This window comes from Tiliqua scincoides, chromosome 5, assembly GCF_035046505.1.
Source record: "Tiliqua scincoides isolate rTilSci1 chromosome 5, rTilSci1.hap2, whole genome shotgun sequence".
NCBI lineage: Eukaryota > Metazoa > Chordata > Lepidosauria > Squamata > Scincidae > Tiliqua > Tiliqua scincoides.
In genome coordinates, this window is record NC_089825.1 from 109,789,511 (window position 1) to 109,907,039 (window position 117,529).

Genomic DNA, 117,529 nt, shown 5'->3' on the forward strand with positions numbered 1-117,529 from the left:
ATCAATCTGATTCAGAAATGACTTCACCAGGGAACATGTTACTAATTCAAGAGATTCTGTGTTACTCATGGAGGCAAACTTAGCCTCATCTAGCTGTGTGTCTTATGCCCCCCTGGAAATTGAGAACCTGCCCATGAATGAAGCTTGACTGATCAACCCTTCTCCTGACTTGGTCTCTCCCTTTTTGAGAATCCTTTCTTGGAATATTGCAGGATGGAGGAGCAAGAAAAATGACACCAATTTTTTAAGTTATCTTAGAACTTTTGATGTAATTATGTTGCAAGAGACATGGGTCCAGGGCCAATTGCACCTTAATGGATATAAAGCTTTTTTGCTCCCTGCTATTAAACCTAATTCTAGTGGGCGCCCATCAGCAGGTTTAGCCATACTGGTGGCAGAGCATCTTAAAACTTGCCCCCTAGTCACAACTTCAGGGTGTTGTAAGATGCAAGCTTTAATGATATCCTGTGAAGCTATTGACTTATTATGTATTAACGTCTATATCCCCCCTATACTTAACAGTTCTCAGAGATCCCAGCTCTGGAGTGACCTCTTGACTGGTATAGATGACCTCAAGAGGAATCATCCTCTAGCTGAGGTTGTTTTGCTGGGCGACCTGAATTCCAGGGTTGGAAACTCTAGTCAAATCTATTCTAGAGCATGGATGGTGGATGAAGAAGATTCTTTCCCCTCATTTTGTAAGTTAGATAGATGGTCAAAGGATTCTCACTACAATGCTAATGGCTTGGCCCTTGCAAGATTTTCTGTTATTTCTAATCTGCTCTGGCTTAATGGGCTAAAGGAGTACCCCAATGCTGGTGAATTTACATACATGTCCCCCCGTGGGTCAAGCGTCGTAGACTATGCTCTCGTGTCCATGTCTTTGAAACCACATGTGAAAGAGTTTGACATTGGAGATCTTACTATTAGTGATCACCTCCCTTTAACCCTGGTGCTTGATCTACACTCGGGGAGAACACCAGCACACCCAGGGGTTGAAGTAAACACAGAGAGTAGCGGCAAAATCATAGTGAACAACACCCTTTCCCTAAATTTCCATCAGTTAATTAGAGAATCAACAAGTATAGATTCATTATCATCCATCTTGAAGGAGCCTGACCCCTTTGCCCAAATCCAGTCATTTGAATGCCTAACTGACCACATCCTTAGGACCCTGGGTTCCAACCCTAAGCAGAGCACTGTACATGGTGTATCCGATAAAAAGGACTGGTTTGATAAAGAATGCAGAGACCTCAAGGCATTGATCAGAACAACTTATTTGGCCTTCAGAAAGTCTAACGCTCCATGTGAGGCGGTTAAATATTTTTTCTACAAAAAACAATTTAATGCCTTACTGATAGATAAAAAGCAGAAGTATACCCATGCTCAATGGATTAAGTTGTTGCAAGCGATACAGCAAAAAAATAACAAACAATTTTGGGCCGTGGTATCAGGCTCTCTTAGCTCCAAAATGGATGACCCAGTTGTAATCTCTTCTTCTGTATGGATTAAACATTTTTCAGAACTATTTTTTGATAAGTGCAAATCCCCAGATACCCAACTCGACTTCAATTCATCTGATCTACCTACCTGGCCCCCTGTGATGCCAATGGCTCCTGGGGGAAGGCCGACAGGAGCCGAGGGGCATCCGGTTTGGGACTCCTCATCCCATAGGGATGAGGATGGGGAGGTTAGAGAACAACAAGACAAAGGCAGAGTAGGAGAAGAAATTGGGAAAGGTAGCGTGATGGGATGTGATAGACGGTTTGGCACAATGAGAGGATGCGGGGACAAAGGAGCGAATAAGCAGCCCATCCTGGGGCATTCTGTGTATAAATGCTTTTATGCGAATGCCCGAAGTCTACGAGCAAAGGTGGGAAAACTGGAATGTCTGGTGACAAGGGAAAATATTGACATAGTGGGCATAACGGAAACCTGGTGGAATGCAGAAAATCAGTGGGATACTGTAATCCCGGGCTATAAACTCTACAGGAGGGACAGGCAGGGGCGTGTTGGAGGTGGGGTGGCCTAAGGAAGGGATAGAATCCAGCAAAGTAGAGATTGAAGGTGGGTCCGACTCCACCGTAGAATCTCTGTGGGTTAAATTACCAGGCTTGTGCAGCGATGTAATACTGGGGGCGTGCTATCGTCCTCCAGACCAGAAATCTGATGGGGACCTTGAAATGAGGAAACAGATCAGGGAGGTGACAAGGAGGGACAGGGTTGTAATCATGGGGGACTTCAATTATCCTCATATTGACTGGGTCAATTTGTGTTCTGGTCACGATAAGGAAACCGGATTTCTTGACGTGCTAAATGACTGTGGCTTAGATCAGCTAGTCACGGAGCCCACCAGAGGACAGGTGACTCTGGATTTAATATTGTGCAGTACGCAGGACCTGGTTAGAGATGTAAACGTTACTGAGCCATTGGGGAACAGTGATCATGCTGCGATCCGTTTTGACGTGCACATTGGGGGAAGAATACCAGGCAAATCTCTAACAAAAACCCTTGACTTCCGACGGGCGGACTTCCCTCAAATGAGGAGGCTGGTTAGAAGGAGGTTGAAAGGGAGGGTAAAAAGAGTCCAATCTCTCCAGAGTGCATGGAGGCTGCTTAAAACAACAGTAATAGAGGCCCAGCAGAGGTGTATACCGCAAAGAAAGAAGGGTTCCACTAAATCCAGGAGGGTGCCCGCATGGCTAACGAGCCAAGTTAGAGAGGCTGTGAAGGGCAAGGAAGCTTCCTTCCGTAAATGGAAGTCTTGCCCTAATGAAGAGAATAAAAAGGAACATAAACTGTGGCAAAAGAAATGTAAGAAGGTGATATGGGAGGCCAAGAGAGACTATGAGGAATGCATGGCCAGCAACATTAAGGGGAATAATAAAAGCTTCTTCAAATATGTTAGAAGCAGGAAACCCACCAGAGAAGTGGTTGGCCCTCTGGATGGTGAGGGAGGGAAAGGGGAGATAAAAGGAGACTTAGAGATGGCAGAGAAATTAAATGAGTTCTTTGCATCTGTCTTCATGGCAGAAGACCTCGGGCAGATACCGCTGCCCGAACGGCCGCTCCTAACCGAGGAGTTAAGTCAGATAGAGGTTAATAGAGAAGATGTTTCAGACCTCATTGATAAATTAAAGATCAATAAGTCACCGGGCCCTGATGGCATCCACCCAAGGGTTATTAAGGAATTGAAGAATGAAGTTGTAGATCTCTTGACTAAGGTATGCAACTTGTCCCTCAAAACGGCCACGGTGCCAGAAGATTGGAGGATAGCAAATGTCACACCTATTTTTAAAAAGGGAAAGAGGGGGGACCCGGGAAACTATAGGCCGGTCAGCCTAACATCCATACCGGGTAAGATGGTGGAATGCCTCATCAAAGATAGGATCTCAAAACACATAGACGAACAGGCCTTGCTGAGGGAGAGTCAGCATGGCTTCTGTAAGGGTAAGTCTTGCCTCACGAACCTTATAGAATTCTTTGAAAAGGTCAACAGGCATGTGGATGCGGGAGAACCCGTGGACATTATATATCTGGACTTTCAGAAGGCGTTTGACACGGTCCCTTACCAAAGGCTACTGAAAAAACTCCACAATCAGGGAATTAGAGGACAGGTCCTCTCGTGGATTGAGAACTGGTTGGAGGCCAGGAAGCAGAGAGTGGGTGTCAATGGGCAATTTTCACAATGGAGAGAGGTGAAAAGCGGTGTGCCCCAAGGATCTGTCCTGGGACCGGTGCTTTTCAACCTCTTCATAAATGACCTGGAGACAGGGTTGAGCAGTGAAGTGGCTAAGTTTGCAGACGACACCAAACTTTTCCGAGTGGTGAAGACCAGAAGTGATTGTGAGGAGCTCCAGAAGGATCTCTCCAGACTGGCAGAATGGGCAGCAAAATGGCAGATGCGCTTCAATGTCAGTAAGTGTACAGTCATGCACATTGGGGCAAAAAAGCAAAACTTTAGATATAGGCTGATGGGTTCTGTGCTGTCTGTGACAGATCAGGAGAGAGATCTTGGGGTGGTGGTGGACAGGTCGATGAAAGTGTCGACCCAATGTGCGGCGGCAGTGAAGAAGGCCAATTCTATGCTTGAGATCATTAGAAAAGGTATTGAGAACAAAACGGCTAATATTATAATGCCGTTGTACAAATCTATGGTAAGGCCACACCTGGAGTATTGTGTCCAGTTCTGGTCGCCGCATCTCAAAAAAGACATAGTGGAAATGGAAAAGGTGCAAAAGAGAGCGACTAAGATGATTACGGGGCTGGGGCACCTTCCTTATGAGGAAAGGCTACGGCGTTTGGGCCTCTTCAGCCTAGAAAAGAGACGCTTGAGGGGGGACATGATTGAGACATACAAAATTATGCAGGGAATGGACAGAGTGGATAGGGAGATGCTCTTTACACTCTCACATAATACCAGAACCAGGGGACATCCACTAAAATTGAGTGTTGGGCGGGTTAGGACAGACAAAAGAAAATATTTCTTTACTCAGCGTGTAGTCGGTCTGTGGAACTCCTTGCCACAGGATGTGGTGCTGGCGTCTACCCTAGATGCCTTTAAAAGGGGATTGGACGAGTTTCTGGAGGAAAAATCCATTATGGGGTACAAGCCATGATGTGTATGCGCAACCTCCTGATTTTAGAAATGGGTTAAGTCAGAATGCCAGATGTAGGGGAGGGCACCAGGATGAGGTCTCTTGTTATCTGGTGTGCTCCCTGGGGCATTTGGTGGGCCGCTGTGAGATACAGGAAGCTGGACTAGATGGGCCTATGGCCTGATCCAGTGGGGCTGTTCTTATGTTCTTATGTTCTTAATGGAGATCATACAGATAATAGATCAATTGAAATCAGGGAAAGCTGCCGGATCGGATCTAATACCTCCTGAACTTTTAAAATGTGACCCTGAGTGGTGGGCTCACTTGCTTGCACCGCTCTTCACAACGATCGATAGGACTGGCTTAGTTCCCAAAGATTGGGTCTCGGCAACAATCATCCCAGTTTTTAAAAAGGGTGACCCTAATCTCCCTGCGAATTACCGGCCTATCAGCTTGCTCTCTGTAATAGGCAAAATTTATGCAAAATACCTAAATAATAAGCTTTTTACCTGGACCAACTCTAAGGATATTCTAGGTCCTGAGCAATCAGGATTTTGTCGGGGCAAATCAACAATGGATAACTGTTTAATTTTATCTCACCTAGTCTATAAACAGATTAAGAAAGCCAAGGCAAGACTCTATGTGGCTTTCCTTGATCTAAGAGCTGCGTTTGATTCCATTGATAGAGATCTTCTTTGGTCTAAATTAGCCAGCATGGGGATTGAGAAAAGACTATTGATGTTAATTAAGATCTTATATTCTAACACATCATGTAAAGTTAGATATGCCAGGAGTGGTAGCCTCACACACCCCATTGCTATAAACAAAGGGGTTAAGCAGGGATGCATTTTGGCTCCCATGCTATTTAACCTGTTCCTGAATGATTTAGCCCCGGCCTTGAAGACAGTGGATAGTCACTGCCCGATACTTGGGTCCCATCCAGTGCCGCTATTACTGTATGCGGATGATGCGGCTCTTATTTCTCGAACAAGAATTGGCTTAAAACGTCTACTCAATCAATCTATAGAGTATTTTACATCCAACAAGTTACAGATTAACTACTCTAAATCTAAAATCATGGTGTTTGCCAACAATTGGAAACCATTTAAATGGTCATTTATGGGCAACAAAATGGAACAGGTAAAGACATTCAGATATTTAGGCATTAATTTCCACTATAAGCATTCGTGGGTTTCTCACCGTAATGCAGTCCTAAATGCATCAAAAATCTCATCCCTTGCAATTTCCCGGTTTTTTTTAGCCAAGGTAACAGATATGTCCCGGCTGCTTTAGAGGTATTCAAGGCTAAGGTACTTTCGCAAGTTCTTTATGGCTGTCCAATCTGGCATAAGGCCTTGAATCATTCAACTGAGAGCATACAGGCCTCCTTCCTGCGGAGGAACTTGGGTTTTCCCAGATGTGTTCCATACTCTGCTATGTGTCTTGAAGTGGGTTTTATTAGACTCAAAACATTGGCTTGGTTGAGATCAGTAAAATTTTGGCTTGCAATCCTCTTCAGTGCTGCCCCATATGGGCTAATGTACCAGCTTCTGGCTGATCCAGTACTGCCTGTGGAGGTTGCGGATTTACTCACCAAGCTTAAATCGATAGGTCTAGACACAGCAAGCCTGGGTATGATTGGTTTAAGCAAAGCCTACAGGACTATCAAGGAAAGATTGCTCGATATTGAGCATCAAGAGCTACTCTGTGCAGCTAACACCATTTGCTCCCCTCTCCATCTGCACATCCCAGTCAGCTTTGGGAAGCCGACTTCTTTCCTTTATCATCTGCAGTGCCCACAGGCTCGCAGAGCATTCTCCCTTGCGAGATGCAATGCCTTTCCATCAGCTCTGCTAGCGGGCAGGTTTAGTGGCATTCCCTACTCAGAAAGAGGATGTACCTGTGACAGGAATTGTGTGGAGACATTACATCATATATTTTTTTACTGCCCACTCCATGATACCCTTCGTAAGATCTATCTGGCTCCACTGCTGAAAAAATGCAGGGCTGGGAGGATTCATTTAAATTACAAACTCTTCTTTCCATGGAGGAAACTGACTCTCTTGACAAGGTTGCCAACTTTGTTTCTGGGATTCTGGCAGGACGGAATTCTGGGTCTTCCGCTATATTATGGTGAATGGGGGGAGGGGGTATTGGATGATTATGAGTGCTTTATTTTATTGTGTGTTCTGAATGTTTAATGTTTGGTTGTTGTTTCGTATTTCCATTATCTATGCCAATAAAGGTCTTATGTATGTATGTATGTATTTGACACCCTTGGTTTAGAATGAACTCTGAATAAAGTACATGTTCACTCAGAAAAGCCCTTAATGAAATGAACAAATTTGCCTCTAAGGAAACAAATCTTCAATACTATAATTATTTTTCTCTCTCTTTTTCTTAGCCAAACAAAATCTTTGCACTTTATTTAGAATGAAGATGTATTGCTAAGATGGAGCTTAGCAACTCTACTAAGCCTATTGTCACTGAGATTGTCCTACTTGGCTTCTCTCATCTCCTCCAGCTTCAGAAACCGCTCTTCTTCCTTTTCCTTGTCATGTACATACTGACTTTGCTTGGCAACACTTTGGTCATCCTTGTGATCCGGATAGACCAGCGTCTCCATACACCTATGTACTACTTCCTCAAGAACCTCTCCTGGCTGGAGATTATCATCACTACAACTGTCACGCCAAAGATGCTCACCCTGCTTATCTCAAAGGATAACACAATTTCATTCTTTGCCTGTGCCCTGCAAGGGTATGTCTACTTTGTGGCTGGCTCCACTGAAGTCCTTCTTTTGGCTGCCATGTCAGTGGACCGCTTTGTGGCTATCTGCATCCCACTGAGATACACAGCTATAATGAACAGCCGAGTCTGCCTGCTGATGGTCTTGTCTTGTTGGTTGTGCAGCTTCTTTTCCATTTCAGCATCCACGCTACTCAAGGTTGGCCTACCTGTATGTGGCCCCAATGTTATTGACCATTTTTTCTGTGACAGTGGCCCTGTGCTAGAGATGATGTGTGCTGATATTCACTTCCTCCAGGCCTTAGACTTGACAGTTTCCTGTTTCATGCTTCTCAGTTCTGTATGTGTGACAATTGTCTCCTATATCTGCATCATTGTCACTGTGATGAGGATGCCCTCTGCCAGAGGCAGAAAGAAAGCTTTTGGCACATGTACCTCTCACATCACTGTGGCATCCCTTTATTATGGCAGCTCCATCTTCATTTACATCAAGCCAGCTGGAAGCTCTTCCATGGAATTCAACAAGATTGCCACAGTATTCAACACCATGGTGACCCCAGTGCTCAACCCCATCATTTATAGCTTCAGGAACAAGACTGTGAAGGATGCAGTGAGAGATGCACTTCGGAGAGTTGCTTTAAGATAGAAAGCTTAAAACTGCAATCATATACACACTTTCCTCAGAGTAAGCCCCATTGCATTTAAGTGACATACATCTGAGTAGATATACCTTACTTGGCAGGATGGACACTTCACATATCTATACTGTACTGTCATACATATGAGGACTTGGTACAAAAGATGGAGATTGCTTGCTTATTCCTATTTACTTCCCCTAAAGTCCCATGCAGCAGAGTGTTTGAGAACAAATTGGGTGAGAGAAGGCATGGAAAACATGATGGAAATTGGCACTGTTTAAGTTGAAATAAAGATTTGATTGATCAAACCATATAGATAGAGAGATGGATATGGATGCTCTTTACACTCTCACATAATACCAGAACCAGGGGACATCCACTAAAATTGAGTGTTGGGAGAGTTAGGACAGACAAAAGAAAATATTTCTTTACTCAGCATGTGATTGGTCTGTGGAACTCCTTGCCACAGGATGTGGTGACAGCATCTGGCCTGGATGCCTTTAAAAAGGGATTGGACAAGTTTCTGGAGGAAAAATCCATTACGGGTTACAAGCCATGATGTGTATGTGCAACCTCTTGATTTTAGAAATGGGCTATGTCAGAATGCCAGGTGCAAGGGAGGGCACCAGAATGAGGTCTCTTGTTATCTGGTGTGCTCCCTGGGGCATTTGGTGGGCCGGTGTGAGATACAGGAAGCTGGACTAGATGGGCCTAGGGCCTGATCCAGTGGGGCTGTTCTTATGTTCTTATGTAAACCAGCTCAAATTATTTCCAAAGAAAATCCCCAAAATTAGTGACGTGTGAATGTCCATCTATTTGGATTTTTCAAAATCTTCTTCCTGGATGTTCAAAATTATGAAATACTGGTGTAAAACTTAAAAAAAAATCAGGAGGATGAATTTCTTCCCTGATTTGATGCCAGTATGCCACCTCACAAGCAAAGAAAAGAGGTTCCAAGAAGGCTGCCGGTGCAGCTGCTCTTTTAGAGTGCTCCGGCTTTAACTTATAATATTTGTTTTATCCTCCTACTCCCGTCTTTTATTTTTTCCTATCCTTTTTTGTTATTGTTATTTTATAGTATACTCTTTGTTTTTATAAGTTTAGTGTGATATTGAGCAGCTTTGAGCTAATATATAGCTTGGTAAAGTTCCTGAAGGCCACAATGCCGATAGCTTCTTCTAAGAAAAAGCCGACAGCGCCAACAGCCTCCACAATGAAAAGACGGAGAACCAGCCCGGTGCCGAGTGGGACTGATAAGAAGGGTGCCAAAAGGAAAAAAAAGAATTCAAACAATGCGGTAAAGATTACTCCTTCCATTGAGCCCTTTCTTTTACAGAAAAAATTACCTATCTTGCCCACAAATTCCCAACAACAGCCGGAGGCTACAGATGTTACCCCCCTCTGCTCTTCCTCCTTGGATTTATCAGCAGTCTGTTTATCTGCCCCTGATAAGGAAGACATTATCCAGAATACAGACTCTGTGCTGTTAGGTGGAGCTCAGGCAAGCTTGGATGTCAGCATTCCCTCTGTGGTGCAATTAAAATCCTTGGGAGATGCCTGCTTAATCTCTGCTCAGACCCTTCGAACAATCTACGAACGGTTTGATGAACTCGAAGGACACTTGCAAACTGTTTTACAGACATTGCAGCGTTTGGAAAATAAAATCCAAACTGGCAGCAACCTTCAGCTATGCCAGCCCAGCTCTCTCCCAGTGCCACTTTCCCCTTTAAGAGCAGAGCTTAACAACAATATACAATTGGAGAGGGGAAGCCTAATATCCATTGGTTGCAATATGCACTTGAGATTAACTCCTTCAGCAGTGGTTCTTAATATTCCATATGGAGATGCTTTTCTGTGGTCTTCTAAGCCCAGGATGGTTAAGGCTCTGTCCCAATTGCTGAAGGCACAAGTGGATTTGTCTGCACTGCGGGAATCTTTCTTTTTGCCCTCCAGGAACTATACCAAAAGGCTTTATTTGGCTTTTAATTCAGAAGCAGTACCTAATCTTATTTTTAATACTAGAACACGTTTTAGGAATTTTAATATAACCATCCAGAGAACTTTTATACAGTCTGGAAGTCAAACGCTTCTTAAATTCAAATCTCACAAGCCGTTTACTCCAAATAAGAGTCTGCCCCTTGGTTCTCGAACAAATGTTTCTCCCAGAACCCTTCCGCGCAGTCCAGTGCATGGTGTCAACTGAACCCCATTGGTGGCGGATCTTGCAGGTGCAGGCACAATGCCTAAGAAGTGTCAGCATGTGAAGTCCTCTTCTTGTTCTCAACCGGTCTCCCCGATCCACTCCCTTTGTGTTGGTCCAAGAATGCTTCCCTGGGATAACCCTTCCTCAGCCTTAATCTCGTCGATTTTAGCCAAACCTCTGACGCCTATCGTAGTCAAAAGGCCATTATTTTCGCTTCCCTTGTCCAACTCAATTTCTGACAATCTGTCCAATTCTATGGGTTTGAATTTACAACCAGAAACGACCAGTGCGCATTTTATTAGTAACGATTGGGGAAATTTGCATACCAATGCACCTTGGGAGCTCGAGACTCAGCAGGGTGAGTGCCCCCCTTCCCTGAAGACTGCTGAGTGCCAGCCTTTGTCGACTGTAATTTTTTCGCTCACACCTGATTTGGACGTCCGTCCCAAGGCAACTCATCATCATTCTCCCTCCAGACAACTTCCTCGCTCAACCTCCTTACCGCAGAAGGATGTGCCAGGTGACTTTAATATGTTTTCTATGAAGCTAGATTCAGCTGGAAGTGGCATTGATTCTGCAATAATTAACTCTGGCTGACCTTTTAATTGCCTTGCTACGTCCCCACTGACTTCTAATCTTTCTCAACCGTGACTAAGGCAAGTTCCGGCTGACTGTTATTCCCCTCATAGTTCTGGCATCGCTGCACATTTACCCAATCAGTTTAAGCTGATCTCCTGGAATATTGCAGGTTGGAAACGGAAGTGCTCTGATAAGGAATTTCTATCCTATCTAACATCTTTTGACATTATTCTCTTGCAAGAAACATGGTCAATAGAACCAATTCTTTTTGATGATTATCAAACTTTCCATCTACCAGCTCATAGACCCAACAAGAAGGGCCGCGCTCAAGCGGGTCTGGCAATTCTAATCAACCCGCTCCTGCCAGCGACCCTTGTGGAGGCATCGGAAAATCTATGCAATTTACTAATCGTCAAACTGATTGTTCAACAGCGGACCTTTCTCGTTTTCAATGTCTATCTACACCCCATGCCAAAATAGATCGCAGCGGGAGCAAGCTTGGAACTTCCTCTCAGAACAATGCAATGCAGCGTGCAGTATCTCCCCTAACACTACCGTAATTCTTGGTGCTGATTTTAACTCAAGAGTTGGGGATGGTATTGAGATTTTTCACAAGATGGCTTGTGAAGACTGTGAACCTTTTATTTCTACTCATGGACACTTAGCGAGGCGTTCTAAAGACATTTGTTTTAACGATGCCGGGTATTTTCTGGCAAATTTTAGCCTCCAGTTTAATTTGATTTGGCTTAACGGTTTATGTAACTTCTCTAGGGCTTCGGAATTTACTTATATTTCCCCAGTAGGTACGAGTGTTATTACTATGTTTTAATTTCAGCCTCTTTTTTGCCCCTTGTTTCCACTTTTAAAGTTGATGATTTTAAACTGAGCGACCATCTCCCGTTATGTACTGCTTTTAACATAGACTCACCTCGCACTGTTTCCCCAACATGCGCTAGGGAAAGCTATACCCGATTGGCAAAAATAAGATGGAACAATTCCACTCTTTTTGAAATCCAATCACTATTGAATAATTCAAATTGTAAGATTCTGAGGGATTTTGTTTTGACTCTAACAGAGCCAGTATCTGTAGTGTCTGCCTTTGAATCTCTAATGAATTATATTTATGTAAATATTGTTCATCCAATGGCCGAGGTCAAAGGCAGGCCCAGTATTGATAAATTAGGATGGTATGACCAGGACTGCAAACGAGCCAAGGCCCATGCCAGGGAGTGTTTTGGGAATTTTAGAGCTAGTAATTTGAAGGAAGATTTAAAAATCTATTTCACAGCCACTGCCTCCCTTAAGGAATTGATCCAGTATAAGTGGCATGAGTTTATTAAAAGGTCCTGGGGAAGATTGATCCAAGCTACAATTAGTAACAACCACAAGTTATTCTGGGAGATTGTTTCTAGAGCCTCCAATGAAGCTACGGGTAAGCCTAATTCAATCTCCACCTATACTTGACGCCAACACTTCTCAGACCTGTTCTATGATCCGGCAGCTGCCTGTAGTGGGGGCTTAGAGATTTCTTTTTCTAACTTTGAGGCTTGGTCCGATGTATCCGAAGAGGAAATTCTTGATCTAATCGTAGCCCTAAAGCTGGGCAAGGCTCCGGGGCCTGATGCCATTCCTTTCACTTGGCTTAAAGAAGACCCATCGTTTTGGACTTCTATTCTGACCCCGCTCTTTTCATCTATTAATGCCTCTGGCCGATTTCCCAAAGTTTGGCTTAAAGCCATTGTGATCCCTATTTTCAAAAAAGGCGACTCTAGTAAGCCAGACAATTACAGACCTATTAGTTTAATTTCTGTAATTGGTAAGTTGTATGCAAAACTCCTTCTCCAGTGCCTCAGCCAATGGATTACCCATTTTAACATCATGGGTATAGAACAAATTGGCTTTAGGCAGGGGCAATCCACTTTGGACCATGCCCTCACTCTTTACCATTTAGCACATAAGTACTCCATTCAAATGAAATCTAAGCTATTTGAAGCATTTCTGGACCTCAAAGGGGCTTTTGATAATGTGAACAGAAACCTCCTCTGGGCTAAACTAGCTTGTATGGGGCTAGACCCTAAATTGCTCGCTCTTATTCGGGGCTTATATTCTAACACATCTGCCCAAGTCAGATATACAGCAGAAGGGAATTGTACTGATGAATTTCCTACCAACAAGGGGATGAAGCAAGGTTGTGTGCTCACTCCCACTTTGTTTAATCTCTTTTTAAATGACTTGGCTCCTTCTCTGGCTACTGTTGATGGTCATCCCCCCAGATTGAGGGACTTGCAGGTACCAATTCTACTCTACGCCGACGATGCGGTTATTTTATCTCGCTCTCTACTGGGACTAAAACGTTTAATCAAGAAGTGTACTGAATTTTTCTGCTCCAACAAGCTACAAATTAATTATGTCAAATCAAAAATTATGGTCTTCGGTAGGTCCTGGAGACCAAGTGAGTGGAGATTCAATGGTCAAATTATAGAACAGGTTAAAACATTTAAATATTTGGGCATTTTATTTTCGCATAATTTAGCATGGACGCGCCATCGCTATATGGCTCGTTCTATTGCTAAAGCCTCTTCGCAAGCCATCATTAGTTTCTTTCATAGTAAAGGAGGTTTGTATATTCCGGCTGCGCTGAAGGCTTTTAATGCGAAGTGCTCTGCCCAAGTTTTATACGGGGTGCCGATTTGGATTAAGGCATTTAATAACTCACTGGAGCAGATTCAATCAGCCTTTTTAAGAAGTATACTAGGCCTGCCCCGGTGTGTGTCCTATGAGGTGCTCTGTATTGAATCAGGCCAAATTCATCTCGAAACACTGGCATGGATTAGAACAACCAAATTTTGGCTAAAAATTCTCTATAATACTGATCCTAACACTCTCCTATATCACCTCCTTGATGACCCATATTTCTCAGATAAACCTTGGAGCACAAAAATAAAGCAACTGGGAGTTGAGCCTGACCTCCTTGGCCATTTGTCCCAAGATGAGGCATTTAGGCTCATTAAAGGGAGACTTTTGGATACCTATACTTCTAATATCCTACTTGCTGTTAACAAAACCTGTTCACCAGCATATTATCACCTACTGGTCAAAGTGGGGGAAATTCCCAATTATTTTTACATTTTGGAATGCCCAAAAATTAGAAGGGCTTTTTCTATGGCCCGCTGCAACTCTATTCCATCCGCTGTTCTTTGGGGTAGATTTCAAGGTATTCCTCTTCAGGAAAGAATCTGTCCTTGCCCCCAGCGAGTTGCAGAAACGTTAGATCACCTCCTTTTTCATTGCCCGCTCCATAGTGTGGCTAGGGGAAAATGTTTAGTTCTCCAATCTTATCTTAACTCCTCTCTTGAGGTCTCTGTTATATTGCAATCTTTATTAGCCTCCACTGACCCTAACATCATTTTCCAGATAGCTACATTTATTTCACAAATAGTGGCGTCCAACTTGAAGCGTGTCCCTACTCCCTGAAGTCCGTGTTTTATAATTGTCAATTTTAGTTTGGTATGCTATGGTTCTCTAGTCAGCTCTTTCAAGTTTTGTTTGTTTGTTTTTTTCTTGTATATGTAAGTGTGTATGTATTGTAATTGTATGCCAATAAAGGTACTGAAACTGACTATCATTGTTAAAAGAATATACATAGTAGTTTGTTAAAAGTACAGGTCTTTAACATTTCCCCAAATGCAGTCACATACCATAGTAGCATCAAGTCTAATATACGTATTAAAAATAAAACATTGAAATGGGGACCCACCTGAAATTGGCACACGACCCATCTAGTGGGCCCCAACCCACAGTTTGAGAAACACTTCTCTAAACCATCCAAAATCTGAATTAAAATAGTATCTTAAGGTTGTAATATTTATATACATATTTATATACATATAAATATGTATATACATATTTATATACATATTTATATACATACTATATATACTATATACATATATATATATATATATATATATATATATATATATATATATATATATATATATATATATATATATATATATATATATATATATATATATATATATAGTGTATCCAGGGGGCTGGGAAGCTGCATAGCCCCCTGGTAGCTATGCAGCTTATAAGGTAGCATAAGCCCCAAGTGGGTCTTAGATGGGTCAAGATGGGTCTTCTCAGATCTGTGCCTGCTATTGAGCCAGCGCAGGATTGAGAAGACCCATTTCAAGTCTCCCGGACCAGGATGGGGGTTAAGTTATGGCAGCAGAGCCTACCGCCATCTCTGCCCCCCTCCTTCCCTCCACCATGCCTTCCCCAGCCCTCCCCCACCCTGAAACACCTCCCCCCACAGAGACTGACAGCCCAATCCTGAGCTGTCTGGAGTGCGCAGCTTCGGAGGCACCGAAAATGGCTGCCACCACATCCTGTGCTCCTTGGGCAGCTGCAGGCGGGACCTCGGGAGAAGGGGAGCCTTCTCCCAGGTAAGTGAAGTAGCCCCTCAACAGGGCTACTCTATTCACCATCGACCAAAAGGTCGCAGTGAGGGAAGAGTGTTCATGTAGGGCTCCAAGCCCTGCACGAATGCTCAGGATTCAGTGGAGCAGAGCTCCACTGGACCCACCACTCCCTCCCCCTGGCACGCCTCCCGCCCACCCTCTCCCTGCCTCCTGCCTCCCCGTCACACCTCTTCCCCGCTCTCCTCCCACCTCCCCCTCCCTGGAACACCTTCTTGCCTCTCCCCCCACCCCCGCTTTCCTCTCCATGGCTCAGTGCTCCATGAGACTGCCAAGTAGCAGAGGCCAGGTGCCCACCCAGTGTTTGCCCAGCACTGGCCAGCACTGGGCTAGCCCTCACGGTAGCCTGGTGGTAAGTCTTGCAAATGTGACTTATGGCATGTAAGGATTGGGCTCTTATTCTTCTGCTGCCCGGTACTGGCCTGGAGTTCTGGGTGGTGGTCCCCGTCCTCCATCCAGTGTTGGACTACTAGCCACTCATGCTACTGTGGTTATAATGGCGATGGGGCAGCAGTAGCAGGTTGTTTTACCCTTGATACCCCTAGCCTAATCTGCCTTGTCAGTTTCACAACCTACCAAAAATTGGGTCGTGGCCCACTGGTGAACCACAGATGCACAGTTTGGGAACCACTAACTTACACAATTGACTGGCATTTTCATTTAATTTTTTTATTTGTCAATTATTGAGGCAACCTACTGGGCTTCTCTGCTGTTCTTACTGTTTTTGTTTTGTTGTTTTTATTGATTATTTTGAACTGTTTTTGAATGTTGTAAGTCACCTTGAGTGTTCACACTGGGAGAAAGGCAGGACAACAAACAAACAAATGTATGATCGAACTTTGCAAATTTTCTTTTCTTCATTTTTATATCAAGCCAGTCATGCTGGTCACAATTACCCCCATTTTACAGACACAGAACTGAGATCAAAAAATGAAGAATTTACCAAGTTCATCTATGGGAATCTGGCGGACACTGCATTTGAACCCAAGTCCAAATTCCATCATCCTCCCAGTGCCACTTACTTCAGGGGATCTTTTCTTTCTTTTTTTAATGTCAAAAGAGATGAAAAGTTATCTATAACTCTTAGGTCTCCAGTGGGTATGTCCCAGAGAGACACAATGCCATTAAATAAGTTCTCGGATCTTCCCAACTTTAATTGGAATGGGGTTTGGAAGCTAAATGAAGCTACTAATGTGCCAGGATGGCTACTATCCAAAACAGGTACACAAGTCACATAGATATTGTTATATATATTTCATGGGAATTTATGTTGAGTTGCATTACTTTGAAGAAAACATGCATTTAGCACAACTAGTGTATAATATGCGAATGGACATGAGATGATGTTGCTATCACCATCTCCATAACTCCAACTGTTACCACAGTGTAGTTTAGAGGGTGTCTAATCCTTTTGCAAAAGTATTCTGACTTTTCTGAGCCCTTGAACATTCACCAGCAGAGCCCACACAGAACTTCAAGACTGAATCCATTCCAGGATGGAGACATTTTCTGGCCAAGTATGTAACAATGGACACACAGCCTGTGCTTTCGAATTGAGGTTCACTCAGAAAGGAACAAGGGTAAGTACAACTAGAAGTCGCTAACCAGGGCAATGACAGAGTAGCAAATGGAGTGCGTGGGAGAGAGAATGGAGCACCAATACTTCAGAATTACAATATTCCATATATTGTTCAGAAGGGGGAATAACAGACAAGGGAAATAAACGAGTTATAGCACCTTTTGCTATTATAATTATAGTTAACAAGTTATGGCTCATTTCACAAAAAGCATAAGGTTTTTTTGAACAATTCAAAATAGTAATTCTGTATTATTCTCATTGGGACAGTTGGGTGACTAGAGAATTGTATGCTGTGTTCAGAAGAGACATTTCCGCAAGACAATTTGAGTGAGGAGAATTTGCTTAGAAATGGTCTCCCTTCTCACACACATGCTCACATGGTCTTCAGTGCAAATAAGAAACACATAAGACTGTCTTTAAAAATATGAGTATTTCAGAAAGGAGGGGATTTCTGTAGTTTTTCCTTTATGAACAATTTGCTGTATTTATCTGAAATACAGTACTAATTGATGGTGCAATTAGTGATGGTGCAAGCACAGACATGAGAAGCTGCTGTGCCTCCAAGGGTATTGCAATTAAATCAAAGAGTAGAATATAGGCCCAAATCCTAATCAGTTTTTCAGCGCTGGCATAGCTGTGCCAATGGGGCGAGTGCTGCATCCTGCACTCATGGAGGCCTCTTCAAGGTAAGGGAATGTTTGTTCCCTTACCTCAGAGCTGCATTGCCCTAATCTTGGTGATGTAAAGTTGGTTAGGATTGTGCCCTTAATATTATAGCATATGAAAAATATTCATTCGCAAAAACTATTCATTCACAAGCACTAAGGTCAATTACTATATAATTGGTCTCAGTGCACAATAGTTGGCAGGGAGGGACGTTTCTTTGATTTCAGTAAAGCATCCATGTAAAAGTCACTGTTTCTGAATGCCTTGGGAAACATTCTGTTTTGGTGCATTCTTCTTGTGATTTCCAAGATTTTCCATTAATATAAAGATACACTTCATGATGTTCCACTATTTCAGCCTCTTTTGCTGAATTGGCAATGCAATTCTATGCACACCTACACTTCAATGTAAGTTCCATTGCATTCAAAGGGGCTTTCTCCCAAGGAATTGTGCAGATGATCACATCTTTGGTTAGAAAATGAATGGATCCTTTGGCTTAATAGCACAATTCGATGCATGTCTACTAAGAAATATACACAGTTCTGTTCAGTGGGGCTTACTCCCAGCATAGTGTGTATAGGATTGCAGTCCAAGGACCATCACTGAATAAAATGGGACTTACTTCTGAGTAAACATGTATAGGACGTGCTGTTAGAGAGTGCTGTGTTCATCAAATTTGGTCAGCTCCCAAGATATAAAATCATTTCCATTCTGTACATTTAGAAAGAATCCAAACTGAAAAGATTGCATGGGAATCTCAGAGTGGTCTTGACTAAGTGGTTTCCCTAAAGCACTTCACAATTTTGTCCTCAGCCCAGTCTTCATACTTACCTGTCTTCAAAGTTCCCAGTTAATAAAGTTACCCAGCTTCATTGCATTAATAAGGATTTCTTCTCTTGAAATGGAAGCAAAAGGCGAAATAGCTGGTGCCAGGTCATTAGAGGATTGTTGCCACATTTCAAGAGTAGCTTTTAGAATACAATTGTTGAATGTATAATTCCCTCATTTCTTTCTTCATCCATGACAATACGTAAAATGGAATAGCACAAGTAGTTCATTCAAGTGACATTGATGAGTGAGCTTGATCGACATGCAGTCAGTCTGATACTATATTCAGTTTCAAAGCAGGAATTGTAAAAGGGCAACTTGGGTACACCACTTCCTCCTTTTCCATGCTTCTTAAGCATTTCAAGGATGTCTTCCTGTTGCAATGAAACCCAATAGCACTTTTTGTCATTATTTCAACCTTTTTCCCCCTGGAATTAAACTGGGTATTTAGAATAAATTCAGGGAAAATATTAATCTTGCACACATTCATTTCTCCTAAAATTGATATATTTGGACCACAGTATTAAATTTTATTTCTTGGGGGGGGGGGGGATACAATGTCAAAATTATTCTACTTATGTGGACTTTTTCTCAATAAGACAGTTAAATATTGACTAGGTCTATTTGACCATTTCAAGTTTTGTAAGGATGTAGCTTGATCCGAACTATCTTTAAATATATTGAAAGCCTGTTCTTTGTGCAGTTTATTTTCAGAAATGTTAGTGTACATTCCTGTACAGTTTTCAAGAGCTTATCCTGAGCTTCATAGATAAGTACAAGACAGTAGCATCAGCAAAGAATTCAACTTCAGTAGATTCTGAAATTCATCTACACAAGATTCTTCATTGAAGCATTATGATATGTTTAGGGGGACTCATAATGGAGTACGTGTTTAACAAAATGAATAAATCTGCCTCTGAGGAAACAGATAATCAATTCTAAAATTGTTTTTCTCTCTTTCTTAACCATACAAAATCTTTGCACTTCCTTTAGAAATGAAGATGTTTTGGTAGGATGGCGCTTAGCAACTCCTCTATGCCTATTTTCACTGAGTTTGTCCTACTTGGCTTCTCTCATCTCCTCCAGCTTCAGAAACCGCTCTTCTTCCTTTTCCTTGTCATGTACATACTGACTTTGCTTGGCAACACTTTGGTCATCCTTGTGATCCGGATAGACCAGCGTCTCCATACACCTATGTACTACTTCCTCAAGAACCTCTCCTGGCTGGAGATTATCATCACTACAACTGTCACGCCAAAGATGCTCACCCTGCTTATCTCAAAGGATAACACAATTTCATTATTTGCCTGTGCACTGCAAAGTTATGTCTACTTTGTGGCTGGCTCCACTGAAGTCCTTCTTTTGGCTGCCATGTCAGTGGACCGCTTTGTGGCTATCTGCATCCCACTGAGATACACAGCTATAATGAACAGCCGAGTCTGCCTGCTGATGGTCTTGTCTTGTTGGTTGTGCAGCTTCTGTTCCATTTCAGCATCCATGCTACTCAAGGCTGGCCTACCTGTATGTGGCCCCAATGTTATTGACCATTTTTTCTGTGACACTGGCCCTCTGCTAGAGATGATATGTGGTGACATTCACTTCCTTCGGGTCTTTGACTTGGCACTTTCCTGTTTCAATCTTCTCAGTTCTGTAGCTGTGACAATTGTCTCCTATATCTGCATCATTGTCACTGTGATGAGGATGCCCTCTGCCAGAGGCAGAAAGAAAGCTTTTGGCACATGTACCTCTCACATCACTGTGGCATCCCTTTATTATGGCAGCTCCATCTTCATTTACATCAAGCCAGCTGGAAGCTCTTCCGTGGAATTCAACAAGATTGCCACAGTATTCAACACCGTGGTGACCCCAGTGCTCAACCCCATCATTTATAGTTTCAGGAACAAGACTGTGAAGGATGCAGTGAGAGATGCACTGCAGAGAGTTCAAGTTTCTTTAAGAAAGGAAACTTAAGGCTGTAATTGTATACATACTTTCCTTGTTGTAAGCCTTTATTGCACTTAAGTTACTTAGGGCGCAATCCTAACCCCTTATGTCGGTGCTTTCCAGCACTGACTTAAGGGCAATGCAGCTCTGAGGTAAGGGAACAAACATTCCCTTACTTTGAGGAGGCCACCATGAGTGACACCCAACTGCAGGATACAGCACACGTCCCATTGGCACCGCTATGCCAGTGCTGGAAAGCACTGACATAGGAGGTTAGGATTGCACCCTTTGGGCACGATCCTAACCAGGTCTACTCAGAAGTAAGTTCTGTTTTGTTCAATGGGCCTTACTCTCAGGAAAGTTTGGTTATTTCTGAGTAGACATACCTAGGAGTGTGCTGTATACTTCTTTACTACAATGAGAAATCTATTTAGCAGGACGACACTTCATATATCTGTACTGTACTGTCATGCATATGATGAGTTGATATGAAAAATGGAGATGGTTTATTTATTCCCATTTACTTTCTCTGAAGTCCCATGCAGCAGAATGTTTGAGAACAAATTGGGGGAGAGTCAGCATGGAACATATGGTGGAAATTGGCAGTGGAAATAAAGAATGGCTTGATTAAACCAGTTCAACTTTTATTTCCAAAGAAACCCCTAAAAATTAGTGATGTGTGAACCCCCATCCATTTGTATTTTTTCAAATTATTCTCTGAATGTTCAAAATAATGAAATATGGAATGTAACACTCCAAAAACCCTACAACAATGACTTTCTGCCCTACTTGGATGCAGGTATCCACCTCACAAACAACCTTCCTCGTTTTTGAGGAGAATGAGAGGGTAAATGGCAGCTGGAAAGGCTCATTGGACACAAGAGAAACCTCATGGGGCCTGTCCTTAACTGGGAATGATGGTTCCGACCATGGTTAGGAGTACCTGCTACCTTTTCTCCACTCCATGTAGTGCAGTGGTTTCCAAACTAGTGGGTCATGACCCACCAGACAGAGAAAGTCCTGTGTCTGCGCCTTAAGAAGTGGGGAGAAGGCAATGAAACAATCGCCATGATCCCACGCCTCAGAATGCTTAAAAATAGTAGTTGCGACCCACTGAAGTGGATGGCAATTGCTATTTTTAGGCATTCTGAGGCATGGGGAGCCCTGTGAAGGTATCCCTGGGCTCCCCACACCCCATAGGAGGCTAGCTCTGCCCCTGGTAAGTTCAAAACACTCCCTTTCATTCCTGGCAGCAGTACAATCCTGGCAATCGTGACGCTGCATTTGCCCCTCCCCCACAACAACTTATATAGTTCCAAACTTTCCTGCAGAAGTTTGGGAAACACTGCTGTAGTGGGATAAAAAAGAAAACTATGGCTCCCATGATCCAATTATTTCCTGCAAGAACAATTAACTGTTACACTACAAGCTGCATTCCACTTCTTATTTATGAAAAATGAGTTCACTGATAACAAACAGAGACATAATTCAAACATTAATAGTTCAGTAGATGCTGAGTGCACTTAACAGATACACTATATATTTAGTGGGACTGAGGTAACAATAGTTTTAATCCTTCTGAAATGTAAAAAAAATCAGAAACAAAATCAAATGTTGCCTTGAGGGGTTTTTTTGGTTTTGTTTTGTTTTTTTAAAAGAAATTTTAGGAAATAGAAGCCAAGATTCTGTATTCTTTGTAGTTAGACAGTGGGTCTCGAGTGGTTTCTACAATGTACGGTATATCTGTATTCTGCAAAGTTTCTGTTCTGCACTGGCCACACTGTGTCTGGTACACAATTTTCCATGTTGGGAAGCTCATTTTATCCTAGCTGTGGCATTTATGCATGCTGATTTGGGATATCCAAAAGGAAGGGTGTCTTGTCAGTAGACCCTCAACTCAAAACCATTACCCAAGAGCAAATTAAACCATGCACTTCATTGACATGGATGCAGTCAAATAGCAGGAGAAAATGGACAAAACGGTCATACAACATTATCATATCTCCACACTGCTTGCTGAGGCATGGTTTTTCCTCTAAATATCTCTTTTGTATTAAGATTGGATCTTAGCAGAATAATGTAACATTTGGGGAGAAAGATGCAAGACAGCAGTCCAGTGTTGGAGACCAGGATGGCAAACACCTCCACAACCACGACGTTTTTGCCCATGGTGCTCAAGTAAGTTGGAACAAAGGAGATTCAAACACTGCAAAAGACCAGCATGCTGAAGGTGATGAACTTGGCCTCATTGAAAGTGTCTGGCAGTTTCCTGGCTAGGAAAGCGACAGTGAAGCTGACGATGGCCAGAAAGCCCATATAGCCCAGGACAGAGTAGAACATGCTGAGAGAGCCTTCGTTACATTTCAGGATGATGTTCCCCACCTGTGAGAGCATGTCAACATCTGGGAATGGGGGAGTGGTCAGCAGCCATGCCAGACATATACAGACCTGAATGAGGGAGCAGGACAGGACAATGGAGTTGGCCACTTTTTGCCCTAGCCATTTCCTCATCTTATTTCCTGGCTCGGTGGCAAGAAAGGCCAGGATCACAATGATTGTTTTTGCCAAGACACTAGAAATGGCAACAGAGAAAATGATGCTGAAAGCTGTTTGCCGGAGAAGGCAGGAGACCTTCCCAGGCTTGCCAAAGAAGAGTAAAGAAGAAAAGTAGCAGAGGAGGATGGAACTGAGAAGAATACAGGTGATATTCCGGTTGTTGGCTTTGACAACAGGAGTGTTCCAGTTCTTCAGAAACGTTTGTATTACCAAAACTGTGACCACAGCAAAGAAGACTGCAAAAAAAATCAAAGCTATTCCCAGGGGCTCTGCATACTTTAGAAAGTTTATAGTTTTCGGTATGCATTGGCTCTGGTTCTTATTTGGATATTGATCCTCCGGACACTTGACACAATGATCTGCATCTAAAGTAGATAAACCATATTAGTATCTCAGTTCATTCATACAATGCTGTTTACTTTGTCTTGAAATATGGTGGTATCAGAGCAGTCTGTCTGCTGGACAATGAATGTTCATTTCTGGATTGTTGACAGTCACGTCTGTGTTGGTGGCAGGATCCCATCCCAACACAGCATGGAAGAGTCAACTAAAGTGCATCTCATTCTGTGATGGATTTTCACTAGTTTTTTTTTCAAGACACCACATTTCCATCTACGTTATGAATTGGTGAGATGTATTCCATACCATTAAAAGCAATTTCAACATGGGGGAAGTTTGCAGGTAGCAGGTGTCTAATGTGAACTCTCCTTTCCCAAGGGTCTACAGGGTCGGATTGCTTTCTTCCCCTTATATTTAATATACTGAACCTGTGTGCTAGTTTAATTTTTCCTAGTCAAACAGCAAATACTTTGTGTGTCCACCAACCTTTGAATAGGCAAAGTTAGTGAATGAATTAACTAGATGAATTAATTAGAGCCTGCACATTTGAAAACCTCTGGTGTGTGCAGAACATCAAACCCCAAAGAAGATCCCCTATTTTTCACATCATACATCTAGTATTTTTCCCTTAGGTTCCTTATTCTCTCTGTGTAAAGTTCTCCAGGCTCAAAGTCTGGATGAAAGAACTTTACTTTCAATTCACAAAGTGAAGAAAACAAGGAATGATCATTTCAATCAGTAGATGGAATGCTTGAAAAGATTCAAAGGCATCAGTATTCCACAGATAGAGAAGCTGTTCTACAACTGTCAAGGAAGTTTCATTATATTATTGATGGTGATGATTTCTGGGAATTAGTTCTGAAAAGGTAGGAAAAATTCAATGTAAATGCAGCCATTAATTATAAATTCATTCAAGGTGTTGCAATGTAAAACTTCTTACACCTTTCTTCCATGCTCTATTGCTCAAAGTCTATCCCCATTTGCTAAAACAGATGTTCTTGGCATGAAACATTATGTTTGGAGAGGCCTAAACCTGTATGCTATCCTTACCCATCTGATCAGAAATCATGTCTCCTGGACACTGAGAACAGTCATAGCAACAAACTGGTTTTCCCTCTTTCACAGTCTTGCTGTGTCCAAGTTGGCAGGGTTTGACACACCTGGAGCTGGGCAATATCTGATAATATGAATAAAAAAGAAAAAGTAGGTAGCACCAATCGTTTCATAAACACCAGCACAACAGAATCGTTTTACATTCGGGAAATTCCTGACTTGAAATACCTACAGTAGATGAAGGTTTTCAGTGCTTGCTGTTGTAAAAGACAGTACAAAACTCTTGTAAAAATTCAGTCAATATCAAAATGTGATGTTCTCTTCACAGAATTCACTGATTCCTATTTCTCTAAGCCCATCCCCATTCAACCCAACTGTGAATCCTCCCTTTTTCTTCTAGTCTCTGATTTCTCCACTCTTCTGAGGATTTAAGGCTCACTGGCCCAACGTGGCTTTTGTCTTGGAGGCTAGCGGCTGACAGCTGCCATTTTCCCCCAAAGTCTCCTCAAGTAGCAGTAAGTGGTGGTGTATTGGCCAGTTGTGTAGCAATAATTTTTAAATGACAGGAATTCATCATGCCCCACGGTCAGAGCTGTCCCTTAGGTAAGGCGATTGAGGACCAAATCCTATCCAACTTTCCAGCCTTGGTGTAATCACACTGCAACCCCAAAGTAAGGGAACACATGTTCCCATACTTTAAGGAGGCCTTTGTGACTGCTGCCCCACCACAAGATACAGTGCACACCCCATTGGCACAGTTGTACCAGCACCAGCACTGGAAAACTGGATAGGATTGGGCCCTGGGTAGCTATCCTGGGCTCTGTGCTTTCATGACTAATACATGGCCATTTTTACTAATGTTTTGATTGCCTTCACCCTTCCCCTACCATAGCATGCGGCACATGCCACGTCAATATGTCTGCATGAAAGAACATGGTGGGGGTTAGGACTGGGTTGTGAATTAGAATATTGGAATATTTTCTTCTCTACCCATTATTCCAGCCTTGGAAATTCACTTAAAGATCTAACTAGTTTCATCTCAGACACAGAGCAGGTTGCAATAGTTTAAAAACTATGAACAAGTTTACAAAAATTTAAAAACGGGATTAAAATTATTCAACATAAGAATAAAGCATGTAATCCAATGTACATTTACTCAGAAGCAAGTCATTGTTCAACGGATCTTGCAGTCCAATCCTATTCTTTCCCAGCCCCACAGATGAAGCAGTAGCACCAAAACGGCGACTGCTGCATCCAATTGGGCAGGGAATTAGCCACAAGTCTCCTTGGGGCAAGGCCTTACCCTGGCATGCAACTGGCCTTCCCCCAGCACTGACTCAGCACAGGCTGAGCTGATGCTGGTGCAGGCCTGGTGGTGAGTGTCACAGGTGTGCCTTACGGCATATTTGCAACACTCAGTGCTGCCACAGGGTTGGTGCTGACCAGATAGAACGGGTCCCTAAAACTCCTTATCCTTCCACAAGTCTCCTGCTCTGCAATGAATTTCAGGTCTATAGCAGCCCTCTGTGCTATCACAAAGTATTTATGGTGCCTTTACGACGGCATGTGATAGTCACACACATTCTGTTGGCATGCTCTTGGACAGGATTGGATCATAACTTACTCAAATGGATTCTACCTGACACACTTCACTTCTAAAGGAAGTGTGTGTGATTATCAAAAATGTATTTGACCTCTTTTTTTAAAAAAAAATGTTTCTTCTGTGCAGGATTCTGTTCAATGTCTGAACAGTGTAATTCACTGTGATTTTAAGATCTGGTGTTTGATCATACCTTCTTAAATTTACTGTTCCACACAATCTTATCTGCATGAATGAAGAACTCTTGATTTGATGAAATTTCTCCAACCTGGCTTTTAAGGACAGACTGATTGGGGAAGGTGACCCAGTTGATAATATCGTACCCAGATGACAATTCTCCATTTTCAAACAAGACTTCATGTCCAACACCATTGTTAAAGTGGACAGACTTTAGAATAGAATGGAACTGGGTTGGAAGAGAAAACAATGTTTAAAACTAGAGACAGTTTTTGTACTGTATGCCCCTTTCATTTCATTCTTCTGATGAAAATATTAAATATGGCGTGTACAGAAACAGGAGGGGGCATATTTCCCTCCTGCTTCTATGAGTTGACTATCAATCACTATCTATATCATGTAGTGATCTTTTGTCCACATTGAGAAGTTAATCACAAATGACTTTACCTGCCATGGGTGAACATTCAGATTGACAAATTTGTCTCTGTCCAGTGTTCTTCTTTGCCTTGACAACTGGATGGCATGTAGAGTGTGTGCTACAGCATAGACAGCATTGTAGATATTGTAGCTCTCGCCAGTCATGTCCATCTCAAATCTAGAAGTAGGCAGTCTTCCTAGCTTCTCATCCCCTCTACATATTTCACAATACGTACAGTACTGATAGTTTTCATTGGGGAGACGACAATAAAATGCTGTTTGCCAGAACACAGAGAAAAACTGCATCAATGACTTGTCAGGTCTTAAGGTCTGGAGAAAGTCTCGGAATGTTGGTACTGAGTAGGTGTGGACTGAAAAAGACAAGGCACCATGCAAGGTTTGTGTAGAAAAGCTATCCTGATTGAATGTATTTGTGAAATCCCATTGAGGAGGTATAATCCAAACCTTTCCTATTTGGGCTTTGATGTGAAATTCATTCGCATTCAATACCATTGCTAAAGTTTCCAGAGAATGAGCATCCCCGCTGACCACAATCACATTGGCATCAGTTGTGCGAAGTAAGAAGTATATTTTGGAATATGTTCCTCTATCATCTAATAAATAACGATGATTCATTGCTAGAGACCTTTCCAAGAAGGCAACACAAATGTCACTCTGGGCAAGCTTAGGTGTCAGCATCTTCACAAAGCTTTCTCCATTGTTGTCATCTGAAACAATGAGACCAATCCATGTCCACTGGAAATGCAGAAGTAGCTGAACAATCCCCGTGTGCAGAGTAATTTCCTTTGGTGCCATCTGGTAAAATGATGGGAGATTAGCTTTTCCACTCATCCTGATTTGATATGCACTGTAAGCAAGCTAAGAGGACAGCAGACTTTCTTAGAGGTTGAAGAGATAACTGAATATGCCCAAATACACATTTTCCCCCCTACAAATATGTCACAACCCTAGGTGTTTGACTTGTCTTATGATTGTCTTTTGGATTATTGTTTTAAGATTATATGATGCTGCCCTTGAAGATCCATTGCAGTTTTCAGCTATAGGTTTTTGGTTTTTTAAAAAATCATGTCACAACTTCATTGCTCAAAGTGCATTGATTGCCACCTGGTTTCTGAGCGCAACTCAAAGTGTTGGTGATTGCCTTTCAAGTCCTAAACAGCCTCCATTATGAATGACAGCTTCCTCCCACATGAATATACCCGTTCTACCAGATCTTTTGCAGAGGACCTCACAGAGGTTCTGCCATTTTTTGAGGCTCAACTGGGCAGAAACTGGCAAGATGGCCATCTCTGTGGTGGTCCCCAGTATGTTCAAATTGAAACTGGTGACTTCTCTGTCCATCATTCATTGCCATCTCAAGACATTTTTGCTACACCTTCATGGTTTTGTCCTCAATTTTTTGTTTTGTCTTTGTTTTCTTTCTTCTAACTCTTTATTTTGGCTATTTTTGATTGTATTGTTTTTTGTGATACCAATTGCAACTTATTTTGAGTCATTCTGAGAAAGGCAGGGCAGACCTTTTAACAATAAAGAGATGAGTCCGTTTCTATAGGTGCAGTAGATTGCTACACATTTATAAATCAAGTAGGAATGTACTAGAAAATATTGTACCCCCAGTTTCTAATGTGCATAAGTGCACCTCCCTTTTTTTGAACAATTTAATGATTTCTTTTTGAATGATTGCATTGAAAAAGAAATTAGATGAAATATAGAACTAAGTTCTACTTCTCAGAACTTCCCACCTCCAGCATTAGGACATTTTAGATAATCTATTTTAAAATGAAAATGGAGGCTGCTTATTACTAGTCCATGGTCTGTACTGAAGAGGAAACCTCAGGGTGTCTAGGTACACTGCATTTTACATACATAGACTGATTTTAATCAGAACATTAGATCAGAAAGTAATTCAGTAGCATCCATACCTAAGCACATATGCACCTACCTGTGGAACCTGGTAGATACTCAAGATGGTGGACATTTGAATGGAGTCTTCAACAGTAAGTCCTCCAAGGACAGACAACACTTGCTTTTTCATATTACACTGGTAATTAGGCAGAGTACTTTGCTGTGTGAACAACACATCCAGGATGTCTTTGTATGTTATCATGGAATCAAACTGGTTATCATAGAGATGGAATCCCAGAGTGACATTGGGCAAGAGTTTGGAATCCTCATTGATATCACGAATGGCAAACATGAAAGAAAGGGCATGTTGATAATTTTTAAACACTATGCTGCAATAAAATTGGCATGGGGACTTAAAAAATATTTTCAAAAAGAAAATCATATTATTATATTTTCATTAGTAGTACATCTACAAAGATTACTGAACATCTGATTCCCACCAGAATGTGTAAGGAAGGTTGATACCAGAAGGGACATATGAACCAGAAGCATTTCTCTTATATACATGGGAATTATTTGTGCTTTCAAATATTAGAACAGGGAGAGTCAGATAAGATATCTGACCACAAGTGTGTGACATCATCCAACCAAGGGTCTGTAACAGCCAGAGTAAGACCCATGCCTGTCTGTGTGTCTCTCAATCCCTCGGAGCAGCCTGCTCTTTTGCTGAGCTGTTCCCACAGGAAGTAGCGGAAACTTAGACATAAATCAAGAACCTCAGCCTCTGCATCTGCTGTTGCTAGGAAGATTGGGTGAAAAGTCCAATCCATCCTCCACACCCCAGCTCTGTTCAGGTTTCAAGTACATCAATTATGCTGCGCCTGCAAAGCAGCCCCCCATTCTCTAATGATGGGAACACCTTTCTCCTGGCATCAGCCCGGCCACTGTCCGCGATGTGATGGGAACCCTGGCAATGATCATGCACATATATCATTTGCTGTCAGTTATCTTTTTGCCAATTAGTACCAACTCACTGATAAGCAAGCACCTCCCTATGTAATCTCTCCCTTAGCTCAGTAGACTCACTCCACTGACACCATCACACCACTACGCTGCTCTGTGAGTCCACCATAAGTTTTGTCTTGCTCTGCTCTGTATGCTTTTCATTAAAATAAAGTACTTTTGCGCCTCAGTCTTCAACTGGATGCATTCCTTCCTCTGATCTCAAAAAGAACCTCCCACCTGCAGCTCAGGCTGCCAGCTGAAACACAGGGCCCAATCCTGTCCAACTTTCCAGCGTGGATGCTGTGCCAATGAGGGCATATGCTGCATCCTGTGGTGGTGCAGGCAGTCATAAAGTCCTCCTCAAGGTACGGGACCACTTGTTCCCTTACTTTCGGTCTACTTTGAGGCTGCACTGGCACTGAAAAATTGGATAGGATTGGGCCTCAAAATTCATATTTGATTGGTTTCAATGTTACTATTACTGCTTACTTAATTCTCTGGATTTGATCCAGCAAAGTTTTAAAATGGATTCATTTTTTTACATGTACTCACAGTACCTCAAGAATCTCATCAGGCACTCTTACACTTGACCTCTGAAATGGATTGACTGAGATCACTCTAAACTTCATTGGGATATCTAATTCAGAGAGGCATATTTGTGCTTCCCAGAAAGTCAACCTTTGACCTGTTCAACAAAAGCCTGGGCCATTGGTACCCATAAAGAAAATTAAGAACCATCAAGCGGCATCCTGAATTCTTTGCTTGGCACCAAAAGTTGCACGAGATCTGGCTAGCTAGCATCATAGCATGTAAGAGCAGTTAAATATTAACTCTACTTGTGAATCATAGTGATGAAAATTGGTAGAATACTATAGCGGAGAGGTGCTCTCCTCCCTCAGAGATGATGCCCCACTCACACTACAACAATGAAAATATTCACTTCCCTCACCTCTCCCCCATAAAAAAAATGGGTGAGAGACATTCTCTCTATTGCTGCTGCTCTGGCATATTCATATCCATAGGAAGTATGCATGTTCAGTATGTATTTCACAAGATAGAAACTTTTCTGGTTGGCTGATGGAAGTAATCTGCATAACAAAGGCTATGTTATCATTGGCAAGGAGCAAAAGTATATACTCAGAAAAAAAGTATGAATATATGTAATCAAAGCTGACTCTTCCGGAACAATTTTGAAAAATAGCACAAAGCTGCTCCATTTGGTCCCAGCCCTCTGAAAGGAAAAGACAGCTTGGAATGGGAACTTCAACTGATTTGGAGCATCACTAGTGCTCTGTCAGATGTATTGAAAATGGAGGCAACCCAGTCTATGATCCCCAAAGATTGTTTGATTATAGCAACAATCGTGAAGAAGCTTTGGGGGGAAATGCGCAGTTGAATGCCAACTCCTATATCAACTGTTTCAATTATATCTGATCTATAGCAGCACCGGTTGAAATTTTACCCCTTATTTTGCCCCTTCCCAAACTATTCCTGGCTTGCAACACTCCTGGAACCCAGAAGGAAGTGATGATAATGCAAGCTGCATCATGCGGTGACACCACCACCACTTACTTCCGGGTTTGGAGGGCATTGCAAGCCTCAAAATAGCAGTAAAAGGGTAAGGGCGGACAGGAGAGTTTTTCCAGTGCTTTTTTTCAGCGAGCTGCAGCTCTGCCCCCTGTGCTGAGCCACCTGCCACCATTTGGAGGCCAATGCTGGGTCTCCCATGGGTGGCCTGCAACACCCTGTCAAGTGCCTTGCGATTGCAATGGGCATCACAATGCACACTTTGGGAACCTCTGCCTCATGCAGTTGTTTGGAACACTATTTTTTCAGTGGGCAAAGAGTGTTACTATCACTAAATAAGAAAAAAGGGACTTACTTAAATGTACCACAGCGCCTTTCTGGAGGTTCTCTGAAAAGGGGCTCAGTAATGACAGCACGTATGAGAGAGACGACACCACCAATTGCGGCATCTCCTGGTTTATAAAAATAGCCTGGGCTGTTAGTACGAAAACGACATTCAGCATTTGCATCCTGAGATGCGAGTTGAGGGAACAGTAGCAGCAGCAGCAGCAGCAGCAATAATGGCCATCTGAGTGCAATTGTATGTCCACCTGTGCTGCACCCGCACACCTCCATATCTAACTGCCCTCGCTACTACTAGTGTGCTGTCCACAGCAATCACCTTCCCATTCAGAAGCACAATTAATGCGATCCAGAGATTGCATCAGAAAGATCTAAAGAAGGCGAACTCCAGAACAGGAGATTGGCTGAGATCTAACCCATTATAGAGCAGCAACCCAAAACTCAGCAGTATTTGGGGACTCCAGTCTAGATGGGAGCTCAGAATTTAACCTTTTTCTAAATATTTTTTCTTACCAATGCTACAAAACGGAAAATTAATAATGGTTGTTTGGGTAATTACAGAGCAGGTAATGGTCTCCCTGATGTAATGGATGTTCTTAGAGTGCAACTGCAAAAACATGTTTGTAAGATTCCATGAAATAATTTGCACGTCATTGTGAGGTACGAAAGATCAAAGCCTTTGCTTACCAGTGAGGCGGTGTTGAAACCAGTTGGATTACCATGTTTTTCGCTCCATAAGACACACTTTTCCCCCCCAAAAAGTGGGGGGAAAGTGTGTGCGTCTTATGGAGCGAATACTGGGGGCAAGGTCCACACCGGGGCAAGGTCCTCATTTGCGCAGGTGCCACAGGGGGAGGGCAGGCGGAAAACAAAGGGGACAAGGTCCGCACTGGGGGCAAGGTCCTCATTTGCACAGGTGCCACAGGGGGACGGCAGGCTTACTTTAAAAGTAAGTTTTCCTCCTCTAAAAACTAGGTGTGTCTTATGGTCAGGTGCGTCTTATGGAGTGAAAAATACGGTACGTTGCAGTTCTGTGAACATATGGACATTGATCAGGACTGGGAGGCGACAGGCTCAGCAGAGTTGGCATGCGCCATATCCTATCCCTGTTCCCAGGGCCAGTCCTAGCTCTTGGATCCACCCCTCTTACCTCCTCCCTGCCCCGGTTCCTCCCCCTCCCTTCACAGATATGCCCATATTTCTCTGCAGCCACCATCAAAGCCGACTCACTAGTACGAGCGGACAGTGGCCTCTCTGCCAGCTTGCATGCATGGCTCCCAGCCATTGCAATGGGGGCCTCATTGCGCTTGCTGGTGAAAGCTCGCTTCTACTGGCATCCTTGCACTTCTGCCAGTGGATAGGACTGGAAAGTGTCACCCAGGGACTTACCCCGCGGTGTGCAGGACCCACTGTTGAGACAAGATGAGATTTGGATAAATTCATTCATGTTTATTGAATAATCACAATAGAATAGCATGCAGTGTGTCCTAACTACAGCAATACTCCCTCCCCTTTTAGTGTGAGCACCTATCCTAGAGGTGCAACATCCCCTGGGGTACCCCCACCCTCTCTTGTAATTGACAATTTTAGCTTTTCCATGACAGCTCTTGCAAAGGAGGTTGAAGGAGCTGGATTGTTCCATCTATCCCAAGCCTTACTTCCTTTGAGATATACTTGCCCTTGAGGGGTCACCGGCCTGCATCCCTGAGTTAAGCAGCCTCTTGAGATCAGTTCTAGTTCTCCACCTGATTCTTGGTTACTTTATGGTGCATTTCAAAGTTCTAATCCTACTCCGTGTCCCACTCCATATCTGATACGGGGACAGGTTGAAAATGGGCAGCCAGTGTAGCTGCTGAAGCAGTGGTTCAGCCGAGTCCTGTCGCCTGGCACTACAACTACTTGAGCCACTGCATTGTGTACTAAATGCAATTTCCAAACAGTTTTATAGGGCACATTGCAGTAGTCCAGTCTCAAAGTTACTCAAGCATGACTTACAGTAGCCAGGTCGGCTCAAGCATGGTCTCAGTTGGAGCACCAACCTGATAGCCTGATCCTGGACAGTGCACACCAGTATGTTTGCAAGGCCTCACCACGCTGGGCCCACGTTCTGCTGCTGGGCGGTCACCTGGACTGCCTGATGGCGGAGAGATGAGTGGAGGTGTGGGGAGAGGTGGGGAGGAGGCTTTCCAGAGTGGGGGAGGTGGGGGAGGGTGGGGAGGTGGCGTAGTGGGGAGGAGTGGGGCAGGAGGAGGGCAGGACAGACGGAGCTAGGCTCCATCAGATCCTAAGCCCCATGTGGGACCACTCAGTCTGGCACAGGACTCTCCAATTCTGCGGCAGCTCCAGAATAGCCCCATTGCAGGACAAAAGTCCCTTTTCCCCAAGCAGCCACTGGTGGCTGCCTGGTTGCACACTGGATACCACAGCAGCCATTTTGGTGCCACAGCAGCCCCGTGTGCTGGGCAGCTCAGGATTCGGCTGTGAGCTGGATGAATGCACTTTTAGCAACTGATTATTGGTATAGGCAGGCAATGCTTGTATAACCATGAATTTCTCCTACAGGAAAACACAGGGCTAGAATTAATCTTATGAACCTGTGCCTTTATGGATTTTATTATGACAGTTTTGATCATCTTATGAATATTTTATTACTGATTTAAAAATAAATAATAGAGCAAAAATATATAATGTTCTACGACATTTGTTTTACATTCTGTACTGACCTACCACTTAGCCTCCAAGTACCAACACTTTTACTTGGTCCACATAACTTTTTCTCTGTTGTTTGAGGCCACTGCCTCCTGTATAGACAGAGAAGCGCCAACATGGACGTGTAGTGACAATTTATCTCACTTTTCCATTTCCTTTTTTCCACAAAGCCTTTGGCACAGTGTCTTAAGCTCCTTTCTTTAGTCTGGTGGCCCAATCTCATGGCCAAGAAATGTCGTCATACCACTAGGTATGCAACAGGCTGAAGCTGCTGGCACGACCCCAATAGCAGAGAGGTGGGAAAGTGATGGAGAGTGGGGTGGAACTGGGAGGGATGAAGTGAAATTGGTGGCCCCCAAATCCCAAACCTGCTGTCCTGAACCAGACATGTCCCCAGTATCTCCAGAGAATTATGCCAGCAACAGACAGTGAGTCCACATATGCCTGTGTATGCCCATTGCAATGAGAAGGACAAAGTGTCCACATAAGAACATAAGAACAGCGCCACTGGATCAGGCCATAGGCCCATCTAGTCCAGCTTCCTGTATGTCACAGCAGCCCACCAAATGCCCCAGGGAGCACACCAGATAACAAGAGACCTGCATCCTGGTGCCCTCCCTTGCATCTGGCATTCTGACATAACCCATTTCTAAAATCAGGAGGTTGAACATACACATCATGGCTTGTACCCCGTAATGGATATTTCTTCCAGAAACTTGTCCAATTCCCTTTTAAAGGCGTCTAGGCCAGTCGCCATCACCACATGCTGTGGCAAAGAGTTCCACAGACCAACCACACGCTGAGTAAATAAATATTTTCTCTTGTCTGTTCTAACTCTCCCAACACTCAATTTTAGTGGATGTCCCCTGGTTCTGGTGTTATGTGAGAGTGTAAAGAGCATCTCCCTATCCACTCTGTCCATCCCCTGCATAATTTTGTATGTCTCAATCATGTCCCCCCTCAGGCGCCTCTTTTCTAGGCTGAAGAGGCCCAAACGCCATAGCCTTTCCTCATAAGGAAGGTGCCCCAGCCCCGTAATCATCTTAGTCGCTCTCTTTTGCACCTTTTCCATTTCCACTATGTCTTTTTTGAGATGCGGTGACCAGAACCAGACACAATACTCCAGGTGTGGTCTTACCATCGATTTGTACATTGATATTATAATATTAGCTGTTTTGTTCTCAATACCTTTCCTAATGATCCCAAGCATAGAATTGGCCTTCTTCACTGCCACCACACATTGGGTTGACACTTTCATCGACCTGTCCACCACCACCCCAAGATCTCTCTCCTGATCTGTCATAGACAGCTCAGAACCCATCAGCTTATATCTAAAGTTTTGATTTTTTGCCCCAATGTGCATGGCTTTACACTTACTGACATTGAAGCGCATCTGCCATTTTGTTGCCCATTCTGCCAGTCTGGAGAGATCCTTCTGGAGCTCCTCACAAACATTTCTGGTCTTCACCACACGGAAAAGTTTGGTGTCATCCGCAAACTTTGCAAACCCACTGCTCAACCCTGTCTCTAGGTCTGAAGAGGTTGAAAAGCACCAGTCCCAGGACAGATCCTTGGGGCACACCGCTTTTCACCTCTCTCCATTGTGAAAATTGCCCATTGACACACACTTTTTGTTTCCTGGCCTTCAACCAGTTCTCAATCCATGAGAGGACCTGTCTTCTAATTCCCTGACTGGAGTTTTTTCAGTAGCCTTTGGTGAGGGACCGTGTTGAACGCCTTCTGAAAGTCCAGATATATAATGTCCACGGGTTCTCCCACATCCACATGCCTGTTGACCTTTTCAAAGAATTCTATAAGGTTCGTGAGGCAAGACTTACCCTTACAGAAGCCATGCTGATTCTCCCTTAGGAAGGCCTGTTCATCTATGTGTTTTGAGATCCTATCTTTGATGAGGCATTCCACCATCTTACCCAATATAGATAGTAGGCTGACCAGCCTATAGTTTCCCGGGTCCCCCTCTCTTTCCCTTTTTAAAGGTAGGCATGACATTTGCTATCCTCCAATCTTCTGGCACTGTGGCCGTTTTGAGGGACAAGTTGCATATCTTAGTCAAGAGATCTGCAACTTCATTCTTCAATTCCTTAATAACTCTTGGGTGGATGCCATCAGGGCCCGGTGACTTAGTGATCTTTAATTTATCAATGAGGTCTGAAACATCTTCTCTTTTAACCTCTATCTGACTTAACTCCTCAGTCGGGAGGGGCCGTTCGGGCAGCGGTATCTACCCGAGGTCTTCTGCCGTGAAAACAAATGCAAAGAACTCATTTAATTTCTCTGCCATCTCTAAGTCTCCTTTTATCTCCCCTTTCCCTCCCTCACCATCCAGAGGGCCAACCGCTTCTCTGGCGTGTTTTCTGCTTCTAACATATTTGAAGAAGCTTTTATTATTCCCCTTAATGTTGCTGGCCATGCGTTCCTCATAGTCTCGCTTGGCCTGCCATATCACCTTCTTACATTTCTTTTGCCACAGTTTATGTTCCTTTTTATTCTCCTCATTAGGGCAAGACTTCCATTTACGGAAGGAAGCTTCCTTGCCCTTCACAGCCTCTCTAACTTGGCGCGTTAGCCATGCGGGCACCCTCCTGGATTTAGTGGAGCCCTTCTTTCTTTGTGGTATACACCTCTGCTGGGCCTCTATTACTGTTGTTTTAAGCAGCCTCCATGCACTCTGGAGAGATTGGACACTTTTTACCCTCCCTTTCAACCTCCTTCTAACCAGCCTCCTCATCTGAGGGAAGTCTGTCCATCGGAAGTCAAGGGTTTTTGTTAGAGATTAGCCTGGTATTCTTCCCCCAATATGCATGTCAAAACGGATCGCAGCTTGATCACTGTTCCCCAATGGCTCAGTAACATTTACATCGCTAACCAGGTCCTGTGTACCACACAATATTAAATCCAGAGTCACCTGGCCTCTGGTGGGCTCTGTGACTAGCTGCTCTAAGCCACAGTCATTTAGCATGTCAAGAAATCTGCTCTGCCATCTTTTTAATGTTATGCGCCAGCAATCTGGTTCCATTCTGATTCAAGTGGAGCCCGTCCCTCTTGTACAGGCCCCGCTTGTCCCAAAATGTTCCCCAGTGCCTAATGAATCTAAACCCCTCCTCCCTACACCACCATCTCATCCACGCATTGAGACCCCTTATCTCCGCCTGCCTAGCTAGCCCTGCGCGTGGAACAGGTAGCACTTCCGGCAATGCTACGCTTGTGGTCCTGGCTTTCAGCTTCCTGCCTAAAAGCCTAAATTTGGCCTCCAGGACCTCCTGGCTACACTTGCCCATTTTGTTGGTACCGACATGCACAACAACCGCTACCTCTTCCCCAGCACTGTCTACCAGCCTGTCTAGATGGGAAGTGATGACCGCAACCTTCGCACCAGGCAGGCAAGTCACCATGGGGTCCTCACATCCGTTGCAAACCCCCCTCTCTATGTTTCTAATAATTGAATCCCCCACTACAAAAGCCCCCGACCCCCCTCCTGCTGAGGAGTATCCTGAGTGTGTTCGGATACGGGTCCGTCTCCTGGAGAAGGGGTCCCCCCAGGGAATTGTTTCCCTCCTCTCCAGGATGACGTCCTCCAGCCCCGAGACTTCCCACCCAGGCAGCTGAGGAGCTGCATGCCTGAGGTTGGGAAGAAGCCTGATTGTCCCCGGAAGTCTCCCCACAGTCCTTCTCAGCCTGCCTCTGCTTCTCCATGTCGCCCACCAAGGCTTCAAGGGAGCAGACGCGTTCCCTGAGACCCTGAAGTTCCTTGCACTGAGGACGCACCCTTGACTTATGCCCCAGAGGCAAATAATCATACATGTGGCACTCAATGCAGAAAACTGGATAGCCCCCACCCTGCTGCTGGCAGTCTGACTGCATAGCTTTTTTGTTGTTTTTATTTAGGGGTACTGTAAAAAACCCTTCACTGGTTAGCAGCCCTCTTCTCAAAGGAAGAGAAAGGCGATATCTGGGGCCCTGGCCTCCTCGCCCTGCTGCTGAACTCGCACTGAGGCTAAACTTGCGGTGCCTTACCTGGCACTTAGTTCCCAGAGGCACTTGTGTTCCCAGAGGCCACACGCGTCTGCAGAGAACATGTGGGAATCTTCCTATCCTAGTATGTGTGAACAATGTGTGACATTGTTCCTGCACACTGATTCTGCTGCCTGTTTGAAGGAGAGTGAGAGATTCTGAATGACCACAGTGATGTCATCTATCAGAAGAAATGACTGGACATTATGACACCATACTGACACTGCCTGTCAGAAAATTGAGTGCCCATTGTGATATCACTGCATGCCTGACATCAGTGCATGTCTTCATTGCCCCATGTCAGCAGATCAGGCCCGGGAAGGGGGATAAGATACAGTGTGTGCTTGCACTGCCCATCTTACCCCCTCCCAGGCCTGATCTGCCCCCATTATTGACACCTGCCCCATTCTGGCCCCTCCCTGCCTTCCACTATCCTTCTCCCACCCCTCTGCTGCCTAGCATGGGACATACCCTATCTAGCAAATGCTGCTTCCTGTGTTTCCACTGGCAGGAGGGCGCAGGCTTTCCTACCAGCTCCACCAACTGGCACAGTGTTGCAACATCCCTTCTCCTCTCTGGCAGTGGCAGACCTCCTGAGCCCCATACCCCAGGGCAAAGGTCCGTGATGGTGCCCCCCATGGGATGTCGCTGCCCCCCACACGCAAATCCCCCACTTACCTGAAGCTCACAGACCCTCACGCAACTCCAGGATGCATTGGGGAAGCCTCTCTGAGGTTCCCCGATGCTTTAAACCATGCTTCCAAAAAACCAGAAGCACAGTTTCCAACCTCATCAGGAGCCCCAGGGAGGCTTCTGCGGGGTCCTAAAGGTGCATGAGGCTCTGTGCCTGGGGCCTTTGCCCCATAGAATGAATGGGAGGTTCACCACTGTTCTCTGGAAGTGTCCTGTTGTTTCTCACCCACTGTGAATGAAATATACATTTTGCCCACAACATTTTGATTGTTCTGAGATCTTAGACAACATATTCTATACACAGTGTTGTTTTTTAATGCTTGAGAAACCAAAGTATTGATTATTTTTTTCTACTGAGGGAAAAACAGACACAATAGCACCCATATGAGGCAGCTATGATGAATTTTAAAATTAAACTGTCCCACATGGAAGCAAAAGGGTCATAAGAGAACATGAGGGATCATATTCTTGGTTGGAAACTTTGGGTACAGCAGCTTCCACAGAGCAGACTTGACATCCTTATTCCTCATGCTGTAGATTATTGGGTTCATCATTGGTGGCAATACAGAATATATCACAGCAAGCACTTCATCCGAGTTATATGAAGAGCTGGAACTTAGCATGAAATGGGAAAGGATACCCGTACCAAGTAACAAGGAGACAACTATGAGATGAGGAATGCAAGTGGATAAGGCCTTTTGCCTGTTCTCCACAGAGGACATTCTTGATACTGTGGTGAAGATCTTCACATAAGACATGATAATGCACACAAAGCAGCTGAGACCCAAGGCTGCACTAAGGAGAAGCATCCACATTTCATGGAGATATGAATCATCACATAAGATCTTGACTAGGTGTGGAATTTCACAGAAGAACTGGTTGATGATGTTGGAGCAGAAGGGCATTGAAAAAATGGTCCCTGTGTGCAGACAAGCATTGAGGAAACCTGCCATCCATGCGCTACCTGCCAGTTGTAGACAGGTTCCCCTTTTCATCACAGTCATATAGTGAAGAGGGTGGCAGATGGCAACGTAACGGTCGTAGGCCATGACAGCAAGAATGAAAATATCAGAGGAAATGAAGAAAAGGAAAAAAAGCAGTTGTGCCACACATTCAGAATAGGAAATGTGTCTAGTATTCATGAGCACATTGGTCATAAACTTAGGCATGGTGGCAGAGGTGGATCCAAGGTCCCCAGTGGATAGGTTGATTAGAAAGAAATACATTGGGGTCTGAAGGTGAGCATTGAGGGTTACCAAGGTGATGATGAGAAGATTCCCCACCAGCACAGTCAAGTACAGTGTTAAGAAAGCCAGCAAGTGTACAATTTGAAGTTGCCGTTCCTCAGACAATCCCAGAAGTAAGAAATCAGTTATAATAGTTACATTAGACTTGACTTCATTAATATGTTGACTGCTGAAGGAAGAAGAAAGATAAGTATAAACACATATCGGTGGACTTACAATAATACGGTTCCCTGAAACAAACGGAATTACTCCAACTATTTTATTTTCACAATGATGTTATTAAAAACACCATACAGTACATACAATAACCATACAATAACTGGCTAGTTTTGAGCTGAGATCATCTAACAAGGTATTCAACAGCCTCTATTGAGATACCAGCATGACAGAGAAATGAAATGAATTACAGAACAATACAAGATATCTTTATGCAGTGAGAAAAATCTTCTAGGGACTCCGAATACCATTGTTGCCGAACCATTTAACTACCTGCATCTTACGTATGCAGAATGGTCCAATCATCTAAAATGTGCAGCTGTTGCACTAGTACAGTCAAGCTCTCTGCCAGACCACACCACCATTAACTCAATTGCAGTGCTTGTGTTAGAAATATCTGCATTAACATTGCATCGGTATTAAGAATGATGGGTAGTTTGAATACCTTGAAAGAGCATCAGGTTTAAAAAAAAAATCTAGTATTGCCTGTAACATGTAGAGATGGGTGAACAGCCTTGTGCTCACCACAAAATTAATGTGCACCCTTTGAACATTAAAGGAGAATGTTCAGAGAGCCTCAGAGGAACTTGGTGGGCATTGACCTTTAGCACCCGAAGGGCACAAAACAAGCCCTCTTTCAGCTGCTCTCCATCTATTTTCCCCAGCATGAGGCAATGTTTGTCCTTGAGAGAAGAATGTGGGGTATCAGCCTTTAAAGGGCAGGCCTCTATTCAGCTCACATCAAGCGCACATGCCTGCATAGTCAAGCACTCCTGATTTAAATGCTCAGTCGATCTCAAAGGTGCTGCCTTCCTACCTCACTATGCTGGATTCAAACGGATCCACTCAATTTTCTACCAAAAAGCAGACCAGAGTGAAAACAGGCAATTCTGTCTACTCCTAGTTCCAAGCACATTTCCAACTCATCTACTATTTTCATTTCCTCAAGCTTTTCTCCCCTTCTCATCCCATCTCTTTCCACTCTTTTTTGAAAGGAAAGATTTCACTGAATGTCCCGTTTGCTGCAGTTTGGCTTCACCTCTACTAATATTCCCACAATCCGTCACAAGGGGTGGAAGAGGGTGGCTGGAGGGTGGAACAGAGACATTCCAGGGCATGAGGAGGGTGGACTGGGAGGTGGATCAGGCCCAGGAGAAGATGGAACTGGCCTAGGTGGCCTAGGCCAGATCCTAACCCACGATTCAATCAGTATTACATGAGCCATTTTGATTTGTGCCCACAAAATCACTGGTGCGGATTTGAGGAGGCCCAAAGGGCTCGCAGGCACATGACATGGGTTAAGGGGGCATAAATCCCTTTACTCTAAGTTGCTCCCAAGTCGGCTCCTACCCTGCACTGGATACAGTGCAGGCCAGCAGGGCTGCCTGTTCCAGCACAGGTTAGGATTGTGCCCTAAGACCAGCTGAAAACAAATTTCAGTTGTCCAAAATACGTATTTGTGATTACCTCATCAGCACAATCCTCGGCAAACATGCTCAGATGTTAAGTCCTAACAGTTCAGTTAGGTAAGGTAAGGTATACCACCTGGTAAATTTAGGTTTGAAACTTAAGCCTTATTGATGTCAAAATGGACTTGGTAGCTTCACTCTGGTTGGATCAGGGTCTTTTTCTATAGTCATTGGGTAAATACACATGGAAGTTCTGTTTAGTTTATGTATTCCTCTGTGGCACCCACAGACATGACTCTCAATGAAAACATTTATGCTAGAACAGTGGTTCTCAATCTGGCAGATCACAACCCACTAGTTCATGAAAAGCTTCCCCTGTTCCTTTAAGTGACAGGGGAAGGGGGAAGCAGTGGCGCGTTCCCCAGGATCACATCATGGGGGGGTGCTTTTACTTACTATGGGCTTGTGTAAGCAGCAGGAGGTGCGGGGAGCCCCACACAGCTCTCCACAGGGCTCCCTGAGACTTGGAATATTCAGAAATAACAAGTGCAAACCACTTCTGGTTTGCAAGACATGGTCTGCACAGGCTGTTTCTTAACATTCCAAGCCTTGGGGAGCCCTCTGGCAGGTTGCACGGGGCTCCCCATATCTCCTGCTTCTTGTACAAGCCCACCATAAGTAAAAGCACCCCCCTCAGCTCCCTTAGTCATGCAATCCTGGGGATCGCATCACTGCCCTCGCCCCTTTCCCGCAAAGACTCCCAAAAAGTTTGCTCCCAAAGTAAAGCTTTCAAAAAGTTTGAGAACCACTGTGCTAGAAGAATCTGAAAATGTGAATGATAGGGAAAGCAAAGAGGATGATGATAGTCGAACAGGTAGCATTGACAAATTCAGAAAAATTCAGGAATAGACACAGAAAGAGATAATGAGAAGACACAGAAATAAATGTTGAAAGGGATCAAAGAAGCAATTTAAGAGAGGTAAAGATTTAAAAATGGCAGGGGAACAGATCTTACGGTATCATTTCATTGATGGTTTCCAGCCAACATTTGCGATTCTCCTCCTGCATATCCCTCTCAAGTCATCTACTCAGTTGACTATCCATCAATTCATCCATCAATCCATCCTTATCTCTCACTCCTTCCTGGATCTACAATCAGAATTTCCACATTTACTTTACATTTACTTTCTGATTTCTCTGAAGTCAGAATGAAACAAGACGTCACCTCATTTCCTGCATGGCTATATTGTCTGCCTGGCTGATTTCAAGAAGCAGCAGCAGGGCTATGAAGCTGTGATCAAATGTGATATCAACCGCAGTAGGGGTGTCTAGGGATTCACTCCTTGAAAGTCTTGCACAGCTCTGCTAGAAAAGTCCTAGGGGGAAATCCTGACACTTTTCTGGCTCATGCAGTGCAATCCTAAGCATGTCTACTCAGAGGTTAATCCCATTGAGTTCAATGGGAGTGCAGCCTTGCTTTCTTGTTTCAGAAAGAACTATAAGCCATGTCTTACTTTTCGGTTGTGCAGTCCTGGAGAAACAAGCATCCTTGGCCCAAATACAATGCATTTAGGTTAGTGCCAGTGACCATATAATATGCTAACATTATTAAAATAATGGGTTATATCTAAAGAAAGTGAATCCTGCCTAAACACGACTGAAGTCAATGGAGGTGAAGTTACAGTGCAATCCTTTGCATGTTTGTTCAGAACCCACTGTGTCACTTGAGGCTTACTCCCAGATAAGACTGTATAGGGTTGCAGCCTTAGGCCCCAATCCTATCATCATCCTTGATGATGCAGCCATTCTCACAATGCAGCTGCTGCATGCGTTGGTGGGTGGGGGGCGATCAGGAGGCCTTCTGGATGTATGTGAAAATATTTTCTACCTACACAAGCTGCTGTATGTCTGAGGAGAGAAAAGGGGCAGGTGAGTTCAAAAAGAGTGGGTAGGATTCTGGTGCATGCTGATGCCACCAGGACCCATCTCCCTATCCCTCCCTGCCCTCTGCCCTTCCCTCTTCCTGCTCCCAAACTCCCCTTGCCATAAGCTTTCCCACCAATGGCACACCCTGACCACCAACTTACCAAGAGAAGTGTAGCTAACAGGAGCCACTCTGGACACTCCACACCTCTACCCACATAGCATGGCCCAGAAGCATGTAACTGTGGCCCAGCATTTATGCTGCATAGGGCTTTGTGCTGCTGGGATGTACATTCTGGTAGCACAAGGTTCAAATTGGATTTGGCCATTGGTCATTTAAGTTTAAGGATTTAAATCAGATGCAAAGCCAAATTGTGTGTCACTGTGCCCCAGGGTATGTTTTAAATCAAGGATGCCCAAACCCCGGCCCTGGGGCCACTTGCAGCCCTTGAGGACTCCCAATCCAGCCAGCAGGGAGTCCCCAGTCACCAATGAGCCTCTGGCCCTTCAGAGACTTGCTGGAGCCCACACTGGCCTGACACAACTGCTCTCAATGTGACAGCCAACTGTTCGACCTCTTGCGTGAGCTGTGGGACAAGGGCTCCCTCCATTGCTTGTGTTTCACATCTATGATGCAGCAGTGGCAGCAAAGGAAAGGCTGGCCTCGCTTTGTGCAAGGCCTTTTATAATGCAAGACCTTCATTCATTCATATAAGTTCCATCTCTAATATATTCATTTATGTAAATTTATTCAAATTTTGAAATGTCAATTAATCCATTTTTTCCCCGGCCTCCGACAGTGTCGGAGAGATGATGTGGCCCTCCTGCCAAAAAGTTTGGACACCACTGTCCAATTAAAAAGCTCATCAAGCAACACTGGCAGAGGCCACAGACACGGATATGGAGTCCGCGGATATGCCCCCCCCCCATATTTCAGTTGATTAAACCTCAGTCATGAAACAACATACATCTGCAGCCTCTGCTGGGCTCAGAGGACCCTCCTGAGGTGAGGAAAGCAGAGCTCCCCTCGGCTCCAGAGGGTGCGGACATTTTCTGATCACACCTGGACTCAGTGCCAGCATGGGATGCTGGGGGCGCTACTGTGGGAGCATGATGGCCGCAGCTGCTATCACAAGTCATATGTTTTGGGTCAAGGAATGCATGCATGACATTCCTGAACACAGTGTCAGATCTGGAAGGAAACTGGCCTGCTGCAGTAGCTCTTTGGCTTGTGAATACATTTACCATGAAGGAGTGTATAGGAGCTTTGTGACACAGTTGCAAGACTACAGCTGCTGCAGAAGTAAGTTTTGGTATGCATGAGGCTCTTTCCATTCTAGTGTGAGCCTACATTCGATGATGCTTATTTTCTGCAATGATTTTCTATATTTAAAAGATTTTAGAGAGACTGAGGAGTATGTTTAGTTTTCTGTATTACCTACTGTCGCCATATGAGAAGATATAGCTGGGCTCATCAATGGGAAGCCTGGTAGACCTGGGCTCCAAAGACTTTTCCAGTTGTCACTACCCTCCCCCTATTCTGTTCTGTTTCCTTCCTCTTTGGGAAGGGACCCAAAAGAAACTTTGTAGCCCCTGATAGCCCCTCTCCAAGGCCTAATATGACAGTAGAACAGTGTGACTCAACAAAGGCCCATAGCAGCCCATGAACCAGTGATGTCATAATGCTGTTCAGGCAGCTACTGGCCTCTTCACAGTTGTAGCATTTCAGTGTCTGCCTTGCACAACAATTGAAATAGTTGCTCTTTGGTGTCAGCTTCGTGAGGGTGCATAAATGACCAGCAATGCTTGATACAGAGAACTATACAGTTCATGGCTCTATGAACAGGTTTGACTGCATAAAAAAAAATCCCAGCTCTCATGCTTGTCAACATATGTTTTAAAAAGTGCTGTCAATGGCTGAAGAATTTCCTGCATACCCCAATGAGACCCAAGTCAAGAAGTATGGATTATAAATGGGTACAATCTTAACGAATATCCAAAACATACAGAAATGGGTCCTACTTATCCTCACACTCTACCCCACTGTTTCTCAAACTGGCTCAGGACCCACTAAGTGAATTGCAAGCCAATTTCAGGTGGGTCCCCATTCATTTCAATATTTTATTTTTAGTATATTAGACTTGATGCCAACATGGTATATGACTGCATTTGGGAAGATTTATACTTTTAACAGGCTATAATGTGCATGCTTTTAACAATGATAGTCAATGTGAGGCAGGGCCATCGAAGAAGCCACACTTATCCTAAGATCAAACCAAATGTCCAACATCATGAGGATATGTTTTGTTCAAATATATGTTTGAAAAGCCTGTATGTACTTAGCATGTTCAAAAGCCAGCTGGATCCATCTCCTGGGTCTGAGCTAGTAAGCACATTGGCTGTTTTACTGAAATTGAATGCCCAGAATATCAGATCAAATGCTCAATGAAAGCAAAGGTAATGCCATTATGCTAAAGGTGTATATGGCTTAAAGGTTCAATTAAACAAATTATTAGCTTAAAACTTCATATGCTTGACAGCTATAGAGAGAATAAAATCCCATTTTGTCTCTCTGTCTGCTTCCAGCAGATCTGCACATTGCAAGCCATAAATTAGAGAGGAATGTGACACCCTGCTAGAGAGACATTCCTCTGAAGAAATTAAAGAATAAAATGCATTTCTCCCTGCTCTTTATATAGACAAAATTGCAGGGAACACTTAAGTCATTTATAAGAGAATTAGTTCAAAGCAATAAGTTTAATAATGTAAATGCAAAAGGAAGATTAGTTAGGAAATAGGGAATAAGGCAAAATCAATGAACTTTAATTCAACTCTGCCAAAGTGCTGGGCTGGGATGGTACAAAGAGACCTTCCAGTTGGAGATGATCATAAAACAATTTGACACATCAGTAGATAACAGAAAGCTAGAGTTAGAAGCTGTCAAGCCTAATTGAATTGATATATATATAGCTAGGCAGCTTCAAAAGAAGTCTGGAATGCAGGCCCCAAGGACTGCATCAGGCAGAGGGAAATACACAGAAAAGCAAAGATTTTGGGAAAGAGGATTTAAACTAAAATCCAGTATTTTAAAGGTCTAAATAAATTTTCTTTAAGGACCAAAAGTTAATAAGTGTTATAACTAAATCAGTTATTTTTCTTTATGATTTAATAGTAACAAGATGTGTAAGAGCTTTAGAACAAAGGAAAGCATTTTATAGTCCCTGAAGCAGCAAAGTAGCCAGACAATAAAGTTGACCAACCGATACTGGGCACTAATAAAATAGGGTTGTAAAAACAGAAGCTGCTAGTCTTACCCAAAAATACACAGAGAATCAAAGATATTTTTGATTCAAGTTTGCCTCTTGACCAAACATCACAGAAGCTGTACAAATTGATAAATGAGAATCAAACTGAACAGAAAATACTATTAGGAAAGGCTTTTAGGTCATAGAAATGCCCATAGCTCCCTAATGCTAAATAGAAATTGTTTTTCAAGTAGAAACTAATGTTAGCAGCATCAGAAGTAAATCCTTAGCAGAATAAAAGTTAGAATATAAACAGAAATAAGTATTAAAAATGCACAAGGCTTGTTACAGCTCTAAACAAAAAGCAAGCCTGCTCCCTTGAAAACCTGCAAGAATTTATTGCATGTCACAAGATAAAGAACTCTGTAGACTCAGACAAAATTAGATCATAGAAGTCAGCAAGTATATTGAATTCTTCACTGCTCTAATAAGTTGAAGAATACAATTGAAAGTATGAATAAAAGAGTTTTGTTAAAATTAGTTGAATTAAAACGTAGAATAGAAAAAGCTAAAATTAAAAAGGCTTAAAGTCTCAGATATGCCTCAAAATGCAGATGCTAGCTTGGAGTTAATTAAAGTTTGACAGGACACTCCAAAAGGTTATAGTTTACAGATAAGACACAAGACAGAATATAACTTAAGGGGCAACAGACAGAAAACTAAAGGAGAATCCAGACTATTAATGACTTACCCTGGTGCCAGAGTATTTCTAATAATGAGAAATAATTAATCTTAGTAGACATGGACTCATTAGCAGAAGATCTGTTCAATGTCAAAGAGGCCCAGGTTGATAAGAAACATTCCAAAGATTGGAATGCCTGCATCTTGAATTAACAAAGAAAAAGCAAGGATTCAACAAAGAGGGAAATCATTTAAAAACTCAGTTTTTAAGTAAAATATAGAATGTTTGGCATCAGATTGGAAAGGAGAATAAATTGAGGATCATAAGGAATCTAAATTTGAGTTATTTAGAGATTCAGATAAAGAAATAAAGAAAATATAAAAGTTAAGCTCTGAATGGGACAGAGCACAGTGCCACCTACAGGTACAAAAGAGAGCAACTAAGATGATTTCGGGGCTGGGGCACCTTCCTTATGAGGAAAGGCTACGGCGTTTGGGCTTCTTCAGCCTAGAAAAGAGACTCCTGAGGGGGGACATGATTGAGACATACAAAGTTATGCAGGGGATGGACAGAGTGGATAGGGAGATGTTCTTGGGGAACATCTTGAGATGCACATTGGGGAAAAAAATCAAAACTTCAAAGTTATGCAGGGGATGGACAGAGTGGATAGGGAGATGTTCTTGGGGAACATCTTGAGATGCACATTGGGGAAAAAATCAAAACTTCAAATATAGGCTGATGGGTTCTGAGCTGTCTGTGACAGATCAGGAGAGAGATCTTGGGGTGGTGGTGGTCGATGAAAGTGTCAACTCAATGTGCGGTGGCAGTGAAGAAGGCCAATGCTATGCTTGGGATCATTAGGAAAGGTATTGAGAACAAAACGGCTAATATTATAATGCCTTTGTACAAATCTATGGTAAGGCCACACCTGGAGTATTGTGTCCAGTTCTAGTCGCCGCATCTCAAAAAAGACATAGTGGAAATGGAAAAGGTGCAAAAGAGAGCGATTAAGATGATTTCGGGACTGGGGCACCTTCCTTATGAGGAAAGGCTACGGCGTTTGGGCCTCTTCAGCCTAGAAAAGAGATGCCTGAGGAGGGACATGATTGAGACACACAAAATTATGCAGGGGATGGACAGAGTGGATAGGGAGATGCTCTTTACACTCTCACATAACACCAGAACCAGGGGACATCCACTAAAATGGAGTGTTGGGAGAGTTAGAACAGACAAAAGAAAATATTTCTTTACTCAGCGTGTGGTCGGTCTGTGGAACTCCTTGCCACAGGATGTGGTGATGGCATCTAGACTAGATGGGCCTATGGCCTGATCCAGTGGGGCTGTTCTTATGTTCTTATGATGTTAAAGATAGTGTTTTCTGAAATATGATAGCACTGCAGAGGGAGCTCCTTTCAAAATATGGCACATGCAGTAACCAGAGATATTCAAATGCATGCTCCATATATGGCACAACCAATCAGATGCTAGAAGCCTGTGGCCAATCAAAGGAAAAGCCCCATTTGTGACATCACCAGCTCTTCGGCTAATGATAGTGGGATTTTCCAGACAAAGGCCTATATAAACTAAAACACAAATTGAAAGTTGCTTTTTCTCTGGAGACACTGAGAGAACACAGCTCTCTGTGCTCCCCATTTTGAACCACCAAGAGAAGCCCATTGCTGGCAATGAATAAAGCTTGCTATAATTGCCATGCTTGCTTACCGAGTCTATTTTGAGTTTGATTTCAACTTTGCTTTTGAAGCTCAATTTTGAGCTTGCTTGAAGTTTGCTGCGGACACAACATCAACACCTTGCAACAAATGGGGCTTATTCCTGGGTGAAAGTGGATAGGATTGCAGCTTAAGATTGTTAAAATTTTTTCCTGTTGATGATGTCACTTCTGGTCATGACATCACTTCCAAGTTAATGACATGACTTCTGGTGGGTTCCCACAGTTTGTCATTCTAAAAAGTGAGTCCTAAGCTAATAAGTTTGAGAACCACTGCTCTACCCTGTTTTAGTGCAGGCACATTCCTTGTGTAAGTAAAATAGTTAAGAGCTGACTACAGGGTTACTTAAAGTATCTTTATCCTTCACTCCTGAAGACAGGGTGACCTGATGTCCTTTTTTTCCAGGTCATGTCCTCTTTTTTTAGCCTCGTGTCCTGGAAATGAACTTAAATGTCTTCCTTTCCCCTGTGAGCAGGCCTCTGCAGGCAACACATAGCCTTCTAGTAGTTAATAAATTGTATATAATAAATTATATGTAACAACAACAACAACAACAACAATAATAATAATAATGTTTAACTACATGCAATCAATATATAAGTGTTTTTAACTTTTATTTTGTTGTGTCCTGCATTTTTCTTGCATGTCCTACATTTTGGGGTGCTTTGTCCTCTTTTGTGGTTAGGACATCTGGTCACCCTGCTCTTAGAGAAGCATAAGCTAGAGAACATATATAAAGGGGGGGGGTTGTTTGGCTCAGAAGGAGATTATGCAAATAAGCAGCAGGGGAGGTTTCTGTTTGGTTGCACAGCTAGAAGGTTCTCTGAGACCAGCATATAAAAGGGAGGGCGAACTGTAGGTGGGGACAGCTCTCTGTTGATCTGGGTGAGCCTGGGACTGTGTCATTCATTCCTAGGGGAGCAAGGGGGCAAATGCCTCAGGGCACCATGCCTCTGGGGCAGCGCCACCTTACTTGCCCTCCACTGCCCCTGCCCCCATCTGGGGGCCTTTGGAGAGCCATTGAGGCCGTATGCCACCTCCCTGGCCCTCTGAAAGCCTTTTGAGACCTCCAGAAAGTCAATAATTGCTACTTCCAGTTTCCAAAAACCAGAAGTTTCGGTTTCCAAAAACTGGAAGTAGCTATTTTCGGCCTTCCAGGGGCTTCAGAAAGTTTTTGGAGGGCTGGGGAGGCGGCACGCATCCTCTCTGGTTTTCTGAAGGCCCCTGGACTGTAGAGGTGGCAGCACCCTGTGGTCCTGGTCCTGGGTGGCACGGGGCAAGGATTGCCAGTGGCCAGGAAGGAGTCTCTAAGAGATGGGGCTTGCAGGGAAGTTGCCTTACACGTCTTGAGCTCCAACAAAGACCCCTACTTCTTTCTGTGGTTCTGATACAGGCTAATGGAAGCCAGCCATTCATGTTAAAACAAGTCATTTAAACAGAGCAAGTGCTTGGCAGTTTGGTGGGGAAAATGTCCAGATGTTTACTTACGTTAATGAACCAAATGTTTATGGGTGTTAATAGCCAAACAGTTTAAAACAAATAATGTTTAAGAAATAAGGAAAATGATGCTTAAAATATATGAAATCCACTTTGTCTGAAGAAGTCTGAAAGTGAAACAGAGACAAGCTGTAAATCAAGGAATGTTTTTAACTAGAATGTCAAAGACATCAGATAAGAGTTTAAGCTTCAAAGCACTAAGAAGCTGGAATTCCCAGCTGTCAAGTTTAATTGGTAAAATGATAAATGAAGCTAGGCTGAACAGATTAGTTTCATTTAGAAATACACTTCCAAGCTTGAATGTTAGAACTACCAAACAGAGAATCAAAAGGGGATTTTGCATTCAAGCTTCATTAAACCAGAGAAGAAAAAGAACATTTTAGATTCTAAGACAGAAGTCAAACAGACTTTCCTGTTATTCAATTAGTTCCTTTTTTAACCAAAACACAGTCTTAAATGCATATATTAAAGACTGGGATGGGCTGTTGAGACCAGAGGTTCATGTTAAAGGGATCACAATACTTTTTACTTAAAGTTATTGCTTAGAAGTGTAAATTAATGTTAATAGCATCAGAAGTGACTTTAGCTGTTAAAAATAGTTTGATTAAAGCACAGAATAAGTAGAAGCCATTAAATTAAAAGCCACAAAAGTGATTCAGAATGCAACCTTGAAAAGGCAGGTGTCTGCCTAGAGTTAATTAGAAAAGTCTAACAAGGAGAAATGTGGTATGAGATAATTCCTCAGATAAGGTTCTTATCTTAAGAAAAGCATTCCTAACTCTGTATGTCCCGCCTGTCACTTTTAATTGGAACCAGAAAGAATTACAACTCAAAAAGAGACAGATAAGGAGTAGTCAGGATACACTTGCACCATTAATTGGGAAAAACATATCTCTTGAAAACATAAATCAGGGTATGAAGCTAAGAAACCACCTAATTAGAAACATTTTAATGAGAAAGTCTTAGTAATGCAACTTCTTATCTTGTTTGACAAATGGAGGCAGCTGGATGGGAACAAGATAATATGAAAAAGCCCCAATTAGCAAACATTCCTGAGAATCTCTGTCAGAGCCTGTAAGTTAACAGAAAGGGCTGGATTTAGTTAAAATGAATAAGAAAAGAGTTCTAAAAGAGAATCCTTTTGTACAATAAGAGTTTAGTTTGTCCTGAATTAAATAAATGAAATTACAGCACTATAACAGATCACATATGAAGAATTACACATAGGATAGAGGGAAAGACCAAAAGGGCTTAGTTTAAACAGAGGTTAGCAAAAATAAACAAAGACATACCAAAGGCCAGTAATAAATGAGTAAAGAGTGCCACCTAGCAGTTATTGAAATGTATGTTTTTAGTTTGTAACTTGAAACTAGCCAATCAAATGTTTGTAAAGTGATCTATCTCTGATGTCATAACCCTAGCCAATGACAGTGTGAGATTTTCAAACAAAGAAGCCAAAATGCTATATAAGCAAAGGGTTCACACTGAAACATTGCTTTTCTCTGGAGACACTGAGAGTTCCCACATAGCTCTCATTGCTCTCCACTTTGGACAAGAGTCCCTGAGAGGCCCGTTGCTGGCAACGAATAAAGCTTGCAGATGATCACCACTCTTGCCTGTTGAGTTTGCTTTTGAACTTTGCTCGTGACCTTGCAACAGTTCCAGCTACCTTCCAGAGTCTGTGATGTTGGAAGATAACTTCTCCAGCTGCTGACTCCCAGACCAGAGGAATAGTTTTTTTCACCCCATCCCCTAAAATAGCCTATACTCTCAGATGTTTAGGAAAGGTTCTTAGGTATATGTTCTGAGATCTTTAGTTAGATGACAAACTTTACTTCTTATCTCTTTCTTAATAAAATCCTTGTTCTTGTTAAACTTCACCCTAGTGAATGAATGAATGAATGAATGAATGAATGAGTGAATGAATACACCCTAGTGACTATGTGTTGTCTGTGCCTTTCCACCACCCATGGTCATCTAACAGTGGCCCTCACTGGTAGGACCGAGTTCAGCAGCCAGTGAACATAGGGGCAATAGAAATTTGGCAAACACCTGGAGGAGACAGTTTAACTCTGCTGTCATACATTCCCTCTTTTGAGGGTATGCACACCTTCAATACAACTCACAGATCTCACTTTATGACAACCTCATGACAATCTGAGAACATTTTGATGTTCCAGTGAAAGCAATGAATGGTATCTGAATTTAAACATGCAATTTAATGTGCACCTACCCTATAGTTCTTAAATCACACTCCATGGAAAAGGAGGGAAGATGGAACACCCAACACCAATCACAGGTGGACAAGATCTGCTAGGCAAGATTGAACATTACTAGTTTAGCCTCAGGTGGTTCTTCTTCAGTCCTTAGCCTGAACTTGGAGAGCAGGTCGTCCTCTCAACCAATACTCTGCTGTAGGTGCCACTGGGATCCATATGTCAGATTAGCTTTAGGTTAGGCAGCTTGTTTAAACAGCTTTTTAAATGGCATTTCCTCTGATCTGCCTTTATCTCATCTTCAAATTCCAGAACACTAAGGAGAAGACAGCCAATTGCTGATGTTCATTTTCACTGCTTCCCTTGCAAATACAATTCTGAGCTCCAGCATAAAAAACTAGAGTAGGAATGAATTGAATAGATGCAAGAATTCTACCTATATCTATAAGAAAGAGCAAACATCCATGCATATGTCTGAAATTCTGAATTACTAGATAATGTTCTTCATTAAAGTTTTATTCATTCTAGTTTCAGTTTTTGATCTTTAAAGCTTAGATGGTCACACGGGCATTTTATGGTAATTTCTGAGATTTACCAGTAAGCATTTGCCTACTGGAAAGAGCAAATATCCAGTTGATTGGTTGGAAAGAGCAAATATCCATGCATATTTGCTCTGAAATTCTGAATTACTAGGTAATGGTCTACATTAAAGCCATGCTAGACTATGCCATTCTAGACTATGCCCAATCCTATGCATGCCTACTCAGAAGTAAGTCCCATTAGAGTCAATGGGGCTTACTCCCAGGAAAGTGTGGATAGGATTGGGCTGCCAGTCAACTTTTCTATATATTCAGGTAGCATTCTCTGAAGTGCTACCTGTTCCATGTGCAGGGCCAGCTAGGCAGGAGGATCAGGGTTCTCAATGCGTGGATGAGAAGGTGGTGTAGGGAGGAGGAGTTTAGATTCGTTAGACACTGGGGAACTTTTTGGGACAAGCAGGGCCTGAACAAGAGGGACGGGCTTCACTTGAACCAGAATGGAACCAGACTGCTAGTGCATAATATTCAAAACGTGGCAGAGCAGCTTTTAAACTGATCCCTGGGGGAAGGCCGACAGGAGCTGAGGGGCATCTGGTTCAGGACTCCTCATCCCTATGGGACGAGGATGGGAAGGTTAGAGAAGAACAAGACAAAGGCAGAGTAAGAGAAGAAATTGGGAATGGTAGCGTGATGGGATGTGATAGACGGTTTGGCACAGTGAGAGGATGTGGACACAGAGGAGCTAATAAGCAGCCCATCCTGGGGCATTCCATGCACAAATGCTTTTAGGCAAATGCCAGAAGTCTCTGAGCAAAGATGGGAGAACTGGAATGTCTGGTGACAAGGGAAAACATAGACATAGTGGACATAACGGAAACCTGGTGGAATGCGAAGAATCAGTGGGATACCGCAATCCCGGGCTATAAACTCTACAGGAGGGACAGGGAGGGGCATGTTGGAGGTGGGGTGGCTGTTTATGTTAAGGAAGGGAAAGAATCCAGCAAAGTAGAGATTGAAGGTGGGTCCGACTCCACCGTAGAATCTCTGTGGGTTAAATTACCAGGCCTGAGGAGCGATGTAATACTGGGGGCATACTATTGTCCTCTAGACCAGAAACCAGAAGGGGACCTTGAAATGAGGAAACAGAACAGGGAGGTGACAAGGAGGGACAGGGTTCTAATCATGGGGGACTTCAATTATCCTCATATTGACTGATGAACTCCTCATATTGGAGATGAACTCCACACTCTGGCATCCAGCATGCTGCCAGATGATTTTGACTTAATTTCGATTTTCAGTTAAGTGCCATGCCTCAAATTCTATCATCCTGGCAATAACTCATCTTTCTGAACATGCACAGAAGTTTAATGGGAACATTGGCATGCAGGCAGTCGAGATCAAGATGAAAGAAATGGAGCTTGGAATGAAAGGAGAACTTCCACTTCTGGGGGGATTTTTTTTTTAATGAAAAAATATGCACAACCTTGTTGATGGCTAAATTTCGCCTAGATTAGGGTGCCAACAACAACTGGAATAATTTTATTCTGTAAATAATTGTTATATACTACTTTTCAATAAATAATTTTACAGTGCGGATGGAGAGAAAATAAATGGTTCCCTGTCACAAAAGAGCTCACATCCTGAAAAAGATGGAAAAGAACACCAGCAGCCTCTAGAAAAGTCACTGTGCCGGGGTGAATAGTGGCTCTTACTCTTCCCATGCTTAATATTAGAGAACCACTTTTTAAAAATGCCCAGTTTTGAAAGTTCTAAATCAACCCTGTTCTAATCCTCTTGTGAATTTATATGCATCCTACAACATTGTCCATGAGAAATAAATTTTGAATTTGCTATTGGGAGTATATTGTTGGAGTAGGAGGGGCATAACTTCTCCTCTCTTCTGAATAGGTGATGCCTCTTGCTGTGTGTAATGACAACTGCCATCCAGGCTTCCACAGAAAAACAAAGGAGGGACAGCAGTTTTGTTGCTACGATTGTGTTCCATGTGCAGATGGGAAGATTTCAGACCAGAAAGGTAGGAGACACAAGTCCTCCTGAGGCATTAGAAAAGGGGGAAAGCACGTTTGTGGCACTCAAGAGGAGGCCAGTGTCAGTCAGCGCTGAGCCTCAGAGCTGCGTGGATAGATGACGCTTCTGCAGCACCAGTCAGCTGTAGTGTTTTCAGGGTGGGGGAAAGCAAGGAGTGGGCGGAGAAGGGTGTATGGAGGGTGGGGGAGGGGAGGAGCAGTCCCAGGAGGTAGAGATGACAGCAGGACCTGCACTGAATCCTAACCTCTGTCCCAGCCTGGACAGCCCAATATGGGCAGTCTGGCACAAAAGCGAGTGTAGATTCAAGGAGATCCATTGTTGCCATGCCTGTGTTACCCAGTGAAAAAAGGAAAATGTTTCCTTACCCAAGGAGATTCCCGGCGGCAGCCTGATGCACAGTGGATATGGTGGTCACCACTTTGGCACCTTTTGAGTTGTGGGCACCAGGCGATTTAGGATTGAGCTGTTGTCCTCTTATGGGGGCAGATTTGATGCAATGTGCCAATGGCAACAGGAGACTCCATCAACCTGGATATGTTTCCAGGGAGTTCGCAACACGGTGCAGTGCGGTCAAAGGGATGCTACTATCAGTATCCACTTGCTCTTGACAGAGAGTTGGGTAAAAGAGAGATGGGAAAATGCAATGGAAAAATTTACTCGAGATGTACTCTGTAGGAATCCTTCACTTTCACAAGTACGTCAGTGACTCAGTATGGCCGTTCTGTGAATTATTAGAAGTATATACCAGAGAAAAGTAGTTTCCGAACAATATAGTTAGTAGTTTCCCCAGGAAACACCACTGAATACAAGATAATCCATGAAGAAATACAAGTATTAAGGATAAAGTTATTGGGGGAATCTTATATAAGCAGAAGGAGCTTATACAGTATACAGAAGTAGCTTATACAGCATTTTACAGTAGTTTGCACGTGTGGGAAGGCCTGGTGAGTGGGTCACGTGTCCGCCAGACCCTCAGGAAAGCCATAGCGACACCAAGGTAAGTTAAAAAAAACCCTTTCCTTCCTGGTAGTGGTGTGAGATCATGGCAACTGTGTCACCGCCTCCTTTTTCCCCCCACAAATGGGTTAATGAATGCTTGCAGCACCGTTTCAGTGTTGAAGATTTCAATTGTTTTAGATCTTTTTTTTTGATCATCTGTTTTATTTTTCAGACATGGATGATTGTTTCTCATGCTCAGAAGACTGCTTTCCAAACACGAACAAAGACCAGTGCCTTCCCAAGAGGATCAATTTTCTTTCCTACTCAGAAACTTTGGGAATGATTTTGTCATCCTTAGCTCTCTCTTTATCTCTGCTCACAGCTTTGGTGCTGGGAATTTTCATTAAAAATCAGAACACTCCCATCGTCAAAGCCAACAATCGGGACCTCACCTACTCTCTCCTCTTTTCCCTATTGCTTTGCTTCCTCTGCTCCTTGCTATTCATTGGTCGGCCTCAGACAGTGACATGTTATTTACGTCAAACATCTTTTGCAATCATCTTCTCAGTGGCTGTTTCTTGCATATTGGCCAAAACCATCACTGTGGTTCTGGCTTTCATGGCCACCAAGCCAGGATCCAGGATGCGGAAATGGGTGGGGAAAAGGCTGGCCAACTCCATTATTTTTTCCTGCTCCCTGATTCAAGCAAACATTTGTGCAGTGTGGCTCTGCACTGCTCCTCCATTCCCTGATTCCGATGTGCATTCTCTGACCGAAGAAATCATAGCGGAATGCAATGAAGGCTCACACGCCATGTTTTATTGTGTTCTGGGCTACCTGGGATTTCTGGCCATTGTCAGCTTCACTGTGGCTTTCCAAGCCAGGAAGTTGCCAGACAGTTTCAATGAAGCCAAGTTCATCACTTTCAGCATGTTGGTCTTATGTAGTGTGTGGCTGTCTTTTGTTCCATCATACCTGAGCACCAAGGGCAAATCTGTGGCGGCTGTGGAGATCTTCTCCATCTTGGTCTCTAGTGCTGGGTTACTGTTTTTTATCTTTTCCCCCAAATGCTATATAATTATTATGAGGCCTGAGCTGAACAGCAAGGAGCAGCTAATTAGGAGAATGTGATAAAAATATATATGGAGGACCTATGGCATTGGATCTTGCAACCCACTGCCTTCATGTGGCAGCATGAAAGTCCTACCACTGTCATGTGCAATGGTGCCGTGTGAGTACGAGACATGCCCTGATAGTTCACCAGCCCAGATCAGGTGCCCATAATGACCAGAATCCGGTAGGTTTTTACTTGCTTCTCATTGGCCTTCTGGTCATGCCATTCACCATAGCATGCAGTGCACACTCCCTTGATATGGCTGCAAGCTATAGTGTAGTGTTTATATGATTGGGTTGTTAGAGTTCTTTTTTATCTAAGGAAAAAATGATTTATTATTAATCAATGTACATAATATTGCATCGTTCATACTTCAGTTGACTCCTACTCTAACCTTTTCACATTGGGATTCTGACCTTGAAGCAAAGTTTTGAAATTGTATCCAAAAACACATCCACGTCTCCCAGTTTAGGGTTTTCTTCCTCCACTAGTTTATTGATGACTTTCTAATACAATGATTAACAATGCCAGGCCCAATCCAATACAGTTCACCGCCGGCGAGCACTGTTGCAAACATGCCGTAAAGCAAGTTTGCGGGCCCCAGGGCTGGTGGAGCACTGGTGCTAACCCATCGCTGGCCAGCATTGGACACCGGAGTTCTGCTGCTCAGTGGTCATGTAGACTGCCAGTCAGCGGAGAAGTAGGTGAGGGCATGGGGGAGGCTAAAGACTCATCTTTAGACTGCTGTAGCCGTTCTCAAGCTCAGAGGGAGTCCTGCTTCTATTCCCTGTTCTGCTGCTTTATGATAAATGTTCATAACATAAGGTGGACTTTGTGAAAGACCTATCTCCTGCTTTAGGCTTAACCCTCAATATGCTGTTGATAACTTTTGGCCAATCCTAAAGGGTCTTTATGTGACTGGAATAGGTGTTTTAATGGCATAAACAAAAGTGACTCGGATGTGGCCTGGCCACTGCCTGAAGCTGCAACAACAGACCAGGGACGACCACTGCCACAGTCAAGGCAGTGCAGAGGATGCAGTAAGGTGGGGAGGGGGCAGAAACGGGAGGAGATGGAATGGGGAAGAAGGCAGATTGGGTCTGGCAAGGGGACAGGTTCATCAGCACCAGCACCGGAACCTGACAAATCCTCTCCCCTTTCTTGTGCCTCATTCAACTTCATGGATCAGAAGTCAGTTCTGGCTTGTGCCAGAGATATCGCTGCTGCTGGACCATGTTGAGACCGAACAAACATGTTTTCATCCCCATTCCACTTCAAGCGGTGCCTCGAGCATCACAATACTCCGGGGACATGATTTAGAACCATGCAATTAACTCCAGTTCCTCGAGTTCATCCTTCACTTTGCCAAATCCCACTTGGAGTGTTTGAGGCAACAGTCAGGATGAATAGCAGAACATGTCGAATGATATAAGGTGTCCGTGCAACATTCAGATATGAGTTGAGGGACTCCAGGCAGGAGTCTGAACCAACAGACTCCAGGCAACAGTCTGAACCAAGTCCTTTTCGCTTCATCCAGATAATTCAGAGATTGAAGGAACAACTGATGCTGAATGAGAGAGAGTTTGTGTCATCTCAATCCAAATTAGCTATAGGATTGCAGGAATGTTCCCACTCCTGTTGCTCTTTCTGTGGCTGCCTCAAACTGAAGGCAAGAGCGCTCTGTGTGCCAGGATCGATCCCTTCCAGTTGCCTCATGAGTATTATAAGGCAGGAGACTTGTCCACTGGAGCGATTGTGACTCTGTTTGGCTGCATATTCGATGAGCTCTCTTTCACCCAAAACCCAAACACGATGACTGTGAATGAATTTATGTAAGGAAACTGTTTTCTTTCCTACTTGACATTCACTAGGCCAGAAAAGGAACACAAACTGGTGATACAAATGTTGCCTTACCTTGAGGAGGCCTCCATGTCTGCCTCCCCTGAGAATGAAGCACAGCCCTGTTGGCACGGCTGCATCAGCACTGGAAAGTTGGACATGAATGGGCTCTTATTAAAATTACTTGGAGTGACTTACACTTACAACACAGTCCAGCTGACACAGAGCATGCACGTCTGCCTGAAGACTGGCTACTGCATCCTATGGGACTTTTGTGGGCCAGGCCAGTTGATAAAGAGATGAGGTGAAATACCCACCTTATCTTAAAATAAGCTGCAAGGAATCCCATAGAACTCCTCAAATCTGCGTCAGCTCTGGGATGGGGATTCATGATACGGTGGCCATCAGCTCTACCACCCACCCCACCCCTCCCCAATTTGCCCCAACACCCACCACAGCCCAATCTGATACCCACCCTGATCTTCTCCTCTGCCAGCATAACCCAGTCTGTGCTCCTGCACTGCTTTTGACTGCTGCACCAACAGCAGCATGCCACACGCTGATAGTGTGTCCGACAAGCCAGCAAAGCTCTCATTGTGCTGGTGAACGTCACAGTACGCTGGTATTAAAGAGGAATAGTATTGGACCAATAGTTTAGACTGACTTGTGTCCATGAATTTCCTGATTACCTGGACACTCCATGTTCCTTACTATGTAGATCTGTCTAAAAAAAACTGAGAGTAAACATGGCACAGCCATAAATTATGTATGTCATTCTGTGTTTACCATTTTCTATAAGTGTGAAGATAGGAACACCTTCAGAACACTATGTCGTGCTCTCAATCAAGTCCTCCATGCAGAATTCAGTATTTGTCTTACACATTGTTCAATTCTTCTTTTAGCGGAAAGCCAGAAATATACCAACATGTCCTGTCTTTGGTATATGCTGTCAAGGAGATCAATGACAACCCTGAGATCTTGCCCAATGTCAGCCTGGGTTTCCAAATTTATAACAGTTATCTCGATGAAAGAATGACTTATCAGAACACCCTGAATCTTCTTTCCACCCGGAAACACACAGTCCCCAACTTCAAATGTGACAAGCAGAAGAATATGGTAGCTGTCATTGGAGGACTTGATTCTGAGATCTCCCGCCACATGGCTACTGTCTTAGCAATCTACAAGTACCCACAGGTAGTATGATGGTGTGGACTATGAAGCTTTCCCACTTGAACTAATGCTTATCCTTTCAGAATATCCTCCTGCCTCCCTTTCTTTTCTTTTTTTTTTTTGTCAATTCTGTTTTTTCTGGTAAGGAGAGTAAGCAGAAAGGAGAAATATGCAAACACTAAAGTGAAAGATATGTTCAAATCTTTGTCTTTCTAACTCCCTGTCTTCTAACCTTAACCTTACCTTTAAAGCAACCTTAAATCAAAATTAACCTTAACCTTACCTTTAAAGCAACCTTAAATCAAAATTGAAAGTTAGCACCTAAGGGAGGTACATAGGGCTACTCTGAGCAGGAGCAGAGTCCTACTCGTGAGTAAGAGCCCAAGGGTCAGGCATTTAAATCAAAGTTGAAAGTTAGCTGCACCTAAGGTAGCACTTAATCGAAAGAAGGGAGGAGGATAAAGTGGAAAGCAGGTTTTTCTACTTGTTTAAATTAAACCTATACTTAACCCAGGTTAAACCTAATCTAAGTTAGAACATAACCTAAACAGGTCAGTAAATTGGGACACAGGATCTAGAGAGCAATAAATAATTAAACAAACCCAAATAAAAACTAGCTTGAGGTTACAAAAACAGTCCAGCCTAAGAGAACAGAACTAGGAGGGAAAGGACCTAGGAAGGGCCAATTCCCAACCCATTAAGAGCCCCATTAGGCTAATCCAAGCAGTCCATTCAGGAGCCTGCAGAGTAGGTCACGCCCATCAGCAGCCATTTGCCTTCCTGAGCTTTTGTAAACTCACCTGGGAAGGCCAGCCCCCTTTCAATCAGGAAGGAAGGAGGGGGGAGGAGCCAGCCAGGAGTATAAAGCTAGGCGGGCCATCGCGTGAGGCTCTCTGCAGACGCGTGTGGCCTCTGGGAACCCAGTGCCTCTGGGAACTAAGTGCCAGGTAAGGCACAAGAGTTTAGCATCTGGGCGAGTTCAGCAGCAGGGCGAGGAGGCCAGGGCCCCATACACTGCCCTTCCTCTTCCCTAGAGAAAAGGGCTGCTATCCAGTGTACGGTTTTTAAAAGGACCCCTAAATAAAACAACAACAACAACAACAAAAAAGCTATGCAGTCAGACAGCCAGCAGCAGGGTGGGGGCTATCCAGTGTTCTGCATCGAGTGCCACATGTATGATTATATGCCTCTGGGGCATAAGTCATGGGTGTGTCCTCGGTGCAAGGAGCTCCAGGCTCTCAGGGAACGCGTCCGCTCCCTTGAAGCCTTGGTGGCCGACCTGGAGAAGCGCAGGCAGCCAGAGGAGGACCGTGGCGAGACTTCCGGGGACGATCAGGCTTCGTCCCAACCTCAGGCGTGCAGCTCCTCGGCTGCCCGGGTGGGAAGTCTCGGGAATGGAGGACGTCATCCTGGAGAGGAGGGAAACAATCCCCTAGGGGGGATCCCTTCTCCAGGGGATGGGCCCGTATCCGAGCGCACTCGGGATACTCCTCGGCGGGAGGGGGTTCGGGGGCTTCTTGTAGTGGGGGATTCGATTATTAGAAACATAGAGAGGGGGGTTTGCGACGGATGTGAGGACCGCATGGTGACTTGCCTGCCTGGTGCGAAGGTTGCGGACATCACTTCTCATCTAGACAGGCTAGTAGACAGTGCTGGGGGAGAGGTAGCGGCTGTGGTGCATGTCGGCACCAACGACGTGGGCAAGTGTAGCTGGGAGGTCCTGGAGGCCAAATTTAGGCTTTAAGGCAGGAAGCTGAAAGCCAGGACCTCAAAGGTAGCGTTCTCTGAAGTGCTACCTGTTCCACGCGCAGGGCCAGCTAGGCAGGCAGTGATCAGGGGTCTCAATGCGTGGTTGAGACGGTGGTGTAGGGAGGAGGGGTTTAGATTCGTTAGGCACTGGGGAACATTTTGGGACAAGCGGGGCCTGTACAAGAGGGACGGGCTCCACTTGAACCAGAATGGAACCAGACTGCTGGCGCATAACATTAAAAAGGTGGCAGAGCAGCTTTTAAACTGATCCCTGGGGGAAGGCCGACAGGAGCCGAGGGGCATCCGGTTCGGGACTCCTCATCCCTATGGGATGAGGATGGGGAGGTTAGAGAACAACAAGACAAAGGCAGGGTAGGAGAAGAAATTGGGAAAGGTAGGGTGATGGGATGTGATAGACGGTTTGGCACAATGAGAGGATGCGGGGACAAAGGAGCGAATAAGCAGCCCATCCTGGGGCATTCTGTGTATAAATGCTTTTATGCGAATGCCCGAAGTCTACGAGCAAAGGTGGGAGAACTGGAATGTCTGGTGACAAGGGAAAATATTGACATAGTGGGCATAACGGAAACCTGGTGGAATGCGGAGAATCAGTGGGATACCGCAATCCCGGGCTATAAACTCTACAGGAGGGACAGGCAGGGGCGTGTTGGAGGTGGGGTGGCCCTTTATGTTAAGGAAGGGATAGAATCCAGCAAAGTAGAGATTGAAGGTGGGTCCGACTCCACTGTAGAATCTCTGTGGGTTAAATTACCAGGCTTGTGCAGCGATGTAATACTGGGGGCGTGCTATCGTCCTCCAGACCAGAAATCTGATGGGGACCTTGAAATGAGGAAACAGATCAGGGAGGTGACAAGGAAGGACAGGGTTGTAATCATGGGGGACTTCAATTATCCTCATATTGACTGGGTCAATTTGTGTTCTGGTCACGATAAGGAAACCGGATTTCTTGACGTGCTAAATGACTGTGGCTTAGATCAGCTAGTCACGGAGCCCACCAGAGGACAGGTGACTCTGGATTTAATTTTGTGTGGTACGCAGGACCTGGTTAGAGATGTAAACGTTACTGAGCCATTGGGGAACAGTGATCATGCTGCGATCCGTTTTGACGTGCACGTTGGGGGAAGAATACCAGTCAAATCTCTAACAAAAACCCTTGACTTCCGATGGGCGGACTTCCCTCAAATGAGGAGGCTGGTTAGAAGGAGGTTGAAAGGGAGGGTAAAAAGAGTCCAATCTCTCCAGAGTGCATGGAGGCTGCTTAAAACAACAGTAATAGAGGCCCAGCAGAGGTGTATACCGCAAAGAAAGAAGGGTTCCACTAAATCCAGGAGAGTGCCCGCATGGCTAACCAGCCAAGTTAGAGAGGCTGTGAAGGGCAAGGAAGCTTCCTTCCGTAAATGGAAGTCTTGCCCTAATGAAGAGAATAAAAAGGAACATAAACTGTGGCAAAAGAAATGTAAGAAGGTGATAGGGGAGGCCAAGCGAGACTATGAGGAACGCATGGCCAGCAACATCAAGGGGAATAATAAAAGCTTCTTCAAATATGTTAGAAGCAGGAAACCCACCAGAGAAGCGGTTGGCCCTCTGGATGGTGAGGGAGGGAAAGGGGAGATAAAAGGAGACTTAGAGATGGCAGAGAAATTAAATGAGTTCTTTGCATCTGTCTTCACGGCAGAAGACCTCGGGCAGATACCGCTGCCCGAACTGCCCCTCCTGACCGAGGAGTTAAGTCAGATAGAGGTTAAAAGAGAAGATGTTTCAGACCTCATTGATAAATTAAAGATCAATAAGTCACCGGGCCCTGATGGCATACACCCAAGGGTTATTAAGGAATTGAAGAATGAAGTTGCAGATCTCTTGACTAAGGTATGCAACTTGTCCCTCAAAACGGCCACGGTACCAGAAGATTGGAGGATAGCAAATGTCACGCCTATTTTTAAAAAGGGAAAGAGGGGGGACCCAGGAAACTATAGGTGGGTCAGCCTAACATCCATACCGGGTAAGATGGTGGAATGCCTCATCAAAGATAGGATCTCAAAACACATAGACGAACAGGCCTTGCTGAGGGAGAGTCAGCATGGCTTCTGTAAGGGTAAGTCTTGCCTCACCAACCTTATAGAATTCTTTGAAAAGGTCAACAGGCACGTGGATGCGGGAGAACCCGTGGACATTATATATCTGGACTTTCAGAAGGCGTTTGACACGGTCCCTCACCAAAGGCTACTGAAAAAAACTCCACAGTCAGGGAATTAGAGGACAGGTCCTCTCGTGGATTGAGAACTGGTTGGAGGCCAGGAAGCAGAGAGTGGGTGTCAATGGGCAATTTTCACAATGGAGAGAGGTGAAAAGCGGTGTGCCCCAAGGATCTGTCCTGGGACCGGTGCTTTTCAACCTCTTCATAAATGACCTGGAGACAGGGTTGAGCAGTGAAGTGGCTAAGTTTGCAGACGACACCAAACTTTTCCGAGTGGTGAAGACCAGAAGTGATTGTGAGGAGCTCCAGAAGGATCTCTCCAGACTGGCAGAATGGGCAGCAAAATGGCAGATGCGCTTCAATGTCAGTAAGTGTAAAGTCATGCACATTGGGGCAAAAAATCAAAACTTTAGATATAGGCTGACGGGTTCTGAGCTGTCTGTGACAGATCAGGAGAGAGATCTTGGGGTGGTGGTGGACAGGTCGATGAAAGTGTCGACCCAATGTGCGGCGGCAGTGAAGAAGGCCAATTCTATGCTTGGGATCATTAGGAAGGGTATTGAGAACAAAACAGCTAATATTATAATGCCGTTGTACAAATCTATGGTAAGGCCACACCTGGAGTATTGTGTCCAGTTCTGGTCGCCGCATCTCAAAAAAGACATAGTGGAAATGGAAAAGGTGCAAAAGAGAGCAACTAAGATGATTACGGGGCTGGGGCACCTTCCTTATGAGGAAAGGCTATGGCGTTTGGGCCTCTTCAGCCTAGAAAAGAGACGCTTGAGGGGGGACATGATTGAGACATACAAAATTATGCAGGGGATGGACAGAGTGGATAGGGAGATGCTCTTTACACTCTCACGTAATACCAGAACCATGGGACATCCACTAAAATTGAGTGTTGGGCGGGTTAGGACAGACAAAAGAAAATATTTCTTTACTCAGCGCGTGGTCGGTCTGTGGAACTCCTTGCCACAGGATGTGGTGCTGGCGTCTAGCCTAGACGCCTTTAAAAGGGGATTGGACGAGTTTCTGGAGGAAAAATCCATTATGGGGTACAAGCGATGATGTGTATGCGCAACCTCCTGCTTTTAGGAATGGGTTAAGTCAGAATGCCAGATGTAGGGGAGAGCACCAGGATGAGGTCTCTTGTTATCTGGTGTGCTCCCTGGGGCATTTGGTGGGCCACTGTGAGATACAGGAAGCTGGACTAGATGGGCCTATGGCCTGATCCAGTGGGGCTGTTCTTATGTTCTTATGTTCTTATGTTCTTAAATAAAAAAAATGTTTTTGCATTTCCTCCACTTTGTGTGTATGTGAAGCATAATCACTCTGATTTGATTGAATAAAATATCTGACTGGATTAAAAAAAGTGTAAGATTTTGTTATAAGTGGTGCAATTCTACAAAAAGGTTTTCTACGTATGTGCAAAAAGCATTGTGAACCTTTTCTCCAGTTCTTTTATTTTCCTTAAACCTCATGAATTTCACAGCAGCAGATATTTGGAAGAGAATGGTCTCATTCATCATTAATGTGATGTGTTTTTATTATTATATTATTTTGTTTGTTTAGATTGCATATTGTATATTAGCTCCAGTGATGGATGTTAAAACCCAATTCCCTTCCTTCTACCGGATGGTCCCCAACGAAGAACATCAATACAGGGGGATTGTGCATTTACTTCTCCATTTCCTATGGACCTGGGTTGGCCTCATAACAGCAGATGACGATAACGGGGAAAATTTCTTGCAGACGTTGACTTCCATGCTTGCCCAGAATGGCATCTGTTCAGCCTTCAGTGAAAAAACACCCTCTACATCCCAAGGTATAGACACATTGAGTTCAATTGACTCACTCCGTGCACAGGCTATTTCAATCATGAGCTCCAATGTCAAAGTAAATATTGTAAATGCAAGTCATCAGACCATAACATTTCTGATGAATTTGATATATCTGCATTCCTTATTTGAAGATATCAAGGTTTTGACTGGTAAAGTGTGGATCATGACTGCTCAGTGGTTTCTTGCAACAGATTCGGTGTACAGGAATAATGATATACAAATATTTGATGGTGCCTTGTCATTTGCTGTTCACTCCAATGAGGTTCTGGGTTTTGCACAGTTCCTCCAGAGTTTACACCCTCAGTCTCCAAAAGGAGATGGCTTTCTCAAGGTCTTCTGGGAACAGGCATTCAACTGTTTATTTTCTGATTTGGAGGAACATGGACACCACTGATCTATGTACAGGGCAAGAGAGACTAGAGAACCTTCCCACCACTCTTTTTGAGGCAAGCATAATGGGCCAAAGTTACAGCATCTACAATGCCATCTATGCCATAGTTCATGCTGTTCACAAGATGCACCCATCCAAGCTAAAACTCAGTGGAAGAGCTGAGAGAGGAAGACCAGATCAACTGAATGTGCAACCTTGGCAGGTACTATTTCACATCAAGAACAATCATCTTCTCATCTATTGAATGTTAGCATTTGATGAGGGGATTAAAATGATTGGCAACCTTCAGTCTTGAAGGACTATGGTATAAACCTACAGCACCTGGTATTCCCAGGCAGTCTCCCATCCAAGTACTAACCAAGCCTGACCCTACTTAGCTTCTGAGATCAGATGAGATCAGGCATGTGCAGGGTAACAGTTGCTGCTGATTCACAGCTCAGTCTTAATGGGCAGGCCAATCCTAACTAAACTGCTGTGCAGCAATGCTACATAATGTGGGGGAGTTTTGGTTGCTGGAAGTCTCCACAAGGTAAGGAAATATTTTTCTCCTTGCCTCTGGGTAAGCTCCAGCAGCCACAATGGTCAATTTGGACCTGTGTCAATGATAATGCTCAACCTGAGAACCTTAAATTGAGTTCAATTGGTAGCTAATACAATTGGAGCAAGTTGGTTTTAATTCTAGGTTATGTTGGTTTCTATTGGCTGAGACATAAATGAGAAAATGAAAGACCAGTGATTTAAGTGGCATGACAAAGTATGATATGTAAATAACAGCCCAGTTCTATCCTCTGCTGTTTTATGGTACATAGTCGTGCCAAGGAGGTGTTTGCTTTATTCTGTGGTGAGAGGGTGTTCAGAAGGCCTGGGAGAGGAACTCTCCATATGCCTCCTGATGACGTATGGGTCTACATATGCCAGCTGCATAGCTGGTGTTAATACTTGGTAAGAAAGTGGGGATTGGGCATGAGAAAGAGAATAGGATCCTGGTGCAAGTTGCTACCACCAGGTTCCAGGATCCCTTCCAAGATCCATCCCTGCCTTCCCCCTCTCTGCCCTGAACTCTCCCTTCCTTCCCCATTCCCACACATGCCACACCCCCCACTGCCAACTTGCTGTGAGCATTGGAGGTCAGGGTCCACGGCAACATGAGTTTGGAACTGCTGCTGCCCTGTGGCAACAGTTCAGACTACCCCAGCTGTGGTGCAGTCTTTGAACCATCACTGGTCAAAGAACTCACACTGCTGTTTGAAAAGCCCCATGGGCTTGCTTAAGGAATGGAGATCTTCTAGGAGTATTAACTTTTTGACAGGCATATATTGTATGAACTCTTGCATACTATGCTTTCAGTTGTGGACCTGCCATTTGGTCCAATGGGGCAAAAGCCGCTAGGACCCTGCAGAAGCCTCTCTGAGGCTCCCGATGGGAGCGGAAACTGTGCTTCTGGTTTCCCGGAAGCACAGTTTATAGCCTCAAGGAAGCCTCTCTGAGGTTCCCTGACATGGGCAGAGGTCGCGCAAGACTCCATGGGCCTCAGGTGAGTGGGGGGGGGGGAGCTTTTTGTGTGTGTGGGGGGTGGCAACAGCCCGCAGGAGGTGCGCCATCACAAACCTTTGCCCTGGGTGTGGGGAGGTCTGCCTCTAGCTGTTTTTTTTCCCCCTCTTGGGACAGAATTTGTTTTTTTTTTTCTCTTGGGATAGAAAAACAGATAAAACAGCAGTGTAAATATTAGAATTGAGGATTAATTCATGCTGAACTCCCTATCTCCTTTCTATTGTGCTTTCATCTTCCAATCTAGCTTCACACTTTTCTGAAAAGCATCATATTTAACAATACTGCTGGGGACACAGTCTACTTTAATGAGAAGGGTGAATTGGCTGCTGGGTATGATATCATCAACTGGATTACTTTCCCCAACCAAAGCTTCTCAAAAGTGAAATTAGGATGGATGGACCCACAGGCTCTAGAAGGCAAGGAGTTCAACATTAATGCTGAGGCCATCAAATGGCACAACATGTTCAACCAGGTAGGATTCAACTATGATATCGATAGGATTGGGCCCAAACTCTCATTTGGAGGTCTTGTCCTGTTGATGGAGAACCATTACATAGGCCTGTGAGTTTGAGAAAAACATTTCCCCCCAAAATTTATTGTGGTTTTATATGGATTTTGGGTGCCATGGCTAAGATTTCCTCATGAGTAAGCTGCTTGAACCATTCACTACTGAGGCTATGCCATATCTCCAAAACTAAACATGACAGGGTAAAACTGATGCCCTTTTTTGAATCAGCACTCCAAATATACCTAGGAATATGTATAACTTAAGACAGCAAAATATATCTTGGCCTGTGTTATCGCTCAGAACATGCTCAAGTTATTTTGTCACCATAACTAAGGTGGAAGGGTAAACTTTTACCTCTCCACCACCATATTCCTGTATTGTTTTCATTTCTGAACAGCATAACAGCATAGTGGTCCATGAGAAGACAGAGTAACCCCTTCCCAGTGTTGACAGTCTAAAACCATCCATGTTCTAAACTCTCCATAATTTACATGAATCACCCTACTGTCTTTTCCATGAGAAGGAAATTTAGTATTTACTCTCCAAAGAACTTTGTTGTTGGGGTACGAAGGACATAATTTCTCCTCTCTTCTCAATTAGGTGATGCCCCTTGCTAAGTGCAATGACAACTGCCATCCAGGCTTCTGCAAAAAAACCAAGGAAGGTCAGCCATTTTGTTGCTACGATTGTGTTCCATGTGCGGATGGGAAGATTTCACACCAGAAAGGTAGGAGACATAAGTCCTATTGAGGTATTTTACAAGGGGGGGAGTGTGTGACATGTCATAAGGCGACTTGTCCTCCTATGGAGGCAGCATTTGATACAATGAGCCACTGGCGACAGGAGACAACTGCAGCCTCCCATCAAACTGTTTCATTCTGGCTAATGAGGAGATCTCAGGACAGAGCAGTGGGGTCAAAGAGAGACTATCCAGTTCTATTGAAATGGCCAATCAGATTTTCCCATTGCTATGAAGGGAGAACTGAGCTCCTCATTTTAAGCAGGTGCCTCTTCTCTTACTCTGACTGAGAACTTGTTTGGTTGAGAGAGGCTATCATTAGAAAGATTAAAAGATGGCCATTGATAGGTTAATCGGTGACTACGACACTGTTTCAGTGTTGAAGATTTCAATTGTTTTGACTTATCTTTAGTATTTCTTTTATAAAATACAGTGGTTTGAGTATTTAAATATTTCCAAGATTGGTAGTTTCTGTAGAGAACATCGAGAATTGGAGATGGGTATTATAATTTCATGGAATACAGGGTGGTAGACGCAAGAACATTGAAATCAGCATACAATCTGATATATTTTTCAGACATGGACGATTGTGTCAAATGCTCAGAAGATCAATTCCCAAACAAGAACAAAGATCAATGCCTGCCCAAGAGAATCAACTTCCTCTCCTTCTCAGAAATGTTGGGAATAATATTGGTTTCCTTGGCTCTCTCTTTTTCTCTGGTTACATCTTTGGTGCTGATTATCTTCATCAAGAACAAGAATACTCCGATTGTCAAAGCCAACAATCAGGACCTCACCTACTTTCTCCTTCTCTCCCTAATGCTTTGTTTCCTCTGCTCCTTACTAGTTGTTGGTCGTCCACAGACAATGACCTGCTATTTTCACCAAACATCTTTTGGCATCATCTTCTCAGTGGCTGTTTCTTGTGTCTTGGCCAAAACCATCACTGTGGTTCTGGCTTTCATGGCCACCAAGCCAGGAAGCAGGATGAGGAAGTGGGTGGGGGGACGACTGACCAGCCCCATAGTTCTTACCTGCTCCATGATTCAAGCCAGTCTGTGTGCTGTGTGGCTAGCTACCGCTCCCCCATTCCCAGATTTGGACAAGCATTCTCTGGCTGAAGAAATCATAGTGGAATGCAATGAAGGGTCACTCACCATGTTCTATTGTGTCCTGGGCTACCTGGGATTTCTGGCTACTATCAGCTTCACAGTAGCTTTCTTAGCCAGGAAGCTGCCAGACAGTTTCAATGAAGCCAAATTCATCACTTTCAGCATGCTGGTCTTTTGCAGTGTTTGGTTGTCTTTTGTTCCCTCTTACCTAAGCACCAAGGGCAAATCTGTTGTGGTCATGGAGATCTTCTCCATCTTGGCTTCCAGTGCAGGGTTATTGGGTTTTATCTTTTTCCCCAAATGCTACGTAATTATTTTGAGGCCAGAACTGAACAGCAAGGAGCAGCTGATTAGGAGAAAGTGATAAATAATATATGAAGGACCTATGACAGCAGATCTGATGATCCACTGTCATAGGCCCCATTGTACTGTGTGAAAGCCACACCACTGTCATGTGTAATGGAGCTGCATGAGTGCTAGATACATACCGATAGTTCACCAGCTCAGATGAGGTGCCCACAGAGGCTGGGCATGGGTGGGCTGTGGGAAGTGTGAGGGATGATTCCTTTGAGCTACAGCTGCCTGAGCTAGAGCAATGGCACTTCAGTGTGGAATAGGACTCCTGATAGCCCAGGTATCTGATCATCTTGTCCCCAAAGGTGTCATATTATCTGTAGTCTACTGTCCATTTCATTTACAAATAAATTGCTGAACTCTTTCAAAAATTAACATTAAATTGATTCTTAATTTAACTATAATCCAACTAGAAATCTATATTGGTCTAGCACCCACCACATATCATATGAGACAATATTGCTGGTATCAATTGGGTCACTTTCAGCAATTGTGCTGCAACAGGCAGACTAGGATGCCTGCGCTGTATCCAAAGCAAGATTGGGGCCAGAAGTGGCTCAGCTGGAGATAAGAAGAAACTCTTCCCCTTACCCCTGGGTAAGCCACCATCGCCCCAATGGGTCTCCTCAGAATTGCACCACTTTAGAGGTGGCACAAGCCAGAGGAGAACAGAAAGGCTTCAAGCTGTTCTGCACTGCTCCAGGGACGGGATTGGATCCAGCATAACAGCTGAGACCCAGCCCCGCCTCCCGCTGCCTGCTTGCCTGCCTCAGGACCGCTCTCCACCCACCCTCCACCCACCCGTAATGCCTCCCTACTGCCTCCTTCTTGTGCTTCATGGCACATTTGCAACCCTCCTGGGCAGGCGCAAGGGACTTGTGTCAGCCTAGAGTGCTTTTAGGATTGCACCCTTTCTTATCATTCATTTCACTTACCTCTTGCAGCAGATCCTGACTACGGAGCTCCTCCTCATTTTAGTCGACCGACCCTGAGGGAGACAGAAGCAACTGTCCTCTCATTGGGCTTTAGCACCCTGGCACCAACCAGAGATCAGCTCATGCTGATGTCTAGTTTCTCAGACATACATTCTGGGACCTGCCCACATACAGAGTGCATACACAAGTGACAGCCCCAGTTTCAAATAGTTCATGGCTCCCTCCTTCCTTCCTTCCTAACAGGTGAATATTCCTCCCCAAACTAACAAAGAAGTAAATTTAAGAAGTAAAGCAAATGAATAAAGAAGTAATTTTAATGGCACTCCATCTTTTTTTAAAGCAAAAAAAGGAAATGGGGGAGGTAGAGGGAGAGGGCATGGTTTCATGTGACTCCCCCCCCCCCCATTCCTCATGCAATATATCTCCATCTATGTAAGCCCATATGAATTTCACAATGTTCATACTGCAGCAGTTGCAATCCTGGCCCCTGTGATGCCTGGGGCCAAGACCACAAAATGCTGCCCCCATCCTGCCCCACCCCCAACGAGGAGTCAGAAGTGATTTTTAGGTCCTCCAGAAGGCCCTGGCTTTTTTTAAAAAGGGGGAAGTGGGGGGGTCATGACACTGCCCCAGGTGGTGCCCTGGGACATTTGCTCCTCAGTCACCCTAGGTATGCCACTGTGTTGCAGTTAGGAGTCAGGATTTCTATTAAGGACCAAGAAGACACCACAAACATATTTTAGCATATGTGTGCAAGAGAGTGTGCGCGCCAGCAAGGAATAATATTTTATAAACCTGACCAAGCATACTCAAGGTGCAAACATTGCATTCCAAAATATATGCTATATTTGATGGTGCCATAATAAATCTTGGTTAGATTGTTATTGTTGCTTTGCCCCATTGAGGACTACTTGGATCATTTGGCCTACAATAAGGGGAGGGGAGAAATAACATAAGAGCCACTTTTAACCCAGATATTTAGGTTATTTCCTTATCTTCCTTATTTCAATTCTATCATTTTACTATACTCTTGCCATTTTCTCTATGGGTTGTCTTGATCAGACATGTCACATCTGCTTCTCCAGTCTAGACAGGCCGGTAGAGAGTGCTGGGGGAGAGGTAGCGGTTGTGGTGCATGTCGGAACCAACGACGTGGGCAAGTATAGCAGGGAGTCCTGGAGGCCAAATTTAGGCTTTTAGGTAGGAAGCTGAAAGCCAGGACCTCAAACATAGTGTTCTCTGAAGTGCTACCTGTTCCACATGCAGGGCCAGCTAGGCAGGCAGAGATCAGGGGTCTCAATGCGTGGATGAGACGGTGGTGTAGGGAGGAGGGGTTTAGATTCCTTAGGCACTGCGGAACCTTTTGGGACAAGCAGGGCCTGTACAAAAGGGACATGCTTCACTTGAACCAGAATGGAACCAGACTGCTGGCGCATAACATTCAAAACATGGCAGAGTAGCTTTTAAACTGATCCCTGGGGGAAGGCCAACAGGAGCCAAGGGGCATCCGGTTTGGGACTCCTCATCCCTATGGGACAAGGATGGGGAGGTTAGAGAACAACAAGACAAAGACAGAGTAGGAGAAGAAATTGGGAATGGTAGTGTGATGGGATGTGACAGACGGTTTGGCACAGTGAGAGGATGTGGAGATAAAGGAGCTAATAAGTAACCCATCCTGGGACATTCCGTGTACAAATGCTTTTATGCGAATGCCCAAAGTCCCCGATCAAAGATGGGAGAATTGGAATGTCTGGTGACAAGAGAAAACATTGACATAGTGGGCATAACGGAAACCTGGTGCAATGTGGAGAATCAGTGGGATACTGCAATCCCGGTTTAAAAATTCTACAGGAGGGACAGGGAGGGGCGTGTTGGAGGTGGGGTGGCCGTTAATGTTAAGGAAGTGATAGAATCCAGCAAAGTAGAGATTGAAGGTGGGTCTGACTCCACTGTAGAATCTCTATAGGTTAAATTACCAGGCCTGTGGAGCGATGTAATATTGGGGGTGTACTATCGTCCTCCAGACCAGAAATCAGAAGGGGACCTTGAAATGAGGAAACAGATCAGGGAGGTGACAAGGAGGGACAGGGTTGTAATCATGGGGGACTTCAATTATCCTCATATTGACTGGGTCAATTTGTGTTCTGGTCACGAAAAGGAGACCGGATTCCTTGACATGCTAAATGACTGTGCCTTAGAGCAGCTAGTCACGCAGCCCACCAAAGGACAGGTGACTCTGGATTTAATATTGTGCTGTAGTCAGGACCTGGTTAGAGATGTCAATGTTATGGAGCCATTGGGGAAGAGTGATCATGCTGCGATCCGTTTCGACATGCACGTCGGGGGAAGAATACCGGGCAAATCTCTCACAAAAACCCTTGACTTCCGATGGGCAGACTTCCCTCAAATGAGGAGGCTGGTTAGAAGGAGGTTGAAAGGGAAGGTAAAAAGAGTGCAAACTCTCCAGAGTGCATGGAGGCTGTTTAAAACAACAGTATTAGAGGCCCAGCAGAGGTGTATACGAGAAAGAAAGAAGGTCTCCACTAATTCCAGGACGGTGCCTGCATGGCTAATGAGCCAAGTTAGAAAGGCTGTAAAGGGCAAGGAAGCTTCCTTCCCTAAATGGAAGTTTTGCCCTAATGAGGAGAATAAAAAGGAACATAAACTGTGGCAAAAGAAATGTAAGAAGTTGATATGGGAGGCCAAGCGAGACTATGAGGTACTCATGGCCAGCGACATTAAGGGGAATAATAAAAGCTTCTTCAAATATGTTAGAAGCAGGAAACCCACCAGAGGAGCGGTTGGCCCTCTGGATGGTGAGGGAGGGAAAGGGGAGATAAAAGGAGACTTTGAGATGGCAGAGAAATTAAATGAGTTTTTTGCATCTGTCTTCACGGCAGAAGACTTTGGGCAGATACTGCTGCCCGAACGGCCCCTCCTGACTGAGGAATTAAGTCAGATAGAGGTTAAAAGAGAAGATGTTTCAGACCTCATTGATAAATTAAAGATCAATAAGTCACCGGGCCCTGATGGCATCCACCCAAGAGTTATTAAGGAATTGAAGAATGAAGTTGCAGATCTCTTGACTAAGATATGCAACTTGTCCCTCAAAACGGCCACAGTGCCAGAAGATTGGAGGATAGTAAATGTCACACTGATCTTTAAAAAGGGAAAGAGGGGGCACCCAGGAAACTATAGGCCGGTCAGCCTAACATCTATAACGGGAAAGTTGGTGGAATGCCTCATCAAAGACAGAATCTCAAAACACATAAGACAAATAGGCCTTGCTGAGGGAGAATCAGCATGGCTTCTGTAAGGGTAAGTCTTGCCTCACAAACCTTATAGAATTCTTTGAAAAGGTCAACAGCATGTGGATATGGGAGAACCTATAGACATCATATATCTGGACTTTCAGAAGGCATTTGACATGGTCCCTCACCAAAGGCTACTGAAAAAACTCCACAGTCAGGGAATTAGAGGACAGGTCCTCTCATGGATTGAGAACTGGTTGAAGACCAGGAAACAGAGAGTGGGTGTCAATGGGCAATTTTCACAATGGAGAGAGGTGAAAAGCAGTGTGCCCCAAGGATCTGTCCTGGGACTAGTGCTTTTCAACCTCTTCATAAATGACCTGGAGACAGGGTTGAGCAGTGAGATAGCAAAGTTTGCAGATGACACCAAACCTTTCCGAGTGGTGAAGACCAGAAGTGATTGTGAGGAGCTCCAGAAGGATCTCTCCAGACTGGCAGAATGGACAGCAAAATGGCAGATGCGTTTCAATGTAAGTAAGTGTAAGATCATGCACATTGGGGCAAAAAATCAAAACTTCACACATCGGCTGATGGGTTCTGAGCTGTCTGCGACAGATTATGAGAGAGATCTTGGGGTGGTGGTGGACAGGTCGATGAAAGTGTCGACCCAGTGTGTGGCAGCAGTAAAGAAGGCCAATTCTATGCTTGGGATCATTAGAAAAGGTGTTGAGAAGAAAACGGCTCATATTATAATGCCGTTGTACAAATCAATGGTAAGGCCACACCTGGAGTATTGTGTCCAGTTCTGGTCGCCGCATCTCAAAAAAGACATAGTGGAAATGGAGAAGGTGGAAAAGAAAGCAACTAAGATGATTACTGGGCTGGGACACCTTCCTTATGAGGAAAAGCTATGGCGTTTGGGCCTCTTCAGCCTAGAAAAGAGACACCTGAGGGGGGAACATGATTGAGACATATAAAATTATGCAGGGGATGGACAGAGTGGATAGGGAGATGCTCTTTACACTCTTACATAACACCAGAACCAGGGGACATCCACTAAAATTGAGTGTTGGGAGGGTTAGGACAGACAAAAGAAAATATTTCTTTACTCAGTGTGTGGTTGGTCTGTGGAACTCCTTGCCGTAGGATGTGGTGATGGCATCTGGCCTGGATGCCTTTAAAAGGGGATTGGACAAGTTTCTGGAGGAAAAATCCATTATGGGTTACAAGCCATGATGTTTATGTGCAACCTCCTGATTTTAGAAATGGGCTATGTCAGAATGCCAATGTAAGGGAGGGCACCAGGATGCAGGTCTCTTGTTATCTTGTGTGCTCCCTGGGGCATTTGGTGGGCCGCTGTGAGAAGCTGGAAGCTGGACTAGATGGGCCTATGGCCTGATCCAGTGGGGCTGTTCTTATGTTCTTATTCTGGTTTCGGTTTTCGATCTCCTCAGTGAGCTGGGGAGATGCCTACCCATCATCTCCCTCAACTTCACAACTGTCTGGTGGGCATCCCATTTACCATGAGTAGACAAAAAGTAATGGGATTGAGAAATAGTAGGAACTTCCCAATGAACAACATCAAAACACCACTAATGACATTTCACAGTTTCACTAACCCCTTTTGAAAGCAAGAGACTATTATCAGCAATGTAAGTGTGTGACCTACGCTGTGTTTCACCAAGACGAGTACTACCAAAATGAGCACAACACAAAAACTGTTCCTCTAAGGCTGCAGAAACGGATTTCTATCAAGATCCAAAAGAGCGGTTCTGGCTCACCCCTGGCCCTTGCATACCACAGATTGTACACCATAGCCTAGGCCTACCTGCCCAACCCCGCACGTCTCTTGCTAAAGTGACCAAACCTACCATACAACCGCATCACCATACCTCAGTGCAGGGCAGGGGTGCCCAAACCCTGGCTCTGGGGCCACATGGGGCCCTTGAAGCTTCCCAATGCGGCCCTCAGGGAGCCCCCAGTCTCCAATGAGCCTCTGGCCCTCTGGAGATTTGTTGGAGCCTGCACTGGCCCTACGCAACTACTCTCAGCCTGAGGGCGACTGTTTGACCTCTCGCATGAGCTGTGGGATGAGGGCTCCCTCCACTGCTTGTTGTTTCATGTCTGGGATGCAGTAGCGGCAGCAAAGGAAAGGCCGGCCTTGCTTTGTGCAAGGCCTTTTATAGGCCTTGAGCTACTGCAAGACCTTCATTCATTCATATAAGATGTAAACTTATGCAAATTTATTCAAATTTTAAATGTAAATTAATTATTTTTTTTCCCCGGCCCCTGACACAGTGTCAGAGAGATGCTATGGCCCTCCAGCCAAAAACTTTGAACACCCCTGGTCCAGGGTAGGTGAAAAAAACCAACACACCAGGCCAATTTGCATGTCAGCCAGAAATTCCTACCCAGCCCCCAACAAGCAACCAGCTAGACTTGGACTGATGAAAGGGAGGGCGGGAGGGGGATGCTGCAGGGACCGCTCTGGGCTGGCTGGGCAATGCACAGCCCAGCCAGCCCAATGGTCCTGCCCCCGAGCCCTGCAGGGCCAATCAGGAAGTCTCCATGGCAGGGATTGGAGCAAAATTGTCGGTGAGCAACTATGCCCTAACATGCTTTCCCATCTGAGATGAAAGTATAAGGGTGATGTGCATGTGAAATAAAAACCACACAATTCCCTGCTTCCGACACTTCCATAATGGTGTCATTCCAGCTCTGTCTATTGTGCGAAGGGTAAATTTATGCAGCCAATGTTGTTGCCTAAGTATTCTCAATCCCACCCCTTTCTATTACCTGGGAATTCAAAGAATATGGCTTGCTTTTCTTAAGCAATGGGTGAAGCTTGTCATCTATCCAAAACTCAGTGTTACTCTTATTTGCAGGAACTAACCAGTCATGAAATGAATGCATATTAACATAAACTATCCAATCAGTTCTTGAGATCAGATTTAGTACAACTCAATAGATTCCAGTTACAAACTGCCTCATCTTTGTTGCTTTTATTGCAGATTTAGGAATTTCTTTTCCACATTTCTCAGCTAGTGTCCCCACTCACATGAATAAAAAGAGGACACCTGTGAACTACCTGACTGACCATTTTGTTAGAGGTGAGTGCCAGGGTGGAAGGCAAACTGCCTTTATAGATGCACTCCCATCCAGGGTCAGCCCAGAGCATGCAGTGAACTATCAGAGGTCAAGGCAACACAGGAGAGGTAAGTAAAGACATTTTTTACTTACCTCTCCATAAGCTGCATGGTCTTCAATGTGTAGCCTCAAGCAATGCCAGCTCTTTGTCTGGGGCTGGGAAGGGGGAAAAGATCAATGGAGTTGCTTTGATACCAGAACTTCTGGCATCATGCTGAATGGATCATGAGATCTGCCAGTATAAGGGTTGGAAAGAGTTGGGCTGCATGTTTGTCTCTCCCTCCATTCAGGTCAGCATAAACTACAGAAATGCTGTTAACACGAACAGCCCAATCCTATTGAATCTCCTCCTGCTGATGGAGCCACGCCACTGGATGACACACTGCATCCTGCATAATGGCAGTTCCAGAGGTCTCCTCTGGGTAAAGGAATATTTGTTCCCTTGCCCTGGGTAAGCCTTAAATGCCACACTAGGTCTACTTGGACTTCAGCCAACTATATAGCTGACTCAAGTCCAAGTGCACCCGGGAAGGCAGACTGGGCCCAGGAATTGGGATAGGATAATGCTGCTACCATCAATATCACCCCCTTCCCAGCCTCGGGCCACCCTCCTCCCCACCTCAGACTCCTCCCAGCTTCCTCTTAATGCTTGATTAGTCTATTCAAGCATTTAGGCTGCCTCACTGCACATCCTGCTATAAGCATGCATGGTCCCTCATCAAAGGCTGCTCAGAAAACTCCACTGTCAGGGAGTTTAGGAATTGGATTAGGAACTGGTTGAAGACCAGAAAACAGAGAGCAGATGTCAATGGGCAATTTTCATGATGGAGAGAGGTGAAAAGCAGTGTGTCCCAAGGATCTGTCCTGGGACTGGTGCTTTTCAATCTGTTCATAAATGACTTGGAGACAGGGTTAAGCAGCGAGGTGGTCAAGTTTGTGGATGACACTAAACTTTTCCAGTTGGTTAGGGGAGGATGGATTGTGAAGAGCTCCAGAAAGTTCTCTCCAAACTAGGAGAAAGGGCCACAAAATAGCAGAGGTGTTTCAATATAAGTAAGTGTAAAGTAATGAACATTGGGGCAAAAAAACCAAAACTTCCTATACAGGCTAATGAGACAACTCAGGAGAGAGATCTTGGGGTGCTGGTGGACAGCTTGATGGAAGCAACAACCCAATGTGCGGTGGCAGTGAGGAAGGCTAATTCCATGCTTGGGATCATTAAAAAAGGGATTGAGAATAAAATGGCCAGTGTTATAATGTCATCGTACAAATCAATGGTAAGGCCACACCTGGAGTATTGCGTACAGTTCTGGTCGCTACATTTCAAAAAGGATATAATGGAAATGGAAAAAGTGCAGAAGAGAGCAAGCAAAAAGATTAGTGGGCTGGGGTACCTCCCTTATGAGGAAAGACTACAGCGTTTGGGTCTCTTCAGTCTAGAAAAAAGGTGCCTGGGGGAGGACATGATTGAAACATACACAATTATGCAGGGGGTGGATAGAGTGGATAGAAGGATGTTCTTTTATCTCTCCAGAACTAGGGGACATCCACTAAAACTGAGTGTCAGAAGAGTTACAACAAAAAAATATTTCTTGAAACATCCTGGGAAACTCCTTGCCACAGGATGTGGTGATGGCATCTAGCCTGGATGCCTTTAAAAGGGGATTGGACAGATTTCTGGAGGAAAAGTCCATCACAAGTTACAAGTCATGATGGGTACGTGCAACCTCCTGGTTTTAGAAGTAGCCTACCTCAGCATGCTAGGTACATGGGGTGGCACCAGGATGCAGGTCTCTTGTTGTTGTCTTGTATGCACCCTGAGACATCTGGTGAGCCTCTGTGGGATACAGGAAGCTGGACTAGATGGTCCTTTGGCATGATCTTATGGGGCTCTTCTTCCGTTCTTATGGTTACAGCACTCAATAAAAGGAAGAAAATTTTATCTTGGCACTACTGGTAAGAACATAAGTAAAGTTAATGGGTACAGGGGGCATGGACAACAGCAGATAACTGGATCCGTGGATACGGGGGGCACTCGTATGTCTCTTAGCTTTCCTTCCATTCACATCGCCACATAATTATAGAAATGCTGTTAATAGAGTTTTTTATTTCCAGTGAGTAGGACAGGATTACAACCTTATGGAAAACAACGGACTTACTTCCCTGAGTAAAGAAAATAACACCATTGTCCTATTTAGTTTCCTATTTATTCCTCCATACTAGCTGATCCTTGCTATTTAACTCAGGTCTCAAAACAATTATATAACATTTGGGGGAAAAGATACAACCCAGTAATCCAGCACTGGAGGCCAAGATGGAGACAATCTCCACAGCCACCATAGATTTTCCTTTGGTGCTCACGTACGTGGGAACAAAAGATACCCAAACACTGCAAAACACTAACATGCTGAATGTGATGAACTTGGCTTCATTAAATGTGTCAGGCAACTTCCTAGCAAGAAAAGCCACAATGAAGCTGACAATCGCCAGAAATCCCAGGTACCCCAAAACACAGTAAAACATAGTGACAGACCCTTCATTACATTCCAAAACCATTTCTTCAGCAAGGGAGTGCGTGTTAACATCTGGGAATGGAGGTGCAGTACAGAGCCACACAGTGCAGATCCCTACTTGAATCAGGGAACAGAAAAGAACCACAGAGTTTGCCAGTCTCTTCCCCACCCACTTCCTCATCCTGCTTCCTGGCTTGGTGGCCATGAAAGCCAGAACCACAGTGAGGGTTTTTGCTAGCACGCAAGACACTGCTACTGAGAAGATGATGCCAAAAGCCATTTGACGTAGAAGGCAAGTCATGGAATGAGGCTCACCCAGGAAGAGCAGTGAGCAGAGGAAGCAGAGCAGGAGGGCGATGAGCAGAGAGTATGTGAGATCCCGGTTGTTGGCTTTGACGATGGGGCTCTCCTTGTGTTTAATGAAGATTCCAAACACCACAGCTGTGATCAGAGCAAAAGCTACAGCCAAGACAAGCAAAGCTATTCCCAACACATCTTGATAGGAGAGGAAATTGAAGGCTTTGGGCAAACATTGATCTTGGTCTTTGCTCGGATACTGATCTTCTGGACATTTGAAACAATCATTCATATCTTGGGGGGAAAAGGAAGATTCCAGGTAATAGATTTTTCTCTACATGGAAAGCAACCAGGGCTGGCTTTAAGCCAATTGCACGAATTACTCCCAGTTGGGCCCTGCACTAGGGTAATCTACTCTAGTCTTGCATGCAATTTGATATTAAAATGCACTTAGATCCATTTGGTTCATTAACTCTCATGCACTTTTTAAGCACACATTTTGATTGCTTTCCATTCTACCAAAGAGTTATAAAGTCTACAATAAATCTTATTTATATCTCAAAGATTCTACAGACCTCGACTGTGAACATGGGACCCTGGAAAAAATGCTTCCAATTGGCCACCACAGTTCCTAAAGTCAGCCCTGAAAGCAATAAAAGGATCCAGTTGCATTGCCTTCACAATACAAAGCTACAGAACATCAACAGACATTCTAAAAGTCAACATTCATTGAGACACTGATTACATACAACAGAAACTATGATAGGACAATGTCCAAATATATGTGCTAGGTGCTTGTGGTCTTCCAAGTTATTCACATGAGATACTTTAATGTACGGAGAATCAAATTCAGCCAAAGATACTGTACATGCTCTTAACTATTCATGGAACTGCCTGCTATTTCTCCTACCCATATGATCTGAAATCTTCCCTTCTGGACATGGAGCACAATCATAGCAACAAAACGGCTCTCCTTCCTTCTTCTTTCTGCTGTATCCTGGAGGGCAGTTGTTATTACACACAGCAAGGGGAAGCACCTATATGAATAAAGGTACAATGAAGTATTGAATTCATTTTCTCCTAGCTCTCTGCCATTACATGGGAAGGATGTCATCACAGGGGAGGTCAACTGCAGGATGCAGCACACACCCCATTGGCATAGCTGTGTCAGTGCTCAAAAGTTGGTTAGGATTTGGACCTAGGCAAAGGAATTCACTCAGCAGTGTGGAAGGGACTACCAAGCAACCAAAGAGGAACACTTTTTCCAATTTACTTGGTTACTAGAAGTCAGATCTCACCTGATTAAACTTGCTGTGCCATGTGATCATGTCTTCATCAATGCTGAACGCTGTGCAAGGTGTAGCCTGTGGATCCATCCTGCCCACTTTCACTCTTACAAAAGTTTGATTTGGGAAAGTCACCCAGTTGATGATATCAAAGCCAGTGGCCAGTTCACCTTTCGCATTAAAAGAGATGGTGTCTCCAGCACTGTTGTTGAATGAGACGCTTCTCAGAAAAGCATGAAGCTAGATTGAAAGAGGCAATGGCATGGAAGAATAAATGATGAAAAGAAAGAAAGAAAGAAAGAAAGAAAGAAAGAAAGAAAGAAAGAAAGAAAGAAAGAAAGAAAGAAAGAAAGAAAGAAAGAAAGAAAGAAAGAAAGAAAGAAAGAAAGAAAGAAAGAAAGAAAGAGGGAGTTTCTGGTTCTCCATGAACAGGTGTTCAAGTATTGGTGTGATGATTGGGAGAGAACACTGCAACCCACTCTGCAATGATTTGAGGAAGAAACATGGCACTCAGCCCATGTTACTGACCTTCCTGTGTCCCCTAGTGTTCCTCTTAACAGGACAAAGAGCAGCACTTCTGTTACCAGGAAGGCAGACAATCCAAAAACTGGAGCTACCCTACTTTACCCTACTTCCCAGTTGGTTGAAGCCCAATAACCAGTGTCCTTCAACCCAGAAGTCATTTGCTATTAGAGTGACCTAGGAAGCCACTGGTCTACCAACACCACACTTCTAGTGCACACATAGAGGTTTATAACAGGGGAACACCAACAGCAGCCATTTAGAAGCATTGCTGCTATCAAACATACCTTGCTGGATCCAGCAGAGGTCTTTGTGTGCTGCTCCTATTGGCAGCAGAGACAAGGCATGGGTGAAATGGGGAGGAGGGCAAAATAGGGATGGATTGAGATTGGGAAGGGGGCAGTATTGTTGGCAGAGATGCTGCTTATATCCTATCCCACTTCCCAACATCAGTCTGCCTTCCTGGGTCCATTTGGACTTCATCAGCAACATGGCTGGCACAGATCCAAGTAACCTATGCAGATAAGTGGAGGATTACCCCTGTGCAAGAGAACAAATGTTCCCTTACATATTTAACAATTTAAATGCTTCCTAAATATTGCGACTCTCAAACATCTGAAGTTTACCTTATGTGGCTAATAACATTAAGCAAGTTTGGCCACCCTGGCAAGACAGTTTCTTAATTAGCCACAGTTCCTTTGTTTACCTCAAGGCGATGGAAAGGTGGTTAGCAATTCAAGATAATTTTTGTCATTGCTGGAACAGAACATGCAGCAGTTCAAACTATCCAGCTCTTTATATAAGAGTCTGATGTTTTGGTATTTTACCTTTCAGATTGACTAATCCAGAGGTGGGAAACTTGAGTCAATTCCTTCACCTTTGCCATGAACAGATGGATGGCCTTAACTAATAGACAGATGTTTCTCACTCTGAACAAAGCTATTGCAAGTAAAAATACTTACATTTTTTAGATAAGTCATGATAAAATCAAAATAGCTGACCATATGAACATTAAAAGCAAGCAAGGGGGCTTGTTATGTTCTGATTTAGTGCTATTCATATATTGACTGGTTCAATATATAGTTGCAGCTTGTTACCTGCCAAGGTAACTGACTGGGGGATTTGAGGCTGTGTCCACCCCCAACTCTTCTCCTGTGTTTGTGTCTACTCGGGTTCATAGCGTGCAAAGCATGTGCTATGGCATGGACAGCATTGTAGATGCTGTAGCTTTGGGCAGTCATGCTCATTTCAAAAAACGTTCCAGGAAGGCTCTCCAATTTCTCCATGCCACTACATCTGTCCATTGTTTCATCATCCTCTTTGGAATCTGGTAGTAAACAGACAAATGCCTGTTTCCAGAAGACCCTCAGAAAGCCATCTTCTCTTGGCCAATGAGAATTTCGAATATGGAGGAAATTGTGGAATCCAGGCACCTCATTGGAATGAACTGTCAAGGATAAAGCACCATGGAAGATTTCAATGCGCAAACCTCTGTAATATGTTTGTGAAGAGAAATCCCACTCAGATGTCATAGTCCACACTTTACCCATGATGGTCTCTGTTGTATTTTCCATTTGTGCCATATATAGGAACCACTTTAAAGCAAACATAACATGAGTGTCCGCATTTACCACAAATACTTTGACTTCGTTAGCATCTACAAAAAGAGTCACATTTGCTCTGGGTTTTTCAAAGAAGTCCTCAATTATATCATCAAGGGAAGTCAAATTTGGTAGCATGTCAATGAAGGCAGGACAGATGCCTTTCTCAGCAAGCATTGGAATCAGGGTCTCCACAAAGCTTTCTCCTTTGTCATTATTGAGTGCAATGATCCCAACCCACGTCCATTGGAAATAAAGAAGCAGCTGGACTATCCCGGTGTACTCATGTCCTACATTGGGCACCATTTGATACATGGAAGGGCTCTCATCCTTCATCGTTGGAGTAAAATAGCAGTATGTGACCTAAGCAACAGTGATGGTTACTTTCAATTAGTCAGAAACATTTAAGCCCCTTCAAACAAAGTTGAATATGTATCATAAAACGTTTCCTATATCATAAGGTTTCTTAACCAGATACAACATTCATAGAAGTTTAAATGGCATATTAATGCAAGGAAATTTACGTGATGCTATATGCAATACAAAACATACCTTAGCACATTTTTAGACCAATCCTATCCCCTGCCATGCTATAGAATTCAGCCACACCAAAATCATTTTTATTTACCTACAGGTAAACCTACAGGCTGCCTATGATTTTCTTTGAACATACACCAGCCATTTTGGTGATGTATGTCTGAGAAGTGAAAATGGACAGGGAGTTATTTAATAAGACTCAGTGTGAGCAACTGCCAACAGATTCATCTCCTCCACCCCAACATGTCCCAGTTCCCCCCCCCCAACATGAACCATTACTCCCCCTCTCCACCCTGCAGCCCAGAAGCACACAACAGCATGTCACATTTCACAAAACCATGGGCAGCCCAATCTTATCAGCCAAAGTGGCTACCACTATAGCTAACAGGTGCTGGGAAGCCACCAGAAGTCTCCTCAGGGAACTTTTGTTTCCTTCCCCTGAGGAATGCCCCAGCCTGGCAATGGGTCTTCTCACATCTTCACTGGCTATTTTATGGGTGCAGCTGCCAGATCCTCTGCGTCAGGCCTTCTGGTTCAACATGGAGTTCACAATCTGGCAGAGCAGGGCTCCGCCAGTCCCCCCCGTCAGGCTGAGGTGCCATAGCATGAGTTCTGGCAATGCAGCCTGGTGATAGAGTTCAGCTGTGAATTAAACAAGGAGAAGTAATTCCAATTATGAGTTTCCAATTAAGAAACAATGAATGGCTGATTAAAATGAATTTGAGCTATTATCTGTACAAAATGCCTGACATTCAGACATACTACAGCTGAAACATCTTTGCTATTCTCCAAATACAGGTGCAGCCTATTTATCCACAAATTTTTTATCTGCAGATTTGTCTCAACGCGAATGGGGTGGGGGAACCAAAAGTCACACACACCTTCACCTCCTTTGCTCTGCGCTGGCATCTCACTCCATTTCCAGGCAGCCCAAAACACTGCAAAAAGGCTCTGCCTTGCCCAGGCAGGGAAATAGCCCTGGAGCCCTGGAAGAGGTTCCCCTTGCAAAGGAACAGTAACACTCCTGGAGCCCCTGAGTCAGCAAAGAGGCTGAAGAGGGGAAGGGGGCCTGAAAATATCTGCAGCCAGAACACATGCAGCAAGGTGGAGCTCGCGCGCTTGTGCTCAGGGAGTGTTTACCAAATTCACCCCCATTGAGATGGTGCAGGCAATCACCGACACAAGCAAGCCTTCCCACCAAGCAAAGCATGAGATACAGCCTACAATCCTCTCCACACTTTCCTGGCAGTAAGCCCCATTGACTACAATGGGGCTTTCTTCTGAGTAGAAACACATAGGGCTGGACTCTTAAAAGATCAGCATCCCATGTGAAAGAAGCTGGCAATGGGGAGGGCTTACAGAGCGGAGGGGAGCAGATTGATAACAGCTGCCTTAGTTTCCTTCCCTCTGGAAGTGTCAGGCTGCAGTGTATTTGCGTAACTCTATGGAATTTAGCACAATGCGTTTTTTCTTAATCATGCCGAGTGACGGAATGGGACTAATGCAGATAAATAGGCTCCACCTCTATTCCTTGAGTGCTCTGCTATGGCAAGAGAACAGTTTTGCTCTTTAGAAACCAATTCTGGAAAAATATATTGGAGTTGGGCATAGAGGGTTTTTCCTGATTTTTGCTTTCATTCTCTCAGATTATAAAGACTAACCCCCCAAAATTTCTAAGCACTATGACAGAACTGCAATATCGGCTTTTGTGTATTTTGTCTTTCAGGGGAAAAATCAGGAAGAAATGTCTATTTATGCTAATCAACTTTATATCCTTCCATTTATCTGCCTCAGAAGAAAAATGCTAAGTTACAGGACAAGAGTCAAAGATACTCTCTCACACTCACTCACCCACTCACTCATCATACCTGTGGAATCTTAAAGAGGTTTAAGATGATGGCTATGTAGTGGGAAGTTTCGGAATCAAGCCCCCCCAATGACAGCAAGAAGATTTTTTGGAACATCACAGATGTAGTTGGGGACAAGCTTTTTCAAGCTACAAAGAAGGTTCAGAGTGTTCTGGTACGTCATTTTTGCATTAAAATAGCTGTCATGGATATGGAAGCCCAGAGTGACATTGGGTAAAATGTTGGGGTTGTCATTGATCTCCTTTGTCGCAAATACCAAGGCCAGAACATGCTGATAGTTCTTTGTTGTTGCGCTAAGACAAGAAGTGGATGATGCATGAAATCAATATTCTGCATTTAAGTAACTCTTGGCTAGTGTTTATGGGCTACTAGAAGAGAATCAATTTCATAGCATAATAGCCTGAAAATCATTCAAATTGCACATATCAACTAGACTGAGCTGTGCATATTTTCACAACCATATAGAGAAATGGAAAAAAAAATAAACTAAAATGTTTTCTTGTTTACAAGATTAGACTAAGGGTCTCCAACCCAAGAAAGCAGGTGCAAGGCAAGTCTCCTCAGGTATAAGCAGGTGGAGCAGCTGTGGTGCTTTTCCATGAATGATGGGGCAGTTCTGCCTCACCTGCCACCCCCACACTGCACACCCCTGGTGAAAAGGTGGCTGTTGAATGGACGACAAGCCCTGTAGTGATAATGCAGAAAAAATGAAGAAGAAACAGATATGTTTTCTAAAATGAGCCCTTGTCCTTTCTGAAATAAGAACATACTGAAATAAAGAAAGTGACAAGGGTCATGTAAAACGATGTGCGTGCAACAAACGGAGGCATACATTTATGGCTATAGGTTTTCATATATGATGAAATGGCTATAGGTTTTCACAATGATGTCTAAGGGATCATTTCAGATTTCTCACATGATGTTGCGAGTATTATCTACGTTTACATAGTTCTATAATCTATTGCATATCATGCAAAATTTTAAAAAAATCCTTACACAGGTTCAAAAATAAAGTTTGTCGTTGGATGTTTTGCAAAGGAAATGGGTTCAATCATGAAGATGATCTGAGAAGAAATCCCACCAATTATGTGGTCACCTGCCTGGTAATACTCATGTGGGATATGCAGGGCATCTCTCATGTTGCACATAGAAGTATTTCTCTTGCATTCTGTTTGAAGCAGAACGAACAATAAACACAGCAGCAATAGCAATTTCATCGTGATCTGGAAGACTTGATATCATGAGGCAGAATCTCTTCTATTTATCTCATGATCTTCTCACACTGGTCTAATTACATCGGACCTTCAGTAGGTCTTGAATCGTCTGCTGAACGGATGTGAAGCCTGCCCTGAAAAACCTAAACAGAAAACTATCCAAAGTTTGAAGGTTCCATCCCTGCTTTTTCACAGAACTCCACTCCAGCACTGAATGATAACTGAAGTCTTTGACACACATTTTCACATGTGTTTATTGATTCTGCCAGAAGCCTTGGAAGATAAATCCACATGGGCTTCTGAATGAAAGATGATTAATCACAGTTGTTTGAGATAATGGCAGGGTTCACAATTACTGCCTGAAATAACCATGTTCTCTGTGGCAACATATTCAGCAAAATCTTCCAAGAAAATACGTTGCATGTTATCACAGCTCTTCTCTGTTCTTTAGTTCAAACCCCAGCCCTAGGGCCACTTGCGGCCCTCAAGAACTCCCAGTCTGGCCCGCAGGGGGCCCCCAGTCTCCAATAAGCCTCTGGCCCTCTGGAGACTTGCTGGAGCCCACGCTGTCTGTCATAATCAAGGGGGGTTTGGAGACTTAGGGCTCTTGGTTATTTGAACCTTAAAGCTCTCAAGGCCCCTTGCCCGGTAGTACTGCCACCACCCTGGACTTGCCAGTGACTCGGTCCAGGGACACTGAGACCCTCTAGACTTAGCTAGCCCTTGCAGGCATTGAGCTCTTTCTTAATTAAAGCCTCAGTCCTCAAGGTACTAGACCTCAATGAGTACTTGGTAGCTTGCTGAACGGCTAGGCAGGATTCTGAACCTTTGTTCCCAATAGACAATGCAGCAACGTAGTAAAAGATATTTTGGTTTATTAAGTACATAAGGTTACACACTCTACAATAAGGCAGCAAATGCTAGAGGCATAAACATCTAGGAAACATATCAGCAATAAAATAATAAAGCTAGCTGGCTATCTCTATTAATACCTATCTCTCACCTGGGTCACCCTTTGCAGATCACTTAGCTCCAGGGCTACCTATGGGGACAGGTGCCCATGCTGGACAATGGAGCTTACATGCGTACAGGTCGTTGCACCCAAGACTCTCTGTCCAAGAGGGAACAACCACACCCCCTGGGCACTCCTTATTATACCTTTATGCTAATATCACTAAGGTGACTTCATAATTATTAGACTGTCCAATCAGAACTTTTAATGAGCAGAATCTTCTCAAAGTTGGCCTTGTTGCTAACCCCTCATAGTTCTTCTCCCTCCCAACTGAAGATTCACAGCTGCACTCAATCACCCCTGATAAGGAGGCTCCTTGTCCACTTTGGTGCCAAGCACTTTAATTGGTCGTAATTCTGTTATCTGTCCTTTCTGGCCATCAGAGGAGAGACAACACATTCCTTTCCTTTTGTTTTATTACCCACATTCCTGCAGCTGTGAAACTGCTAGCAACTTGCTCAGTTACACTTTCTTAGTTTGGTTCAGGCTTCTAATGCCAACTTAGGCCTAACTGGGATTTATTCATGACACTGGCTCGACACAACTGCTCTCAGCATGACGGCCAACTGTTCAACCTCTTGTGTGAGCTGTGGGACAAGGGCTCCCTCCACTGCTTGCTGTTTACGTCTGTGATGCAGCAGCTGCAGAGAAGGAAAGGCCGGTCTTGCTTTGTGCAAGGCCTTTTATAGGCCTTGAGTTATTGCAAGGCCTTCATTCATTCATATAAGTTCCATCTCTAATATATTCATTATGTAAATTTATTCAAATTTGAAATATAAATTAATTACTTTTCCCCTCGGCCCCTGACACAGCGTCAGAGAGATGATGCGGCCGTTCTGCCAAAAAGTTTGGACACCCCTGCTTTAGTTGAACAGATGAGACACACCAGTGGAGTACCTAGCATACTTGACATTTGAGGCCTCCCACCCGCCCGGGCCACTGGAAGCCTTGGGTAGTACTGACCTCTCTATTGAGACCCCCCAGGAGAAACCAGGTCTACCCAGCATTCAAAGTGGCTGGTGAATATGGCCTCTGCAATGAGATCCCCCCTCCCTGGTGGAAGCCAGATCTATCTGCTACTTCAAATGTCAGATAGACCTGGCCCCTGCCCCATAGATTCCCCTGTTGCATTCAAAGCAACAGCAAAGTTGACACCCTCTTATTGCTTGCACCTGGGTTGAACCACCCCCACCTCTCCGACCTTGGTACATGTCACGGGTTGAACCCTGGCCTGACTGGTAATTTACTGGCTGCACAGTATCAGGCCTGAAGCCTTGGCCAAACCAGGAGTGCACAGCATCCTGGGATCCTTAAGCTGATGCAACATCGGGTGATGTGCATCAGGAGATCTCATGTGAGTGTGTGTGTGTGTGTGTGGCAGCAGCAGCACAGTCAGCATGACTGTGCAGTAATCCTCATGCTGTGATTGGCTGCAAGAAATATAAATGTCCAGCAGAGGCAAGCAAGTATGTGGGAGAAGCAGAGCATTGTGAGCCGGAGGCTACGTTGGTTGGAAGAGTGGATCGTGTACCGTTGTACTACTTGGACATTGTAAATATCTGTACATACAGTAAAGGAGGAGTGTGGTGGATGACTTCTGCCTCTGAGTCTTCCTTGTCGCTGGGGGTGATTGTGGTTCGGCCATGAGGCACAGAAACGTCAAACAGCTGTGCACAGCAGCTCGTAACAGTACAACACTAAGGGCACAATTCTAACCTATTTTCCAGTGCCTAGGTAAGGGCAATGCAATTCCAAGGTAAGGGAACAAACATTACCTTACCTTGAGGAGACCTCTGTCACTATTCCCCAACTGTAGGATGCAGCACTTGCCCCACCGGCACAGCAATGCCAGCACTGGAAAGTTGGTTAGGATTGCGCCTTAAGTCGCACTGACATTTAGGATGTAGTGATGCAACTTCAGTTGACATCTGCCTAATAAGGAAGCAGAGAAGGACTGGAAATAGTGTACACTTAAGTAGCAGCATCCTAGAATAGCATAGTTTATGCTAAATAGAGTGTGTCATATCCAAAGAAAGTTAGCTATGACATAGCACCATTCAAGTCATGTGACACCATTGTCCTGTGAGTCACTGAGAGCTTTACTTCCCAATGTCCTTCCTGCATGCGCCTCTCTGACTTAACGGCTCAACTAAAGGCAGAAGAAGGGAAGATGTCAAATGAATCTTCAAAAATCTTACCCAAATCTTTCAAGGGACTTTCCCTCTGGCCAACAAAAACATATACACTCCAGCAATATATTGAAAATATTTAGTAGAGCTCAATCATGTTAGTAGGTCAGAGGAAAATCCCACCATCCCACAATGGGGCTATCAAAGAAGGGTCCACGAGTGAGTGAGTTCATACTTTCAAAGGCAGCAGCAAAACAATAAACTAACTACATCCATGTATTACATGTTGAAATATTCTAAGTTCATTGTGCAAGATAGCTATTTAGATCAGCCATTTTCAACCACTATGCCATGGCACATTGGTGTGCCACAAGTGGTCCACAGGTGTGCCACAGGAATTTGGAGGAAGGTCATTTATTAGTAGGATCAATGGGGGATGTGAGCCCCCTACCAGCAGCATGGTGTGCCTAGACATTGTCGAAAGACTGATGGCATGCCTTGACAATTTTAGTGCTTAGTCAGTGTGCTGTGAGTTGAAAAAGGTTGAAAATTGCTGGTTTAGATGGACAAAGTGTCCTACTGCATCCCAGACTCAAGAACCGCACTTTGTAGGATCACTTTTCCGTCCACATGGGTCCAGCCCAATCAAATAATTCTAAATTCTGCACTTTGTAGGATCACTTTTCCATCCACATGGGTCCAGCCCAATCAAATAATTCTAAATTGTGCACTTTGTAGGATCACTTTTCCGTCCACATGGGTCCAGCCCAATCAAATAATTCTAAATTCTGCACTTTGTAGGATCACTTTTCCGTCCACATGGGTCCAGCCCAATCCAATAATTCTAAATTCTGCACTTTGTAGGATCACTTTTCCATCCACATGGGTCCAGCCCAATCAAATAATTCTAAATTCTGCACTTTGTAGGATCACTTTTCCGCCCACATGGGTCCAGCCCAATCCAATAATTCTAAATTCTGCTGAGTCATGACTGACCACTCAGCTGCCAGGGCATGTAGCGCAGGTGCTGGATTAACTCCAAATTAATAACACCTGGAGATTGTTCTTGTAAATCCTAGATCATCAGACAACCCCAATAACAGCCACCTGTGAAATCACTCCTTTCCAGTTCCCACCTGGTCAGCAGCAGACCTACCATAGACGTCCCTGGGGCAAAAGCCCCAGGCGCCAACCACCAGGACCCCATGGGAGCCTCTCTGAGGCTCCCGATGGGGGCGGAAACTGTGCTTCCGGTTTCCCGGAAGCACAGTTTAAAGTGTCAAGGAACCTCACAGAGGTTTTTCTGATGCAGGTGGAGGTCATGTGAGGCTCCATGAAAATCAGGTGAGGGGGTGGCTTTTTGAGCAGGGGGGCGGTGACAGCCCATGGGGGGCGCCATCACGGACCTTTGCCCCAGGCACGGGGCTGGGGAGGTCTGCTGCTGCACCTGGTAACTTTTTCACCTGGCACCAGAAATGGCCATTTTATTCTTCTAACCAAATGGACCCCTGGCTCTCTGGCTAACTTCAGATCATTTCACATTTGATTTCAACTTGGCCCTACAGCACGGAACTTAGGTCCCAATTCTAGCCAACTTTCCAGCATCTGTGCAGCCACAATGCAGCCCCGAGATAAGGGAACAAATGTTCCCATACCTTGAGGAGGCCTCTGTGACTGCCTCCCACCACAGAATGCAGTGCATGCCCCATTGGCATGGCTGTACCGGCAGTGGAAAATTGGATAGGACTGGGCCCTTAATCATTTCAAAGTTCCCAGATATCCCAAAACAGAGCATCTTCAATTCAAACAGTAGTCCTCATTTCAAAGCAGTATTCCCCATTTCCATCCACTGTGATACTACAGGAAGACAGAGGGGGAAATTTAAATAAACACATAGTTTTGAATTTGTTCAGTTTCTCCATAGATTAGATTTCATGTAAGTAAATGCTTGGATAGAGAGAGGGAGCCAGGATCTGGAATATGCTTTTACATAGTTACTTCCAGATTCACATCACTACTGCTGAATATTTTTAATACAGACTTGCCAAATTCCTATGCTCCTACTTACTTCTCAGTACTAGTTGGGCTTTGGTATTCAGCTCAGGCCTCAGAATTATTATATAGCATTTGGGGAAAAAGATACAACTCAGTAAACCAGCACTTGAGGCCAAGATGGAGAAGATCTCTACAGCTACCATGTACTTTCCCTTGGTGCTCAGGTAAGTTGGAACAAATGACAACCACACACTGCAAAACACCAACATGCTGAAAGTGATGAACTTGGCTTCGTTAAAGGTGCTGGGCAACTTTCTGGCAAAGAAGGCCACAGTGAGGGTCACCAGAGTCATCAATCCCATGTAGCCCAGGACAGAATAAAACATGATGACGGACCCTTCGTTACATTCCACCACAATCTCTTCAGTCAGAGAGTGCATGTCCAGATGTGGGAATGGTGGGGCAGTGCACAGCCACACAATACAAATTCCTACTTGAATCAGGGAACAGGAAAGAACAACCGAGTTTGCCATTCTTTTCCCCAACCATTTCCTGATCCTGCTTCCTGGCTTGGTGGCCATGAAAGCCAGGACCACAGTGACGGTTTTGGCCAACACAGAAGAAACAGCCACTGAGAAGATGATACCAAAAGCTGTTTGTCGCAGAGAGCAAGTCACTGCCCGAGGCCGGCCAATGAAGAGCAAGGAGCAGAGGAAACACAAGAAGAGGGATAGGAGAAGAGAATAGGTGAGCAGCTCATTGTTGGCTTTGACGATGGGGGTGTTTCGATGCTGAATGAAAATTCCTAGCACAGACATTGTGATTAGAACCAGAACCAGAGCCAAGACAGCCAAGGTGATCCCCAAAGGCTCTTCATAGGACAGAAAGTGAGGAACCTTAGGAAGGCACTGATTTCTCCCCTTGTTCGGATGCTGATCTTCTGGGCATTCAAAACAATCATCCATGTCTGCAAAAAAAGAAGATAAAAATGTTGGTCCTGGCTATTGTATCCTAAATAGGTTAGTCATGACTAGCTCTAGCTTGTTCTCTAAGAAACTTAGGGCTCAATTCTATCCTCTAACCTGTATCCAGCAGGGTGGTGGATTGGAAAAGGCAAAGGAACGTATTTCCCCTTCCCTCCCTGTAAGGCTCCCACTCACCAATCTGTTTTCTCAGACCTGTGCCAGCTCTTTAGCTGCTGCATATCCAACAGAGAAAGGGGATTCAAAAAGGAGGGGGCACTATCTAATGCATGCCACCAGATTCACCTCAGGTGGAGGAGGGTAGAATGAAGGGGGGAAGAGGTGTAACAGGGCATGTGAGGGTGGAACGGTACTGGACAAGCCCAGGAGAGGGACAGGATTGTTAGATGAGGTCTCCACCATATCCTAACCCCCTTCCTAGGCCTGCTGGCCTTACATGGGGTTGGTGCTGATCGAGGAAGCCCCATTGGGCAGGCTGGGGCTTTATCCAGCATAAGGGGACAAATGTCCCCTTACACTGAGTAGACCTCCAGCATCTTCCTAACCTGCGCTGGATACAGTGTAGGTCATGTGGCCCCTCTGTGCCAGCACAGGTTAGGATTGGGCTGCAAATCACACAAATTGGTTTGGGCTAATAGATGGTAAATCATTTAGGCAAGGGAATTCTGATGAGCTCACTTTGGATAACTTTATACATTCAAGTGGGTCTTAGGAACATGTGTCTTGACTTTCAGGTGAGTGATATTATGGTTTAGTGTAAGTCATGCTTTGGGGTATAACATTTGCATTCTGGAGAGACCAATTCAGTTTTGACTTGGTATAACAACCTTTCTCTCTGTTTTCTTTTTTTCCCTTTGGCTTTTGATTATTGACCACTGTTCTCTACCTTTTCAGAAACAAAAAGTCAAGTCAAGTTAAAAAAGTGGCCAACCTACTCCAGCCACTTTTCCCATTCACCACTTGCATTTTAAACACCATTCCAATGCCTTGCCTGACACTATCAAGGTCTAAAACCAGTCTTGACATTCCTCCCTCCATCTGCAGTAACTCAGTAGTTACTTGGTAGTTATTACTACCAATAACTGATTCAGGACCTCTGAGAACTGAAGTCCATATTAAGGCTTTCAAAATGTTGTAGCCCACCGACTCTATGGCTGCACTTACCTGTCTGATTAGAAATTGTGTTTTCTGAGCATGGCATACAATCATAGCAACAAACAGGTTTCCCCTCCCAAACTTTTCTGATGTGTCCACCATGGCAGCTGTCAACACATGTGGAATGAGGAGGCACCTAAACATGGGGAGATGTGGTCGGTATTGTGAGCCATATTCAGAGGTCCATAGCAGGGGCACCGACAGTGATACAGGACAGCTTGATGACATCAAGGCAATGGCGTGCATTGGATCCTATCCTCTTTTTTCGCAGCTTCCCCACTCACTTTGGGGAGCCTGCCCTTATGCATAAGTGCTCTCTCTCTCTCTCTCTCTCTGGTCAATATTTGTTATAGGAGGTAAAAACCGTCACTGAGGAAAATATGCCTTTTGATATGCAATGCTGATAGTGCACTTTAACTGCATTGCCTGGTTAGAGACTGTATGAATAGGGCTATAAAGAGGGAGCCAATAAGGATCACTGGCCAGCCCTCATTAGCACTGGTTTGGCAGAACTTAGAGAGAGATCAGTGGTTGGAAAGGAGAAATTCTGGAAAGGAGAAATGAGCCGGTATTGCTGATGCTGGATTCCAACTTGGCATGATAGATGGAATCCTTGGATGACAGTTGGAATGGGGATGGCTTAACACAGTACAAGTAGGTCAAAGACAAATGCATTAGCAGCAAGGCAGACAAATAAGCAATGGACAAAAGATATGACAGCTTGAGGACCCAGTTTTTTATGTCTCTTTTCTCCCATAGAACCCTAGAAGAAATTTGGAGGGGTTCTGTCTACAAGCCATCATTCATTATGGTGTGAGTGAACTTGACAGCATAGCCCCAGTCCTAAATGTGTTCTCGTATTCTTCTTACACCTGGCTGAAGGGCAGTTAGTTAGCTCAGGAGGCCAGTTGCTATAGTAGCATGGCTCCTTGATTGAGTTTGGCCACAGAGTTGGTGAGGACAGCCAGGGTTGAGGATCCTGCTTTTGTTTTGCTAATCTGCTTTTTCTAAATCAGGAGTGCCAAGTGCCTAGGAGGTGGGTTTTGTTGACAGGGTTGAATATGCAGCAAGAAGAAAAGTATATGCTAAAGAGAAACCACCTGTGGAATTCCCCAAGAAGAAATGACTTCATCCTAGCCAGCCTGATAGAGCAGAATGTGTCTGATTGCTTTGATTCTCAAAAGCCTGACCTCTCTCTTGGCCTTTGGATCCAAGGCAACTCACCATGCCGTTTCTGGATCATTTTATTGGCCTGGATCTTTGCAAGCACCCAGTGCCGCAGACATGAGTACAGAAGGGCTTGGCAGGCCACAAAATGAGAAGGGAAGGTGTTGCACAGCTGTGACATGCTGTTCTTTGAATTGTCTGACACATTTTTATAAGCATGTGTATGTTTGCTGGATGAATGGCAAGCAAGCATGACCCAAAACAGTCTCAGAAAATGTTTTAATGGGCCGAGGGGAAGAAGCATCCAGTCCCCCCGTCCTCAAGGAAAAGATCTGACATCAGTTTATCGGTGTAAAGCACCAGCCTGCTCTTGCAGGTTGGTTTAGAAGTTTTGCCTTCCATTTGGGAAATTCCATAACTGACTGCACCTTGTTGAGTCAACAGATTTCAACCTGTAATCAAGCCAAATACTGGGAACCTTCTGATTCAAAAGTGTTAGTGAAAACATAAGTAGTACCTTCAAACCTTAGCTTTCCTCACCAAACTCACTGAAAAATCAATCATGAGTCCAACAATAATTAAGGAACAGGTTTTCCAATCAATCAAGGAAAATTCTGCCATGCTCCCAACAGGATCCAGAACAACAGAGGAAAGTGTTTCAAGCAAGGGGTCACCAGTTTAGAGCCATCAAGATACGAGAGGAAGCTTCATGATGAGTTCAACCCACAACAGCTTCAAAGCCTCCCTTCAGGTATTTGGGCACACAAATCTGGGTCACAACCCCTTCCCATGTTGTTCTCTGTCATTTGCCTATTTTCAGTACTATTGTTGGGTTCATGAATTGCTCCAAGACCTGTTGGCCTGTGTCATCTACCCCCATTCTCTCTTCTACCCAAAGACTGCTGTGCTGGTGTGATTCCAAGGCAGGAATCAGGCTGTGAGATTCTGCTGTGTGATTCCAAGACAGGAAAGAGGCTACTTCTTTTCTCTTTCCAACCATTCTCCCTTCTTCTAAGTCCCCCTCCCTTGAGCACAAACCAGAGTTGTAGTGCCTGCTGAACCTCCCCCCCCCAAGCAATCTCACCTCCCTTGCCTTATTTTCATTTCTGAAATCATTTCAGACTCCTGCCCAGTCTTCTTAGGCTTGTTTTTCAAGCTCTTTGGTGATGTTCTTCTCATCTTGGACCAGGAAATCACTGTGCTTTTGCACCCCCGGTCATTGGCCCCCTTATCTTTTGTCTTGTGTGCACTCATATTGAAAACATGCTAAGTATTTCTATCCTCTGTACTGTGGTGTGATTGTGGTATGTGTGTGAGTCTAGGACTTCTTATTCTGTTTTTTTCACTCTTGATTCTTTTCTGCTTTGCTCTTCTTTTTGCCCTGTATTTCTCCTTTCCCCCTCCCTTCCCACTAGAGGAGTGGTTTTCAAACTCTCATGGAGAGTTTGAGCCACTGTAAGTGCTTGTGGGGGTGGGGGGCAGGCAGAGGGGGGCAGGCAGCGGCGCGATCCCCAGGATTGTGCTGCTCAGGGGACTGCAGGGGCTTGGGTGCAGTTACCCAAGCCTCTGGCAGCGTCCCAGGGGTGCAGGGAGCCCTGTGTGATCTTCAGCAGGGCTCCCTGCAGCAGTGAAAGTGAAAGCAGAGCGATCACACTCCACTTCCACTTTAGCAGAGGTGGGGCGCGATCGCTCCACTTTTACTGCTGCGGGGAGCCCTGCTAAAGATCGCATCTGGCTCACCGCACCCCGGGGAGGCTGCAGGAGGTTTGGGTAAGTGCACCCAAGCCCCTGCAGCCCCCTGAGCTGCGTGATCCTGGGGATTGTGCCGCTGCCTCCTCCCTGCCTCCAGGCTGCCCCCACCCCTTAAGGGAGCAGAGGCCAGGGCCCACAGGCTGGGGCATCACAACACCCCAGTTTGAAAAGCCCTGCACTAGAACAAAACCCATGGTTCTTCAACCCTATTTCCCCCAGAGTAACCCTACTGATTTCCCTATGTTCTGCTCCCTCCTTTCTCCCATCCTTTGCTTGGGCCATTATGCACCCTTTTCTCCTTTCCCTTTTCTCTTTCTTCCACCTAGAAACTGCTGATATTTAGGTCTTAGCTGTGCGACTGATTGCTGTGTACATTGTACTGCAGTCTTTTTGATGTCACATCAATAACAATGTATCAATTGCTGATCATATATGAAATCTCACCACTGTGTGCTAGTGGGAAGTGCCTTCTGTTTCCACCTGCATTTCATGGCATTCCATAGATCTGTGTCAAGAGCCACTGTGCTTCATCCTTGCAGAGGCAATTGATTTTCCTCCATGCATTCATGTTACACATGTATTACACACCCAGTAAAAATGATATTGGAACATTTTGGCACCAACAATTGCACTATCATATTGTCACAGGACATATGCTGGCCCTTCTGAGTAAGGAAGTGTATAAATTTACCCCCATATCCCTCTTTCCAGCTGCCCTAAGAAATATGCCTATGTTTGCATCTTCATTTTTACCATGGGAAAAAAATCATTTCTTTTTAGCTGTTGTTAATTATGAGAGGACACACTGGATAGATAAAAGAGGGAATTCTAATAACTTGTCACACACATTTGTAATTTAGAGGTGCAGTATGTTCATACCTGCTTCAGTCTGCTGTTCCACACGATGGCATCATCATTGATGGTGAATTCTTGGCTTGGTGAGATCATCCCAACCGGGACTTTAAGGAAAGTTTGATTGGGGAATGTGACCCAGTTGATGATATCATAGCCAGACAAGAATTCCCCATTTCTGAACAAGACTTCATGCCCAGCACCATTGTTGAAATGGATGTTTTTCAAGAAAGAGTGGAGCTAGAGTGGGATAGAAAACCAGTAAGTTTCTGAACTGGAATCCAGGAAAACTCCCAGAAGTTGAGACCTTCCAATTCTTTCTTCCCACTTCAGCACCATGCGCTCCATTGTGGTCCAGAAGTCTAAGGAACCCTTCAGAATAGCATGAAATGACACATGAACACAGAAAGCTATGGCAACCAGGAACCCCATAAGTGGAAGTACAAATGGATATTCCTACTTCTTATACAAACCTCCTGTTAGCCTTGGGCTAATGATCTTTAAGCACAAAGTCTATCATTCTCTTATCATAGGCTCTTTTAACACAGCAACAGAAGTACATAAGAAAATGTTGCAGTAAGAGTCCAGTCAGCTCTCCTGCATTCTGTCATTTTCAGTCCGTGTGAACCAACTGATATTTGAAGCAATGTTATAAAAAGTTTATAAGATCATTGCAGTGAATCAATCTGACAAAGTAAAGGGAAGGGACTTAACTCTGTGGGCTGATCCAAGGCAGTAGTGCTACTGGTTAGTGCACTGACTCCCTTACTGCTCCCCTCTCTCCCCTGGTTGGATATGCAGCTGAATGGAGAAAAGCCTTTGTAGAATGTATCTGCTGCCACCAGCCCAGGTGAGCAGATCAGACAGAGGGCGACCATCTGTGCAACACCCTATTCCCAGGAAAATACTGAACCTTTGGAGGTCCTATCAAAATGTCTATAGTGCCTACAGAGTGAGGAGATGTGACAGGAAGCAGGCAGATTCAGGGCTAGCAGTAGATCATGCTATTCACACACCTCAGGGAGACCTTTCAACTGCCCCTCCCAGAGATGCAGTGCATGCATTGTAGGTGTGGCTGCATCAGTGGGGGGATTTCAGTAAGACTTGGCTGTTAATTACCTGAAGGATGTTAATTGCCTTAATTACCTCCTTTCCTCTCTCTTCCTTGCATGTGAATCTCTTCTGTGTGGAATTCATCAACTTTGGATAGGTTGAACAGAGGTCCTCCTCTGTTGATGTGAGCCTCAGATGTGAGATTCATTTAATCCTGAATCACTACTCACTTTCTTAGCCACCACACAACACTAACTGTTGTTCAATCTGTCAGTGAGATTACCTGCCATGGATGAACACTGAAAGACTCAAAATTGCTTCTGTGTTGCAGGTTCCTCTGTCTAGTCAAGTATGTGGCTTGTAGAGCATGTGCCACAGCATAGACAGCATTGTAGATACCGTAGCTTTCACCAGACATAGCCATCTCAAAGAAAGACAGAGGAGCTTTCCTCAGTTTCTTTTCTCCTTCACATCTTTGACAGTGTATGAATTCAAATTGCCATAACAAACAGAGAAAGTTCTTCAGTGTCTCATCAGGCTTTAAGGTCAGCAGAAAGTCTTCGAATGCTGGCACTGAACTTGCGTGGAATAAGAAAGACAATGCTCCATGCAAAATGTTGGTACCCAACAATTGCCCAGAAGATGAAGAGATATACCACTGAGGTGGCATGATCCAAACCTTCCTTATATAAGTCCTTATATTATATTCAATCCTTTCCAAGATCAATAAAAACTGGAACAACTTTGTATTCCCACCAACAATAATCACTTTGACCTCAGTTGTTAAAATTGTTAATTTTAACCCTTCTATTTTTTTAACAAGCTCATATTTTTTTTCTGAATCCCTTTGCAACCATGCAATGCAAATATTGTTCTGGGCAAGCTGTGGTGTCAGGCTCAGCACAAAGCTTTCTCCATCCTCGTCATCCGAAACCACGAGGCCAACCCACATCCATCTGAAATGCAGAAGTAGCTGGACAATCCCAGCGTGATGCATAGTTTCCCTTGGTGCAGTCCAGTACAATGAAGGGAAGTGAATTCTACTACTTAACGTCCTTTCAGCTGTACCATAAGCAAACTATAGAATGGAAACAACATAACTTATTATAATTTGAAGAAATAATGCATTTCCACTGTGATATGTTTACTCAAATGATCCAGTAATGCCAATTCCTCAATTTCCATTTCTGTTGCTATACAATAATCTATCTATGTACCAATCTCCAATAAAATACAATCAAGTTTATCATGAAGCTGACTACTGATTGCTATAAAAGCTTATGGTCTGTGTCTTCCTTAGACAAACTTAGTTTAAGCTCATTTCGAGTGTTGCAAAATCCTTAACTTGTGGAACACTCTGTGATGCCAATAAATTTGTTATAAGTAGGAGATGAACCGATCCATCTGTCCCAATCACTTGCTTGTCAATCTTTGATAAATTGCACCTCTCAGACTTGCTCATGCAGCTGTTGGACCCACTGATCTCAGAAAAATGAGATTATTTTAAAATTTTAAAAAAAGAACTTACAGGGAATTCTCATAATTCTGACCAGGAACTTCTCTAAAATTGAGCAAGTGTACCAGAGGCAATACTAGAGAGAAAATCCCACCAATCATGGCTTCTCCTGGTTTATATACATTGTCTTGGATGCTTCTAATATGACATGCTCTTTTTTGGTTCTGGCACATAATAGGAAGGAACATCATCTGAAAAAGTAGCAGCAAGAAGAGCCGCCTAAATAGAAATCCATGCTTGGCCATGCCACAGCATTACATCTGTCTCTGTTACCAGACCAACAGTTACAGTGATACAACAGTCACATTAACAGATGGAGCCCTACACCATTTTCAAGTGACACATTGCAGTCAGCACAGACTAGGGCTGAGGATTTAACTGCCAGTGTTGTCCCTCTGGATTTTTTTTTGAAGAGGTGTAAAAATAATAGTTATTTTAATAATTACCAAGTAGATAAATGCCTTTCTGAAAAAGAACAGATAAATATCTTCCTAAAGTCATATAAGATCAGGTTGTGCAACTCAGATATTAGGCTTTTTTGGAAAGTAATCACTCGTAGGCTGTTAAAAAAAAGAATGAAGGAAAACAATTCTATTATGCAAAGAAGTTACTAACTATAAACACTGCTTCTCAATATAATAACCACTCAAATTGAGATACTTGTCATAGTGTGGCACAAGTGTTTGTATGTCCTTGTCAAAGAACATCAACGCAGACCCCATTCACTGCTTTTTGGGATTGTCCATGAGGTTTTTGGGCACTCACTTTGCACAAAACTTGCAATAGCCTAATTTCTTAGTCACGGTTTCATACAGAATCATCATATATGCTCCCTACCACATCCTTGGTACTCCCCTGCAACTGTGGTGAGGTGACAGACAATCTTGTTGAGCAAGTCAACAAAGTGATTCAAGGCGCCATTGGTTCATGATTTCTCAACTTTCCATCAGCCATTAAATTTGAAGAAATTTGATGGAAAGTTCAGAAATAGTGTAGGGACTGGCACTGGGATGGCACTGGCACTGACTTGGCACAGAGTGTCGCAGGCATGCCTTACTCCCAGTGACACCCAGTGCTGGCGCTGGAGGTCAACACGAGTGCTGGTCCAGCTCACGATTGGGCCCATAATCACTATTATGAGTAAACTTGTGTAAAGGGGGTAAAGATGGTTTTAAAAAAGTTAAATCTCTTCCCTCTAAGGTAAAAAATTCCATTTTCCATGTGGAAGTTAATGATAGTTAGAATTACTGGCCCACCTACAAGTCATCACCATGTATGGGCATTAAGCCCTAAAGCCACACACACACATACACACTAACATCAGCAGTGTATAAATGGGCAGAGCAACCTGTGCTCAGGCTTTCACTTTCTGCAACCCAGTAGAAGGTGATAGCCAGCAGGCTCTTACTCTGAGAAGCCGACTCCCGGGTGTCAGGCCTTGGCATAAGAACATAAGAACAGCCCCACTGGATCAGGCCATAGGCCCATCTAGTCCAGCTTCCTGTATCTCACAGCGGCCCACCAAATGCCCCAGGGAGCACACCAGATAACAAGAGACCTCATCCTGCTGCTCTCCCCTACATCTGGCATTCTGACTTAACCCATTCCTAAAATCAGGAGGTTGCGCATACACATCATGGCTTGTACCCCATAATGGATTTTTCCTCCAGAAACTCGTCCAATCCCCTTTTAAAGGCGTCTAGGCTAGACGCCAGCACCACATCCTGTGGCAAGGAGTTCCACAGACCGACCACGCGCTGAGTAAAGAAATATTTTCTTTTGTCTGTCCTAACCCGCCCAACACTCAATTTTAGTGGATGTCCCCTGGTTCTGGTATTATGTGAGAGTGTAAAGAGCATCTCCCTATCCACTCTGTCCATCCCCTGCATAATTTTGTATGTCTCAATCATGTCCCCCCTCAAGCGTCTCTTTTCTAGGCTGAAGAGGCCCAAACGCCGTAGCCTTTCCTCATAAGGAAGGTGCCCCAGCCCCATAATCATCTTAGTTGCTCTCTTTTGCACCTTTTCCATTTCCACTATGTCTTTTTTGAGATGCGGCGACCAGAACTGGACACAATACTCCAGGTGTGGCCTTACCATAGATTTGTACAACGGCATTATAATACTAACCGTTTTGTTCTCAATACCCTTCCTAATGATCCCAAGCATAGAATTGGCCTTCTTCACTGCTGCCGCACATTGGGTCGACACTTTCATCGACCTGTCCACCACCACCCCAAGATCTCTCTCCTGATCTGTCACAGACAGCTCAGAACCCATCAGCCTATATCTAAAGTTTTGATTTTTTGCCCCAATGTGCATGACTTTACACTTACTGACATTGAAGCGCATCTGCCATTTTGCTGCCCATTCTGCCAGTCTGGAGAGATCCTTCTGGAGCTCCTCACAATCACTTCTGGTCTTTACCACTCGGAAACGTTTGGTGCCATCTGCAAACTTAGCCACTTCACTGCTCAAACCTGTCTCCAGGCCATTTATGAAGAGGTTGAAAAGCACCGGTCCCAGGACAGATCCTTGGGGCACACCGCTTTTCACCTCTCTCCATTGTGAAAATTGCCCATTGACACCCACTCTCTGCTTCCTGGCCTCCAACCAGTTCTCAATCCACGAGAGGACCTGTCCTCTAATTCCCTGACTGTGGAGTTTTTTCAGTAGCCTTTGGTGAGGGACCGTGTCAAACGCCTTCTGAAAGTCCAGATATATAATGTCCACGGGTTCTCCCGCATCCACATGCCTGTTGACCTTTTCAAAGAATTCTATAAGGTTTGTGAGGCAAGACTTACCCTTACAGAAGCCATGCTGACTCTCCCTCAGCAAGGCCTGTTCGTCTATGTGTTTTGAGATCCTATCTTTGATGAGGCATTCCACCATCTTACCCGGTATAGATGTTAGGCTGACCGGCCTATAGTTTCCCGGGTCCCCCCTCTTTCCCTTTTTAAAAATAGGCGTGACATTTGCTATCCTCCAATCTTCTGGTACCGTGGCCGTTTTGAGGGACAAGTTGCATACCTTAGTCAAGAGATCTGCAACTTCATTCTTCAATTCCTTAATAACCCTTGGGTGTATGCCATCAGGGCCCGGTGACTTATTGATCTTTAATTTATCAATGAGGTCTGAAACATCTTCTCTTTTAACCTCTATCTGACTTAACTCCTCGGATAGGAGGGGCCGTTCGGGCAGCGGTATCTGCCCGAGGTCTTCTGCCGTGAAGACAGATGCAAAGAACTCATTTAATTTCTCTGCCATCTCTAAGTCTCCTTTTATCTCCCCTTTCCCTCCCTCACCATCCAGAGGGCCAACCGCTTCTCTGGCGAGTTTCCTGCTTCTAACATATTTGAAGAAGCTTTTATTATTCCCCTTAATGTTGCTGGCCATGCGTTCCTCATAGTCTCGCTTGGCCTCCCCTATCACCTTCTTACATTTCTTTTGCCACAGTTTATGTTCCTTTTTATTCTCTTCATTAGGGCAAGACTTCCATTTACGGAAGGAAGCTTCCTTGCCCTTCACAGCCTCTCTAACTTGGCTGGTTAGCCATGCGGGCACTCTCCTGGATTTAGTGGAACCCTTCTTTCTTTGCGGTATACACCTCTGCTGGGCCTCTATTACTGTTGTTTTAAGCAGCCTCCATGCACTTTGGAGAGATTGGACTCTTTTTACCCTCCCTTTCAACCTCCTCCTAACCAGCCTCCTCATTTGAGGGAAGTCCGCCCGTCGGAAGTCAAGGGTTTTGTTAGAGATTTGCCTGGTATTCTTCCCCCAACGTGCACGTCAAAACGGATCGCAGCATGATCACTGTTCCCCAATGGCTCAGTAACGTTTACATCTCTAACCAGGTCCTGCGTACCGCACAAAATTAAATCCAGAGTCACCTGTCCTCTGGTGGGCTCCGTGACTAGCTGATCTAAGCCACAGTCATTTAGCACGTCAAGAAATCCGGTTTCCTTATCGTGACCAGAACACAAATTGACCCAGTCAATATGAGGATAATTGAAGTCCCCCATGATTACAACCCTGTCCTTCCTTGTCACCTCCCTGATCTGTTTCCTCATTTCAAGGTCCCCATCAGATTTCTGGTCTGGAGGACGATAGCACACCCCCAGTATTACATCGCTGCTCAAGCCTGGTAATTTAACCCACAGAGATTCTACGGTGGAGTCGGACCCACCTTCAATCTCTACTTTGCTGGATTCTATCCCTTCCTTAACATAAAGGGCCACCCCACCTCCAACACACCCCTGCCTGTCCCTCCTGTAGAGTTTATAGCCCGGGATTGCGGTATCCCACTGATTCTCCGCATTCCACCAGGTTTCCGTTATGCCCACTATGTCAATATTTTCCCTTGTCACCAGACATTCCAGTTCTCCCACCTTTGCTCGTAGACTTCGGGCATTCACATAAAAGCATTTATACACGGAATGCCCCAGGATGGGCTGCTTATTCGCTCCTTTGTCCCCGCATCCTCTCATTGTGCCAAACTGTCTATCACATCCCATCTCCCTACCTTTCCCAATTTCTTCTCCTACCCTGCCTTTGTCTTGTTGTTCTCTAACCTCCCCATCCTCCTCCCATAGGGATGAGGAGTCCCGAACCGGATGCCCCTCGGCTCCTGTCGGCCTTCCCCCAGGGATCAGTTTAAAAGCTGCTCTGCCACCTTTTTAATGTTATGCGCCAGCAGTCTGGTTCCATTCTGGTTCAAATGGAGCCCGTCCCTCTTGTACAGGCCCCGCTTGTCCCAAAACGTTCCCCAGTGCCTAACGAATCTAAACCCCTCCTCCCTACACCACCGTCTCATCCACGCATTGAGACCCCTGATCTCCGCCTGCCTAGCTGGCCCTGCGCGTGGAACAGGTAGCACTTCAGAGAACGCTACCTTTGAGGTCCTGGCTTTCAGCTTCCTGCCTAAAAGCCTAAATTTGGCCTCCAGGACCTCCCAGCTACACTTGCCCACGTCGTTGGTGCCGACATGCACCACAGCCACTACCTCTCCCCCAGCACTGTCTACTAGCCTGTCTAGACGAGAAGTGATGTCCGCAACCTTCGCACCAGGCAGGCAAGTCACCATGCGGTCCTCACATCCGTCGCAAACCCCCCTCTCTATGTTTCTAATAATCGAATCCCCCACTACAAGAAGCCCCCGACCCCCCTCCCGCCGAGGAGTATCCCGAGTGCGCTCGGATACGGGCCCATCCCCTGGAGAAGGGATCCCCCCTAGGGGATTGTTTCCCTCCTCTCCAGGATGACGTCCTCCAGTCCCGAGACTTCCCAACCGGGCAGCCGAGGAGCTGCACGCCTGAGGTTGGGACGAAGCCTGATCGTCCCCAGAAGTCTCCCCACGGTCCTCCTCTGGCTGCCTGCGCTTCTCCAGGTCGGCCACCAAGGCTTCAAGGGAGCAGACGCGTTCCCTGAGAGCCTGGAGCTCCTTGCACCGAGGACACACCCATGACTTATGCCCCAGAGGCATATAATCATACATGTGGCACTCGATGCAGAACACTGGATAGCCCCCACTCTGCTGCTGGCTGTCTGACTGCATAGCTTTGTTGTTGTTGTTGTTGTTGTTTTATTTAGGGGTCCTTTTAAAAACCGTACACTGGATAGCAGCCCTTTTCTCTAGGGAAGAGGAAGGGCAGTGTATGGGGCCCTGGCCTCCTCGCCCTGCTGCTGAACTCGCCCAGATGCTAAACTCTTGTGCCTTACCTGGCACTTAGTTCCCAGAGGCACTGGGTTCCCAGAGGCCACACGCATCTGCAGAGAGCCTCACGCGATGGCCTGCCTAGCTTTATACTCCTGGCTGGCTCCTCCCCCCTCCTTCCTTCCTGATTGAAAGGGGGCTGGCCTTCCCAGGTGAGTTTACAAAAGCTCAGGAAGGCAAATGGCTGCTGATGGGCGTGACCTACTCTGCAGGCTCCTGAATGGACTGCTTGGATTAGCCTAATGGGGCTCTTAATGGGTTGGGAATTGGCCCTTCCTAGGTCCTTTCCCTCCTAGTTCTGTTCTCTTAGGCTGGACTGTTTTTGTAACCTCAAGCTAGTTTTTATTTGGGTTTGTTTAATTATTTATTGCTCTCTAGATCCTGTGTCCCAATTTACTGACCTGTTTAGGTTATGTTCTAACTTAGATTAGGTTTAACCTGGGTTAAGTATAGGTTTAATTTAAACAAGTAGAAAACCTGCTTTTCACTTTATCCTCCTCCCTTCCTTCGATTAAGTGCTACCTTAGGTGCAGCTAACTTTCAATTTTGATTTAAATGCCTGACCCTTGGGCACTTACTCATGAGTAGGACTCTGCTCCTGCTCAGAGTAGCCCTATGTACCTCCCTTAGGTGCTAACTTTCAATTTTGATTTAAGGTTGCTTTAAAGGTAAGGTTAAGGTTAGAAGACAGGGAGTTAGAAAGACAAAGCGTTAGAATGAGTACACTTACCTCCTCCTCCTGCTCCTCCTCCTCTCCTTCTCCAAAACTCAGAGGTCTCCTTGCCTTCTCCTCACCCAGATGCTAAACTCTTGTGCCTTACCTGGCACTTGGTTCCCAGAGGCCACACGCGTCTGCAGAGAGCCTCACGCGATGGCCTGCCTAGCTTTATACTCCTGGCTGGCTCCTCCCCCCTCCTTCCTTCCTGATTGAAAGGGGGCTGGGCTTCCCAGGTGAGTTTACAGGCATCTCTCAGGGCATGAAATTTTTGTGAGCCAGGATGTGGCAGGAGGGGCCTTGAAGTCCAGGCCCGGTGTAATGTAAGCAAATGTAACTGCAGTACTGATTAATAAGTAGATGCACCTGTGTTAGGTGGGAGCCATGTGACTTGGGGAGATGTATGCTGAATCACATAGGCAATGGAGGAGTGGTGCAATGCACCACTTGGCAGCCAATCAGAATTAGTCACAAGACTATGAGGTCGCGCTACTCTGACTGGCTGTCCCCAGTATATAAGGGGGCGAGAACAGACACCAAGTGTGGGTTGCTGTGGTGGATGTTCTAGGTGAAGTGCTGCTGGTGTTTTTTTCTGTGACTCGGACAGCTTATCGTGCCTGTGCCTTGCTGTATCCCTGACTTCTGGACCATTTGACTGACTTCTGCCTGCTCCTTTTGGCAATACATGCTTCTATACTCATGAAGCCTGTGTCTATGGCTTTGTTTGGGACTGGCTGCCTCCTGTGCTGCCCCACTGCTCTGCCGCTCTGCTCTGCTGATGACAAGGAGGCACATTCCGTCCTCCTCTGCCAGCCTGACACTGGGGCAGAACCATCAGCCCCACTTCCCTTACTTCTTACCCTCACTCAGACTCTTGGTTCTCAGAAGCCACTGGAACCATTAATCTCTGGCTCTCAGCTATGGATGTCTTGGCCAAGTGAGGTAAATTGATAGCTTCATGAGGAATACCACTGTAATGCTTAAAATAGCCACATCTTAACAACAGAGCCACTTGTTTTGCTCTATAATGAGAGGGCATTTTATCACACTCAGACATGGTAACCCATTAAGGCCCAAATCCTAACCACATTTCCAGCACTGGCATAGCAGTGCCAATGGGGCATGTTCTGCATTCTGCAGTTGGGTGGCACTCATGGCGGCCTCCTCAAAGTACAGCAGTGTTTGTTCCCTTACCTCAGAGCTGCATCGCTCTTATGTCGGTGCTGGAAAGTGGGTGACGATTGCACCCTAAATTACTCATTAACATGGACTAGGCAAGCAAAGAGTCAGAACATAACTAATTTATTATCAATAGAAAAGAAAAATGATTAAATAAAAGAGAGAAAAACAGCAAAGTGCAACAAGCAGTCTTATGGAACATGCCTGCGTGTGGCTGGATGGACACAAAGAGCTTGATGAAAGTAGATGCAATAACAAGTAACATGCAACAGAGAGAACTGGGAAGCTACTCATGACAAAGCACACAAAACTCAATAGGTTGCTAAACTGGTGAAATCTGCCTTAACTCTCCTACATTTAAAACCACATTTTTTGTGTTTGTTTCCTTCCAGCTAATGAAAGGAAGACTACAGGAACATAATAAAACTTTTGAAATCATTTTGATTTCCAAAATGACAACTTCAGGTCATGTTTTTTACTCCCACTTCTTCAGTCAAGAGATGTAAACTGCTGGAATGGGGCCACTTTTCAGCAGACTATTGTGAAATTTAGAATTTCAGTATTCACACATTTCTGGAAATGCATCTTACCAAATGTCACATGGTAAGGATAAGTCCTAGAGTTGAATAAGGAATTCCATTGCCATGCTTGTAAGAGTCACAACCTAACAATATATCCTCTCATTTTGCTCCATAACAAATGGGCATTTCATCATGATATAGCTATCCAGAGAATACCCCACCATACTCAATGCACACACACATACCTGTGCAATCTTGTAGACACTGAAAACGTTAGCCATTTGGATGGACATTTCTTTAGCAAATCCCCCAACAACAGACAACACATTCTTGCCATCACATTTGTAATTGAGGTGATTCTTTTGCTGGGTGAAAAGGAGGTCCAGGATGCTCCCAGAAGTGGTCTCTGAATTATACATGTTGTCATAGATGTGGAATCCCAAGGTAATATTGAGCAAGAGCCTGGGACTGCTATTGATCTCGTGGATGCCAAATATCAAGGACAGGGCATGTTGGTAATACGTTACTGTTGTTCTGCAATAGAAATAGTTCTGAGAATGTTCTATGAACAATGTCTCATTATCACTAGCACCACATCTACAAAGCTTGCTAAAAGCCTAATCCCCACCAGTAAGAGCAATGTAGAAAGGAAGTGGTTTGCGTTCTGCAAGTGGGAGGACAGTTGTTCAGTAGGCTCTTGGAGCTAACTGAGATAAAATAGTAAATACTTTACCCATTATTTTCCCCTTCCTAAGGTATCCATGGGATTCAAAGTGTTTAACACTACTTAGGTCTTACATGTATCTCATTTTTGGACTGCTAAAATTGATATGTGGAGGGATAATAATTCATTCTTAGCTGTTGTACATAGACCTTGTTGTGTCCCTCATCCCAACTAATATCTTGCACGTTTTCAATACATGCATAGCGCAAGCATCTAAAATGAGTAAGGGCCCAATCCTACCAAATTTCCAGCACTGGTGCAGCCGCAATGCATCCCCAAGGTAAGGGAACAAATGTTCCTGTACCTTGAGGAGGCCTCCAAGACTGCCTTCCCAACACAGGAAGCAGTGCATACCCCATAGACACAGCAGCACCGGCACTGAAAAATGGATGGGATTGGGCCCTAAGAGGGCAAAGAGTAACAACAGAACAGAATGGACTGCAAAGAAAATGGCATTGACACATCCAGCTACGTAACAATCTCCAATAAAATACAAACAAGTTTATTATGAAGCTGACTATTGATTGCCATAAAAGCTCATGGTCTGTGTCTTCCTTAGAACAAGCTCATTTCGAGTGCTGTAAAATCCTGAACTTGTGGAATGTTCTGTGCCTCCAATAAATTTGTTATAAGTAGGAGATGAACTGATCCATCTGTCCCAATCACTTGCTTGTCAATCTTTGATAAATTGCACCTCTCAGACTTGCTCACGCAGCTGTTGGACCCACTGATCTCCTCAGAAAAATGAGATTATTTTTAAAAAATTTTAAAAAGAACTTACCGGGAAGTCTTATAATTCTGATCAGGAACTTCTCTAAAATTGAGCAAGTATACCAGAGGCAACACTAGAGAAAGAATCCCACCAATTATGGCTTGTCCTGGCTTATATACATTGTCTTGAATGCTTCTAATATGACATGCACTTTTATGGTTCTGGCACACAATAGGAAGGAACATCAACTGAAACAGCAGCAGCAAGAAGAGCTGCTTGAATAGAAATTCATGCTTGGCCATACCACAGCTTCACACCTGCCTTTGTTAGCACACCAACCCCTGCAGTGATACAACAGTCACAGTAATAAATGGAGCCCTACACACTTTTCAAGTGACACATTGCAGTCAGCACAGACAAGGGCTGAGGATTTAACTGCCAGTGTTTTCCCTCCAGATTGTTTTTTGAAAGGGTGAAAAAAATAATAGTTATTTTAATAATTACCAAGTAGATAAATGCCTTTCTGAAAAAGAACAGATAAATATTTTCCTAAAGTCATATAAGATCAGGTTGTGTAACACAAGAATGAGGGTTATTTGAAAAGTAATCCCTCGTAGGCTGTTAAAAAAAAAAAAAAAAGAATGAACAAAAACAATTGTATTATGCACAGAAGTTACTTACTAAAGAGTACTACTTCTCAACATAATAACCACCCAAATTGAGACACTTGTCATAGTGTGGCACAAGCGTTTGTATGTCCTTGTCAAACAACATCAACACAGACCCCATTCGCAGCTTTTTGGGAATGTCTGTGAGGTTTGTGGGCACCCACTTTGACAAAATTTGCTATAGCATAGTTTCTTAGTCACAATTTCATACAGAACAGTAATCTATGCTCCCTACAACACCCTTGGTACTTCCCTGCAACTGTGGTGACAGAAAATCTTGTTGAGCAAGTCAACAAAGTGATTCAAGACACCATTGGTTCGCAATTTATGAACTTTCCATAGTCCATGAAATTTGAGAAAATTCAATGGAAAGTTCAGAAATAGTGTAGGAACTGACACTGGGCTGGCAACGGCACTGACTCGGCCCAGGGTGTCGCGTGTCTTGTGGCATTTTTATAACACCCAGTGTTGGTGCTGGAGGTCAGAGCAAGTGCTGGTCCAACTCAGGACTGGGTCCATAGTCACTATTATGAGTAAACAGGTAAAGGTGACTTTGAAAAAGTTACATCTCTTTCCTCTGAGGTAAAAATTTCCCACCCTTTTCCAAGTGTCAATTGGAAATAATAATAATAATAATAACAGGTATTTATATACTGCCTTTCTTGGTCTTTATTCAAGAATTTATTCAAGGCGGTTTACATAGGCAGGCTTTTATTTAAATCCCTTATTAAACAGGGATTTTTACAATTGAAAGAAGGTTCTTTCTTTCAAGAACAACTACATTCAGGTGTTTCATTCCGATCTGGCTTCACATTCTGGCCTCCATCCTCCCGCGCTCAGAGCAGATGGAATAGCTCGGCTTCAGCTTGTCAGCTGCTCCAAGGTCGCACGGTGCCAGTGGCCTCAAACTGGCGACCTTGTGGATGTTATCTTCAGGCAGACGGAGGCTCTACCCTCTAGACCAGACCTCCTGCCCACTTGCCCAAATGTCAGTTGGAACACCTGGCCCACTTGCCAGTCATCACCTGTATGGGTATTAAGTCCTGAAGCCTCACACACACATACACACACACAGAGAAAGAGAGAGAGAGAGAGAGAGAGAGAGACCAGCAGTGTATAAATGGGCAGAACAACATGTTCCACTTTCTGCAAGGTGTTACAGCCCAATCCTATCCGCACTTTCCTGGAAGTAAGCCCCATTGACTCTAATGGGACTTACTTCTGAGTAGACATGCATAGGCCTGGCCTGCCAGCAAGCAGACTCTCACTCTGAAAGGCCAAGTAGTCTCCTGGGTCAGAACCATCAGGCCCATTTCCCTTCTTTCTTACCGTCACTCAGACTCTTGGTTCTCAGAAGCCACTGGGACCATTAATCTCCGGCTCTCAGCTATAGATGTCACCAGGCTGTTAGCCCCCTATGCTTTGGTACTACCTGTGTGTTCTCTTTCTCTATTCTTATAATCCTTGTTGACTTTGAGAGAACCATGTTTGTGTGTGTGTGTGTGTCCTTTCAAATCATTCTGCCAAGCTGGCATATCAATACAAAGGGCCCGTTACAAGAACCATCTTGTTTAGGCTGCTGGGCCCAGATTTGGCTTAATCACTTGATACGGGCCACATTTCCAAATCTAAGCTGGGTGCTGATGCCACTGGACCTTGCTCTCTTGTTGCCCCCAAAAATGACGGTGTTCCTGAAAATAAGGCTAAAATATAAGCACCCTCCAGTGGTCCCAAAATTATAAGAGCAAGCCAAGGCAACACCAATTCTCAAAACTATCCACCATACAGTGTAGCCACCACCAATGTGCTCCAGCATTACTCCTGTATCTCCACCATAAAGGGAAATCACTACACTCTGGCTCTCCAGAATTCCATCTTGATTTCCCTCCAATAGCAGCCACCGAGCTCAGGTCTTCCAAGGATTCCAAAAACACATCCTTTCAGAGGCATAGCTAGGTCATTTGACACCCGGGGCCCATAAAATTTTGTCACCCCATATGACTTAATTAATTAATTAATAATTATCTATTATTAATTATGTTAATTAATTAATTCACTTTTTATACCACCCTTCCTCTAAGCAGCTCAGGGTGGTGTACATGGTTCCTCCCCTTATTTTGTCCTCACAACAACCCTGTGAGGTAGGTGCAAATGAGAGACAGTAATAGTCATGACATGAAATTAATAGTAATAATGACCAGAAAATAAATGTAGTGAATATTTCCCCACAAGCAATGGATGAAATTCGGCATCAAATGGTATATAACATGATGGTATTATTCCTAAAAGCCACAATTTCCAGAATTTTGGTCACTAGGGTGTCATCCCCCCCCCCGATGTCTCATTGGCCTGTTTTGAGGTAAGGCAGTGGTTCTCAGACTTTTAACTCTGAGACCCACTTTTTAGAATGGCAATCTGTCCAGGACCCCCCAGAAGTGATGTTATGGCTGGAAGTGACATCATCAAGCAAAATAAAATAATTATAAATAATTAAATTAAAGAAAAACAGATAAATAAGGGGAAGCCAGCCCTGTTTCACCGAGTGCATTTTCTCTGTAGCCTGCCTGCAATAACACCCCCCCACACACACGCAGAGATAAAGCAGTGAGATTTTCAGCCCTCCCCCGTGCCCATCTTACCAGCTCAAGCCTCTGTTTTATTCTTGGGGAGGGGGGCTGCCTGCAATAACATCCCCCCACAAATAAATCAGTGAGATTTTCAGCACTCCCCAGTGCCCACCTTACCAGCTCAAGCCTCTGCTTTGTTCTTTGGGGGGGGCTGCCTTCTGGAGCATTTGTAGAGCTGCACTTTCATTAGATGGAAACCTTGCAGCTAGCCTTGCATTCCTCTTTACCTGACTTGACAAGGAGCCAAGGCACGTTTGCTTACTCATGAGTAAACGCGACCCTGTGACTTACTTTCGCTTTCCATAGGGCTCAATACATTTGTCTGCTTGGAGGGAGGGACTTCCTTCTTGGGTGTTTTTTGAGGGCTGCTTTCATTGGATAGAAACCATTCCAGTGTCATTGGATTCCTCTTGGTCTGCCCTTTCCGATGAACTATGGCAAGTTCACCTACTCACGAATAAACGCGCGATATGGCTCAGTTTCATTTTCCATAGGTTTCAATGCATTTTTTGTTTTCTGGTTTTTTTGCCAATAACTTTTAATGGAAAGGAAATAATTCAATCTGGTTTTTTGCATTGCATTCCGCTGGAAATTCCACATCCAACGGTATATAGCATGATGGTGTTACCCCTAACCTTCGCGATGTTAGTGATGTTGGGGCATTTGTGGTGTTATACCCGCCCAAGGGTGGTACCTGGGGTGGACCACTCCCCGCCCCTTGCTAGCTATGCCACTGCATCCTTTCATTTGCTGTGGCAGACATAATAGAGAGAGCAAAGCTGGATGTACTAAAAACATTGACAACCTCAATTGACTGATCCTCTAAATATGATTATTCATATACAGGATGCATCCTGTATATTATTCATATACAGGATGCAGCAGTGGTTGCTCCCATACAGAATGAATGCATGCAATAATCCTGGGGCAAGAGACAAGCAGCCTGAAACCCTTTGGAGACAACCACCCCAAATTAAAAATGTCCCACGTTGACCAACTGCCCTGAATTGATATGCAGTGCACCAATCCCAGTGAAGTGGGCAATCAAATGCTGTAACCTGCTATGGATTTTTCTTCGTAATGCTGTCCAATCTCCTTTTACAGGCATTTAGGCTAGTTGCCATCACAATGAGGGTGCACTCCCAACACTTGGCTGGGCTGGTGCAAGTCCCTTACACCAGCCCAGAGGTATCGTGAAAGTGCTATAAAGCACTTTTGTGCCACTGTGCAGGGAGAGAGGCCGGCACAGGAACATGCATCGGCCTCCCGAGGCTGATGTGAGGCTGCACTAGCTGAAGCTGGTGTGGGGGCTTGGAGAGGGCAGGGGAAGGGCAGGGAGCAAGCAGGTCCATGGGCAGGCCATGGCCGAGCTGCAGGTGGAGCCAGGATCTGGCACTTGTGCTGGATCCTAAACACCAGTCCCAGGCAGCTCAGAGCAGCTCTGGGCTGCTTGAATCTGCATTTCTCATTAGGTGGTGCAGATCCAAGTAGCCCCATTGGGGCTGCTGTGGTTTTACCTGGGGTAAATGAAATGAATTCCCCTTGCCCTGGGCTGAACCGCTACCAGCTGCAACCCCACATTGGATTTGGGGCAGGCCAGTTGGCTTACCCGTTCCCATGCAGGTTAGGATTTGGCTCTGAGTTCCAGAACCAGAAGACCACTACTGAAACTGGCTGATGGTCGAATTGGAAGACAAAATAAGAAATAGTTCTTTATCCAGGGCAAGTTACGTCCTGGGTAAAGAACTGTTTCTTATTTTGTTTTCCAACTCTACCACCAGCCAATTTCGGTAGCTGCCTTCTGGTTCTGGTATAGTGTGAGAGGGAAAAGAACCCTCCTCTGTTCACTCTGTACATGGCTTTACGATCAGTTCATACAAAGGCTTAATAATATTGGCTGTTTTATTCTTAATCCCTTTTTAATGGCCCCACACAAGGGCTCTTCTTCACAGACATCACAAACTAGGTCAACACTTTCACTGAGCTGTCCATGCATTCGGCTATACTGGACTACTGAGATATGTCTGGACATTTACTGCAGTAGTATTTGGAAGCCCTGTGGCTTGCTGAGATACCTCAGGCTCACATGCAACAAACAGGTGGATCATCTCTTGAGACTGGCAAGTGTCACCTGTTGAATTTCACCTGGATGCTTCCTCCCCCGCCCCACCAACCCAATGTTGAGATGAATGATCAAGGCATAGTATGGATGCATGGAGTCTAATTTGTAATGCTAGCAAAGGAGATTATATAGGTGCAACATTTTAGGTGAACACCTTATTTTCCAGTTTCCACATTTATTTTTTGAGCATAGCTGAAAATTGGAAGCACCTGAAATGACATCTGAAGTCAAAAAATTGTTTATTTTATAATAATAATAATAATAAACACCAATAAAGTAGTTGCATTAAACCAATTTTTACAGTGTGAGTTAAACTGTTACCAGAGTGAGAAGCTCTTGTCAAATCAAAATGTTTTCATTTTTGAGAAAATTTAAAGACTGCAAGGGCAGGAGTTGTACAGCTCATTACAGGAATGGAGTTCCACAACAATGGGGCTGCTAGAAGTGATTTTTCCAGGTAGGGCCATGGCTGGAGAAACTGCCAAATCCTGTATTAACAATTCAGGTGATTGATACCACCTGGGAGTTCTGGGACAGTGAAGAATCCAGGTGGATGGCCAAAGCAGGAGCTCACCCATTCAGGACAAGTGCGCCCCATCACAAACAGAGTTGTCATCATTGCTTACCAACAGCACCATGATCTTTTTGGTTCAGCTTCAATGCGATTACCCTCATCCTGTCTAACTCCACAATAATATCCTTAATTTCTTGATTTCATTCATCTAGCTTAAATTAGATAGAGACAATTGTACAGAAAAATCTGTAATCATATACTACCTAAAAATACACAGAGATGTTTCTGTATCAAAAACATTTTTAAGTACCTTCCAAGTCTTTATTCACAATGTTTGTTATTATACTACCCACTAATTAGTACACTTGTTTAACCAAGGCACAAGCAGA

The 117,529-nt window shown here is 44.4% G+C and overlaps 6 protein-coding genes and 1 pseudogene across 6 annotated transcripts; 3 read left to right on the forward strand and 4 right to left on the reverse strand.

Annotated features, from left to right (window-relative positions):
• Nucleotides 1-7,050: 7,050 nt before the first annotated feature.
• Nucleotides 7,051-7,992, forward strand: LOC136653110 (olfactory receptor 6M1-like). Its single transcript, XM_066630033.1, has one exon. It carries the CDS (start codon nucleotides 7,051-7,053, stop codon nucleotides 7,990-7,992), a length of 942 nt encoding a protein of 313 aa, XP_066486130.1.
• Nucleotides 7,993-19,340: 11,348 nt separating this feature from the next.
• On the forward strand, nucleotides 19,341-20,297 carry LOC136653111 (olfactory receptor 6M1-like). Its single transcript, XM_066630034.1, has one exon. It carries the CDS (start codon nucleotides 19,341-19,343, stop codon nucleotides 20,295-20,297), a length of 957 nt encoding a protein of 318 aa, XP_066486131.1.
• Nucleotides 20,298-22,469: 2,172 nt separating this feature from the next.
• LOC136653113 (vomeronasal type-2 receptor 26-like) lies at nucleotides 22,470-32,437 on the reverse strand. The gene is made up of 7 exons (XM_066630035.1): nucleotides 32,303-32,437; nucleotides 31,166-31,320; nucleotides 28,376-28,667; nucleotides 26,443-27,291; nucleotides 26,012-26,224; nucleotides 24,216-24,342; nucleotides 22,470-23,062 (listed from the first exon to the last, which is right to left on the reverse strand). Exons 1-7 carry the CDS (start codon nucleotides 32,435-32,437, stop codon nucleotides 22,470-22,472), a joined length of 2,364 nt encoding a protein of 787 aa, XP_066486132.1.
• Nucleotides 32,438-39,026: 6,589 nt separating this feature from the next.
• Nucleotides 39,027-57,300, reverse strand: LOC136653114 (olfactory receptor 14A16-like). The gene is made up of 2 exons (XM_066630036.1): nucleotides 57,254-57,300; nucleotides 39,027-40,002 (listed from the first exon to the last, which is right to left on the reverse strand). The coding sequence occupies exons 1-2, from the start codon at nucleotides 57,298-57,300 to the stop codon at nucleotides 39,027-39,029; spliced, it is 1,023 nt and encodes a 340-aa protein (XP_066486133.1).
• A 261-nt stretch (nucleotides 57,301-57,561) lies between these two features.
• Nucleotides 57,562-70,871, forward strand: LOC136653115 (vomeronasal type-2 receptor 26-like). Its single transcript, XM_066630037.1, has 6 exons — nucleotides 57,562-57,575; nucleotides 58,845-58,973; nucleotides 60,134-60,425; nucleotides 68,393-68,620; nucleotides 69,257-69,383; nucleotides 69,973-70,871. Exons 1-6 carry the CDS (start codon nucleotides 57,562-57,564, stop codon nucleotides 70,869-70,871), a joined length of 1,689 nt encoding a protein of 562 aa, XP_066486134.1.
• On the reverse strand, nucleotides 66,907-67,026 carry LOC136654720 (5S ribosomal RNA; annotated as a pseudogene).
• A 9,525-nt stretch (nucleotides 70,872-80,396) lies between the features above and the next one.
• On the reverse strand, nucleotides 80,397-84,749 carry LOC136653116 (vomeronasal type-2 receptor 26-like). Its single transcript, XM_066630039.1, has 4 exons — nucleotides 83,910-84,749; nucleotides 82,303-82,530; nucleotides 81,915-82,041; nucleotides 80,397-81,298 (listed from the first exon to the last, which is right to left on the reverse strand). The coding sequence occupies exons 1-4, from the start codon at nucleotides 84,747-84,749 to the stop codon at nucleotides 80,397-80,399; spliced, it is 2,097 nt and encodes a 698-aa protein (XP_066486136.1).
• Nucleotides 84,750-117,529: the final 32,780 nt, after the last annotated feature.

Bases quoted from the DNA above. Each gene is read 5' to 3' on its own strand.
- LOC136653111 (XM_066630034.1), top strand. From the start codon at position 19,341: ATGGCGCTTAGCAACTCCTCTATGCCTATTTTCACTGAGTTTGTCCTA.
- LOC136653114 (XM_066630036.1), bottom strand. From the start codon at position 57,300: ATGGAGAAGATCTCCACAGCCGCCACAGATTTGCCCTTGGTGCTCAG. The intron at 40,003-57,253 runs GTATGATGGAAC...TTCTTCCTTCAG, and splicing joins GATTTGCCCTTGGTGCTCAG to CAGTCAACATATTAATGAAG.
- LOC136653110 (XM_066630033.1), top strand. From the start codon at position 7,051: ATGGAGCTTAGCAACTCTACTAAGCCTATTGTCACTGAGATTGTCCTA.
- LOC136653113 (XM_066630035.1), bottom strand. From the start codon at position 32,437: ATGGCTGGGAGCCATGCATGCAAGCTGGCAGAGAGGCCACTGTCCGCT. The intron at 28,668-31,165 runs GTAAGTCCCTTT...ATTTTATTGCAG, and splicing joins AGGCGCTGTGGTACATTTAA to CATAGTGTTTAAAAATTATC. The intron at 26,225-26,442 runs GTAAAGTCATTT...CTTCCAACCCAG, and splicing joins TGAATGTTCACCCATGGCAG to TTCCATTCTATTCTAAAGTC.
- LOC136653116 (XM_066630039.1), bottom strand. From the start codon at position 84,749: ATGAAGGATGAGAGCCCTTCCATGTATCAAATGGTGCCCAATGTAGGA. The intron at 82,531-83,909 runs GTAACAAGCTGC...CTTTCAATCTAG, and splicing joins CCAGTCAGTTACCTTGGCAG to CTTCATGCTTTTCTGAGAAG. The intron at 82,042-82,302 runs GTGAGATCTGAC...TTATTCATATAG, and splicing joins GGCACAGCAAGTTTAATCAG to GTGCTTCCCCTTGCTGTGTG.
- LOC136653115 (XM_066630037.1), top strand. The intron at 68,621-69,256 runs GTAGGATTCAAC...CTTCTCAATTAG, and splicing joins GGCACAACATGTTCAACCAG to GTGATGCCCCTTGCTAAGTG. The intron at 69,384-69,972 runs GTAGGAGACATA...TATATTTTTCAG, and splicing joins GAAGATTTCACACCAGAAAG to ACATGGACGATTGTGTCAAA.